The sequence below is a fragment of the Parasteatoda tepidariorum genome, chromosome 1 (assembly GCF_982258835.1).
Source record: "Parasteatoda tepidariorum strain Cologne lab strain chromosome 1, Ptep-v5.0, whole genome shotgun sequence".
Taxonomy (NCBI): domain Eukaryota; kingdom Metazoa; phylum Arthropoda; class Arachnida; order Araneae; family Theridiidae; genus Parasteatoda; species Parasteatoda tepidariorum.
Genome location: NC_141755.1, coordinates 102,424,921 through 102,530,578, shown reverse-complemented (window position 1 = coordinate 102,530,578; position 105,658 = coordinate 102,424,921). Strand labels below are relative to the sequence as shown.

The window sequence follows — 105,658 nt, the reverse complement described above, 5'->3', positions numbered from 1 at the left end:
AACGACAAGCATGAGTTGTTAATATTGCATTTATGTAATAATTACTGTTATGTATAATTTTTAACAAAGACATTTAGCTGCCGTTCTTTAGATTTTCACTGTTTATTCCATTAATGTCCGACTACAAAAACTGAAATGATGGAAAAAATGCGTTTAAGAAAAAAGTGGTAGAGAAAGAAACCTACCAGGAAAAAAATCTTGCTGATAAAAGCATGAATAAAATGAGAAAAATTGAATGAGAAATTAAAAATAAAAGAACGAGACATTTTATGGAACATCAGAAAGTTATTAATTTTGAAGAGAATAGTTTTTGGTTTGAATTTCAGGTTCATACTAACCCTTTACGGGTATTTTAATTTAAGTCTGCTTAGTTTATGAGTGGTTATCGAATAATTGTGTTTTTATAAAAAAGAATTGTTTCTCTTTAATGTAGCTTGATTCGTTACAGTATGCCGATTGGATATTTCCTTTTGTATCCTACCACTCTGGATGTAAAAATGTATTGTTCTTTTGTTCTTTGACTTCAAATTTAGATGTAAATAATTTTATTATATCATATGTGTTACATTTTTATCATATCATATTATGTATCACAATATTATTATATCATATTTTTTATTAGACAATAATGTCTTGTTTCTTTATAATAAATTATAGTAAAGCTTCACTTCTGCTATCACTTTTTACTTTTTTAAAAATATGTACCGTCCTTCAGAGCCCAAACGAGTCAATTTATAGTGTTTTTTTCTTCTTCAATTTAAACTTTTGAATTCTTCTTTATGAATTCGGAACAATTTTTAAATGTAATAAAAATTACGTTAAATAATTGCGCAGTACCTACGATGTTAAATATAATATATTTAATTTCCTTGCATTTATAAAACAAACATTTGGGAAATATTTAAACCTTATTTATAAATTTCTCAGCTTAAAAACAAAGAATATTAAATTGAAGCAGTCAATCTTTTAGTTGTTCAACTTTGAATTAAATTTTTTTAAACTAAATTTAAAAAGTGCCTTCATATTTCATCTTCAAAATTCTGTCCATGTAGTTTTTCTAGAAAAAATTTGAAGAGGGAAAAGGTTGATAACTAAGTCCTATATTTCACGCGACGATAAATGATATAATACTGACGATGAAGGATGACGCAACTCCAAGGAGAAAATTTCAACAAAAAAGCGATAATGCTTAAATTCTGGGTACCATGTTCTCCCGCCTAAACCGTTCTTCGCCAACGACGGCTATGCGCGCGCAGGAATAAACCAGCAATCTAGTTACATGGAGGTTTTTGGCGGAAACAAATAGTGTTAGGAATTTTTTAATCGCCAACGCATGCTTATTGAGTTTTCAAGCAAACTTTTTCAACTTTTGAGTTTAATCCGTCGTCTTGTGACCAATACAATTCTCTTGATATTTTACGAACCTAGAGTGACTTAAAACCTTTTCGATGCTAGAAGTCTTTGAGTTTTGGCATTGCTTCCAAGAATATTTGGCGATTATTTTGAGAGTGTTTTGTATATTGGCGTGTTTGAATGATATAACACATGGGTCGCAGCATGCTGTCTTATTTATTTTTGTTATACTTGGTGAATGTTTTATTGTCGGACGGAAGAAATATAACACTCGAGTCAAGCCGGTCAACAAGTTCTGCTTGTGACCAAGTTTTTTTTAGTCCATTTAATAATTTTTTAATCTGAAATTCTTAATCTTCTTGCTTTCCGGTCTTAAAATTTTATTTTTGAATTTTAATAAATCACTATTTATTCCCAGAAACTTCTTTGGAAAACACGGAATGGTATCTTTTTTTTCTTCCTTCTTTTGTTTACATTTATACACTTTAAAACTGCATTTGTTGTTTAATTCTGTCAAATAATATTTCTGTACGTTTCTATGTGTGTTTATTATATGTGTTTATTTCATTGCATTCCCAAGAATTCATTCAGCTCTGAGTTAGCAAAAATACTTCCATTTTATTGTTATTACTTTTTTAAAAATCAGTCAAAAATTCTTAATTTGTTTTCCAGTCTAAGTAATTTTTAGTTAGGAACCTTGTCTAACAGGAAAATTATAAAATTAAAAATTGTCAAGTGCATTACTTTACCCTTTAAAGATTTAAGTTCTCAAATTAAATATTTTTAGGTATTTATTTAAAATAAGTTTAAATTGTCAGAACTTGTTTCCAATAATGGATTGATATGGTTGTTAATTAGGTAATGTTTTGCTTATTGCTAAGCATGATATAACAAAAGATATCCTTTTGTTATATTTCTACATTCTATAAGAACTCTGCATTTCTATAAGAACTCTGTAAGAAACTGGACAAAATGGACGAAAATAAAAATGTTGATCAGTATGTATTGAAAGAATAGCTAAAATTGAAACTAAATTTAATCTAGTATCAAAAAGTTTTTTTAAAAAATCTAAACAGCATATTATTTCAGAATTTTTTATTATTATTCAGAATTTTTTAGAGTATTCATACTTAATAATTGGTATGCTATTTGTGTGTTTTGATATGAGTCTATTCAATATATGTTGTTTTAGTAGTGCTTATATTATATAAATTATTTAGTAATAAAAGGAAATTTTATTAGGTTATTTTAACAGTTCATTATGTTATTATGATTATAGGTTTTACTATATTGTAAACTAAACTCGGTGGTGCAATAGCCTAAGGACGACTAAGGCCTATTGTGCCCATCCCAATTTTTCTTGAGCTTTGGTGCAGGAACAGATGTTCGGGTTGGGTGGTCAGGCAAACAGGGAGCTACTAATGTTTAGTTCGCTTAGTATTAATTTTGTGGACCTAGAATGTAAAGCCACAAAATGTAGACCAAAATTTTATGTTCAACTGATTCCTTTCATTGGACAATGACAATATTTAGTATGCGTCATTCAAATATTTATATTCTTACATTTTCTAATTAATTACTTACTTACCTCACTTCTAATAAGGCAATGTTTAAGTAAATCCTAATATAAGATAGGCTGTTGACAACTTTATTTACAAAATACTGAGTACAAAAATCAAACTAAAGAGGTTGTAATGAAAGGACGAAATTCAAAAGTAATAATTTTAATATCAAGTCTGCTGAATGAATGGGAAGAGGGAAGTTGTTTTTGAGCTGAAGCACTTTTGAAATGTCTGGCTCTGGAGATGTATGTTAGGTCATGTATAGTTTGTCTACAGTATGAACTCCCCCCGCAACAAAGTATGAGGCCATCTGCTGCTATGGAAATAAGAATAGCGCATTTAATGGAGGGTAGCTTCTCTTTACTCTTCCATGCCCTAAACGATGACCTCACACTCCTATTTGAAATAGTTATACCTCGTCACCATAGTCACCACCACAGTCCAGGCGAATGGCTAGGGGAGTTCTTACTTTGGACAAACTATACATATTACAGTGTTTGGAGTTTACTGTCATGGGGTAAAGGAACATAATTTTGTGACAAAATATACATATAGATGTTATCCCATATTTAAATGTATTTTAGTCTTTTTCTAAGCATATTTAAATGTTTAACAGTTAATTGATATTGCAGGCTCTTTTTCATCAATTTATTGTGTTGGTACTTTTAACAACACTTAAGGAATCTCTAAGCCAACTGAGCCAAAACAAAGATGAATTGTTGAACTGGTGTTTGAATGGCCAAAATCACAAAAGAATACCAGGAAAAGAATACTCATTACATGACCAAGTACAATATTTCCTTCCATTTTCATTATTTTTTATAATTTGAATAAAATATGTTTTGACTTCTACAAAAGTTTTAATAATGCAAACCTTTTATTTCCTCATTTTTTTTTCTTTTAAAATGACAGAACACCTGCCTTTTTTAATGAAATTGAGACTGGCAAGAAACAAATTCTGCCTTTTTTGCTCACAACTCTTTTTTGAAACGGATTCTGGGTCCGTTAGAGATTTATATACGAGATTATTTAAAGAATTTCATTACATTAATTATAAATAATTTTGTATTATTTCTAAATTCGCACACTAAATGTAGCCAGGTTTTATATATATATATATATATATTATGACAAAATTCCATTTTTATTAATTTGAACTGTTTGTCTATGTTGTGATGTAGTTGATCATTTGTCACCATTATTTTATAGGAAGAATATTTTATTTATGCTCTAGCTAGTATCATGTAGAAATGGAGGTGAATATGGCATTGACCCCATACATCTGCATACCTTTTTTTCAATGAGCATACCTTTTTTTCAATGGATTTCAATTTCTGACACCGAAAATATAAGGGTATAGGGGCTGTGATCAATATGGTCCTAATAGTTTACGAGGGGTAGTTATTTTTTACGCATTTTGCCATATTTCGCAAAATTTTTGAGCGAATTGAAAAATTTTGCACACGAGAGAACTCTAGGCAAAAAAAAAAAAAAAAGCTTTTAGTAAATATTTATTATTTACCTAATTGTTGAAAAATTTTTGAATATGAAATTTTTTACATTAAGTATCTAATTTCATATGACAAAATTGAAGCAAAATCTTTTGGATAGTTCTTGAGTCATCGAGTTTTAAATACCTGATTTTATTTTACGACTTTATAATTGTGTGCAAAGACTTTTCAACTCGTTAAAAAAGTTATGGCAAACTCTGCAAAAAGTAAAATTAACATTAAGGAGTCAAAGCTTTGGATCGCACTCCATACCAAATGATTAGGACCCTATTTCCCAGATTGCCCCTATATTTTCAGGGGCAGAAATCTGAATCCATTGAAAAAAGGTATGTTTATTCAGAGAAAGTATGTTTTTATGTCTGATTTTGTAGCTTAAAATATCATATAATTAAAACTAAATAATTAACATATTTGATGTCTCCTCGAACCAATAAGATCACGTTCAGAACATGAAGATCTGATCATTTGATCAAAAGTTATTTAGGGTCGTACTTCTATTTGGCGCAGTGTACATTTATATTTATTAGAAAGCTTTTCCAGTGTGGGTGGATGATAGTCTGAATACTTAGGGCTATTATCTTCCTTAAAGTTACACACAGAAGAATCAATAGGACTATATTTAACTTCTACCTCTTTAAAATCACTACCTAAAAGTCATTTTGTTTGTATGTAGTGTGTATGATAATGTCATGCAATCATGCTTAAAAATAATTCTTTTTTATTACCTTTCATATAAAAAAATATTTTAAAAACATTGGTAGTTTTTTTTAGTACTTTTTTTTTTTGAACTCTACTTTTAGTAATGATTTAACTATTAAGTGATTAAAGTCATGATATAAATAAATCATTTTATCAATTTTTAGTTTGAAACCTTGACCCTGTTCTTCGTACATGCTGAAAAAATAAACAATCAATTAATTAGAGCTGAAAAGCATTACTAAGTTATACACAAGACTAAAAGGTATTCACCAACATAATCAGTAAAGCTAACAAAAAATTCCAGTTTTATCTGTATTATTATAGTTACAGTTTTATATTTTGTCCTTCCAGTTGGCTTTATGTTATTATAAGCAAAAAACATTTTGATTAGTTCATTCTATCATGATACAGATTAAATGATGCCAAATGATACTACGAAATGCAATTCAATATCATTTGACATGATGCTGTTTCTTGAGGCTAACTCATGATAGGAAAATTTTTTCTCAATTTTCTTCTCCACTTATCCCTATTTACACTATTACCACCACTAATTCTACCTTGATTCGTATATTTACATTACCTATTTATAGTACCTACTGAAACTGCACCAAATACCAAAGTATCAGTATTGCCTGTTACCAAAATTAATTCAACAATAATAGCATTTATGCTTCTTCTAAATAATTTGGTGTCATTTCTCCAATGATTTTGCTTTTATAGTACTACATAGCTTGTTTTTCATTTCAGTTATATTTTGAAAATTAAATAAGCATCATTGGTGTCAATAATTTGACAATTTTTTTAGGCTTCTCTTTAACAAACTAGTAACATTTCTCTATTAATTTTGCTTTTTAGTATATAACTTATTTTTTTTACTTCAATTAATATCTATTTAGTTTATAACAAATTTGATTCAGAGACAGTAACAGTTTGGTGATTTTTTACGGTTCCCCTCAAAGAATAATTATGTTTTCTTCATTATTTTTGGCTTAAATTACTCCTTTCATCCACTGTCCAAATTTCAGGACACTAGCATAAATGGTTCTGGAGTTAGATACTAACTCTTCATTTTATTATTTTTGGATATTTTAATTCAAATAGATTAGTTATTAGTCTGAATTTAAGTAACTTAAATGTTGAATTGACTTTATAAACTCCCTTACACTAGGCCTAAACTGTAATATTTGTTGTTTCCTTAGTGTAGCCCTTGGAAAGATCATGCCTGCTGTACAGAAACTGTAACTCAAGATATTCATGAATTGAAGTTGTATAATTTTAGTTATGATCATTGCTTCAGCCAAGTGAAGAGAAATATGTCTCTTCCATGCAAGAAACACTTCATACAAGACAATTGTTTTTATGAATGCGAGCCACACATTGGATTATGGGTCGTAAATGTATGTTAAGTGAATTTTTTTTATTTGTTTTACAATTTTGGTTATTATATATTTTGTTAGGATATAGGATAGCTAAGCTATTTTACTGTACCCAGGTATTTATATTTTATCCTTCCAAAGATATGGGATTCTTTTTTAAAAAAAAAAGTTAACTTGAATGTTTTTTATTTTCTACTGAATTTGAAACTTGAAATTGAATTCGAATATGATGAGCAGCAGCACAAATGCTGAGGTCCTTAGGGCTAGTAATTTAATTATTTGTTAGTACTGTGTTGCTAATTTTGAATGCTGTTTATAGGCTAATCCCAGCAAATGAGTTAAAAAAAAAAAAACCCAATAAAACAGAGTCAATAGTTCTTTTTTGTTAATTTTTCACACGGCTGTACGTTGAAGACTTAAAAGTATGATTAATTAATTTTTTTATACAAAATGCATTATGACAAAAGATGTATGCCACGTCTTCTAATGTTATCTCTTGAGCCAGCCGTGGTGGTTCAGGGAATAGAGCTTTTGCCTTCCAATGAGGTGAACCGATCTCGAATCACAGCCATGATTAATTTATATGAATTCCGCACTCTGCTGGCACCGACCACAGTGCTGACGTCTGTATTAGAGCTCCCTTGCAGTCAGACTAACTGTAAAAGTGTCTTTGTGCTTTTCCTTTTCATTTAACACAGATGCAGGTTTGTTTCCTTAAAAAGTCCTCCACAAATTCAAATATCTCCCAATACATGATCCAGGAGTACATTTGTCTTCTGGTTTGGGTTCAAAATTGCTAGGCTATGGAGTTGAACATTAGCAGTCGTAAACCCAAAAATTGGATCGACTGTTCAACGATGGTTATAAAATAAAAAGTTATTCCTGTTAGCATTGCATTATAAAATTTTTCTGTCTATACATATAAAGCATTTTATAAATTTGTGTTGCAAAACTTTAAATTTTTATTATTTTTTACTTCAAGCAACTATTAAACAATTTTTATCTACTGATTCAAGCTTACTTCATGTAACAAAAATTACATGGTTATTAATTTATTTGACTTTGATTTAAATTATTGATTTCAATATTTTAATTTGTATGATAGATACTCTATCTAATACCATTAAGGATTTTCATTCTTGATTGAAGAAGCAAGAGTTTTCTCTAACAGTTCATTTTGTGAATAAAAAAACATTTTAAATTTATATACAAAAATATCAGATTGACATGTTTAGTAAATGTTTATTTTATATTTTTAATTTAAGTGTTTAAGTTACATCTTAATATTTTCAATTTATGTAAAGTATTCAACTGATATACAAAGTTGTTTATTTTTCAATTTTGTGTTTGTTAACTTAAACCAAAACATGCAAAATAAGACTTTTCATTTTTTAAAATTATAAACATGTTTATACTTTTTTTTAAAATTTTAATAAATTAAATGTTTGAAAATGTAAGGACAATACCAGTTTTATTTTCTACTTTGCTTTACAAATAGTTTCTTTTAAACAAAGAAACCTTATATTTTTAGTCTTTAAAGGTTTATTCATAAAAATATTCATTCTTTCAATTTAAAGATTTTATTTACAATTAAATGATTTAGAATGGTGAAATAATCCCTGTTTTATTTTTGTTTCTACATAGTTTCTTTTGGAATGGGAAAAAATATGATAAATTCTTAATTGATAAATAGATTTACAGTGATTTTTTTTTTTTTTTTTTAATGTTGCAAAAAGAATTCCGCTCTAAATTCTGTTAACGTTTACATATTTAATTCAACTGTTGCCAAATATTCTACGAATGTCGCTAAAATCATATGCATGGGCAGTATTGCTGCGTTGAAATATGTTTGAAAGTTACAAAATATTAACTGAAAATAGTTTTTTTTTCTTTGCATCAAAATCTATGCATTAAAAAAAATGTTGTGCTAATTTTAATCTACAGGTAAATTAGGTTTTACTTTTCAGATTTTCCAACTGGAATAACTCTTATTTTTAAACTTCTATTTTTCTGCTTATTGATCTATGTGACGATAACAATTTTAATGTATATACATATTTCTCATTTGTGGCACCATAAAATCTGGTATTTCTTTATCTCCTTAGTATAATTTTTATCAATGAGACAATTTTTTTTGCTCTAACGTGTTATATGTTTGAAAGTTACAAAATATTAACTGAAAATAGTTGTTTTTTCCTTGCATCAAAATCTGTGCATTAAAAGAAATGTTGTGCTAATTTTATTCTACAGGTAAATTAGGTTTTACTTTTCAGATTTTTCAAATGGAATAACGCTTATTTTTTTACTTCTATTTTTCAGCTTATTGATCTATGTGACGATAACAAATCTTATGTATATACATATTTCTCATATGTGGCACCATAAAATCTTGTATTTTTTCATGTACTTAGTATAATTTTTAACAATGAGACAATTTTTTTTTCTAACTTGTTATATGTTTGAAAGTTACAAAATAATAACTGAAAATAGTCTTTTTTTCCTTGCATCAAAAGAAATGTTGTGCTAATTTTATTCTACACGTAAGTTAGGTTTTACTTTTCAGATTTTTCAAATGGAATAACTCTTATTTTTAAACTTGTATTTTTCTGCTTATTGATCTATGTGAGGATAACAATTCTAATGTATATATATATTTCTCATATGTCGCACAATAAAATCTGGTATTTCTTCTTATATTTAGTATAATTTTTATCAATGAAACAATTTTTTTTGTTCTATGTTTGAAAGTTTCAAAATATTAACTGAAAATAGTTTTTGTTTCCTTGCATCAATGTCTATGCATTAAAAAATATGTGGTGCTAATTTTATTCTACAGGTAAAGTAGGTTTTACTTTTCAGATTTTTCAAATGGAATAACGCTTATTTTTTAACTTCTATTTTTCTGCTTATTGATCTATGTGACGATAACAATTCTTATGTATATACATATTTCTCATATGTGGCAACATAAAATCTGCCCCTGAGGGGGTTTACCTTCTTTAGGTAAACACAGGGAGTCACGCCCCGGGGTACCCTAGTGATCTATCCTTAGTATAATTTTTATCAATGAGACAATTTTTTTTTGCTCTAACGTGTTATATGTTTGAAAGTTACAAAATATTAACTGAAAATAGTTTTTTTTCTCCCTTGCATCAAAATCTATGCGTAAAAAAAATGTTGTGCTAATTTTATTCTACAGGTAAATTAGGTTTTACTTTTCAGATTTTTCAAATGGAATAACTCTTATTTTTAAACTTCTATTTTTCTGCTTATTGATCTATGTGAGGATAACAATTCTAATGTATATATATATTTCTCATATGACGCACAATAAAATCTGGTATTTCTTCTTATATTTAGTATAATTTTTATCAATGAAACAATTTTTTTTGTTCTAACGTGTTATATGTTTGAAAGTTTAAAAATATTAACTGAAAATAGTTTTTTTTCTTCCTTGCTTCAAAATCTATGCATTAAAAAAAATGTTGTGTTAATTTTATTCTACAGGTGAATTTGGTTTTACTTTTCAGATTTTTCAAATGTAATAACTCTTATTGTTAAACTTCTATTTTTCTGCTTATTGCTCTATGTGAGGATAACAATTCTAATGTATGTACATATTTCTCATATGTGGCACCATAAAATCTGGTATTTCTTCCATCTACTTAGTATAATTTTTATCAATGAGACAATTTTTTTTGCTCTAACGTGTTATATGTTTGAAAGTTACAAAATATTAACTGAAAATAGTTTTTTTTCCTTGCATTAAAAAAAAATTGTGCTAATTTTATTCTACACGTAATTTAGGTTTTACTTCTCAGATTTTTCAAATGGAATACTCTTATTTTTAAACTTCTATTTATCTGTTTATTGATCTATGTGAGGATAACAATTCTAATGTATGTACATATTTCTCATTTGTGGCACCATAAAATCTGGTATTTCTTCCATCTACTTAGTATAATTTTTATCAATGAGACAATTTTTTTTGCTCTAACGTGTTATGTGTTTGAAAGTTACAAAATATTAACTGAAAATAGTTTTTTTTCCTTGCATTAAAAAAAAATTGTGCTAATTTTATTCTACACGTAATTTAGGTTTTACTTCTCAGATTTTTCAAATGGAATACTCTTATTTTTAAACTTCTATTTATCTGTTTATTGATCTATGTGAGGATAACAATTCTAATGTATGTACATATTTCTCATTTGTGGCACCATAAAATCTGGTATTTCTTCCATCTACTTAGTATAATTTTTATCAATGAGACAATTTTTTTTGCTCTAACGTGTTATATGTTTGAAAGTTACAAAATATTAACTGAAAATAGTTTTTTTTCCTTGCATTAAAAAAAAATTGTGCTAATTTTATTCTACACGTAATTTAGGTTTTACTTCTCAGATTTTTCAAATGGAATACTCTTATTTTTAAACTTCTATTTATCTGTTTATTGATCTATGTGAGGATAACAATTCTAATGTATGTACATATTTCTCATTTGTGGCACCATAAAATCTGGTATTTCTTCCATCTACTTAGTATAATTTTTATCAATGAGACAATTTTTTTTGCTCTAACGTGTTATATGTTTGAAAGTTACAAAATATTAACTGAAAATAGTTTTTTTTCCTTGCATTAAAAAAAAATTGTGCTAATTTTATTCTACACGTAATTTAGGTTTTACTTCTCAGATTTTTCAAATGGAATACTCTTATTTTTAAACTTCTATTTATCTGTTTATTGATCTATGTGAGGATAACAATTCTAAGGTATGTACATATTTCTCATTTGTGGCACCATAAAATCTGGTATTTCTTCCATCTACTTAGTATAATTTTTATCAATGAGACAATTTTTTTTGCTCTAACGTGTTATATGTTTGAAAGTTACAAAATATTAACTGAAAATAGTTTTTTTTCCTTGCATTAAAAAAAATTGTGCTAATTTTATTCTACACGTAATTTAGGTTTTACTTCTCAGATTTTTCAAATGGAATACTCTTATTTTTAAACTTCTATTTATCTGTTTATTGATCTATGTGAGGATAACAATTCTAATGTATGTACATATTTCTCATTTGTGGCACCATAAAATCTGGTATTTCTTCCATCTACTTAGTATAATTTTTATCAATGAGACAATTTTTTTTGCTCTAACGTGTTATATGTTTGAAAGTTACAAAATATTAACTGAAAATAGTTTTTTTTCCTTGCATTAAAAAAAAATTGTGCTAATTTTATTCTACACGTAATTTAGGTTTTACTTCTCAGATTTTTCAAATGGAATACTCTTATTTTTAAACTTCTATTTATCTGTTTATTGATCTATGTGAGGATAACAATTCTAATGTATGTACATATTTCTCATTTGTGGCACCATAAAATCTGGTATTTCTTCCATCTACTTAGTATAATTTTTATCAATGAGACAATTTTTTTTGCTCTAACGTGTTATATGTTTGAAAGTTACAAAATATTAACTGAAAATAGTTTTTTTTCCTTGCATTAAAAAAAAATTGTGCTAATTTTATTCTACACGTAATTTAGGTTTTACTTCTCAGATTTTTCAAATGGAATACTCTTATTTTTAAACTTCTATTTATCTGTTTATTGATCTATGTGAGGATAACAATTCTAATGTATGTACATATTTCTCATTTGTGGCACCATAAAATCTGGTATTTCTTCCATCTACTTAGTATAATTTTTATCAATGAGACAATTTTTTTTGCTCTAACGTGTTATATGTTTGAAAGTTACAAAATATTAACTGAAAATAGTTTTTTTTCCTTGCATTAAAAAAAAATTGTGCTAATTTTATTCTACACGTAATTTAGGTTTTACTTCTCAGATTTTTCAAATGGAATACTCTTATTTTTAAACTTCTATTTATCTGTTTATTGATCTATGTGAGGATAACAATTCTAATGTATGTACATATTTCTCATTTGTGGCACCATAAAATCTGGTATTTCTTCCATCTACTTAGTATAATTTTTATCAATGAGACAATTTTTTTTGCTCTAACGTGTTATATGTTTGAAAGTTACAAAATATTAACTGAAAATAGTTTTTTTTCCTTGCATTAAAAAAAAATTGTGCTAATTTTATTCTACACGTAATTTAGGTTTTACTTCTCAGATTTTTCAAATGGAATACTCTTATTTTTAAACTTCTATTTATCTGTTTATTGATCTATGTGAGGATAACAATTCTAATGTATGTACATATTTCTCATTTGTGGCACCATAAAATCTGGTATTTCTTCCATCTACTTAGTATAATTTTTATCAATGAGACAATTTTTTTTGCTCTAACGTGTTATATGTTTGAAAGTTACAAAATATTAACTGAAAATAGTTTTTTTTCCTTGCATTAAAAAAAAATTGTGCTAATTTTATTCTACACGTAATTTAGGTTTTACTTCTCAGATTTTTCAAATGGAATACTCTTATTTTTAAACTTCTATTTATCTGTTTATTGATCTATGTGAGGATAACAATTCTAATGTATGTACATATTTCTCATTTGTGGCACCATAAAATCTGGTATTTCTTCCATCTACTTAGTATAATTTTTATCAATGAGACAATTTTTTTTGCTCTAACGTGTTATATGTTTGAAAGTTACAAAATATTAACTGAAAATAGTTTTTTTTCCTTGCATTAAAAAAAAATTGTGCTAATTTTATTCTACACGTAATTTAGGTTTTACTTCTCAGATTTTTCAAATGGAATACTCTTATTTTTAAACTTCTATTTATCTGTTTATTGATCTATGTGAGGATAACAATTCTAATGTATGTACATATTTCTCATTTGTGGCACCATAAAATCTGGTATTTCTTCCATCTACTTAGTATAATTTTTATCAATGAGACAATTTTTTTTGCTCTAACGTGTTATATGTTTGAAAGTTACAAAATATTAACTGAAAATAGTTTTTTTTCCTTGCATTAAAAAAAAATTGTGCTAATTTTATTCTACACGTAATTTAGGTTTTACTTCTCAGATTTTTCAAATGGAATACTCTTATTTTTAAACTTCTATTTATCTGTTTATTGATCTATGTGAGGATAACAATTCTAATGTATGTACATATTTCTCATTTGTGGCACCATAAAATCTGGTATTTCTTCCATCTACTTAGTATAATTTTTATCAATGAGACAATTTTTTTTGCTCTAACGTGTTATATGTTTGAAAGTTACAAAATATTAACTGAAAATAGTTTTTTTTCCTTGCATTAAAAAAAAATTGTGCTAATTTTATTCTACACGTAATTTAGGTTTTACTTCTCAGATTTTTCAAATGGAATACTCTTATTTTTAAACTTCTATTTATCTGTTTATTGATCTATGTGAGGATAACAATTCTAATGTATGTACATATTTCTCATTTGTGGCACCATAAAATCTGGTATTTCTTCCATCTACTTAGTATAATTTTTATCAATGAGACAATTTTTTTTGCTCTAACGTGTTATATGTTTGAAAGTTACAAAATATTAACTGAAAATAGTTTTTTTTCCTTGCATTAAAAAAAAATTGTGCTAATTTTATTCTACACGTAATTTAGGTTTTACTTCTCAGATTTTTCAAATGGAATACTCTTATTTTTAAACTTCTATTTATCTGTTTATTGATCTATGTGAGGATAACAATTCTAATGTATGTACATATTTCTCATTTGTGGCACCATAAAATCTGGTATTTCTTCCATCTACTTAGTATAATTTTTATCAATGAGACAATTTTTTTTGCTCTAACGTGTTATATGTTTGAAAGTTACAAAATATTAACTGAAAATAGTTTTTTTTCCTTGCATTTTTTTCCTTGCAGATTTTTCAAATGGAATACTCTTATTTTTAAACTTCTATTTATCTGTTTATTGATCTATGTGAGGATAACAATTCTAATGTATGTACATATTTCTCATTTGTGGCACCATAAAATCTGGTATTTCTTCCATCTACTTAGTATAATTTTTATCAATGAGACAATTTTTTTTGCTCTAACGTGTTATATGTTTGAAAGTTACAAAATATTAACTGAAAATAGTTTTTTTTCCTTGCATTAAAAAAAAATTGTGCTAATTTTATTCTACACGTAATTTAGGTTTTACTTCTCAGATTTTTCAAATGGAATACTCTTATTTTTAAACTTCTATTTATCTGTTTATTGATCTATGTGAGGATAACAATTCTAATGTATGTACATATTTCTCATATGTGGCACCATAAAATCTGGTATTTCTTCCATCTACTTAGTATAATTTTTATCAATGAGACAATTTTTTTTGCTCTAACGTGTTATATGTTTGAAAGTTACAAAATATTAACTGAAAATAGTTTTTTTTCCTTGCATTAAAAAAAAATTGTGCTAATTTTATTCTACACGTAATTTAGGTTTTACTTCTCAGATTTTTCAAATGGAATACTCTTATTTTTAAACTTCTATTTATCTGTTTATTGATCTATGTGAGGATAACAATTCTAATGTATGTACATATTTCTCATTTGTGGCACCATAAAATCTGGTATTTCTTCCATCTACTTAGTATAATTTTTATCAATGAGACAATTTTTTTTCTCTAACGTGTTATATGTTTGAAAGTTACAAAATATTAACTGAAAATAGTTTTTTTTCCTTGCATTAAAAAAAAATTGTGCTAATTTTATTCTACACGTAATTTAGGTTTTACTTCTCAGATTTTTCAAATGGAATACTCTTATTTTTAAACTTCTATTTATCTGTTTATTGATCTATGTGAGGATAACAATTCTAATGTATGTACATATTTCTCATATGTGGCACCATAAAATCTGGTATTTCTTCCATCTACTTAGTATAATTTTTATCAATGAGACAATTTTTTTTGCTCTAACGTGTTATATGTTTGAAAGTTACAAAATATTAACTGAAAATAGTTTTTTTTCCTTGCATTAAAAAAAAATTGTGCTAATTTTATTCTACACGTAATTTAGGTTTTACTTCTCAGATTTTTCAAATGGAATACTCTTATTTTTAAACTTCTATTTATCTGTTTATTGATCTATGTGAGGATAACAATTCTAATGTATGTACATATTTCTCATATGTGGCACCATAAAATCTGGTATTTCTTCCATCTACTTAGTATAATTTTTATCAATGAGACAATTTTTTTTGCTCTAACGTGTTATATGTTTGAAAGTTACAAAATATTAACTGAAAATAGTTTTTTTTCCTTGCATTAAAAAAAAATTGTGCTAATTTTATTCTACACGTAATTTAGGTTTTACTTCTCAGATTTTTCAAATGGAATACTCTTATTTTTAAACTTCTATTTATCTGTTTATTGATCTATGTGAGGATAACAATTCTAATGTATGTACATATTTCTCATTTGTGGCACCATAAAATCTGGTATTTCTTCCATCTACTTAGTATAATTTTTATCAATGAGACAATTTTTTTTGCTCTAACGTGTTATATGTTTGAAAGTTACAAAATATTAACTGAAAATAGTTTTTTTTCCTTGCATTAAAAAAAAAAATTGTGCTAATTTTATTCTACACGTAATTTAGGTTTTACTTCTCAGATTTTTCAAATGGAATACTCTTATTTTTAAACTTCTATTTATCTGTTTATTGATCTATGTGAGGATAACAATTCTAATGTATGTACATATTTCTCATATGTGGCACCATAAAATCTGGTATTTCTTCCATCTACTTAGTATAATTTTTATCAATGAGACAATTTTTTTTGCTCTAACGTGTTATATGTTTGAAAGTTACAAAATATTAACTGAAAATAGTTTTTTTTCCTTGCATTAAAAAAAAATTGTGCTAATTTTATTCTACACGTAATTTAGGTTTTACTTCTCAGATTTTTCAAATGGAATACTCTTATTTTTAAACTTCTATTTATCTGTTTATTGATCTATGTGAGGATAACAATTCTAATGTATGTACATATTTCTCATTTGTGGCACCATAAAATCTGGTATTTCTTCCATCTACTTAGTATAATTTTTATCAATGAGACAATTTTTTTTGCTCTAACGTGTTATATGTTTGAAAGTTACAAAATATTAACTGAAAATAGTTTTTTTGTCCTTGCTTCAAAATCTATCCATTAAAAAAAAAATTTGTGCTAATTTTATTCTACAGGTAAATTAGATTTTACTTTTCAGATTTTTCAAATGGAATAACGCTTATTTTTTTACTTCTATTTTTCAGCTTATTGATCTATGTGACGATAACAATTCTTATGTATATACATATTTCTCATATGTGACACCATAAAATCTGGTATTTCTTCATGTTCTTAGAATAGTTTTTATGATTGAGACAATTTTTTTTTCTCTAACGTGTTATATGTTTGAAAGTTATAAAATATTAACTGAAAATAGTTTTTTTTCCTTGCGTTAAAAAATTTTTGTAACTTCTATTTTTCTGCTTATTGATCTATGTGACGATAACAATTCTAATGTATATACATATTTCTCATATGTGACACCTTAAAATCTGGTATTTCTTCATGTACTTAGTATAATTTTTAACAATGAGACAATTTTTTTTTCTAACTTGTTATATGTTTGAAAGTTACATATTAACTGAAAATAGTTTTTTTTTCCTTGCATCAAAATCTATGCATTAATAAATATGTTGAGCTAATTTTATTCTACAGGTAAATTAGGATTTACTTTTCAGATTTTTCAAATGGAATAACTCTTATTTTTAAACTTCTATTTTTCTGCTTATTGATCTATGTGAGGATAACAATTCTAATGTATGTACATATTTCTCATATGTGGCACCATAATATCTGGTATTTCCTCATGTACTTGGTATAATTTTTATGAATGAGAAATTTTTTTTTGCTCTAACGTGTTATATGCTTGAATGTTACAAAATATTAACTGAAAATAGTTTTTTTCTCCCTTGCATCAAAATCTATGCGTAAAAAAAAATGTTGTGCTAATTTTATTCTACAGGTAAATTAGGTTTTACTTTTCAGATTTTTCAAATGAAATAACTCTTATTTTTAAACTTCTATTTTTCTGCTTATTGATCTATGTGACGATAACAATTCTAATGTATATATATATTTCTCATACGTGACACCATAAAATCTGGTATTTCTTCATGTGCTTATTATAATTTTTATCAATGAGACAATTTTTTTTTCTAACTTGTTATATGTTTGAAAGTTTCAAAATATTAACTGAAAATAGTTTTTTTTTTCCTTGCTTTAAAATCTATGCATTAAAAAAAATGTGGGGCTAATTTTATTCTACAGGTAAATTAGGTTTTACTTTTCAGATTTTTCAAATGGAATAACTCTCATTGTTAAACTTCTATTTTTCTGCTTATTGATCTATGTGACGAAAACAATTCTAATGTATATACATATTTCTCATATGTGACAGCATAAAATCTGGTATTTCTTCATGTACTTAGAAAAAAAAATTGTCTCATTGATAAAAATTATACTAACTTGTTATATGTTTGAAAGTTTCAAAATATTAACTGAAAATATTTTTTTTCCCTTGCATCAAAATCTATGTATTTCAAAAAAATTTTGTGCTAATTTTATTCTACTGGTGAATTAGGTTTTACTTTTCAGATTTTTCAAATGCAATAACTCTTATTTTTAAACTTCTTTTTTTCTGCTTATTGATCTATGTGAGGATAACAATTCTAATGTATATACATATTTCTCATATGTCACACCATAAAATCTGGTATTTCTTCATGTACTTAGAAAAAAAAATTGTCTCATTGATAAAAATTATACTAACTTGTTATTTGTTTGAAAGTTTCAAAATATTAACTGAAAATATTTTTTTTTCCTTGCATCAAAATCTATGCATTTAAAAAAAAATTTGTGCTAATTTTATTCTACTGGTGAATTAGGTTTTACTTTTCAGATTTTTCAAATGAAATAACTCTTATTTTTAAACTTCTATTTTTCTGCTTATTGATCTATGTGACGATAACAATTCTAATGTATATATATATTTCTCATACGTGACACCATAAAATCTGGTATTTCTTCATGTGCTTATTATAATTTTTATCAATGAGACAATTTTTTTTTCTAACTTGTTATATGTTTGAAAGTTTCAAAATATTAACTGAAAATAGTTTTTTTTTTCCTTGCTTTAAAATCTATGCATTAAAAAAAATGTGGGGCTAATTTTATTCTACAGGTAAATTAGGTTTTACTTTTCAGATTTTTCAAATGGAATAACTCTCATTGTTAAACTTCTATTTTTCTGCTTATTGATCTATGTGAGGATAACAATTCTAATGTATATACATATTTCTCAAATGTGGCTCCATAAAATCTGGTATTTCTTCATGTACTTAATAAAAAAATTGTCTCATTGATAAAAATTATACTAACTTGTTATATGTTTGAAAGTTTCAAAATATTAACTGAAAATAGTTTTTTTTTCCTTGCTTCAAAATCTATGCATTAAAAAAAAAAAAATTGTGCTAATTTTATTCTACACGTAATTTAGGTTTTACTTCTCAGATTTTTCAAATGGAATACTCTTATTTTTAAACTTCTATTTATCTGTTTATTGATCTATGTGAGGATAACAATTCTAATGTATGTACATATTTCTCATTTGTGGCACCATAAAATCTGGTATTTCTTCCATCTACTTAGTATAATTTTTATCAATGAGACAATTTTTTTTGCTCTAACGTGTTATATGTTTGAAAGTTACAAAATATTAACTGAAAATAGTTTTTTTTCCTTGCATTAAAAAAAAATTGTGCTAATTTTATTCTACACGTAATTTAGGTTTTACTTCTCAGATTTTTCAAATGGAATACTCTTATTTTTAAACTTCTATTTATCTGTTTATTGATCTATGTGAGGATAACAATTCTAATGTATGTACATATTTCTCATTTGTGGCACCATAAAATCTGGTATTTCTTCCATCTACTTAGTATAATTTTTATCAATGAGACAATTTTTTTTGCTCTAACGTGTTATATGTTTGAAAGTTACAAAATATTAACTGAAAATAGTTTTTTTTCCTTGCATTAAAAAAAAATTGTGCTAATTTTATTCTACACGTAATTTAGGTTTTACTTCTCAGATTTTTCAAATGGAATACTCTTATTTTTAAACTTCTATTTATCTGTTTATTGATCTATGTGAGGATAACAATTCTAATGTATGTACATATTTCTCATTTGTGGCACCATAAAATCTGGTATTTCTTCCATCTACTTAGTATAATTTTTATCAATGAGACAATTTTTTTTGCTCTAACGTGTTATATGTTTGAAAGTTACAAAATATTAACTGAAAATAGTTTTTTTTCCTTGCATTAAAAAAAAATTGTGCTAATTTTATTCTACACGTAATTTAGGTTTTACTTCTCAGATTTTTCAAATGGAATACTCTTATTTTTAAACTTCTATTTATCTGTTTATTGATCTATGTGAGGATAACAATTCTAATGTATGTACATATTTCTCATTTGTGGCACCATAAAATCTGGTATTTCTTCCATCTACTTAGTATAATTTTTATCAATGAGACAATTTTTTTTGCTCTAACGTGTTATATGTTTGAAAGTTACAAAATATTAACTGAAAATAGTTTTTTTTCCTTGCATTAAAAAAAAATTGTGCTAATTTTATTCTACACGTAATTTAGGTTTTACTTCTCAGATTTTTCAAATGGAATACTCTTATTTTTAAACTTCTATTTATCTGTTTATTGATCTATGTGAGGATAACAATTCTAATGTATGTACATATTTCTCATTTGTGGCACCATAAAATCTGGTATTTCTTCCATCTACTTAGTATAATTTTTATCAATGAGACAATTTTTTTTGCTCTAACGTGTTATATGTTTGAAAGTTACAAAATATTAACTGAAAATAGTTTTTTTTCCTTGCATTAAAAAAAAATTGTGCTAATTTTATTCTACACGTAATTTAGGTTTTACTTCTCAGATTTTTCAAATGGAATACTCTTATTTTTAAACTTCTATTTATCTGTTTATTGATCTATGTGAGGATAACAATTCTAATGTATGTACATATTTCTCATTTGTAGCACCATAAAATCTGGTATTTCTTCCATCTACTTAGTATAATTTTTATCAATGAGACAATTTTTTTTGCTCTAACGTGTTATATGTTTGAAAGTTACAAAATATTAACTGAAAATAGTTTTTTTTCCTTGCATTTTTTTCCTTGCAGATTTTTCAAATGGAATACTCTTATTTTTAAACTTCTATTTATCTGTTTATTGATCTATGTGAGGATAACAATTCTAATGTATGTACATATTTCTCATTTGTGGCACCATAAAATCTGGTATTTCTTCCATCTACTTAGTATAATTTTTATCAATGAGACAATTTTTTTTGCTCTAACGTGTTATATGTTTGAAAGTTACAAAATATTAACTGAAAATAGTTTTTTTTCCTTGCATTAAAAAAAAATTGTGCTAATTTTATTCTACACGTAATTTAGGTTTTACTTCTCAGATTTTTCAAATGGAATACTCTTATTTTTAAACTTCTATTTATCTGTTTATTGATCTATGTGAGGATAACAATTCTAAGGTATGTACATATTTCTCATATGTGGCACCATAAAATCTGGTATTTCTTCCATCTACTTAGTATAATTTTTATCAATGAGACAATTTTTTTTGCTCTAACGTGTTATATGTTTGAAAGTTACAAAATATTAACTGAAAATAGTTTTTTTTCCTTGCATTAAAAAAAAATTGTGCTAATTTTATTCTACACGTAATTTAGGTTTTACTTCTCAGATTTTTCAAATGGAATACTCTTATTTTTAAACTTCTATTTATCTGTTTATTGATCTATGTGAGGATAACAATTCTAATGTATGTACATATTTCTCATTTGTGGCACCATAAAATCTGGTATTTCTTCCATCTACTTAGTATAATTTTTATCAATGAGACAATTTTTTTTGCTCTAACGTGTTATATGTTTGAAAGTTACAAAATATTAACTGAAAATAGTTTTTTTTCCTTGCATTAAAAAAAAATTGTGCTAATTTTATTCTACACGTAATTTAGGTTTTACTTCTCAGATTTTTCAAATGGAATACTCTTATTTTTAAACTTCTATTTATCTGTTTATTGATCTATGTGAGGATAACAATTCTAATGTATGTACATATTTCTCATATGTGGCACCATAAAATCTGGTATTTCTTCCATCTACTTAGTATAATTTTTATCAATGAGACAATTTTTTTTGCTCTAACGTGTTATATGTTTGAAAGTTACAAAATATTAACTGAAAATAGTTTTTTTTCCTTGCATTAAAAAAAAATTGTGCTAATTTTATTCTACACGTAATTTAGGTTTTACTTCTCAGATTTTTCAAATGGAATACTCTTATTTTTAAACTTCTATTTATCTGTTTATTGATCTATGTGAGGATAACAATTCTAATGTATGTACATATTTCTCATATGTGGCACCATAAAATCTGGTATTTCTTCCATCTACTTAGTATAATTTTTATCAATGAGACAATTTTTTTTGCTCTAACGTGTTATATGTTTGAAAGTTACAAAATATTAACTGAAAATAGTTTTTTTTCCTTGCATTAAAAAAAAATTGTGCTAATTTTATTCTACACGTAATTTAGGTTTTACTTCTCAGATTTTTCAAATGGAATACTCTTATTTTTAAACTTCTATTTATCTGTTTATTGATCTATGTGAGGATAACAATTCTAATGTATGTACATATTTCTCATTTGTGGCACCATAAAATCTGGTATTTCTTCCATCTACTTAGTATAATTTTTATCAATGAGACAATTTTTTTTGCTCTAACGTGTTATATGTTTGAAAGTTACAAAATATTAACTGAAAATAGTTTTTTTTCCTTGCATTAAAAAAAAATTGTGCTAATTTTATTCTACACGTAATTTAGGTTTTACTTCTCAGATTTTTCAAATGGAATACTCTTATTTTTAAACTTCTATTTATCTGTTTATTGATCTATGTGAGGATAACAATTCTAATGTATGTACATATTTCTCATATGTGGCACCATAAAATCTGGTATTTCTTCCATCTACTTAGTATAATTTTTATCAATGAGACAATTTTTTTTGCTCTAACGTGTTATATGTTTGAAAGTTACAAAATATTAACTGAAAATAGTTTTTTTTCCTTGCATTAAAAAAAAATTGTGCTAATTTTATTCTACACGTAATTTAGGTTTTACTTCTCAGATTTTTCAAATGGAATACTCTTATTTTTAAACTTCTATTTATCTGTTTATTGATCTATGTGAGGATAACAATTCTAATGTATGTACATATTTCTCATTTGTGGCACCATAAAATCTGGTATTTCTTCCATCTACTTAGTATAATTTTTATCAATGAGACAATTTTTTTTGCTCTAACGTGTTATATGTTTGAAAGTTACAAAATATTAACTGAAAATAGTTTTTTTGTCCTTGCTTCAAAATCTATCCATTAAAAAAAAAATTTGTGCTAATTTTATTCTACAGGTAAATTAGATTTTACTTTTCAGATTTTTCAAATGGAATAACGCTTATTTTTTTACTTCTATTTTTCAGCTTATTGATCTATGTGACGATAACAATTCTTATGTATATACATATTTCTCATATGTGACACCATAAAATCTGGTATTTCTTCATGTTCTTAGAATAGTTTTTATGATTGAGACAATTTTTTTTTCTCTAACGTGTTATATGTTTGAAAGTTATAAAATATTAACTGAAAATAGTTTTTTTTCCTTGCGTTAAAAAATTTTTGTAACTTCTATTTTTCTGCTTATTGATCTATGTGACGATAACAATTCTAATGTATATACATATTTCTCATATGTGACACCTTAAAATCTGGTATTTCTTCATGTACTTAGTATAATTTTTAACAATGAGACAATTTTTTTTTCTAACTTGTTATATGTTTGAAAGTTACATATTAACTGAAAATAGTTTTTTTTTCCTTGCATCAAAATCTATGCATTAATAAATATGTTGAGCTAATTTTATTCTACAGGTAAATTAGGATTTACTTTTCAGATTTTTCAAATGGAATAACTCTTATTTTTAAACTTCTATTTTTCTGCTTATTGATCTATGTGAGGATAACAATTCTAATGTATGTACATATTTCTCATATGTGGCACCATAATATCTGGTATTTCCTCATGTACTTGGTATAATTTTTATGAATGAGAAATTTTTTTTTGCTCTAACGTGTTATATGCTTGAATGTTACAAAATATTAACTGAAAATAGTTTTTTTCTCCCTTGCATCAAAATCTATGCGTAAAAAAAAATGTTGTGCTAATTTTATTCTACAGGTAAATTAGGTTTTACTTTTCAGATTTTTCAAATGAAATAACTCTTATTTTTAAACTTCTATTTTTCTGCTTATTGATCTATGTGACGATAACAATTCTAATGTATATATATATTTCTCATACGTGACACCATAAAATCTGGTATTTCTTCATGTGCTTATTATAATTTTTATCAATGAGACAATTTTTTTTTCTAACTTGTTATATGTTTGAAAGTTTCAAAATATTAACTGAAAATAGTTTTTTTTTTCCTTGCTTTAAAATCTATGCATTAAAAAAAATGTGGGGCTAATTTTATTCTACAGGTAAATTAGGTTTTACTTTTCAGATTTTTCAAATGGAATAACTCTCATTGTTAAACTTCTATTTTTCTGCTTATTGATCTATGTGACGAAAACAATTCTAATGTATATACATATTTCTCATATGTGACAGCATAAAATCTGGTATTTCTTCATGTACTTAGAAAAAAAAATTGTCTCATTGATAAAAATTATACTAACTTGTTATATGTTTGAAAGTTTCAAAATATTAACTGAAAATATTTTTTTTCCCTTGCATCAAAATCTATGTATTTCAAAAAAATTTTGTGCTAATTTTATTCTACTGGTGAATTAGGTTTTACTTTTCAGATTTTTCAAATGCAATAACTCTTATTTTTAAACTTCTTTTTTTCTGCTTATTGATCTATGTGAGGATAACAATTCTAATGTATATACATATTTCTCATATGTCACACCATAAAATCTGGTATTTCTTCATGTACTTAGAAAAAAAAATTGTCTCATTGATAAAAATTATACTAACTTGTTATTTGTTTGAAAGTTTCAAAATATTAACTGAAAATATTTTTTTTTCCTTGCATCAAAATCTATGCATTTAAAAAAAAATTTGTGCTAATTTTATTCTACTGGTGAATTAGGTTTTACTTTTCAGATTTTTCAAATGAAATAACTCTTATTTTTAAACTTCTATTTTTCTGCTTATTGATCTATGTGACGATAACAATTCTAATGTATATATATATTTCTCATACGTGACACCATAAAATCTGGTATTTCTTCATGTGCTTATTATAATTTTTATCAATGAGACAATTTTTTTTTCTAACTTGTTATATGTTTGAAAGTTTCAAAATATTAACTGAAAATAGTTTTTTTTTTCCTTGCTTTAAAATCTATGCATTAAAAAAAATGTGGGGCTAATTTTATTCTACAGGTAAATTAGGTTTTACTTTTCAGATTTTTCAAATGGAATACTCTTATTTTTAAACTTCTATTTATCTGTTTATTGATCTATGTGAGGATAACAATTCTAATGTATGTACATATTTCTCATTTGTGGCACCATAAAATCTGGTATTTCTTCCATCTACTTAGTATAATTTTTATCAATGAGACAATTTTTTTTGCTCTAACGTGTTATATGTTTGAAAGTTACAAAATATTAACTGAAAATAGTTTTTTTTCCTTGCATTAAAAAAAAATTGTGCTAATTTTATTCTACACGTAATTTAGGTTTTACTTCTCAGATTTTTCAAATGGAATACTCTTATTTTTAAACTTCTATTTATCTGTTTATTGATCTATGTGAGGATAACAATTCTAATGTATGTACATATTTCTCATTTGTGGCACCATAAAATCTGGTATTTCTTCCATCTACTTAGTATAATTTTTATCAATGAGACAATTTTTTTTGCTCTAACGTGTTATATGTTTGAAAGTTACAAAATATTAACTGAAAATAGTTTTTTTTCCTTGCATTAAAAAAAAATTGTGCTAATTTTATTCTACACGTAATTTAGGTTTTACTTCTCAGATTTTTCAAATGGAATACTCTTATTTTTAAACTTCTATTTATCTGTTTATTGATCTATGTGAGGATAACAATTCTAATGTATGTACATATTTCTCATATGTGGCACCATAAAATCTGGTATTTCTTCCATCTACTTAGTATAATTTTTATCAATGAGACAATTTTTTTTGCTCTAACGTGTTATATGTTTGAAAGTTACAAAATATTAACTGAAAATAGTTTTTTTTCCTTGCATTAAAAAAAAATTGTGCTAATTTTATTCTACACGTAATTTAGGTTTTACTTCTCAGATTTTTCAAATGGAATACTCTTATTTTTAAACTTCTATTTATCTGTTTATTGATCTATGTGAGGATAACAATTCTAATGTATGTACATATTTCTCATTTGTGGCACCATAAAATCTGGTATTTCTTCCATCTACTTAGTATAATTTTTATCAATGAGACAATTTTTTTTGCTCTAACGTGTTATATGTTTGAAAGTTACAAAATATTAACTGAAAATAGTTTTTTTTCCTTGCATTAAAAAAAAATTGTGCTAATTTTATTCTACACGTAATTTAGGTTTTACTTCTCAGATTTTTCAAATGGAATACTCTTATTTTTAAACTTCTATTTATCTGTTTATTGATCTATGTGAGGATAACAATTCTAATGTATGTACATATTTCTCATATGTGGCACCATAAAATCTGGTATTTCTTCCATCTACTTAGTATAATTTTTATCAATGAGACAATTTTTTTTGCTCTAACGTGTTATATGTTTGAAAGTTACAAAATATTAACTGAAAATAGTTTTTTTTCCTTGCATTTTTTTCCTTGCAGATTTTTCAAATGGAATACTCTTATTTTTAAACTTCTATTTATCTGTTTATTGATCTATGTGAGGATAACAATTCTAATGTATGTACATATTTCTCATTTGTGGCACCATAAAATCTGGTATTTCTTCCATCTACTTAGTATAATTTTTATCAATGAGACAATTTTTTTTGCTCTAACGTGTTATATGTTTGAAAGTTACAAAATATTAACTGAAAATAGTTTTTTTTCCTTGCATTAAAAAAAAATTGTGCTAATTTTATTCTACACGTAATTTAGGTTTTACTTCTCAGATTTTTCAAATGGAATACTCTTATTTTTAAACTTCTATTTATCTGTTTATTGATCTATGTGAGGATAACAATTCTAATGTATGTACATATTTCTCATATGTGGCACCATAAAATCTGGTATTTCTTCCATCTACTTAGTATAATTTTTATCAATGAGACAATTTTTTTTGCTCTAACGTGTTATATGTTTGAAAGTTACAAAATATTAACTGAAAATAGTTTTTTTTCCTTGCATTAAAAAAAAATTGTGCTAATTTTATTCTACACGTAATTTAGGTTTTACTTCTCAGATTTTTCAAATGGAATACTCTTATTTTTAAACTTCTATTTATCTGTTTATTGATCTATGTGAGGATAACAATTCTAATGTATGTACATATTTCTCATTTGTGGCACCATAAAATCTGGTATTTCTTCCATCTACTTAGTATAATTTTTATCAATGAGACAATTTTTTTTGCTCTAACGTGTTATATGTTTGAAAGTTACAAAATATTAACTGAAAATAGTTTTTTTTCCTTGCATTAAAAAAAAATTGTGCTAATTTTATTCTACACGTAATTTAGGTTTTACTTCTCAGATTTTTCAAATGGAATACTCTTATTTTTAAACTTCTATTTATCTGTTTATTGATCTATGTGAGGATAACAATTCTAATGTATGTACATATTTCTCATATGTGGCACCATAAAATCTGGTATTTCTTCCATCTACTTAGTATAATTTTTATCAATGAGACAATTTTTTTTGCTCTAACGTGTTATATGTTTGAAAGTTACAAAATATTAACTGAAAATAGTTTTTTTTCCTTGCATTAAAAAAAATTGTGCTAATTTTATTCTACACGTAATTTAGGTTTTACTTCTCAGATTTTTCAAATGGAATACTCTTATTTTTAAACTTCTATTTATCTGTTTATTGATCTATGTGAGGATAACAATTCTAATGTATGTACATATTTCTCATATGTGGCACCATAAAATCTGGTATTTCTTCCATCTACTTAGTATAATTTTTATCAATGAGACAATTTTTTTTGCTCTAACGTGTTATATGTTTGAAAGTTACAAAATATTAACTGAAAATAGTTTTTTTTCCTTGCATTAAAAAAAAATTGTGCTAATTTTATTCTACACGTAATTTAGGTTTTACTTCTCAGATTTTTCAAATGGAATACTCTTATTTTTAAACTTCTATTTATCTGTTTATTGATCTATGTGAGGATAACAATTCTAATGTATGTACATATTTCTCATTTGTGGCACCATAAAATCTGGTATTTCTTCCATCTACTTAGTATAATTTTTATCAATGAGACAATTTTTTTTGCTCTAACGTGTTATATGTTTGAAAGTTACAAAATATTAACTGAAAATAGTTTTTTTTCCTTGCATTAAAAAAAAATTGTGCTAATTTTATTCTACACGTAATTTAGGTTTTACTTCTCAGATTTTTCAAATGGAATACTCTTATTTTTAAACTTCTATTTATCTGTTTATTGATCTATGTGAGGATAACAATTCTAATGTATGTACATATTTCTCATATGTGGCACCATAAAATCTGGTATTTCTTCCATCTACTTAGTATAATTTTTATCAATGAGACAATTTTTTTTGCTCTAACGTGTTATATGTTTGAAAGTTACAAAATATTAACTGAAAATAGTTTTTTTTCCTTGCATTAAAAAAAAATTGTGCTAATTTTATTCTACACGTAATTTAGGTTTTACTTCTCAGATTTTTCAAATGGAATACTCTTATTTTTAAACTTCTATTTATCTGTTTATTGATCTATGTGAGGATAACAATTCTAATGTATGTACATATTTCTCATTTGTGGCACCATAAAATCTGGTATTTCTTCCATCTACTTAGTATAATTTTTATCAATGAGACAATTTTTTTTGCTCTAACGTGTTATATGTTTGAAAGTTACAAAATATTAACTGAAAATAGTTTTTTTGTCCTTGCTTCAAAATCTATCCATTAAAAAAAAAATTTGTGCTAATTTTATTCTACAGGTAAATTAGATTTTACTTTTCAGATTTTTCAAATGGAATAACGCTTATTTTTTTACTTCTATTTTTCAGCTTATTGATCTATGTGACGATAACAATTCTTATGTATATACATATTTCTCATATGTGACACCATAAAATCTGGTATTTCTTCATGTTCTTAGAATAGTTTTTATGATTGAGACAATTTTTTTTTCTCTAACGTGTTATATGTTTGAAAGTTATAAAATATTAACTGAAAATAGTTTTTTTTCCTTGCGTTAAAAAATTTTTGTAACTTCTATTTTTCTGCTTATTGATCTATGTGACGATAACAATTCTAATGTATATACATATTTCTCATATGTGACACCTTAAAATCTGGTATTTCTTCATGTACTTAGTATAATTTTTAACAATGAGACAATTTTTTTTTCTAACTTGTTATATGTTTGAAAGTTACATATTAACTGAAAATAGTTTTTTTTTCCTTGCATCAAAATCTATGCATTAATAAATATGTTGAGCTAATTTTATTCTACAGGTAAATTAGGATTTACTTTTCAGATTTTTCAAATGAAATAACTCTTATTTTTAAACTTCTATTTTTCTGCTTATTGATCTATGTGACGATAACAATTCTAATGTATATATATATTTCTCATACGTGACACCATAAAATCTGGTATTTCTTCATGTGCTTATTATAATTTTTATCAATGAGACAATTTTTTTTTCTAACTTGTTATATGTTTGAAAGTTTCAAAATATTAACTGAAAATAGTTTTTTTTTTCCTTGCTTTAAAATCTATGCATTAAAAAAAATGTGGGGCTAATTTTATTCTACAGGTAAATTAGGTTTTACTTTTCAGATTTTTCAAATGGAATAACTCTCATTGTTAAACTTCTATTTTTCTGCTTATTGATCTATGTGACGAAAACAATTCTAATGTATATACATATTTCTCATATGTGACAGCATAAAATCTGGTATTTCTTCATGTACTTAGAAAAAAAAATTGTCTCATTGATAAAAATTATACTAACTTGTTATATGTTTGAAAGTTTCAAAATATTAACTGAAAATATTTTTTTTCCCTTGCATCAAAATCTATGTATTTCAAAAAAATTTTGTGCTAATTTTATTCTACTGGTGAATTAGGTTTTACTTTTCAGATTTTTCAAATGCAATAACTCTTATTTTTAAACTTCTTTTTTTCTGCTTATTGATCTATGTGAGGATAACAATTCTAATGTATATACATATTTCTCATATGTCACACCATAAAATCTGGTATTTCTTCATGTACTTAGAAAAAAAAATTGTCTCATTGATAAAAATTATACTAACTTGTTATTTGTTTGAAAGTTTCAAAATATTAACTGAAAATATTTTTTTTTCCTTGCATCAAAATCTATGCATTTAAAAAAAAATTTGTGCTAATTTTATTCTACTGGTGAATTAGGTTTTACTTTTCAGATTTTTCAAATGAAATAACTCTTATTTTTAAACTTCTATTTTTCTGCTTATTGATCTATGTGACGATAACAATTCTAATGTATATATATATTTCTCATACGTGACACCATAAAATCTGGTATTTCTTCATGTGCTTATTATAATTTTTATCAATGAGACAATTTTTTTTTCTAACTTGTTATATGTTTGAAAGTTTCAAAATATTAACTGAAAATAGTTTTTTTTTTCCTTGCTTTAAAATCTATGCATTAAAAAAAATGTGGGGCTAATTTTATTCTACAGGTAAATTAGGTTTTACTTTTCAGATTTTTCAAATGGAATAACTCTCATTGTTAAACTTCTATTTTTCTGCTTATTGATCTATGTGAGGATAACAATTCTAATGTATATACATATTTCTCAAATGTGGCTCCATAAAATCTGGTATTTCTTCATGTACTTAATAAAAAAATTGTCTCATTGATAAAAATTATACTAACTTGTTATATGTTTGAAAGTTTCAAAATATTAACTGAAAATAGTTTTTTTTTCCTTGCTTCAAAATCTATGCATTAAAAAAAAAAAAATTTGTGCTAATTTTATTCTACATTTAATTTATGCTTTACTTTTCAGATATTTCAAATGGAATAAGTCTTATTTTTAAACTTCTATTTTTCTGCTTATTGATCTATGTGAGGATAGCAATTCTAATGTATATACATATTTCTCATATGTTGCACAATAAAATCTGGTATTTCTTCTTATACTTAGTATAATTTTTATCAATGAAACAATTTTTTTTGTTCTAACGTGTTATATGTATTAAAGTTTCAAAATATTAACTGAAAATATTTTTTTTTTTCCTTGCTTCAAAATCTCTGCATTAAAAAAAAATGTTGTGCTAATTTAATTCTACAGGTAAATTAGGTTTTACTTTTCAGATTTTTCAAATGGAATAACTCTTATTGTTAAACTTCTATTTTTCTGCTTATTGATCTATGTGAGGATAACAATTCTAATGTATATACATATTTCTCAAATGTGGCTCCATAAAATCTGGTATTTCTTCATGTACTTAGTATAATTTTTATTAATGAAACACTTTTTTTTGCTCTATGTGTTATATGTTTGAAAGTTACAAAATATTAACTGAAAATAGTTTTTTTTCCCTTGCATCAAAATCTGTGCATTAAAAAAAATGTGGTGCTAATTTAATTCTACAGGTAAATTAGGTTTTTCTTTTCAGATTTTTCAAATGGAATAACTCTTATTGTTAAACTTCTATTTTTCTGCTTATTGATCTATGTGAGGATAACAATTCTAATGTATATATTTTTCATATGTAGCATCATAAAATCTGGTATTTCTTCATGTACTTGGTATAATTTTTATGAATGAGAAAATTTTTTTTGCTCTAACGTTTATATGTTTGAAAGTTACAAAATATTAACTGAAAATAGTTTTTTTCTTCCCTTGCATCAAAATCTATGTGTTAAAAAAAAATTTGTTCTAATTTTATTCTACAGGTAAATTAGGTTTTACTTTTCTTTTACCTTCTATTTTTCTGCTTATTGATCTATTTGAGGATAACAATTCTAATGTATATACATATTTCTCAAATGTGGCTCCATAAAATCTGGTATTTCTTCATGTACTTAGAGCAAAGAAAATTGTCTCATTGATAAAAATTATACTAACATGTTATATGTTTGAAAGTTACAAAATATTAACTGAAAATAATTTATTTTTTCCTTGCATCAAAATCTATGCATTAAAAGAAATGGTGTGCTAATTTAATTCTACAGGTAAATTAGATTTTACTTTTCAGATTTTTCAAATGGAATAACTCTTATTGTTAAACTTCTATTTTTCTGCTTATTGATCTATGTGAGGATAACAATTCTAATGTATATACATATTTCTCATATGTGACACCATAAAATCTGGTATTTCTTCATGTACTTAGAGCAAAGAAAATTGTCTCATTGATAAAAATTATACTAACGTGTTATATGTTTGAAAGATTCAAAATATTAACTGAAAATAGTTTTTTTTTTCCTTGCATCAAAATCTGTGCATTAAAAAAAAATTTTGTGCTAATTTTATTCTACAGGTAATTTAGGTTTTACTTTTCAGATTTTTCAAATGGAATAACTCTTATTTTTAAACTTCTATTTTTCTGCTTAATGATCTGTTTGAGGATAACAATTCTAATGTATATACATATTTCTCAAATGTGGCTCCATAAAATCTGTTATGCCTTCATGTACTTAGAGCAAAGAAAATTGTCTCATTGATAAAAATTTTACTAACGTGTTATATGTTTGAAAGATTCAAAATATTAAATGAAAATAGTTTTTTTTTCCTTGCATCAAAATCTGTGCATTAAAAAAAATGTGGTGCTAATTTAATTCTACAGGTAAATTAGGTTTTACTTTTCAGATTTTTCAAATGGAATAACTCTTATTGTTAAACTTCTATTTTTCTGCTTATTGATCTATGTGAGGATGGCAATTCTAATGTATATACATATTTCTCATATGTTGCACAATAAAATCTGGTATTTCTTCTTATACTTAGTATAATTTTTATCAATGAAACAATTTTTTTTGTTCTAACGTGTTATATGTTTTAAAGTTTCAAAATATTAACTGAAAATAGTTTTTTTTTTCCTTGCTTCAAAATCTATGCATTAAAAAAAAATGTTGTGCTAATTTTATTCTATAGGTGAATTTGGTTTTACTTTTCAGATTTTTCAAATGTAATAACTCTTATTTTTAAACTTCTATTTTTCTGCTTATTGATCTATGTGACGAAAACAATTCTAATGTATATACATATTTCTCATATGTGGCACCATAAAATCAGCACCTGAGGGGGTTTACCTTCTTTAGGTAAACACAGGGAGTCACGCCCCGGGGTACCCTAGTGATCTATCCTTAGTATAATTTTTTTCAATGAAACAATTTTTTTTGTTCTAACATGTTATATGTTTGAAAAATTCGAAATATTAACTGAGAATAGTTTTTTTTTCCTTGCATCAAAATCTGTGCATTAAAAGAAATGTTGTGCTAATTTTATTCTACAGGTAAATTAGGTTTTACTTTTCAGATTTTTCAAATGGAATAAGTCTTATTTTTAAACTGAAAATTATTTTTCTGATTATTGATCTATGTGACGATAACAATTCTAATGTATATACATATTTCTCATATGTGACACCATAAAATCTGGTATTTCTTCATGTACTTAGAAAAAAAAATTGTCTCATTGATAAAAATTATATTAACTTGTTATATGTTTGAAAGTTTCAAAATATTAACTGAAAATATTTTTTTTCTCCTTGCATCAAAATCTATGCATTTAAAAAAAAAATTGTGCTAATTTTATTCTACAGGTAAATTAGGTTTTACTTTTCAGATTTTTCAAAAGGAATAACTCTTATTGTTAAACTTTTATTTTTCTGCTTATTGATCTATGTCAGGATAACAATTCTAATGTATATACATATTTCTCATATGTGACACCATAAAATCTGGTATTTCTTCATGTACTTAGAAAAAAAAATTGTCTCATTGATAAAAATTATATTAACTTGTTATATGTTTGAAAGTTTCAAAATATTAACTGAAAATATTTTTTTTTTTCCTTGCAACAAAATCTATGCATTTAAAAAAAATTTTGTGCTAATTTTATTCTACTGGTGAATTAGGTTTTACTTTTCAGATTTTTCAAATGGAATAACTCTTATTTTTAAACTTCTATTTTTCTGCTTATTGATCTATTTGAGGATAACAATTCTAATGTATATACATATTTCTCATATGTGGCTCCATATAATCTGGTATTTCTTCATGTACTTAGTATAAATTTTATTAATGAAACCATTTTTTTTGCTCTATGTGTTATATGTTTGAATGTTACAAAATATTAACTGAAAATAGTTTTTTTTTCCTTGCATCAAAATCTATGCATTATAAAAAATGTGGTGCTAATTTTATTCTACAGGTAAATTAGGTTTTACTTTTCAGATTTTTCAAATGGAATAACTCTTATTGTTAAACTTCTATTTTTCTGCTTATTGATCTATGTGAGGATAACAATTCTAATGTATATACATATTTCTCATATGTGACACCATAAAATCTGGTATTTCTTCATGTACTTAGAAAAAAAAATTGTCTCATTGATAAAAATTATACTAACTTGTTATATGTTTGAAAGTTTCAAAATATTAACTGAAAATAATTTTTTTTTCCTTGCATCAAAATCTATGCATTCAAAAAAAATTTTGTGCTAATTTTATTCTTCTGGTGAATTAGGTTTTACTTTTCAGATTTTTCAAATGGAATAACTCTTATTGTTAAACTTAAAATTATTTTTCTGCTTATTGATCTATGTGACGATAACAATTCTAATGTATATACATATTTCTCATATGTGGCACCATAAAATCTGGTATTTCTTCATGTACTTGGTATAATTTTTATGAATGAGACAATTTTTTTTTCTCTAACGTGTTATATGTTTGAAAGTTACAAAATATTAACTGAAAATAGTTTTTTTCTCCTTGCATCAAAATCTGTGCATTAAAAAAAATGTGGTGCTAATTTAATTCTACAGGTAAGTTAGGTTTTACTTTTCAGATTTTTCAAATAGAATAACTCTTATTGTTAAACTTCTATTTTTCTGCTTATTGATCTATGTGAGGATAGCAATTCTAATGTATATACATATTTCTCATATGTTGCACAATAAAATCTGGTATTTCTTCTTATACTTAGTATAATTTTTATCAATGAAACAATTTTTTTTGTTCTAACGTGTTATATGTTTTAAAGTTTCAAAATATTAACTGAAAATAGTTTTTTTCCCCTTGCATCAAAATCTATGCGTTAAAAAAAAATTTTGTGCTAATTTTATTCTACAGGTAATTTAGGTTTTACTTTTCAGATTTTTCAAATGGAATAACTCTTATTTTTAAACTTCTATTTTTCTGCTTATTGATCTGTTTGAGGATAACAATTCTAATGTATATACATATTTCTCAAATGTGGCTCCATAAAATCTGGTATTTCTTCATGTACTTAGTATAATTTTTATTAATGAAACACTTTTTTTTGCTCTATGTGTTATATGTTTAAAGTTACAAAATATTAACTGAAAATAGTTTTTTTTTCCTTGCATCAAAATCTATGCATTAAAATAAATGTGGTGCTAATTTTATTCTGCAGGTAAATTAGGTTTTACTTTTCAGATTTTTCAAAAGGAATAACTCTTATTTTTAAACTTCTATTTTTCTGCTTATTGATGTATGTGAGGATAACAATTCTAATGTATATACATATTTCTCATATGTGACACAATAAAATCTGGTATTTCTTCAAGTACTTAGAAAAAAAAATTGTCTCATTGATAAAAATTATACTAACTTGTTATATGTTTGAAAGTTTCAAAATATTAACTGAAAATATTTTTTTTTCCTTGCATCAAAATCTATGTATTTCAAAAAAATTTTGTGCTAATTTTATTCTACTGGTGAATTAGGTTTTACTTTTCAGATTTTTCAAATGGAATAACTCTTATTTTTAAACTTCTTTTTTTCTGCTTATTGATCTATTTGAGGATAACAATTCTAATGTATATACATATTTCTCATATGTGGCTCCATAAAATCTGGTATTTCTTCATGTACTTAGTATAATTTTTATTAATGAAACAATTTTTTTTGCTCTAATGTGTTATATGTTTGAAAGTTACAAAATATTAACTGAAAATAGTTTTTTTTCTTCCCTTGCATCAAAATCTATGTGTTAAAAAAATTTGTTCTAATTTTATTCTACAGGTAAATTAGGTTTAACTTTTCTGATTTTTCAAATGGAATAACTCTTATTTTAAAACTTCTATTTTTCTGCTTATTGATCTATGTGACGATAACAATTCTAATGTATATACATATTCCTCATATGTGGCACCATAAAATCTGCACCTGAGGGGGTTTACCTTCTTTAGGTAAACACAGGGAGTCACGCCCCGAGGTACCCTAGTGATCTATCCTTAGTATAATTTTTATCAATGGGACAATTTTTTTTTGCTCTAACGTGTTATATGTTTGAAAGTTACAAAATATTAACGGAATATAGTTTTTTGTCCCTATCATCAAAATCTATGCATTAAAAAAATTTTTTGCTAATTTTATTCTACAGGTAAATTAGGTTTTACTTTTCAGATTTTTCAAGTGGAATAATTCTTATTTTTAAACTTCTTTTTTTCTGCTTATTGATCTATGTGAGGATAACAATTCTAATGTATATACATATTTTTCATATGTAGCATCATAAAATCTGGTATTTCTTCATGTACTTGGTATAATTTTTATGAATGAGAAATTTTTTTTTGATCTAACGTTTATATGTTTGAAAAGTACAAAATATTGAATGAAAATAGTTTTTTTTTTCCTTGCATCAAAATCTATGCATTAAAAAAAATTTTGTGCTAATTTTATTCTACAGGTAAATTAGGTCTTTTCAGAATTTTCAAATGGAATAACTCTTATTTTTAAACTTCTATTTATCTGCTTATTGATCTATGTGACGCTAACAATTCTAATGTATATAAATATTTCTCATATGTGGCACCGTAAAATCTGGTATTTCTTCATGTACTTAGTATAATTTTTATCAAATAGACAATTTTTTTGCTCTAACATGTTATATGTTTGAAAGTTACAAAATTTTTACTGAAAATAGTTTTTTTTTTCCTTGCATCAAAATCTATGTGTTAAAAAAAATGTTGTGCTAATTTTATTCTACAGGTAAATTAGGTTTTACTTTTCAGATTTTTAAAATGGAATAACTCTTATTTTTAAACTTCTATTTTTCTGCTTATTGATCTATGTGACGATAACAATTCTAATGTATATAAATATTTCTCATATGTCGCACCATAAAATCTGGTATTTCTTCATGTACTTGGTATAATTTTTATCAACGAGACAATTTTTTTTCCTCTAACGTGTTATATGTTTGAAAGTTACAAAATATTAACTGAAAATAGTTTTTTTCCCTAGCATCAAAATCTATACATTAAAAAAATGTTGTGCTAATTTTATTCTACAGGTAAATTAGGTTTTACTTTGAAGTTTTTTCAAATGGAATAAATCTTATTTTTAAACTTCTATTTTTCTGCTTATTGATTTATGTGAGTATAACAATTCTAAGGTATATACATATTTCTCATATCTCTCTCTTCTTCAACTCATACCTTTTTGTGGATATAATCTAATGAGCTGATGAAGAGATTGTCTTTTTTTTTCCAAATTTTTATTTATTTAAAAAAAAAATTTTTTTACTAATCTTTTTTCATTTTTCTGTAATTTTTTCTTTGTTTTCTCTACATTTTAAACTTATTTTATGAGTTCTTTATGCTTGTAGCTTATGCATAGTAAATAAAACTTATTGAATTTCTTCGTTTTTTTCTTTTTGTATTTTTATACTATATATATACAAATTATGAAATGTTTAAACAGTGTTTAATCAATTTATATGACCCATCAAGGTGTAGCATTGTCATCGAAATGCATATGGGTTTTAATAAGAATGATTTACCATTTGAGATTTTAAGCATCTTATTTATTGATATTTAGACAAACTGTTTATGAAACTTGATATTTTATACTTGTGTGAACTTTTAAAATTGTTTTCTTACCCCTTAAATAATTTGTTTTTTTTAGACCACTAGAAAAATTTCATCTGAAAGATATTTCAAAGTGCCTCTCTGTTCTAAAGATTGTGATGAATGGTTTGAAGATTGTAAGAATGATTATACTTGTGTCTATAATTGGCCCAGAGAATTTAAATTTCAGAAAGGTATGCAATTATCAAGTCTTCCATGTTTTATGCATATTTTTTGGAATATTTTTTTTCTTCCTTTTTACAACTTTTTAACTCAATGAAAGAAACAAAAATAAATTAAAATTATTGAGCTGCTGCCACAAGTACATAATTTATTAAATGAAAGTCTTGGTCAATTAATTGAAAAATTATAATGGATGATTTCTATTTCAACCTCTTGTAATTTATTAATTTGTGTATTTATATTTTTGTATAATTTATGTATATATATATATATTTGATTAATTTGTTACTACATTTTTGTTAGTCTTTTAAATTTCTAAGCCTATAAATCTGCAAAAATTATATAATTGGGTTGAGCACTTAAAGCAAAAAATGCTGAAAATTGTGATGAATATTTCAGTGCATATTTTGTTATAAATTTCATTTTGTTGTGTGAGCATTTTTGTAATTAAGATTTTTTTTATATCAATAGAATGTTACAGCAGGACATTAATAATTGTCTGTCCTGTAGCATGACCTTCGACATAGATCTATTCCTGGGTCTAATTTTAATTCATATTGTTAAATTTGTAAATTAAAATTTTCAATTTATAAAGCGTGATTTGAAGTTTTGTGTTAATCCATGTAAAGGATCTCCCCCCCCCCTTCTTACAATTGCTAGGGCATGTAAATAAGGCTTATTTTTATTTCTAAAATCTCAAAATTTGCTCTTGAGGGTACTGTTCCACTAACCTAGCTGTAAAATTATTGAACTGTTTAGAGTTTTTATAATCTTACTGTATTTGTGGTTTTAAGAATTTTCAGTACTCCAAAGTAATTTTTATCAAAAAAAGTAAATAAAGCACTCAATGTTTTCTTAATCATGAATTTTTTAAAAGGTACAAACTGGATGACCTTTATTTATCTAATGCATTTTATTAGTAAATGTAGTGACTAATAGTGTATTATTTAGATTAGTATTTGAAAAATTTGATTAATCTCTTTATTTTAGTTTTTTGACAGTTTAGACATTGGCGAACAATTGGAATTAACAATTCAATAATCACAAATATGTCAAATTGTTACTTTAAGGCCATTTGCCAATTTATTTTTGGACAATTATTTTGCCACTGTTTTTTCTTGAATGTTCCAGAAACTATTGTTTCAATTATTTAATTAAAGATATATTCAAATTACAAACATTGAATGCTAATATGTAATTTTTACTTTTCGAATCTTTACCAGGATTGGGATCTGATCTAATTATTAATGAGAATTTAGAAAATTAATTATTAAAAATTTAAGAGACCCTTTTCTAATTTAGTTATGTTATATGGTTTTATTTACCTACCAAATTCATCATAGATTATATCAAATTCACCATAGATCTTTACCAATTCAGCATAATCAATATTAATAATCAGCACTACAATTTATAAAAAAAAACTTAAGTAAGTTCTTGATAATAACTCTGGAATGATTATTTTGTAGAGTCAAAATTGCACAGGTATGAAAAAGACTTTTGGAGAGGGATATCATAAAAGTAAAATTAAGAATACTTTTCAAAAAAGTTTTTTTTTTAAAGTTTTTCTTATAACTACTTTTTTTTTTACAAACACAATTCCTGTAGAAAGTCTTAAATGTGCACAATATTAAATATGTTTTGAGGTCTTACACATTAATTTTTCTTCAAATTTCTATAAATAATTTTTCTTTCTTCTTTTCCTTAAATTTCTTAAAAAAATAAAGTGTCCTTAATTTTTAAACATTTCAATTAATGTCCTGAAATTTTTTATGATTTTCCAAATTTTTAGTTGAAGTTAACGGGAAGAATAAATATTTATCAAAAAAAGAGTTGTAGAAATTTCAAATTCAAAAATTATGTTGTATGCCATGGAAGAAAATAAATAACAAAATGAACGACACAGTCTTTATAGCGTCATAAAGACGTTTTTAGTAATTCTATACAATACTATGAATTACAAAATAAAGACAAGAAACGAACACCGAAGAAATTAATTGAATGAGTCACTTTTGGATTTCTAGGTCCATGTTAATGCATTTTAACCATTTAAGACATTTAACATGTAAGTAACAAGTCAATTGATATTATTTAAAATATGTGGCAACTCCAATTAATGCTTTGCAGTGCCCTTTAAAGAATTTTGTTATGAAGATTAACAAAAACATTGCACAGAGGATGTGTTTTTTACATTGAATGATTTAGATTATGTTTAAAGAAACCGGTGTAATTGCAAAAAGAAATGATTTAACAATACTTTTTGAGCTTTATAATTCTATGTAATATAAATAACACAAATCTGATTAAAAGAATTTATTACATGTAAAAAACGAAATAAGTTTTTTCTCAAGTTTTAATTTCTAGATTGGCTATAGAGATTATTGTAAGTCTTCAGCTAACTTTCTTTTTTCAAGCAAACAATTTTTCTATCATTAAAAATGAAATTTTATTTCAATCAACATAAATTTAAAATTACAAACTGAGCATGTTCATTCTTTTTCAAACAATTTCCATTTTTTGATAACAGTATACGTAAATAATTCTAGTAAAATGTGGGGTAAATTGATGACATAACTAGCTGTAGAAATAACATCTTCAAATCAAACTTTTTTTTTATTAATTTAAATTTTAAGAAAGACTAACTTAAAAGTTACCACATTAAAAAGAAAACAAGTAAATACAAAATAAAGTGCACAAGAAATACATATTAATCACATGGAAACAAAATTAATAAGTTTTTATTTCAATATGGTGTTTATAATATAGTGTTAAGAAAATTACCAATTCATTTAGAACAAGGTAACTTAACTTTCCCAATTTTGTCTTTATGTTCCAGAGACAACTTGAAAATAAAAGTATTAAGTATATAGTATTATTTAAGTATTTCAAAATCTGCAAAATGCTTATACAGGGACAATGTAAATTTGAGACACATAAAAGTTGTTGTGAATTTTCTTACAAATTATGAACTCAAAAGGTCAACCAAAAGGCAAAATTCTTTGAAAATAGTGTACTAATAGATTTTATTTTAAATTTTACTAAAATGTTAGGGGCTAGTTACAATTTCTTAGGCAACTCTCATCTTTACATAAACTTTGTACATTGCAGTGTTGTGTATCCAGAATCATCAAGATTTTAGCATGCCTAGATTATCCATTTTCTCTGATAATAGGCATTCAAGGTTGCACTCTGCAATAAAAAAACCATAAGATCAATTTTTATTCAATCATGTCTTCTATCACGTTGGTAATTTTTTTTTTTTTTTTTTTGGTTTTTTTATTTGTTTTTTTTATTAATTTTCATGATATATAACTATATTTTACAATTCATAAATATAATCATCGATGAAATATTATTATTGTAACAGAAATATTAAGTTAAATCATAACACAATTGAAACTATCTTTCTGCATTATAAATTACTTCAAAATCATTGAAACTGAAAATGTATCATTATTAAGTACTGAAAAGCAGGCTAAAATAATCAAATTAAGAAATTAATTACACAAATTAATTACAAATTAATTATTAAAATAAGTGTGATGCCTTAGACCTTTATAGCAAGTTGATATAACATTAGGATATATAATAGCGTAAATCACTAATTTAGTAAAAAAAATCACATAAGAATTATCTATATATATATATATTCATATTCAGAAATATTTGCAATGTTAAAATGAAATTTGGTTTTAAGGTAGTGTTTTAAAATTAATATTTATTAAAATAATCGAATTTTTATTATGTTTCGAAAAATATTATACTGCTTTTAACAGAAGTGTAAAAATCTCATTTCATCAAAATGTCATTCTGTTTTTTATTTGCATTCTGTAAAAAGATTTTGAGATTTTTAAAATGTCATTTCAAAAGTACTGTAATTTATTGCAAACTAATTCTAATAAAATATATTTTAAATCTTAATTCCTGATAAAGTTTAATTATGATTCCTCAAAATCTATCTTGTACTTTTTTGTTATGAGTACATATTTGTTTCATACATAACAACTTTGCTTCTCTTTAGATAACAGGAGTCATTATAATATCAGCATCAAATGTGATATTTAAATTTATTTTTAGGTCACAATATATGTCCAGAAAATTCCCAGTGCTTGACATTTTCAGAAATGTATAAAACGGCAAAAGACTTTTGTGAGAATGTAAGTATAAAATTATTTAATTTTTAATCAAATCCTTGAAATTATTAAAATAAACTTGTTATGATAGTGTACTGATATTTAATATTTTCAGTGATTTTTCAATCGAATACTTGTGTAATGGTGAGGTTATTTGTAATAGTTTTAATATTGAAAACCATTGTTTTTCATGCGAGATGGCCAGAGCCGCCAACTCTACTTGATTTTCCAGTAGATTACTGGATTTTGCCAGTTTCTCCTGGTTTACTGTTTTAATTAAAATTCTCCTGCATTATAGAATGCATTATGGATTATAGAAAATTTCATTAAATTGAGTCATTTTCCTATAAAAAAAAATTCCATTTTAAAATAGAAATTTTGTACAAATTATTGCTTGCCTGCTTGAATATTTTAATAAGTATATTACTTAATATTAGTTAATTATATTACATAATGAAGCTCATTTATAGAAATCAGTTCAAAACTTTTTTTGTTCTAAAATGGTCAGTTTATTTTTATTCAGAGCTCTCTTTAAATTAATTTTAAAAAAGATATTGTTACTATCCTTGATGAATTAAATGCCTATCAATATTCGAAATTATGAGTAAACATAATACATAACATTTCAAGTATATATTTAAAGTCTGTAATATATTGCAGTTTTTCTATTTTGATGGCTATAAAAATTCCTAAAATTTCCTATGTGTAAAAGATGTAGAACATTATGCAACTATTATCATGAAATTTATATTTCGTAAAATCTACCGGATTTGTTCCTATCCAAGTTGGCAGCTATTGGATGGCCAACGAAAGAGAAAAAATATTTCCTGCAACTCCAAACAATTAATCAGAACTTTGTGTGCAATCAACAAAAAATCTTTTGAAGCAATGGATCTTTATAATGTCAAGCTTTGAAAATCCTGCATTGCAATTTGTGTTCATATACAAAACCTGATCACGAAACATGATACCCCAAGCTCACGGACCTGCTGGTTTTATATGTAATTATAATTAAAAATTCCTGCTTTAATCATCTTCCAACTTTTAAACAAAAACTTCATAATCATTCCAAAGTTTATATGTTGTAAAATAAACACATTGCCAAAGAAAAAGAATGTAGTTAACAGCTATCCCAAGTTGATTTAAGAAAAAAATACACCTAAAACCTTAAGGTAAATTTAAGATAACAATGGTAGCAGGGGTTAATTATGTTCCTGTTCATGTGTATTACTATTTTTGCTACCATAATCTGACTGTTAAAGTTTCCTTACAAAATTTGGATAATACTTGAGGAAATAAAATTGACCAAATTGTTTTAGATTTTGTAAAACGTATAAATGACCTCAAACCTGAGTAACTGTTTTTCTTAACTATTATTAACATCGATTTCTTATGTTAAGCAAATAAAAAAAAATAGGATCTATTGAAGGATATAAAAACATTGAAAGTGTTCAAGGGAAAAAATAAAACACTGCTCGCTTTTTTTTTGTGACAATATTTAAAGAAATATAAAATTTATTTATTTACATTTTTATAATTTTAATTATCTTGATAGCATAAGTTTTAAAGTTTTTTCCTATTCTATTATGTCACTTTAATCACTCATGTGAGAACTGAAAATTGAAATTTTAAATGCATTTTACTTAAAACCAATTTTTTTGACGATTGCCTAGTTATAAAAATGTTCACCATTCTAGTCCATAAATCCATATTATATCATATGGACCGCAGATATATTTAAATTGTTTTTCCATTTTTTCTTTCTTTTACCTGCAAAAAGAAAAAAAGTCAATTATATACTTTTCATTCAAAATAGAACACAATTTAAAAACTCCTGTTAGTCTCATTGCTTTGATTCATTTTCCAAGCCAGTAGCCACCTCATTAATTTTATGCATTATTTTCCAGCTTGAGCTTGTTGACTTTTATTTATTTATAATATTATTTATTTATATATTATCATATTGTGTTTCATGTCATATCCCAACAACACTTTGAATAAAATTATTCCGAAAATTCCAAAGAGTATTGTCAATGCAAACCTCCCTCTTAAGAGATGTTATTTCTGAAAAATTCATTTTTTACTTTAAAAGTGAACCATAATGACACTGAGGTTGCTCAAGCATGATTAGTAAACATTAAAGCTTAGTGAAGAAAAGTATTTCTTCTTATTTGGAATCACATGGCAATTTCTTCTTCAATTATTTCTTTTGATGTATGATTTATTACTATATATATATATATAGGTATATTATATGTTAATTTTTGATAAAGAGTCTAAAAATACATATTAAAAGCAGTCTTTACAGAAAACCCTGTATTATAGAATACTGCTTAAGAATGTATATTACACTAACATACGGAATTAAATTACCAGAAAATGCATAGAAATTGATTGCAAGTTCTTGTTATGAAAATATATATGTACTATAAAGAGTAATTTTTATCTTAGGATAATTATTCTTTATTTGGAAATATCGCATTTACCGTCGTAAAGGAATGCGTCCTGAAGAAAACCTTTATGTATTCCCATTTAAAAAATTTTCTATTTCATTTTATTTTATAATTCTTTGTGTTTATAATGTTAGGTGCAAAAGTTGATTCTACTGTTGAACGAATAATTTTATTAGCAAACATATTTTGTATTTGTTTCATTCATTTTTATAGCATAGAAAGATACTGGTCCCGGGGTGATTGTGCTCCGGAAAAAATCCGTAGAATAATAACTGTGATTAGAGATAAAAGTAAACTTACACATAATTATTCATTTAAATTATGCTGCATATAATTCATTTAGAATATCATGTTTTGAAAATTTCAATGATTTAAATTTATGAAGATATAAATTTTTTGAATGATTTTACTCAAGAAATGTTCCGGATTTTTGAATTGAACCCACAATCACCCCTGCTGGTCTAGCTGTTTCTCATTGTTGACATTACATTCTTATTGATTAGAATATCATATCATACTATTCTTAATTCATAAATATATACAGTTTATTCGACAATTTATCAGCTTAAAATTAATAGAAGTTATATTTTATTTTTATCTCTTATTTGAAGTTATTTTTATTCTAGTCTATTTTGATTATAGAGATAGTATAGTGGTTTATATTTTCAACTATTTGAATTTTGATTAGCGCTTTTTAAGTCTTAGGTCTTTAAACTAAAAGTGGTGTACCTTTTTTACATTTTAAAGTAATCTCATGATGCTATTTTATCTTGATAAATTTTTTTTTAAACATATAATAGCTTTCGATTTACAATTATTGAAAGTTAAATGAGTTATATTTACTTTATAATACATTTTAATTTAGGCTGCACTCAGTCAACGTATGCAAATAAAATAATAAACTCTATATGATTTTAAAATAGTAAAAGAATATTAGAGAATAACTTTTTCCACTATTTCTGCATAATCTCTTTACTAAAAAAATTCGTGAAATGTTTTCACCAATCTGACATTAAATCTAAATTCAAAAGTTACAAAATTATGTGGATAAAGTTTCAATTGTAATTAAGCAAAATTATTAGGGTTTAAATTATATTAAAATAGTATTGGAATCTAAATCTGTGGGAATTTTTTTTTCTTTGCAAAATTTCCAGAGAAACTTAATAGAGCAAGCACTGTCGTTTGGCAAGGTTGATGTTGGAAAAAAAGCCTGCTTTATATTCTTAAAGAAAAAAATCTTGCCATGAAAAGAAAAAAAATTTTTCTCTTGGTGGCAGAATTTCATGACTTTTTTTTTTATAAAAAAATGACGAAGCAAGATAAATAGTGAAAAAAACTATGTAACCTGCATCGCTAATATCAAAAACATTTAGTTCATGAGTGGAAAGTTCATTTTTTATGATATTTTTAAAACAGAAAAAGACTGAATTTTTGTTTTGAAGAATAAAAATTTGTGTAGGATGTGTATTTTAAATGTGGATTAATAAATTAATATTTTTAAAAAATTCTTTTCTGCTTTACTATTGCACTTAATCATATTTTTAATTAAATCATTAGTGACTCTACTAGCTATGAACCAGATCGCCTAGCCGTTTAAAGCTAACAATTGTTTTTTTCTAAAAGCTTAAACTTAGTCAAAGCTGTATATAAATTACTGCAATTTGCCATATTTAATGAGACAAGTAGTGTGATCTATGAGATTTATTATTAAATACAACTCATCTGCAATCAAACGTTTTAAAATTCAATTTTAAAAAAAATGGGAAAGAAAGTCATAACTTTCCAAAGACATTCTCCCAAATCTTGAAAATGTTTCCCTTGGAGTAAAACTGATCCTGAAACCTCATTAAAAACTGGCTTTGATGTGTACCCTTAAGTATAAATTATTTTTGGATGAAAAAGAAATATTAAGTTACAATAGATTTTGTTATGGAAATTAAAGATTTGATAGTGTGGTGTATCTACCACTACAAAAATATAATTCCAATTCACTAGTATATAAGATATGTTAATTCGATCCTATGGTGGGGTACCTTCTCATAGATGAAGGTCGATTGTCGATAGCTACTCTCCCCACATTGGGGACCCGGACCCCATGAGAAAATGCCCACCTTGACAGAAACTCCCACTTCGATTTACCCTAACAGAAATTCTTACTTCGATGGATGGTTCACATTGAACAGTTGACTTGCTACTTGTGACTGCGACATTGTCCTTACACTGTTGCTTCTAAAGTTTGGTCTTCTTAATACAGCTCTCCCAGCTTCTCACAAAACAGCAATGAATCAACTAGTGGTATCCGTTCATCGAATTCTATCAGAGATGTAATTCTCGTGAGGGAATACTGTAGTGTATCTACCACTATAAAAATACAATTCCAATTCACTAGTTTATAAGGCATGTTAACTCGATTCTATAGTGGGCTACCTTTTCATAGATGAAGGTAGACATGGTCGATATCTACTCTTCCTACAGATAGTTTCACTTGTTTAATCTAATATGCTAACTTAGTTTATTTGAGGAAAATGTATTTTTTATGTAGTTTATTTGTAATTTTATTTTCTTATTATGGTTATTATACTTTTTATTTACCTATTACATATTATAGTATTTTTATTGCTTAGGTTTGGGATCATTCTTGGAAATATACAGAAAGTGAATTTTGCATGCATATTTGGTTTGATGGAGTGGCTGATGTTAACAAAAAAGTAGCCGAACATTATATCGATCTTGCCCTCTCTCCTAGCACTGCCAGTACTTCATCTAGCTCCTGGTACTTTTCTGTATTGATTGTAGTATTAGCACAAATAATGGGTCACTGAAGTACAATATTTAAATTAGGATATCTATTAATGTTGTTCCTGTTTATCTATTTTGGATATTTAGTTTTTGAAAATAAATATATATTTTATGAATTGTGATGATTTATTCTGAAACATTCTCCTTGCAAATACATTAATTCTGCTCTGTAAAAGTGTTAACGTATTATTTTCTAATTATTAAAGAAAGTCAAACAGGATAACGAGAACCAGTTGCTATGAAACTCTTTGGTAGAGAAAGCCAGGGCCCAACAAAGGCAAGAGAAAAGTAAATGTTAAAAACAGAGCTTAATACGTAATAATCTATAAAGCTAAAGTTCATTTATATTGACTATGTATTTATGTTTATATGCAGCAAAATGCAATCCCTAGGATCTCCTAGAAGTACCTAAAAACTTCCCTCTATCAGATGCAGAGTTCGAATCTAGTCCTGTCAATCACTCTTTAGATTTTAATATCACTTCTCGTAAATTCCTTGCTAAATTTGTTAGATTTGTTTTTCATGCATAAAAATAAAAAGTCATTTCTCTAGGTTGCCACTCTACAGGGAAAACTTAGAAAATACAGGGAATTTTATTTCTTATATTCGTCTTTTAAAAGTGGTGACTACTCGAAATACAATTAATGAGATTTCAGCTTTATTAGACTATTTAATTTTCTACATTATTTGTTTTAAGTATGCTAAGCCTTATTTCTTTTAATTTTTTCAGCAATTAAAACTAGTATAGTTATCAGAGATGATTGTGCTCTGGAAGAAATCCGGATTTGTCGCTAACCACGATCCAGAAGTTTTAAGGAATCACTGATCACATTTATGCCTAAAAATTCTTGTATATTTTATTTAAAAATTTTAGAACTAGATTTTCTACTTGGCATCGCTTTCATTTGTAAATATTTTTTTCAGATAGAATAATAAACGTAATTAGAGATATAAGTAAACTTATACATAATTATTCATTTAAACTATGCTGAAAAATATCAATTAGTTGAATTTATAAAAACATTAATTTTTTGAAATGCGTCATTAATGACTTTAGTCAAGAAATTTTCAGGATTTTCGAGTTAGGCTCACAAGCACCCATAAGTTACCCTAATATAGCTCACTCAAGAGTACAGTGAATGTATGTTTCCTCTTAATATATTGTGTATAATATGTGCGTGGAATTTTTTTCCATCCAGATTTGAGTGGCAACCGTGTTTTGGTGAGTACAAAGAGAATGAAAATTATGTACTCTTCATGAACTCAGGATATAATTTGTTATAGCACGACCCATAACTAAAGATGGTTGCAAAAAGTGAGCTCTACTTGGAGTGGAGCTCATACATCTCAACTTGTCACATTTTTACGGTAGATTTTTCTTACCAGTTTAAAGTGGTAATAAGTTGTATGGTGCTTCCACACCAAAAATAATAATATTTTAGACTTACCAATTGACCCTTGTGTCCACTGAGATGATTCCACATTAACATCCATCTCACTACCTCTAGCTATGGTTTCGTCTTCTACCATTGATCCTCTTTCTTCAAGCTAACATTCACCGATATTACACAGATAACATTATCATTTATCCCGAACGAACTGCCATCTTCTGTATCCATCTAACTGCCAACTTAAATTTTCATCCCCCAGGGGAACACTGTTGTGTGACGGGTATGGCGCACCCGGGGACCCCAGCTAGACCTCAGTATTTTCCTGCTTCTCTCTTGAAATTATCCTGTTTTAAGTTTTACACCTGAAATTAATATTTTAATCTAGTGTGCGAATGTCGACTCGTTTCCTTTTAAACACTGATTATAATTGACACATTTAAGGTTTTCAGATTTCTGTTTAATTTTTTTTTCCTTTGTCGGGTTTTTAGGATTTGTTACTTTGCTGCACATCTTTATTAAAAAAAAAAAAAAAATTCTCTGAATCGGACAGACTAACAACGTTAGCTATTGCTGAACAGTATATTTGCAGTGTGCCGCGTTTCATCATGGAGTTACCAGTTTGCATTCTTACACAAGTGTGACGGGCTTATTTCTCGGTGTCTGTTGGTCGCGTGCTCTTTGGGCCGTGTAGATGAGCGATAGATCCCCCTCTATCACTCTGATAGAACAAATTGCTCGGGATTAGCTCTGTATCAAGGTAATGATCCTGAGTTCCGATTGTTTTGGAGGATCCACACTCCTCTGATGTAGTACTATATTGGACACTACTCTGGGCCTAGGTGTTCAGAGCCAGTGTTTCCGCTCCCCTTGCTGAACTACTGTTTGTCTACGATAGGTACTCTGACAGACAGTCGTCTGGAGGGGTGGCGGTGACTATGGTAACGAGGTATGATTATTTCAAGTAGGGGTGCGGGTCCCTCTTTAAGACTGGTTTTGGCGAGAGAAAATTAGACCATGAGACCTCTTTCTTCCGTCCATTGTGTTAGCTCTAGAGTAAAGAGAGAAAAGTATTCGCACCTGTAGCATCGTTTAGATCGTTCGATTTTCTCTTTTTTTAAAAAGTCAAAATTTGATATCATAATTTTTACATTTTTTGTTTTTTAAAAAGTATATATTATACAAAACAATAGCCCAAAACGATTTATTTTACAAGATATTAACAATTAAATTTCAAAGCTCTTTTTGATTAAAAAATAAATATCTAAGGATAGAATGAATGGATTTTAAAAAAATTTATCTCATTTTACACGAAAATAATGGAAGTTGTTGATAAAATAATTATAATAAAACAAATGCTTAAAAAATTTAATTTTTTATTGCAAAATTAAGTTGTAAAATGAAAAACCAAAATGTCGTTAATGTCGTGCAAAGTTCAAACAAAACCCATTTTAAAGTAAATTTTATTCTGAACAAAATAGCTTTTCAAAAAAAATGAATCGTAATTCCATAAAAAGTTATAGCTTTTTTCGCGAAACGCTGCACCGCGGCGCGCTCTGCCACTCCACTCCGCTGATCACTCAATCGCGCTGTATCAGTTGATTTGGAGGGAATTTAAAAATCTCAACTAAAGTTTTACAAAATAACAAACATTATATTAAATGATCAATTTATAATTTTAGGTGAATAATATGAATAATTAGTTATTTATAATTTATTTACATAATTTTTTGAGTTCAAACTTGGAACTGGAAGAATATGTTTTATTTATAACTATTTTATCAAGAACCTCCGCGTAAAAAGAGATACAATTTTTTAAAATCCATTTATTCTATCCTTAGATATTTATTTCTTAATTAAAAAGTGCTTTAAAATTTAATTGTTAACACCTTGTAAAATAAATTAAATTAAAAAAATCGTTTTGGGCTATTGTTTTGTTTAATATATACTTTTCAAAAAATGTAAAAATTTGGATATTAAATTTTGGGTGTAACAGCTAATTAAAATTTTAACAAATTAAAATTTTTATTTCAAAGCAAGCTTAATGTTTTATTAATTAATAACTCATCTATAAATTTATCATGCATAGTAAATTGGTTATTAAGAAGAAAAAAATTTGCTAATGAAAAACTGTTCGAATTTTTTTTTAATAAATAGTGAGAAAAACTATACAGGTTACATTAAAATACAAGTAAGAAAACGTAATTTAAGGAACAAAAAAACTTAGATAATTTCAGATGGTTTGATGGGTGCTGATAAAAATCATCGTTGATAGTTTTAGATTTCATCCTATTTGCGGTAACTTGCCTTCAGTTTAAAAAAAAATTAAAAAATAAATAAAAACAAAGACATTTAATATTTTTTCGGCACAGGTAACGTGAACTATTTCCATTTTCAACAAAAGTTTTATCTCCTTTTAAAATCTGTTAATAAGTTTAAGCACTTCACTTTTTCCAGAAAACTCAAATAATAAAAGAAATTAACCGCTTTAAAAAATGTGCAAGTTTAGAAATTAAACCATCTAACAATCAATGAACATTCATAATAAATATCGTAAAATTAAAAAAAAAAAACATGTACTGCCCTTAATGTCAGAATTAGTTCACTTTTTTTCCTTCGTATTTAAAAAATAACAACCGATTGAGTAAAGAGAATCATTTCAAGTAAGAAAGAAATATCCATGCGAATCTTAAAAAATTTATTGAATCAGATTAAATACAATACAAGCTATCATCGAAGCTACCCTCCCTAAAATGCCCTCTTCTTGTTTCCATATGTAATGTGGTGGGCTTGAGAGTGTTCAGGCGAACATCGTGCATTGCCATTGTTACAAAAGGTTTTTCAGTCTCGACATATTTTCACATAAAATTTATGTCTTAAATATAATGCTGTAAATTCTAGATTTTTAATACTTGCATCACTTGAAAAGAAAATTTCCGGCATGTACCATTTATAGTACCCAAAATGTATCGAATCTCAAATAAGAAATTCGTAAAATGTACCACGGTTGTCGTCTAGCGAAACGATTTCTAATAAACAAGCTATCTCCCTATTGAAATAATAGATAATATTCCTAGTATTATAACTACTCTGCACAGTACTCTAATTGAGCCGTGGAGGTTTAGTCGATTTCCAATGAGGTGAACCGGGTTGGAATCCCAGCGATGGCTGATCAATGCGAATTCCGCATCGATCACAGTGCTGACGCAAAATATCCTCGGTGGTAGCCGATCATGGGTTAGCTATACGCTTCAAGTGTCAGAAATTCAGTCTCTCAGCCAACAACTACAGAGGAAAAGAAACATGTTCGCGTTATAATCAACCTAATACAATTAGAACTTGTACTCCCCCTGAAAAATGTATAAACTGTAACGAAACACATTCTGCTAATTCTCGTCAGTGTTTGAAATGGAAACAAGAATTGCTTGAAATGATCTGATTGGTCAACTTCCGCAACCTTTTGTAATAGGAGATTTCAATGGCCATTGCCTTATTTGGGGAAGCCCTGCCTCCAATACTAGAGGTTTTTCAATTGAAAAATTAATTGATGACCGTCTCCTAAGTATTCTTAATACAGGAGAAAGCACCCATTTTCACGCTCCATCGCGATCATTTTATGCCATCAATTTAGCTGTATGCAATGTATCTCAGTATGCATATTGGTGATGCTATCAAGTATCTATGCTGTCGCGAATTAGATTCACATCCTGCATACATAGTGATTAAAATATAATTATTGGCCACTTAGACAGGCATGATGCTTTAAGTAGTGAAACATAGTTAAAATATCTCAAACCATGGTGGAATCAAGAAGGTCAAAAAAAACGAAACGTTGCTTTTAAAAAGTCCAGCTCAATGGCTCGTAGAATTCTGAAAATATCTTGGCACAATTTCGTATCCTTCGTAAAGCATAATTCATCGTCAAATATTATCTACAACAAAACAATATCTGGTAAATATTTTGCCCATTACATACCTATTCTCAAATGCAATAATTTACAAATATAACATATTGCTAATGCTTTTACTGAAGTTTCTATTGCTGTAATTACCAAGAACCATTTGCTATTATAAAATGTGAAAAAGTCAAACTAATGCCAAGAAACACGAACGATGACTATAATAAACCCTTTACTCTAGAGGAATTTCTATAAGGTTTAAAAAATACCCATCCTACAACACCTGGTCCTGATTTGGTGCCTAACCTAACCTAACGAATACAACCTAAAAGCATGTTCTATAATTATATAAACGTATATATGCAGAACGAACTTTCACAGAATACTGGTTAAAAACATATAATACCTATTGTTAAACCAGGAAAAAAAAATCCCGAAGACTCCACTAGCTACGGCCTATCTCGTTAACTAGCTGTATCTGTAAAATTCTGAAACAATTTTACATGTTGAGGGCATATTCGTACTTGAAACAAAACTGTCTTTAAAAGTACAGAAGTGATTTCCGCAAAGGATAAAGCACGGTGATATCTGTTAAAACTTGAAATTAACGTTCGTCAGGCTTTCCGTAAAAATCAGCACTTAGTTTCAAGTTTATTCACATGGAGAAGGCCTATGATAGAACATGGGGGTAGAATAATTAGAGACCTCATCACTTTTTCCCTCGAGTGGGGTGGAGGGTTAAATTCTTTAAGTAAACACTGGCAGTCACACTCCCGGGATACACTAGTGATCTGTCCCTTCGTTTTTTTCCTACCCCTTGTCGTGGTCGCCAAATTTGCTAATGAGGGATTTTCGTCTGTGTTCAATTACTTCCCTGATGGGAAGCGACCACCTACGAGTTCGCCGTGACCCTTGGCCCTGCAAAAAAGGAACCTGGTACCCCAACACACTGCTTTAGCCCGTGCTTCAGGTAAACGGTAGGTGCATATCGGCCTGTATGCACCAATCGGCTTGTCACGAACGCCATCTGTTGACTAGTGTCAAGCCCGGGAACATTACTGGGCACCTCTTACAGGTTACACCATGGAGACTTATGTCGCGGCTAATAGCTATTGGTCAGCATCGATGTTCAAGTAACGGGTTGGAGTTAGCGTCTATCTGCTACTTGCATCCCCTAAGTTGGACTGCGTGGTAGGTGGTGCCACTGGTAGTGGTAGCTGAAAATAGCACGGTCTTAAGCTCTGCACTAATTACCATATTCGAGATCACCCCTTCGAGCCATTAAGATATAGTATTGCTCTGTCAATACGCAAACTGATTCTGCAGCACAAACATTTACTTTCAACCATCAGATTAAATCGAGCCGTGGTGGATCGGGGGATAGAGCGTTCGCTTTCCAATGAGGTGAACCGGGCTCTCACCTACCACAGTGCTGACGTAAAATATCCTCAGTAGTACTCGGTTCGTGGGTTAGAGTCCCCTTGCGGTTCGGTTCACCATTGGAAATTTTCGTGGATTTCCTCTCCATGTAACGCAAATGTGGGTTAGTTCTATCAAAAATCCTCGACTAATGCAAATTTCTCACAATACTTGATCCAGGAGTTTCCCTGCCTTCTGGATTGGGTACAAAATTACAAGGCGACAAAGTTAAACATTAGTAGTAGTAAATTCAGACTTGGATCGGCGGTTATAAAATAAGATAAAACCACATACTCAAAAACCCAGCTTCAACGTCCAATAGGACCACATCACCTCCACCTAACAAAACATCTAAAACAGATTATTCCGAAATGGCTCTACCTTTTTCGAAACAGCTCCCCACAAAGAAAAGCCGTCCCGAAATTTGAAGACCTGGCTACTTAAAGAAGAAAACGATGTGCAAAATAAATACATTTAACTTGTCAATCAATCCGTTTCTTCTGCTTTGCAAAAGATGGATTTTGACCACGAATTGTCTTTACTTGCTTCTGACGAAGAATGAAGTTATGATCCAATCATCTCGACCAAGTTCATAATGTCCATATGCTTTAGATCATTGAAGTCGTCTTCATGGCAGAGTTGCAATATGAACTTCGAGTGCATTACCATCTAAACAACTCCCATTGTCATCCTCATTACAGATCTGCGTTTTTCAAATTAACATAAATATTCTTCTTCCTGTACTATTTATTTACCTCTACAAGCTTACCTTTCCCAAGCAGATTGAATTCATTGATTGTTCAGTTACCTTCACCTTCTATTTGACTTGGAAAGTTTATAGGTTACAGTGAACTGTGGGGCAGTTCCGCTTCCAATGATCGGTGTCATAAGATTGAACAACTCATCCATGACCATAATCTCTGTTTGGTTAATCTATTTTCATACTCCGACACAAACCTTTCATTCTATTGATTTAGCTCAAGCCGTTCATAAACTTTTCTTTTAGCGATAGTGTTCATAATAGTGATCACTTCCCACTTATAGTTTCATATTCCGTTAAGGTTTCTACACGCCCAAAACCATCGGTGTTCATATATCATCTCGCAAACTGGCTCTTATTCACTGGAGCTGCGGAAAATAGCATTCCAAAGACATCGACATGTTTTCTTTGCCTTCGTAAGTCTTGTTTGAATTCTGAGTGTTCCACCGCTTAGGTTGTGGAACATATTCCGTTGATCCCCTTCAACATCAAATCTTAAAGCTATTAAACAGGCTAAAGCGGTTGCTCGAAAGATCCGACGCCAAAGGGTGTCCTCGAAGCGCTATTGTCTCATCTAATACATCTCCCAGGCAAGTCTAGTCGAGAGTAAATTGGCATAGACCGTGAATTTTGTTTTCCTGTCCTTGAAAAGAACGGTACTACCTATTCTGCTTCTAACGATGTATGCAATATGCTTTGAGAGACATTTCAGCCCAAATAATTGCATTTAAGTTTTCAAAACCATAAGCGCCAGCTAACCGTAGAATAGAGCGTTCGCTTTTGAATAGCAGTCTTATTCTACGGCTGCTATTGTTCTGTCGGTACGCAAACTGATTCTGCGGGTAAGTTCCATCAAAAAGTCCTCCCCCGAAAGAAAATTTCTCCCAATACTTGATCCAGCAGTTTTCCTTGTCTTCTGGATTGGGTTCAAAATTTCATGGCCATGGTAGTCGTTAACCCAAAATTAGGTAGACTATTCGACGACGGTTATGAAATTAAATAAACTAATTATATTTAGTTTTATTGAATATGAGAAGAACATTTGATTTGTGGCTTAGTTTTTTTTAAAATCATTTTTGATTGTTTTATTTTAAATGATTTAAGTCGAATAAAATGGATCGAATAGTTCTTAAGTTACTTAATAAAAAAAGCCGTTTTTTTTTTCAAAACATTTATTTCTCAAGAACTATTTGATTGATTTTTTCAATTATTCGATGTTAAAATTACGTAGTCTAAAATTTTGAAGAAAATTTTATATCTTATAATTTTAAATATTTTTCGACTATTCAGACGAAAAAACGGTGGAATATGTGTTTATAATAAATGTTCAGAGCGTCCGTTCTTTTCTTGGAAGCAAAGATAGTTGAGAATAGTAATATGATAAATTTACGTTAATTTTTAATAGGGGCTATTTTTCTTTTGGTTATGTATTGTTCAAGGATTCACATAAACAATAATACTGGTATAAATACTGAATTCGAAAAATTAGTTGCATCAGATCAGCGTTCCATTTTTAAACTAACGTCAAAGGTAGTTGCCAGGAATCGCTACAAACTGTTTTTTTTTTTTGTATCGCCCTGCTATTTTTGTAAAAAAAGTAGCAAACTACGAAGAAAAGTAGCGACTACAGTAATTTCACTACTTCCGACCACTGGGTAGTAGTCCTGACTCTTTCACTCTTAATATATAAGTTCTATGAAAGTTTAAATTCTCTCTCCCTGTAAATATGTTAAAAAAAGCTTTTAATCATTCAATTAAAAAATATTTTTCAATTGTTGGAATCCTTGAAGCAGTATTGATTTGAGGAAAGGCAGCATCTAATCCATCGATGTTTATGAATGGAGTCGGGATAGAGAGTGTGCAAACAAAGAGCTTTCACCCAAAGCAAATGTCGTTGGTAATGAAGTATTCATTCTGCATTAAAACCTTCTCTGTTTGTATGCATTTGCATCAGGAGACGGTTGTATTTCAATTATTATATTCTGAAAGGAGATACGAAAATCTCACTTATTTCCCATAACTGTCAACGCTTTTTGTTACGTACGACAAAGTCCCGTTTTCTATTCCATAAACGCAGAGGATTTTTTTAACCCCCATTACAGCTTCCTAACTGAACTACTATTTCTTCAAATAGAGCGACCGAAATTTTGTTTTATTTTAATTTTAAGGAGAAACAAATGCTTCAAAACTATTTTGGGATTGAAAAACCAGAGGTAGTCACTTTTTGTTTAGACTTTGGAGATTCTAAAGATGTTTAGCAAAAATGGATACCCGTGACCAGCGTAACGCTTTATGCTTAAAACATTTGAAAGAAGTAAATGGAAAAATAAAGTAAAAATCGGTCATTATTAAAAACAAGCTAGTAATGTGTAATTTCCATTTTTTTTTTAAATTTTCGAAGGAAATGTTCTAGTTCTAAGATTGTTGAAAGGTTCAAAGAGGTTGTTATATGAAAACTGCGGCTTTATTTCAGATTCTGTTTTTGTATCACCGCTAGTTTCTTTGTTTAACGATGCGTCGCAATATTCAGCCCATCTGTTAAACTTGTTTCTTTTTTTGGTCCACTAATAAGTGTTTCATCTTTGCCTAGGCAGGAAAGGGTGCTTGGCCGAAATACCTTTGAAAACCTTAAATCTTTGAATACCATTTGACTGATATCTCAAAATAAGTTCTCAATCTTCTGTTTTGTTCAAAAGATCTTTTTTTTAGCGTATTTTATAATGTGACCTTTTTCTTTTTAGAAGTTTTCACACTCTTTTGTTCTATGCTGATGCACCTTCTTCCTTGCCTCATTTTTTCGTTGATGAGTTGCCTGCCTCAAACCATTCATTTCTCTTCTTTTTCTCCGCTTTTCCCAAAACTTCATCAGCAGAATTTAATATGATATTTTTGAATGTATCCCTTTTTCTACTGGTCATATATCATTTTCATTAAGTTTAAAGTATTATACACTAATTTTTTCTTTTAATTCGTCTTGGTACATTCCAACGCCAATTCGGTTGCTTTAATCCATCATTGATTTTATTAATTGGTAATAGTCCCCACGACAACATTTTCTCATATCTCACTTCGGAGGGTCTATCCATATAGGATCGATTTGGTTTTTCGTCATTCCATTTAGAGAAACCCAAGTCTCTTTGTAAATGCATTTCTGTTGGAAATATGTGCTACTTATGATTAGGTTGTCATAAGTTGCAAAATCTACTTTTATAACCGTCGTTGAACAGTCGACCCGATTTTTGGGTTTACGACTCCCGCAGCCTTATCATTTTGAATCCAATCCAGAAGACAAGGGAACTCCTGGATCAAGTATTGGGAGATATTTCGCCTTCTTGGAGGACTTTTTGATGAAACTAACCCGCATTTACGTTATACAGAAAGGAAACCTCCCATGATTAGTCTAATGACAACGGGACTCTAACCCATCATCCGTCTACCACTAAAGATTTTATTTTATTTTATAACCGTCGTTGAACAGCCGACCCAATTTCATGGATTTACGACTACTTACGTTCAACTCCGTAGCCTTGTAATTTTGAACCAATCCAGAAGACAAGGAAACTCCTGGATCAGTACCCCCAGAGGTATTGATTTGTTGTGGGAACATGGAGGACTTTGAGACTCGACAGATTTAACGTGCATCAGTCACCATTTACTACACGGGGAGTCTTCGGCCGGCGAGGATCGTACCCACGACCTCTTGGATATGGGCCCAGCACCCTACCGACCAGGCTATCCCGGCCCTTTACCACTAAAGATTGTATTTTATGTGAGAACTGTGGTCGATGCAAGCCGGATGCGAGCTTCGTATCGACCTGCCATCGCTGGTATTCAAAGCCGGAACAGCTCATTGGAAGGCGAACGCTCAATGCAAAATCTATTGCTCGTATCCCATTTTCACTACACATATCATGTAGGCTAAAGTTTCCAACAGTCGGTCAATATATTTCTTTCATGCCGATGATCTTCGCATTAAAGTCTCCAATCACTAGGTAGGCAACATATTTAGGTAGCTTATTAAATTCACATTCGAGTGTTTCATAAAAACTTTCTCTTTACCCATCATCAGTTGGAGCATGAATTGCGTCTGCGAAATACAGATGTAAAACGTCTCAGAATCGGCCACACTCGACGTACTCATCTTCATCTGTTGATAGGAGAATCTCCTCCCAAATGTCACTCTTATTGTAACGTTTTACTTAGGCTTCGTCATATTTTAACCATTTGTTCCTGTTTTAACCAGCATCGTATTACCATCTTTAATAGCACTATTTAAATGTATGAAAGATGTGTCAGATAAAATCCATCATCCTAACATTTTCGCATTTTACCGAGCTATTGGTATTTTATATTGTATATAGCTGGTTTTATTAGTCACTCTTATTTCTTACCAATCTACCGTTTTACCTTTTTTTGCGTATTTTATGTAATAAAGCCTTTTATCGAATTTTATTGATTTTTAAATATACGATTAACCATTTTATTAATTTCATTTATTTTATAAAGATAAAATTGTAATGTGCAATTTACCATTTTCAATTACTTAAACAAATCGTTTGGTGCAGCATATCCTTTTTTGGATTTTGACCCATAAGACATGACATTCAATTAATCAATCAATCAGCTGGAGTAAGAACACACATCAAGGAATTGTTGCTCTCAGTCTTCAAATACAAATTCTTTCCTCTACATCAGAAAAATTCAAAACCGCTTTAAGTTTCTGAAAGCCTGTTCCATGAGTAATGCGCTATTACAAACTGTAAAGCCACCCATATCCATAAATTTAACTTCTTGTAAGGCCAATACATAGATTCTATATTTATTCATCTGAGACTATAGTTGTTTTAATACATTCCGGTTTCAAGATTCCAAAGACGTTTTCCTTTTTCAGTCCATTTAATCGTAGGCTCCGTCCGTTTTTTACAGTAGGATGTCAAAGTTTTTAATAAACTGCATAGAATCAAATCCGACTTTTTGCCTGTCTTGCTTTTGCGCAATGCTGATGTAAAGCTTACACGTTTTCGAATCAGTCACACCCAATACAGTACTTGTATCGTTCCTCTCTCGATTCATCACATTTTAATAATATGTTCAACTTTTATCCGTCATCATCCGTACCTTTTTCGGTAGTTCTATTTTAACTCCTGAAGATTTGTTAGGTGACTCCCATCATTCAAATATTTTTACGTGCTGTTGATATATTTTACTGCATATAAATGTTTTAATGCAGCTACAATTTTTGTACACTTTTGCATCTTACCACCTGCGTACCATTTTACCTCGTGCTTTTTATACCGTACTCATACTTTTTATCTGATATTCATACCTTTTATCTGATTCTAACAATCGGCTTATGCTATGTAATCAGTAATAAATGCACGACTCGTAAAGCTTTGTTTGCTCTTTGACTTTTGATTTGTTTTACCATATTGTTTTTTGCACAGCATGTCCATATTTGAATTTTGTGCCACTAAACCCCACATTCAATTCAATACCGTCCATTTTTTAAATGTGTGATTAGATTTCATAATAATGTTTGTTTTACGGGTAAATGTCGTCTCGTCCAATCCTGAGGACCAGAGTGTTACTCTTAGATGGGTGCCCAGTCAAGCTTGAAAGGTCCTACCAGTTACTATGCTACCGCCGGCATAGCTCAACACACGTAAGCATACCCACCAAGACAAGTTTGTAACTTAATGTTGATACATCAACATTAAAAATGATTCATCAAATGATCTCAAAATTTTTAATTCCATGGACATAGATTAAATTTCTGATTCTGTTGGGATAAATTTTTGGCATAAGCATTTAGCTCAGTTTCCTTTCGAGCTGAGTCATCAAATTTGATGTTTACTTTCTTGTTTAATTTGATGCTAAATTTAATTGCTGTTAATGTTTTATAACAATTGTTGACTACTCTAATAAAACACGTTAAATGTTCCTAACCCAAGAGAGATAATAAACGCGAATTGTCAATTCAGCTATGAATACTTTGTATTCATTATTTTCATTGTAAAGGTTAGTCGAACATAGTTTTATAAAAAAAAAAAGCTTATTATGAAAGTAAGAATGCAAATTGTTAAATCAACTGTTCTTTGAAAGTTATATTTCCTATAGCGGCAACATTTTTATATCATAATATAAAAACCTGAGAGAGGAATAGATGAGTGTGATAGAAAGACGTACGCAGCGGTAAGTAACTGGGTTCGTTCCAGATTTCAACGAGTTTAATTTACTATGATGCTGATGTTTAGTAGTAATTTACTTCTCTTATGTTTTAACGTCAAAGCGATTTGTATTTTTTTATACAATAAATACTATAATAAAATTACTTTTCTCATATTTTATGACTTGAGTAATATTCTTGTTATCGAATTTGAATACTGGCAAAACATTGTTAATTTCCGTATTTTTAATAACTTTACCTTTAATGAAGCTCCAGATAGATGGGTATCAGCCTGTCGGGGAAGTAAATGCGTTCTATGCGCAGTGCTAATGCGAAAATGCTGTTCTTACCTTTAACCGTGAAAGTACTTTTCTGCCGCATATACCACAAGGTACCAATTTCCCAAGTATTCTAGATAACCTTCTTTTTACACTACTTTGTAAAGATTGTTGCGTTTTCTATTGGGAACTGCTTCAGATTGATTGATGGTATTATTCTATTTAATTGTATAGATTTTATTAATACTGCAAACTCAATTCATCCAAAGGGAGCCGTGATGGCTCAGGAGATAGATCCAATGAGGTAAACCAGTTTCGAATCCCAGCGATGGCTTGCCGATACGAATCCGGCTAGTACAGACCACAGTGCTGACGTAAAATATTCTCAGTGGTAGATTAATTATGGGTTAGAGTCCCCTTGTCGTCAGGCTAACCGTGGGAGGTTTTGGTGGTTTTCCTCTCCATGCCGCTCAAATGCGGGTGAGTTCCATCAGAAAGTCCTAAACGAGGGCAAATCTCTCCCTTGTCTTCTGGATTCGTTTCAAAGTTCGGAGTTGAACATTAGTAGTCGTAAACCCAAAAAATTGTGTCGGCTGTTCAACGACAGTTATAATATAAAAAATTTATCCAAGGGATTTAACTCTTGTCAAATCTTATCATTATTATGTATCTTCAGTTTATATTGATTTATTCAGTGCATTTAACTCTTCTAATGCTCAAATTGATGTAAAAGAAGTTACTTTCCATTTCCTGTCAACAAGTTAATTTACGAGAATCCTATTAGTATCAACAGAAACGTTATTTTATCTCAAATTATCGCATTTATTAAGTTTATTTGTAACAATGATACGCTCATTTTAAATAATTATAAATTTCTATGTAAACTTCTGTTGAATAATTGGACAAACAGATCTGATTTAGTAAGTGGCTGCCTTCCTACACGAATTAATGCATAGTTTTAAGCTATGGCACGACCACAATATCATTGAAATTTCGCTTGGATCACCATGAAACATAATTGGGAGCCTGTCTGTATTTCCAATTAATTTAGTTTAATTTTTATCGAAAATTTTTTTTTTATCTCGTCTACAACCTTAAATATTTCTTTCGTAGATTTTTTGTTCGCTATTTTGGCACACAGACTCTCGATGACGCTACCATGTCTGTCCTTTTGTGGGTATAATCTTTTATGAAGTTTTAGAATCTATTTCCTATTTATGCTTTTCGGACTTATCCTGTTCGAATATTCTTATATTCGCATCGGTTTCATTCTCGGTAATAATTTATTTCTCTCTCTAAAGGGTAAACATACCAGTGAAGGAACATTTCATATATATTGATTAAAAATAGGAATTTGAAAGTTTTTCTTTAGAGTGATTGGTAACAATACCTTACTGCCAAATAATAGGAAGTCATCTAGCAATGTTTTGGATTACCTGGTTAAATAGACTTCTCTGGAAAAAATTTTGAATTTGTTATTATTTCTGCAACACCTTGTTTCTTTGAAAAAAAATATAAGGTGAGTGTTTGTATTTATATGTTTGAAATGGAATTAACTGCATGCAATACTTTTATTTTTCTCATTGTGAAAAAGAGAATTCAAAATATAGTTATTGAAGTTACGTTTTATCTTTTTTTAAGCATCATAGCATAATAAAGTACTGAGATAAGGGGATGTTTATTCACTGGATCACCAAACGATGAAAAACCAGTGAAGGAGCAAGCGTTCCTTTACTGGGTTTTCTTCTAAGTTAATGAAAATAAAAGATAAACTTTAATTTTCTTGTACCTTTAGTGATGTTCCGCATCAAAAGTATGTTAAAAATACGAAAAACAGCTTCTAACCAGTGAGGGAACAGGCATGTTCTCCCAGGCATAGATTTCCCAGTGAATGAACAGTATGTGTTAATATGTTGACACTTTAATTTTCAATTTATGATTACAAAAAAATTTTATCATTTTCCAAGTATTTATACGTTATAATTTCAAGAATAGGCTTGTTTTTAAATATTTGTATGACTTATAAATTCATAAAGAGCATTAAAAATAACCAAAATTAAGTGTTCCTTTACTGGGTGTTCATTCACTGGTAAGAGCTGTTCCTTCACTTGGTCTTCTTACTACTTGTTATTTGAACCTCCAAAACTGTAAAACAATATTATGTAAGGTTCTCTACAATTTTTTTTACATAATTTGAAATTAGTAACAAATATGTTGACACTATCATTTAACTTAAATTACGAATTTTGAAATTAATATGATTTTTTAAAAGGCAAGTGAAGCTTAAGTGTTCCTTCACTGGTTAGTTTACCCTATATATGTATATAACGTTCAAAATGTAGAGAAAACATGGAAAAATTACAGAACAATGAAAAAGGAAAAATAATACTAAAATTTTTTGGATCATTATCGGATTTTTTTATTACTTGTTTAAATTATAGTAGAAAAATTTTTTTATTATAATTTTTATTAATTTTTTTTCTTTTTTCGAAATTTTTTTCCGTATTTCCCTTTATTCATTGTTCTGTAATTTTTCCATGTTTTCTCTACATTTTGAACATTCTATATATACTGTAAGACAATTTTTATCAGCATTACAACATTTCTAAAACAGCTTTTCTTTTCTACTTATGAAAAGTCATTTTTTTCACTTGAAATTCATTAGCATTAATTGTATTTGAAATACATTGAGAAATATTAAGTGTGTGTGTTATCTTTTTTGCCAAAAGAGAGAGAGAGAGAGGTGCGGGGGAAGGGGAGGAAGATGAAACAACGCAGAGACATTCCAACGAAATGAAAAGAAAGGGGAATCATTTAATTAATATCTGTTGGGGAATTTGTGATTAGCCTGCTCTCCGGAATGCAATTGGCTGACTCTTCACTCACCCCTAAACTCACAACTCGAAACGTTTTTAAAAACAAACACATTGTTATTCATTGCAATGAAGATACAATCACACAAGTCCTAAAAAATAAATGAACTAATATGGAAAATATTTAAATATAGGCTTAACATTATGTAAGGTTTCGATAGCCATTGGATCACTTATAATTTGTAAAAATCATATACATTCTTAGAATTTAAAATTATTCTCAGGGCTCTGAAACGGAAATGCATGTATTATTAAGTAAATATGTATTTTTATTTTTTTTTTATATTTTATCATTTAATGTGATCACAAAAAATATTCACAAACACTTTATGGTGCATATATATATATATTGTTCTTTATTTTCTATTTATTTTATTATCTGATGAGCTTAGGCCTTTTTTTTTGTTGTGCTTATGTAGCTATAGAGCTTAAATAAATACGTTTTTTTTAGTCTTAACCCCCTCCCCCCTCCCAAAAAAAACATTCCACATATTAATAAGAAAAAGAAAGAACATTTCTTATCTCGTAAGGAAATACAATTATTATTTGCATAACATTATATATAAAAAACTTAAGTTTTTTTTTTCAGATAAAGAAAAATAATTAATAAATATAAAATGAGAATGAACAAAATGCATTTTTTATTCTTATGATGTTATCTAATTGAAACGTTTGGACTAATTGCATACAGTAGTTTTTAAGATGTTACTATTTTTTGTGGAGCACTTTTTTTTTTTTTTTATTGTAACCCCCGCAACTGCACTTTTCAACCGATGTTTATAACTGAGTATATTCTTGTTAGATCTAATTTTTCGTCAGTATTTTAACCAATTCTATATAAATGCATTCTAAAAATTATTGCATTCTAGTCTTAGAGAAGTTACAGTTCACAGTTTCGAAAGGAAAAAAAAAAAACAAGTGAAGGCAATGTAATAAACATCATATTGTTCTTTTTTAATGTTGTAAATAAATATAACTTCAAAGATGGTTCATTTTTCAGCATGAAATTACATACATAATACTAATTGGTAACAAACATAATAGTAAACTGATTGCCAGATAATGTTACAGCAGAGAGAGATATTGCATATAAAAGTAGTACTACTGTGAATATCTGGAAAAAAGATTGTTTTGAGTGTTAATAACATCAATGTTTTCAGCAAAGCATGTTACTAATTTTTGAAATTACTAATGTAAAAGTAAAATAATTCTCTTTTAAGAAAAGAAATATTTTTTTTTGTAAAAAAATGAGAGAAAACAAACATTTAAATAACAATATCATATTATATTAAATAATGAAAAACGTACATCAGAAAAGATCATTCAATTAGAAATAACAGTAAAATGCGAAATCCCAATTTAGAAGGTAATGTTTATGAAGCATTTATTAAATGGTAGATTCTAGCATTATTTAAATTTAAGTGTCTATGAAACATTTATGAGCACGAAAAATTAAAGTTTGCAAAGTTCTTAAATTGTCCCAAAAAATCCTTAAGTACATTTAAAACATTTCACTTTTTTTCTCCATTAAACTTAGTTATTAGTTTGAATACAGTGTCATGCGTTATTTACCGTAACTCTATCGCATTGTAGATATAGAATTTGTAGAGGATTTCATCTGGCTTTCAAATATACCATCAGGAATTTTCTATTTTATACCTACTATACCTGTACATATACCTAATATTAACTGAATTTTTTGTGGAAAAATTTTGTAGCAGAATGCGGAGTTGTGTTCTGCCAATACATCCTAGAAGAAAGCCTTTGAGCGAATAAATTTAGTTTCCCGACTTAACGAACATAAACTGCGCAGTGGAAGTAATTAAAAATATGTCATTACGTTTGGACTACTAAATGATCGAAATTCATGTTTTATTCTCGTCGTTGAACATCTGACCCAATTTTTTGGCTTAAAGACTACTAATGTTCAACTTCGTTGCCTTGCAATTTTGAACCCAATTTAGAAGACAAAATTACTCCTGGATCAAATATTGGGATAGATTTATCTTCATGGAAGACATTTTGATGGAACTAACCAGCATTTGTGTTACATGGAGAGGAAAGCCTTGAAACCCTCCCACGGTTAGCCAAACGGCAAGGGGACCCAAACCCATGATCCGTCTACCACTGGGGATATTTTATGTCTTGACTGTGGTCGGTGCGATCCGGGTGCGGAATTCGTATCGACCAGCCATCGATGCGGGTATCGAACCCGGTTCACCTCATTGGAAGGCGAACGCTTTATCCCCTGAGCCACCACGCCTCACAATATCTTGTATTTTTTCTTTATTTTTTTATATCCGTCGTTGAACAGCCGACCCAATTTTGAGTTTACGGCTACCAATGCTCAACACCGTAGCCTTGTAATTTTGAACCTACCCAGAAGACAAGGAAACTCCTGGATCAGTACCCCCAGAGGTTTGAATTATGGGAACATGGGGGACTTTGCGACTCGACAGATTTAACGTGCATCAGTCACCATTTACTACACGGGGAGTCTTCGGCTGGGGGGGATCGAACCCACGAACTCTTGGACATGGGCCCAGTGAGGTCTTCTCTCTTCTAGGAGGTATTAGTTCAGCTCCGTAAAAATCATAAGAATAGTAAAAAAAAAATTCGCCAACTTTCTTCTTACATTTTTAAACTGTATCGCCTTATTTCCAAAAATCATAGCATCCGGGGGACAAAACACAGAGTTTCTCTCAATAGATCTAGTACAGTTATTATTTTTTTCATTTAATTTTTTTATGCAATTTTTAGTTCGACTTACAGTTATTTCTTAAATCAACAAAGAGATTAACGTCACACCTATAAAAGAAAGTTGTTGTTCTTAATAACTAAAGTAATAAAATGAAGGAGTTCGTAAAAAAAAAACTAGCTAACAAATTAACAGAATGATCATGTATATACCAATATATTTTCTTTCTGGTTAGTTCTACCAAAAAATCCCCCACAAAGGCAAAATTTCTCCCAATACTTGATGCTGGAGTTCCCTTGTCTTCTGGATTGGATTCAAGACTACGGCGTTGAACATTGGTAGCCGTAAACTGGAAAGTGGAACTGTTCAACGATGATAATAAAATAAAAAGTAGTAGGAAATAAGTTTAGAGTTACGTTTAATGTAAAACACTCTCTATGCAAAATCTCTCTGAGCGTCTTTTTTGGGTTAACCGTAATGATAGCCTTACTTCCTACTTAGCACAATGGGCCAGCATCCAAGGTTCCGTGGCCAAAATTTCGATAAAATTTGTTTCAAAATTTAGGGGTGTTCATGTGCAGGTAAATTGAATTCATAGTTGAAATTTTGAAATGCACTAAAAATACCCAAAAAAACAAAATGGCAGCTGAAATATGGCGAGCAAAAATAAAAAAATAATGTAGTACGATTAAATAATTAAATATAACATTGAAAATGTAATAATTTTCGTAATTTTATATTAAAAATGAAAAGCAAATTATATTTCTGAAGTATTTTTACAAAATGACGCGAATTAATTACAAAATAACGCGAAAACATGAAAAAAAACATACTTTTTGTTTTTCGGTATATTTAGTCCACCTTTGCAATACGGCAAAATGGGGCAGGTTTTTTCGAAAGAAGAAACATGAAAGAAGACAACACAAAAAAGTTTAGCTAATGACCTCGTGGAACTTTTTGGAACAAAGTTTCGAAAATCATTCAAACATTGTAAAATGTCAAATGAGAAAGATATAAACTATAAGTTTGTCAAGAGTATTAACTAATCCAACAAATTGAAAAATTGTACTATAATTTCAGACTAATTACTCCGATAAAAATGTAACAGAAAGGTGAAATTCCTATATATATTTTTGAAATAAAAATGTAAAAGTTAAATTTCAAAAAAAATTGTTTTAACAAATTTTTCATTACATTGTACTCTCGTCGGTCCAAAATGTAAATTAAAAAGTTTGGAATAATTATGATTACTACAACAAATAGCTACGACAAACATTTCTAGCCTCAGAATTTAACAGAATAAGAATACCGTTCAGTCAGAGATAAATAAATAATTTACAGGTAAATACTATTATGCCTTTTATTCTTTTTTAGCTGGTGACATTTTAAAGATTTATTTCCGGATCCTCATTAAAAATCCCATATCCTATCATGTTTCTGTTAAATCCCTATTAAACAGTTTTGTTAAGGAGTCACGAGAAATTGTTTTAAATCATTAACTTTTTTATGTCAAAAATTACTTATCGAACTAAACACTATTTGTATTTAAATCGTCTTCTCTTTTAAATGTTCATTTGAATTGAAAAGTGCCAAAGTTTAATTGCAATCCTGTGTATGTTCATATGGGAGGAACCAGCAGGCATTTATTTTAATAGACATGTAGAAGATGTAATGTTTTACTATACTTTAACACTAACAACAACAAACGATCATTTCTGAAGAACTCGGGAAAAATGCTAATACCCGAACCTGAAAGCGACATTTTAAACTAATTAACTTTAAGAGAACTTTAATTAAAAAAAAGATATTTATGAGGTAAGTTTTTTTTAAGGAGCAAGAGTACTTGTTTTTATGTTGAGAAAAGAAAAAAATGTTGGATATTTTTTATGTACCCGAAAGGGTTTTTGAGAGATAAATGAAACAGCCTTCGTAAAGTAGTTGAGAACACGGAAAAAGCATTAAAGACAACAACGGCGACCCCACACAATGATAAACATCACTTCGAACCATTTTTTTTTTTTTAGCTTCAATGTATTTATTTGAGCATAAATAAAGAAACAAACTTCTAGTCATAAAACAAAATGAAATTCATAATGATTCCAATTCATTCTTACAAATGTTTACGAAAGATTTATGAATTTATTTTGAATTAAAAGAAATTCCACGTTTATTTTTAAGTCTCTGATATCAAAATGCATAGCTTAATCTTACGGGATAAAAAAAAAAGTCGAGCATTAATAAATCGATATAAATCTACACAATCGTGCACATTAATAGCCTTATAGCGACACAATTAAATCAATGAAAAAAATAATTCAAATTTCTTTCTATTATTAATATTTGTAGCTTGTCCCGACGACTTTACGAACACATAAAACGAGGCACAACGTATCAAAATAAAGATTTAACTATCATCAGTATTATTCAGAAATGAAAATGATGCTGCTGGTAGACAACACATGGCAATCCAAATGTACAGCAATCAATCTTATGAATTTACACTTCAATCTATACCATCCATTCATTTCAATTGCCTTTAATTTCTCCTTATTTAGAGTTGTAGAAAGACTATTCAAACGCGTAATTCATTCAGTCGGTGAAGTGAATCCGCGTTTATTTTACATAAGCTTTTCTTACACAATGAATCAACTCTTTGTTAAAATAATACTCTTTGTTGAAATAATAAGCATCTTATGGTTATGTGATTTCAATCTTTCCGTTACCATGGTTTCGGCAATTTTTTTATTCTTTGCAGAAGTAGGGACTGATACACACTAGGTCTTGAGACACCTATTCTATTCAAAGCAAACATCACTTCTTTTAGATATTTGAAGAAAAAAACAAATAATGTACAGTGCGTCTAAAAAGGACCACCCTGAATTACTTTTGATCTATTGTTTAGATTTTAACGTTCTCGGACTCAATCTTAATGGCTCGATGAGGTGATCTCAAATATTCTAATTAATAAGTGCAAACGATATTTTAAGTTACGAAATCAGTTAAAAAATTATGTACTTTCTCTCAATAAACATACTTTTTTTTCGATAGATTCGAATTTCTGACCCCCAAAATATAGGGAATAGCCACAATCTGTGAAATAGTATCCCCCTAGTTAGGCCAGGAGGGTGCTCCAAAGTTTAAACCTCTGATAATTTCGTTATGTCTCGAAAAGTTTTAAAAAGCAAATTAAACAAATGTTGACAAAAAACCACACTTATAAAATTTGTTGGTCCACAGATAGGTCCATGTAAAAACTAAATTTTAGTAAATATTTACAATTTTTTATTATTTTATTTACTAACAGTCGTAAAACTTTTAAATTATAAGGTATATAAATTTTTACATAATTTTGAAGCATCTAATTTTACATGGCAAAATACAAAGTTTGAGAGAAATTGGTTGAATAATTCCAGGGAAATTGAATTTTAAATGCGTGACTTTTTTAAAATTAGATTTCTCAGGAAAACTAATCAACCGAAATTTTGTGCTTTGTCATCTAAAATTAGGTACTTGAAAATGATGTAAAAAATTGTATACCTTACAATTCAAAATTTTTTCCGCTATTACTAAATAAAGTAAATAAAAAATATTTACTTAAAATTTATTTTTTGGCATGGAATTATCTTTGCATATAATTAAAAAAATTCGTTTATCCAAAGAATATTAAATTCGCTTAAAAAGTTCTCGCGATATTCTGGTTGTTCCGTTAATTTTTTGTTTTATGAACAATGATTGAATAAACTCAGAATAAGAACTGCGTCTTCCGTTCTAAAAAGGAATGCCGAATTTATTGGTTTGTGAAAGAACACTTCAAAGGAGTGATTTTGAGTGATGCGTTGACATTTCGTGTAAGTGCCCCCATTCAATAAAAATAATCTTCTATTTATAGAATTCTGTCTCTTACTGAAAAGGACAAATAGAATATGGCTGACATTCAATATATATTTCTGATAAAAAAAAGAGTATTTTTGCAGTTGTTTGGCTAAAGTTTTTATTGGAACAACCTCACTACGTTTTCATTAACTTGGCTTTCGTGTTCGTAACGATAGAGTTCACCGCGATATTATATAATTAAAGAGAATTTAAGGTCAAATGAAATTCCGATTGCTTTCTGATTAGCTAGAGAAATTCAACTGGAGCTCTGTACCAACTGACTTTCAAGGTTGTAACACATTCTAACTTCAGTGCCACAAATTTAAATACATCAGTGAAAAACTCAAACCAGAGTGTTTGGCTTTTACATGTGAGGTGCTTGCAATTTTATTGACTTTGGTGTATAGTCGCACTCAAACACATGAAAAATAATGTATACAGGCTCTAAAGATAATAATACGGATAATATATATATATAATAATAATATATATAATGATAATTCAGACTCTAAAAACTGTATGTCAGCCCTAATGAACATCAATTATAAGTCACATTCTATCATAAGCGATATAATTCATACGTATGAAATTCTGTACATAGGTTATACTGTTCTGTGATCTTGGATTCTTAGTCACTCGTACTCTGGGTAACGAAAATGCCGACGAGTATGCTAAAGTCACTAAAAACCTTGCTAATAGACCACTAACTAATTCTGATATTAAAAACACAGTCAGTCTTACTTTACAATCAAGATGGCGAACTAACTAGAATGATGAAACATACAGCAAATTGCACATCTTTAAACCAAAAATTGATCCATTTTCGCGAATATCTTTGCCAAAGAAATATGAAATTATACTGAATCGTTTACGCACTTGCGCCTTTTATCAGGCGAACTTTCACCTGACTGCTTTAGTTTTAACTGTGAAATAAATACATTCTAACTCAGTGCCACAAATTTAAACATAAAAGACAATGTTATTTTGGCCGCCAGTACCCCTTCTTTATATCTACTTATTGGTGCTAAATCTCATGATAATATTTTCCTCTAAGTCCGGGATAGCCTGGTTGGTTGGGCACTGGGCCCATATCCAAGAATTCGTGGGTTCGATCACCGCATGCCGAAGACTCCCCGTGCAGTAAATGGTGACTTATGCACGTTAAATCTGTCGAGTCGCAAGGTCCTCCATGTCCCCATAACAAATCAATACCTCTGGGGGCACTGATCAAGGAGTTTCCTCGTCTTCTGGAATGGGTTCAAAATGACAAGGCTACGGAGTTGAACATTAGTAGTCGTAAACGCAAAAATTGGGACGGCTATTCAACGACCGATATAAAATAAAATGATTCTTTCTACTTTAAAGACATTGGATTTTATAATAGCGTGGAAGATTTGAATAAGTGTAAGCCTAAGGACTTAATTTAAAAGATCTAGGAATCAGTAAATACCGAGTTAATGGTGCGGTATAGCACCGTTTTCTGTTCTTACTCTAGAATTATAAATTAACTAACTAACTGTACTTACTGGATGACAATAAAGATTGGATCGTTTCTTGATAGCCAGAAGTAAAATATATGCAATGATATCGCCAAAAGGAACGTATCATCCACCATCATTTCAACCCTTTCCAAACTAGCTAGGGTGCTTACTAAAATTTGTTTCCTAAATGTTGCAGCATACTTTATTGTTTTTTTTTTTATCGCTCATCAAAATTTCCACCATTTTTCTAAAAAAAGAAAAAACTAATAGATTTAAAACGAGAAGAAAAAAAATTAAATAAAAATGTTATACTTCGTTTTTCGTGTGGATACTAAAAAGAAGAAATATTTCTGCTTTTCTCAATGTTTTATTTGATATAAGAAAAGAGAAGGAGTAATAAGAATCATTGAAACTATATATAGATTCAGTTATTTCATTTCATTTAAATTATTTTTTGTGGGATCTCCAAACTTTCAATAAGCTACATAGTGTTAAAACCAATTTGAACCATTTGCCTGTGCTGCTCCTGCGTAGTGCAGACGTTAAACTTACTAGATTGAGAATCGGTCACACCCGGTTAACCCATCTTCATTTACTGTTCGGAGAACCTCCTCCTTAATACAATACGTGTAATGTTCCTCCAATCATTTATCACATTTTAATAATTTGTCCATGTTTTAACCCACAACGTTTTACCTTTTTTGGGAGTTCCATTTTATACGTACAAGATTTGTTGGATGACATTCATCATCCTAACATTTTTTCGTTTTGACGTGCCATTGGTATTTTTAACTGCATATAAATGTTTCAACGCATTCACAATTTTATTCACTTCTACAAATATTTTACCATATTCGTACAGTTTTACATAATTAGTCTTTTATATAGATGTCCATACATTTTATATGGTTTTATTCACTTACTTAATACAAATTTATCGAATTGGATTTCACGACAATTAAAGTGTAATATGTTTTAGCTTTGATCTATTTTCTCATATTGTTTGGCGTAGCACGTCCTCCTTTAGATTTTGTGCCATTAAATCCTGTATTCAATTCAATTCAGTTATTTCATAGATAACTAGGTATTTCATGAAATAACTTGACAAGTCAGTTAAAGTACATTATAGATGAAAAGTTTCATACTTTACCTAGTTATTCTATAATATAACTAGTCATTCTATGAAAAAAAACTAATGGTAGACCGTTAAAGAGAAAAATAAACTATTTCAAAGTTTTTTTATTATAAATTAATCGATCACAAATATCTAAAATTTTTCGAGAAATATATTTTATCCCTATTGAGGATGATTCACTGATAAATAATTCGGAAAAGCAGATGATATAATTTAATATAAATATATAATTTATAAATAAACCGTTTAAATTCTGCATCTAAAAGAAATAGAATGAAGCGTATTCAAACACACGTCAATGGAAAGCAACTATGAGTAGTTCAAAATTGACAAAAAGTAGCTAGAATTGGTTCAAAGAACTCTTCGTGTGCTGTACTTTATTTAATTTCATATTTTACCTAGTTATTCCATGAAATAACTAATGATAGACCTTACCTAGTTATTCCATGAAATAACTAAGGATAGACCTTACCTAAATATTCCATGAAATAACTAAGGCTAGACCTTACCTAGTTATTCCATGAAATAACTAAAGATAGACCTTATCTAGTTATTTCATGAAAGACCTTACCTAGTTAATCCATGAAATAACTAATGATTGACTGTTAAAGTGAAAAATAAGCAAGTTATTTAACCTAACAATTTTATTATTAAATAAAATAACTTTGAAATTTATTTTATTTATTTTTTTATTATTTATTTTATACAGAAATATTTGTCAATAATGCAAAATAAAAAACACTAACATAAGTACACGGTCTAAATTTTATGCCTAAAAACAACGGAATGAAGCGTACCAACACATCATTGCAAAGCAGCTATAAACGGCTCAAAACTGACTAAAAGCAACTAGAACCGATTCAAAGAACATTTCGAGTGCCGTATTTCATACTTTAAGGATCAAGTAATCGTTATTCTATAGAATACCTAGTTAAATCGTAGAATTCAATAACTTTATGTACTTTAACTGACTTGTCTAGTTATTCTACGAAATAACTGATTTCACATTTTAACGGTAACATACATAATCCAAAGTTTAATCGAAATGGTTTTCAATTATTCAAAAAAAAATTATATCCTAAACTATGGAAATTAACTTTATGTGGAATTATATCTAGAAATGTTAACTTCAAAATTTGTCAGTTGCTGCAACAATTTCTGGGTAAAACATAAACGCTATCAAAAGAGGAAATGAGAAGTACTAAACGTCAAAGGACAGAACTTAATCACGAATTCCCGTAACAGAAAAAAATGGGACTCCTATCAACCCTTCTCAAGGTTTACTTAGCAACTGTATTATTCTTAAATTCGAACATTATCTCGTCATGGAATGATTGCGCCAAATGCTTCCATGCAAAACTCCAGGGATTAAAGAATGTTTTTTATATCTCTCTAGATATCAAACTGTAGCGGTTGGCTCTTCACTTGGGTTCCATTTTTTGAAATTAAAAAATAATAATAATTATATAATGAAAGAAATTATTTTGAAGAAGTTTTTAACCAAAGAAATTGTTTAAAAGTTAAATCTCTATGAATTATTTAAAGAAAGAAATAGTTTTTGAAAGGAATATGTTAAAAATAACAATGGATGGGGAAAAATAAATGAGATTTAATGGTGACATTAGTTATTCTCAGACCTAAATAGAATAATTTACCATGGTTTCATGGACTTTAATTAGAGACAATCCACATAGAAACCTTCTTGAATATCTTAAAGACACTGGATACTTCCAAAACTTTTAAACAGAGTTTTAATTTTGACCAAGTGTTGAGCGCGGTATAGCCTTCTTTGGCTCTATAGCAAAAAATTTATAACTAACTAACTAAAATCAAGTGCATATTATCTGATTTAGAGAACAATGTATTTAAAAAAGCACATTTTTAAAATTTTTTGTACTCTTCTTCGTGAAAACACACGCATAAAAAATGAAATTATATTTTTTTTTTCTTAGTCAGATGTTCAAAACATGTGTGCTATAATTTTAAGCACTCTTGGAAATTTTTTCTTTTAAAAACAACGTGAAATATCGTGTTTAGGGGGTGCAAAATGCGAAAAATCTGATTTTTAGATAAACGCATTTAAAGACTTAAATAATTAGTCAATCCAGTGTTATCACCTTTAACAAAAATTGCTGTAACTTTGTAAATAGCTAGGACACAAACAAAAGTAAAACATTTTTAGAAAGCTAAGAGTGCAGGGACTCTAAATTTATAAGATGTCCTTTCACTTTTCTCTCCTGTCCAGAAACCGGTTAACATCCTTCACCTGGTTGTTCAATGAGAAGGCCGGGATAGCCTGGTTGGCAGGGAGCTCGACTCAAACTCGTGAGAACGAGAGATCGAACCCAGCCGGCCAAAAACACCCCTTGTAGTAAATGGTGACCGGTGCACGTTAAATCTGTCGAGTCACAAAGTCCTCTATGTTCCCAAAATCAATTATACCTCCAAGGGTACTGATTTGGAGATCGACCGTTCGTTTTTCGTTCAAAATTACGATCTGTGGATGAATGATTGGATGTGTGAATGGTTCCGCCCTATAAGCGGGGCTGAGGTATGGGTAGGGCAGAAGTCAAATTTTTGGCCATAGATGGCACCACAAGAAAGCAAGAACAATCGCACCCCTTGCTTTAATGGCCTACGACATTCTATGAGAAAGTTGTGCATTACGGTGAGACAACCGTGCTCAAATGTCGATAAATAGATTAGAATCTAAGAAAATGTAAAAATAATAGTATTCATACTTTTTGTCACTTTTTATTTTTTCTTTTAAGCATGACATTGCGCAATGGAATATCATTCTGCACTAAATTACAGAAAACTCCTTAATTATATATTTTTTTTCATAATAAATAATTATTTAAAAGATTTTTGTAAAATTATTTTCAAAAGTTTTCACTCTACTTATAAGGAAAATGTTGCAGAGAGCAAATATATTAATGTGTCGTATTTAATTCACTTAGTAATATTGATTCATATTTGCTTCGTATAAATTTCATCACCTATTGCATTGACATATCTTATTTTATTCATCAACAATATCTCATTTTGTTTAAACTTAAAACTGGAAAAATAAGAAAAGATTCATCATCTAGGACATCTTCCATATTTTTAATTCAAGAAGAAAAAAAAGAAAGAATTCACATCAAAATTAATTATACTAAAACTCTTAAAATATACATAGCATATATGGAATTTTCTTAGATGTATTGAAGTGTAATTTTAATTTTTTTTAAAAAAGTCTATACATTTTAGAATATTATTTAATTGTAAGTTTCATTTTATTGTTTGAAAAAAAGTATTATATAAAATTAAGCAATACTAGACATTATATAGGAACGTGCTAATAAACAAAGAATGTTATCAAAATAGTGCTGTAATATTTATTCAAAAGTTTAGAAGTAGCGGTACATATTTTGAGTATTTTTTTATTTATTTTATAAATAATCTAAATTTAAGTTTAATTTATGTAAGAAAAGGAAATAACTTTAAAAATTATTTTGGAAATTAAAGCATTTTAATTGTTTGTTTTCTTATTTTAGAATACCATGTGATTAATATTATCGAATAAAATTGTTTCTCCTCAACAAACAAGAACTAAAAAGAAACTTTATGTTCGACTATCTAATTTATCCGTTTTCCAATCGTAAAGGAAAACTGAATGTGATTCGAGTAAAAGATGAACAAACAAAAGAACAATCAGAGGGGTGCAACCTGAGGTAGAACAAACCATTTCAATATTTATTTCTAATCAACTGCGAGAAGTTGCATGCAGATAAAATTTGATTAAATCTTACAAACAGAATGACAAAACTCGACCAGGCATTCTTTTGTTATTCAATGGGAAAATGTTTTGCATATTTTGACAAAATACAAATAAAAATATCAACTGTTGGAAAGGAAAAGAATAAAAACTTCTCTATTTTTTTTCACCATATGCAGAAATGATTAAGGTTATTTTTTTTGTGGGATTTTTTTTTCTATCCTGCTGTTCGGCTGAATTTTAAAAAAAAATTTACTTTTTAACCTCTAAAAATACTGTTTATTCACTTGTAAATGAAAAAAGCAAGCAAAAACATGTTTGAATAGGCTGAGAATAATTTTTTTGCTTTTGCTGTGAGCTAAAGGAAAATGTGAAACGTTTTTACACATAAAACATTTTTATAATTCTAAAATAAGGTGCTTTTCAGGATATATATATAATTAAAAAAATTACAAATTACCCAAAATTAGAAAAAATAATAAAGAAAATATGAAATTTTATCATCAACTCCCATGATAATATCCGCAAGGATTCTAATTTTGACAAATTTAAATGTTTTTTCAAAAAATTTTTTCCTTTTAATTTTTTTTCCATATTTATTTATTTCCTTGTTTAGATTTTTCTCTTCATTTTTTTTAACATCTTATTCTATACGCGTAGCTAATGTACAGTTTATAAAACTTATCAAATTTTAATTTCCTCACTTTTAATTGAATTCTTCTATTTTCTTTCATATATATATATAGTGGCCCCATTTATGGCCAAGAATTAGAGTTCTGTCACACCCGTTTATAGGGTGTACCCATTCATACATCCAATCATTCATCCATGAATTGTGAATTTGATCTGAACCAGAGAACGATTAATCTCCAATTCTGTACCCCCAAAGGTATAATTTGTTTTGGGGATATGGAGGACTTTGCGACTAGGCATATTTAATGGGCACCAGTCACTATTTACTACACGGGAGTCTTCGTGAGGATGAATTCAAATTCCTATTCTAACGAGCATGTGTCTAGCACTCTGCCAACCAGTCTATCCCAGCCCAATCCATTCAGTAAATGTCCGAAATGTATATGCTACATCCGATTTGATATTAAATATCGATAAAGATCGAAGACTCATAGATGTTTAAATATTTATTCCATATCTTTTTGTCCGATTTGGATAGATCAAGAAAAACATCAGTGTTGGGATAACCGGTTTTCTTTACCCTCATGTTCCCTAGACTTTTTTTGGTATATTTTATAATCGTCGTTGAACAAGCCGATACAATTCTGAGTTCACGACTATCAATGTTCAACTCCGCAGCCTGGCAATTTTGAACCCAACCCAAAAGTCAAGGGAACAAACTAGTTTTCGAGGAGGACTTTTTGATGGCACTAAGCCGCATTTGCGTTACATGGAGAGGAAAACCATTGAAACCTCCCACAGATAGCCCAGTGATTCTTAAGCATTTGTTTGTTAAGCATTTATCACATCATCGTCACTAAAGTGCATTTTTCATCACTAAAAATACGACCACATTTTGACTAGCTAGAATACTTACATTTTAACTGGAGTCCTGTGCTAGAGGACCCTACCAGACTTAATCGCTTTATGACAGCCAAAGGCTGAATTTGTATCGCCAATTTAAATTTCAATCCCTTTCCTACACAAACAAACAAAAAATGAGTCAGAAATAAATAATAAACTTAAACGAAACGAAAATAGTAAAATAAAATTAGAGTTTTAAAAAAGTATTTTTCAAGTATTCTAAAAAGATAAAGTTCTGATAGTCCTATTCAGAACTTCTATTTTTTTATATATATATATAAAGCTGACACTGAATATTTTTCAACTCAATTTTCAAAATGATATTTATATCAAAGATTTTGAAATGCTTATTGCATAAATAAAATGGATCACTCGAAAAAAAGTATTCAGTTTAAAAGCGAGAGGAATTTCATATCTTCTGAAGTTTTGGTTGCAATTAATCCATTTATTTGGATATCAAAATGGAATAATCGCTGTACTATTTTGAGAAGCTTTCAAATGGAAATCTGAGAGTTTAATGGCCTTTCAAATGGAATAATTTTGACGACCCAATCTGCCTATAGGGCAGCGGATGCATTTTAAGCTATGCGTGAGGGAAAGTATTTCTACGGGGGCTATTATTAAAGGGCTAATCGCTTTATTAGAAACATTAATGAAAGACGACAACCAACATTTGGGATAAATCTACTGCAGGAACGTATAATAAGTCAAGTGCTTCCAGCAACTTAATTCAAGCTTGAAAAATATAGTCAAGCTTTAAATATATAGTTTATGAAAAATGTAAATGGAGTCGACATAGTGAAAAAATAATAAGACTCGTGCTTTGCAATAAAAACTTTTAAATAAAAAAAATAGTGCAGGGGATAGCAGGCAAGTTTATTATGAGAGTTAACCAAGAAGTTATTAATAATTAAAGCTACCTAAAGTATGAACTAAAAATAAAGTACTTGTTTAACCATGACAATACTTTCATCTTGAGCTGCGATGGCTCAGGGGATAGAGCGTTCGCCTTCCAATGACGCGAACCGGGTTCGAATCCCAGTCGATACGAATTTCGCATCCGGCTTCCGCCGATCACAGCGCTGACGTGAAATATCCACAGTGGTAGACGGATCATGGGTTAGAGTCCCCTTGCCGTCAAGCTAATCGTGGGAAGTTCTCGTGGTCTTCCTCTTCATGTAACACAAATGCGGGTTAGCTCCATCAAAAAGTCCTCCACGAAGGCAACTTTCTCCCAATGCTCGATCCAGGAGTTACCTTGTCGTCTGAATTGGGTTCAAAATGACAAGGCTACGGAGTTGAACATTAGTAGTCGTAAACACAAAAATTCTGTTCGCTGTTCAACGACGGTTATGAAATAATTTCATTTGAGCCGTAGTGGCTCAGGGGATAGAGCAATCGCCTACCAATGAAATAAACCGGGTTCGAATCCCAGCGATGGCTGGTCGATACGAATTACATTGCATTACCTTTATCAACTACCAATTACATTACTTCTCAATGAGGTCGACACGTATATACCTGCCGACTTAAAACGTCCTCATTGGTAGACGGATCACTGGTTAGAGACATTCTTGCCGTGTGGCTAACTAGGGGAGGTTTTCGTGGTTTTTCTCTCGGTGTAACGAAAATGCGGGTTAGTTCCATCAAAAAGTCCTCCACAAAGGCAAATTTCTCGCAATATTTGATCCAGGAGTTCCCTTGTCTTCTGGATTAGGTTTAAAGTTAGCATTGAACATTAGTAGTCGTAAATCGAAAAATAAAATACATACAGTTATACGGTTTGGTATTCATACGGTATTACGGTTATAAAATAAAATACAATTACTTTAATCTGATACTAATAAATAATGATCATACTTATTAAAAGCATAAAACAACCACCTTTCATATTTTGGTGGTTTCTTATTTGACCTTGTCTAAGCGATGTTTGAAATGTTTAACCATTTCGTACTTTGCCGTTGGTTTTCGAAATAAAATGATGGTTAAAAACAAAGCTAGAAAAACAGTGGAATCAAATTAGGACAGTCGAGGAAGTGAAATCAGGAGAGGCTGCATTTTCAGCACTCAATCATTCATAGGAATGAAACAATAACATCAAAGTGAGCTAATGCGACAGAGGTTTTCGAAGGTTCCAACAATGTGAGGTTATAGATAATGTATAGTCAAGCCATTATGTTAGTGTTATTGCTGATTTATTTGAAGGAGATGAATTTTAATACTTCTTATCAAATAAAATTTTTATGTGATCATCCATTAGATGTCATTCCTCATAGATAGTATTCAACAAAAATGAGATGTTAAACTTTTAGCTTGTTTTCAACTCGAGAAAGATTCACTTTTATCAACCTAACGTTGGTATATAAAGCATGATTTCAGACTAACTACCAAGATTTTAAGTTAATAACTAAGTGGAAATTTTAAATCAATTCTTATATGTTACAAATTCACTTAACTTATTGTCCTCCTCAAAATATTATTTTAAAATTTTATTTTTCAAAATGCTATAGTGCAGTAAAGATTGTCTTATGCAATAAAAAGAAAATTAGTATAATCCATCGCACTTAGAGTGCTTTAAAAACTGACAAAATGAAATATTTTTAAAACCTTCTAAAATATATAGTAGGCCTGCTATAAATAGTTTGTTTGCTTATTTGAATTTTTATAAAAGTGAAATAAGTTAAAACATTATATTATTACTTCAATGTTAGCCCAGTTTTTTCATGACCTCCCGATAAAACTGGATACTTATACTTGCATACATATACTTGTACCTATTAAATCTACTTTTGTACATGACCTCATGATAAAACTCAGCTGCTCTATTACAGAAGATAATTTTGAAAATAATCCATCAAAAGCGAATAAACATCCATTATAGCGAATAAACGATAATGAGAGAGAAAGAGAAAAAATCAATTCTATATGACCTGAATGTTACTGAATAGCCCAGTTGTTAGAGAATCAGACTTTAGTCCGGGGTTCAATCCCCGACTCCGCTATGACCCACCGAGCACATCCAATATACGTACTAAAAATCTGTACAATCGAAAGTCCCGTGGTCCATCGCTGAGCAATACCGTGGGTACAATGATGGAGAGAAAATTTTCCTTCCCCTCCAATTCTATGTCTAAATTGAGAAAGTGACTTCACGGATGAGTAGTGCTGCCATCTATCCGAGATGTTCTGAGCTAAGACGTTTATTTACATTTGCGGTGCTTTATTGTAAAACGTCATTGATTTAAGCACTGTCATGGATTTAAGTTTTAAATAAGCTGGATTTATTTCCATAAGCTGCCTTCTTAGTTTTATGAGTACTTTTTGTAACCTTTCATCATGTTTCTGTTTGGTTTTCTCATATCGTCAATATATCAGATCTGATGGGCATCGATTACAATAATCGATTACAGCTAATTACTGCTATGCAATCAATTACTTGTAATCGCGATTACAGGTAATTTCGATTACAAGTAATCATAATTTTGGATTACATCAGATTTGAGCAAAAATATAATCGATTGCATATTTCAATTACAGTAAGCAATTACTTGTAATCGACTACTGTAATCGAGAGTAAAGTAATCACGATTACAAGTAATTGATTACAGTGATTGTTCTAATCACGATTTCAGCTGTAATCAGAATTAGGTTACCTTGTATTCATGATTACAAGTAATCGACAAAATTTTTGCCCAACTCTCCAATATAGCTTTTAACTCCCCCTCAAGCAATTGAGACATTTTTCGGTGAAATACTTCTAAAAAACTTATTAAACTCATCGAAATTCTTTCCTATAATGGACGAAGTAATGAACTGACCATAAAATCTCAAAGAACTGTTTACTCTTTCCGCTAGAGATAAATAATTTTCTAATTCCATCCGTTCCGAAATTGGTTCAATTATTCTTCCTTACTTTAAGCAATTTAATGGAATTCATTTTCCCTCTCGTTGGAATACTTCTAGTTGGCATTATCACCTGATGCTCAAAGTTTTTTTTTTAAATACAATTCTATGTTTATCTTTAACACAACCCAATCCATGAATTATATTTCTTAAAAATTCTATAACTGACCGATCATTAAACTTTTTCCTTCTAACTCGCTGAATCAGCACTTTTAAGGTAGCTAAGAACGTACTTCAAGAAGAAGCCAACTAAGGGTTGTTAATTCTATTCTACAATTACGAAATCAGCTGAAATAGTTTCACTTTATCGGAACCGAAATTAAGTTTATCTGACTACCATTATATACTGCTAAGAGGTTAATTTTACCTTATCTTTTATCAGTAGAAATAGATTATACGGTAATAAACTTATACAACTGTCAATTTATATGGTATATTAATATTAAAAATTCTAATATCTATTCATTCATTTTAGAAGTTATTAGATCAATAGTGGGCAAGGTAAGGAGTGCAATTAAGGCAAGAGGTGCAATTGTTCCTGTTTTCCAGTGGCCCCATCTATGGCCAAGAATTCGACTTCTGCGCATACCCATAGAGATACAATTTGTCATGAGAACATGGAGGAATTTGTAACCCGACAGATTTAACGTGCACCAGTTACCATTTACTACACGGGGGGGATCTTCCCCCGGCTGTATTCGAACGTCCGTTCTCACGAGCGTGAGTCCAGCGTCCTACCAACCAAGAAATCCCGGCTCATGATTAAACACGTTTACTTCTTATCAGAGATATGTATTGTTCACACTATCGCTCTGAGTGATGTTTTCGACAGCGACACCTGGCGGGTATTATGAACACGAGTCACATGAACTCTAACGCTAATATGCATAAAAACAATCTTGAGGGAGTGAATAACTTTCCATACAAACAATAGATTTATAGTGGGGCCGGGATAGCCTGGTCGGTAGGGCGCTGGGCCCATATCCAAGAGGTCGTGGGTTCGATCCTCGCCGGCCGAAGACTCCCCGTGTAGTAAATGGTGACTGATGCACGTTAAATCTGTCGAGTCTCAAAGTCCTCCATGTTCCCACAACAAATCAATACCTCTGGGGGTACTGATCCAGGAGTTTCCTTGTCTTCTGGATTGGTTCAAAATTACAAGGCTACGGAGTTGAACGTAAGTAGTCGTAAACCCATGAAATTGGGTCGGCTGTTCAACGACGGTCATAAAATAAAATAAAATAGATTTATAGTCATTATTTAAAGTTTAAAAAAAAGTGATATTCATAATAATAAGTTCATAAAGAAAAATAAGAATAAAGAAGTTTCAACCTTTTATCGTCCTTTCGGTGGAATGCGAAGCAGCTGCTTTTTAGTGCAAGTTAATTCTCAAACTAATGAACAAATTAATTTTTTTTATTCCACGATATTCTTTGTATATTTTTTACACACTTTTGTAATTTTAAGTTTTTTAATCTTAGAGTTCTTGCGCAACGACACAAAACGTAACACGAAGTTTTGTTCTAGCAAAATGGACAGAATTAACAGGTTAAATTGAAGAAATAGATAAATATCACGATTTATCTTAAAATATCGACGTTTTCTGCGGATATATCATAATTTATCATTAAATATAGCTATTTCCTCGCGATCTATCATAACTTATCATGGAATATCTATTTTTGCCAATAATATTTAAGCAATATTTAAATTTCAATATCATCTAGCTTTCGTCTTTATTAGTTCCATTGCTTTCTGTAATGACGTTTCTATCATTTCTAAAATCGGGAAAAATTATTTCTGAAAAAAATTTAAACGAGGAAGGAAAAACATGCATTTGAAGTAGTTTTTCTCAAGAGGCCTAAATGGAACGCGTATGTAAAGAAAGAAAAACTTGAGGCATATTTTATTATAAAAGAATGCAAACGATGTTTAAAAAACATTTTTCGAACTATAATCTGAATAAAAGGAAAACAAATTGAAAGGAAAGAAAGTGAACGGAGCCATTTTTCATTTTATAAACCACTTTTAAAAAAATTTTCACGCGAAGAATTTTGAAGCACTTTTCTTTCTAAAACTTTTTAATTAACATTTCAAGGAGCTAATAAAAGAATGTTAATATATTTTGTTCATTAATGGTGTCTTTTACCTACATGAATAACCTATTTCTCTTTTCTGGTTATAATTTATTTATTTTTTGGATCGGAGTATTTTAGATGAAATTTTTATTTTATTTTATATTCCTTTTACCTAATGTTTTTTTTCCAACCAAACAAGTAAAAAAAAATTTCACCTACACCAAAATGAATTATTCACCTTAAGGAAATAATTCATTTGTTGCTCCTCTTTGAGGCTTCTCACAACATTTTTGATTCTAGTATTTTATTTTATAACCATCGTTAAACAGCCGACCCAATTTTTGGGTTTACGACTGCTAATGTTCAACTCCGTGGACTTGTCATTTTTAACCCAATCCAGAAGACAAGAGAACTCCTGGATCAAGTATTGGGAGAAATTTGCCTTCATAGAGGACTTTTTTTAAGGAACCAACCCGCATTTGCGTTACATGAAGGTACGATAACCTCCCATGGTTAGCCTGACGACAAGGGGACTCTATCCCAGGATCCGTCTACCACTTATGATATTTTACGTCATTATTGTTGTCGGTGCAAGCCGGATGCGGAATTCGTATCGAACGGCCATTGCTGGGATTCGAACCCTGTTCACCTCATTGGAAGGCGAACGCTCCATTCTCTGAAATATCATGGCTCTAAAATCTCCCCTGACCTCCTGAGTGAATGGTGTCTTAAAAATTAGTATAATATTTCAGGTCTAACTATACAAAATTTAACTCAAAATATAGATCGAACTCTCTCGTGGTGTCACCACTGAAGGGCTAGACCAGGGATGGACAAACTTTTTTGATCGAGGGCAAAAAATCGAGAGAGAAAATGTTTGGTGGGCCAAGTAAAAACTATATAGTAGTAGTACTATATAGTAAAAAAGTAGATATACAAGTTTTAATTTAAATATTTAGTGAGATGAATGAAATTGCGATTTCATTTTTAAAAGTTCCTTAAATTGAGGTTCGAAGTGAGATGTGCATATGTTAAGGAACGAGGCTAAATGCTTGTCTGTTAGTTTACTTCTTAAATTATTTTTTCCAAATTTCATAGTTGAAAACACTTGCTTACATACATAAGATTAAGCAAACATAACACTGATTTTCTGGGCACGAAATATTAGATTTTGGAAACTAACGTTTGCTAATGATTTATAAAACTCAAACTTTGGCATATTTAGAAACCACTGCTTCAGATGATTGTAAGATTGTCCGCTTCTTGGAGATTAAAATGCGCAGTCTGCCACATGTGAAGTACATTTCACGCTAGTGGGAGCCAATCTATGGCTATTCTATAAAGAACTTCTGCTTTCAACTATTTACCAATTGAAGCTGTTTGTGCTAACTATTTCCATCAATTTATGTTTTTTAGAACAAAAATAGAGAAAGTAAAAATGTCATCAGTACTTTGTTAAAAAAGAAAGAACAGAAATAGCTTTAAACAAAGTCGACAAGAAAATGGATGTGTATTGTTTATATTTGACACGGATCGGCAAGTTAAAATTCGATCCGCGGGCCGGATAAAACCTTTCGGCGGGACACAGTTGGCCCGCGGGCCGTAGTTTGCCCATCCCTGGGCTAGACACTGTGTGGCAAAACATGAATTCATACAAAAGAGCGAATTTTACACATGTAAAAGAAACCATTTATACGATTTGTATGCATCATTTAAGCAGTGCTACATCAAACTAAAGATGAAATAAAAATCCTTGGTGTTCAATCGACAGCTGTTCTTCACTGGATCTGTTGTCACCATATAGTTTGCTTAAAGTAAGAACTCCCCTAGTCTTTTGCCTGGATCCGTGGCGGTTACTATGGTAACAAGGTATACCTATTTCAAGTAGGGGTGTGGGTCACTGTTTAGGACAGTTTCTGGCTCTGGTCGGGGTGAGAAAGGGAATCTTCTTCAGTCTATTGTGTTAGCCCTAGAGTGAGGAGAAGCTACCCTTCTTAAAATGCGCTACTCTAGTTTCCATAAAAGCAAACGACCTCAAACTTTGTGGCGGAGCGGGACCGTACCGCAGAAAAAGTATACTTTCCATTCTATCGATTTGACATTAAAACAACTTTGTGACAAAAATAATAAGAACAATATCAACAATAAACCTATTTTCGTTAGTTCCAAGTACAATTTTCACCAAAAATCAATGTAGTTATTTAAGCATGTGAGAGTATTTGAAAAATTTCAAAACTTCACAACAGTTCCAACGCGTTTACATAAAGGTCTCAAGTATTGACAACTTACAAAACTAAGGCAAACAACGTTAAAGAGCACAAAAATATTTATAAAATACAGACAGCTGTTTCGGATGCTCAAAGGGCAACCTTCATCATTGCAACAGAAAGATGTTGCACTGATGTTCCCTTTCTGTTGCATTGATGAAGGTTGCCCTTTGAGCATCCGAAACAGCTGTCTGTATTTTATAAATATTTTTGTGCTCTTTAACGTTGTTTGCCTTAGTTTTGTACTTTAGCACAAAGGTCGTCCACTTGTGTATTTATTGACAGCTTAGGTAAAGAAATAGTCACCCTATTGGTAAGATATAAGAGATTGTATTATATACATAATAGATATGAATATGAGCAGAATGAGAAAAATCACATTGCATTGAATAATTATAAGTTGAGCCGTGGTGGCTCAGAGAATTGAGCGTTCGCCTTCAAATGAGATGAGCCGGGTTCGAATCCCAGCGATTGCTGGTTGACACGAATTCCGCACCCGGCTCTCACCGACCATTGTGGAGACGTAAAATATCCTCAGTGGTAGACTGATCATGGGCTATAGTCCCCTTGCCGTCAGACAAGCCGTGGGAAGTTTTTGTGGTTTTCCTCCCCATGTTTCGCGAATGCGGGTTAGCTCCATCGAAAAGATCACCCAGCAATTTTCTCCTAATACTTGATCATCCAGGAGTTCTCTTGTCTTCTGGATTGAGTTCAAAATAACTAGGCCGTGGAGTTGAACATTAGTTAACTCAGAATCGAGTCGGCTGTTCAACGACGGTAATAAATAAGAGATAATTATAGGTTGCGGAAATAAAAATGTACATTTTTGGAAACTTAAATATTAACTACATCAAAAGTTATACAAATTCGTTTTTTTCTAAAAAAAGATATAGTTTTAAGAGAAATAATGGAATCAATATATAGAATCAATAATTTCGAAACTTTCTAAATGGCTGCTTTAAAAGTTGTAAAGGTTCTATGGTTCAGTCGAATAAAACATTTTCTGGTTGAATTAATATCTTTTTTTTTCTGGTTATTTGTTTAAATGTAAAAAATGTCTGACTCTATGCGAAAAAGATAAAAATTATATCTGTAGAGTTTTATTTTCTAACTTTTATTTTGAACATCGTTTTACCCTTTCGAGAACCCCTCGAAGGGAACATTCCTACCCCGGGGAAGAAACCACTTTTCTACAATCATTTTTTTATTTTTATTTTAAGTCGGATTTATTTTCATCCAGAGAGTGTGCTGGTGTCGTAATTTCAGTTGACTACGTGTTCAAAACCAAGAGAGTGGGGAAGAATTTTAAGGAGGTCTGGAGGGGAAAAAAAACTTTTATTGGGACGAAGTTTTTATCTTTGATATTGACAGCCTTTTTTTTTTCACTTCTTAAAAATTTGAATACAACAAAGAAAGCGTCGAATTGAATAAGAATGAGTTTTGAAATTTCATTATCATTTAAATACGCCGTTCATGTATTACATACTTTAAAAAATTTTCTTTTCTTCTTTAAAAAAAAAAAAAAGAAATATACACTCTTTATGAATATGTACTATTTTTTTAAAAATTTTAACAATAAAAATTCTCAAGACACTGATGTGAAGTTGTTAAAAAAGCAGGATTTCAAACGATTCTCTACATTTTTTTTATTCGCAACATGATACGATATTCAAGATGTTAAAGTATATGGATACCCGCGATATCATATGTTTCTCCTTTTTTATAAAATATCATAACATGAAGAAATACTCAAGATGTTAAAGTATCATATGTTTATCATATCCATATATATAACTGTTTATCATATCCATAGCGCGATATCATATGTTTCTCTTTTTTTATAAAATATCATAACATGAAGAAATACTCAACATGTTAAAGTATCATATGTTTATCATATCCATATATATAACTGTTTATCATATCCAGACCGCGATATCATATGCTTCTCTTTTTTAAAAAAATATAACATGAAGCAATACTAAAGATGTTAAAGCATATGGATAACTGCGATATCATATGTTTCTCTTTTTTTAAAAAGATCATAACATGAAGAAATACTAAAGATGTTAAAACACTTAAAAAAAGATTTCAATTTATTGTAAATTACTTTTTTCATTATTAGAGGAGGAAATACTCAAATTTCCAATGCACATAAAAAAATAAAGATATTAATCGATTGTTTTTCAAGCTTCTTACGTTTGCATTAGACATAATGCCTAAATGTTAATTATGCACAGATATTTTCGCTAAAAAATATGCTAAAGTTCACTTCCCTTTTTGCTATCAATTATTGCATTTTGCAATCAATTATTGCAAAACAGTTTGTTGCCTAAATTTGTTTTGAGTATTTCTTACTTAATCGGCAATAAAAGTTTAAAACTGATAATTAAAACAAAATTCCAAACCTCTGTTATTTATATATGTTACGTTAAAGTGCGAGACGCATAAATATCATTAGTAAAATGATTTGGTCAGAAAAATCAAAAATTCAAGAACGTATATCGTTTTGATCGTTTTGTCAAGCAGAAGAAATTCTACAACGGATACTTTAAGCGCATTTTTTTTAAATTTTATTCCATAGTTAAAATAAATAGGTGTTTCTTATCTGAAAACTTTTTGCAAGATTAATGAGGAAAAAAACAACAAGTAAATGAATGGAGAGTTACTTACAAGAATATTGGTGGAAATGTTGTTCATTGATTTTCTTTTTTTAGGTCAAGATCTCCGATTCCTTTTGGGGTGCTGTTTATAGTGGCCGCCGGTCATGGCATCATGAACTTCCTATAATTCCTTTAGATCCATCTCCTCTGCATTACTACGAAGAAACAAGAAGAACCATCTTTGTTTCTATGATTCCCACACGGTGGGTGACTGCGATTTCATACAAATCCATGTAAATAGAGTGGGGAAATTATTATTATATGGTAATTTATAAGGTTATAAATGAAATAAGTGCAGTACATCTTTGATAAGCACTAATTTGTTATGATAATAATTAATAAATATTTTATGCTTATTCTTTTAGGAATAAGCACAAGAAACACTAACATTATTAATGACGCCATTAATTTTGGTAAATTACTAATTGAAGTAAAATAATAAGATGTGTATTAAAAGGTCAAAATTAATGGAGTTATTTAGTTCGTTCAAGAGAACGTTAAAACTATTTTCCACGCTTTTATTAATTTTGGTAATAAGTACTGATTGAAATAAAGTACCTATAAACTAATACAAAAAATAAACAAAGAAAATGTACAGGTTACCATGAAAAGTACTGGTATTGACATCAATGATACATACTTTTGGTAATGAGCATTTCTGGTATAATAATTGGTGCAGTTTTAATAGGTACAAAATATTTTTAATATTTCTTAATATATAATGTTTCAAAATATTTCTTTAGAGTTAATTTGATGATAGAGATTACAGCATTCGACATTAGCAATCGAAAAGTCCATTTTATCTTTTAAAAAGCAACCATTTTGGCTCACTTTTCTATTCGTTGAAAATGTTCTGGTACAACAATCAGGCACACAACAATCAGAAAGCAAAAAAGCTAACAATCGGGGCAAAATAATTTCCGTCAGTGAATATCAGAACCCTGTACTAACGTAAACTTTAAACGACTATTTTCCACAAAACAAAAGTGAGTGCAAAAAAGTGTGGTGGATAATTAAGATGCTAAATTAAGATATTAGGGAAAGGAAACGCAAAAAGAAGATGAAAGGAAAAAAAAAAAGTTTTTAGATATTACTTTAGAACAAACCCAAGAGAAACGTACAGATCAGATATTTTAAGTGTTTTCAATTTTTATAATCAGTTTACAACAGGATTCTTGCCAAAAAGATTTCAGATTATTTATACACTTGGTACCGCTAACCAACGCCGATGATTACTCACAATAATTGTTTCTTGGCAGAAAACAGTTTTTCTACTCAAATTAAAATTATTCCCTTAACATATATATGTACTAAAATGAATTCCGTTTTCGAATCAGCCACATTCGATAGACCCATCTTCACTTGCTGTTTACTGAACCTCCTCCTCACTGAAATGCTTGCAACGTTTTACTCACCATCCATCACATTTTAATCACTTGCCCATGTTTTAACCGTCATCGTCTTACTTTTTTCAGTATTTCTATTTTATGAATAAAAAATTTGTTGAATAAAGCACATCATTCTAACATCTTTGCATTTCTACCGTCGATTGGTTTTTTATGTTGTACATAACCGCTCTTACCCAATTTTATTCGCTTTGTATTTTATTACATACGTACCGTTTTTAACCTGCTTCATGTAATTTTAAACTATTTGCACATTCATCTGATTTTATTGACTCTGAATGTTTTGTGTACCACGCATAGTTTTAATAATATAATGTATAATGTTTTAAATATATAATGTATATTTAACAATATAATGTATTTGTATATAATGTATTTTGTTGTATAAGACTGATATGCTTTGTCTTACATTTGTTGGAAAAAAGCCCGTTTGTTTCGCGCAGCATGTCCTTTTTTGAACCTTGTGTCATTAAACCCCACATTCAATTCAATTAACTATAAGTATTATAAATATTTAAATCTATTGGTGAACAGAAGTAATTTTTCTAACAAATCATTTTTCAAAATAACATTCATATTGTTATAACATTATATTGCTCAATCAAATTGGATGAGTTCACAATCGTCATTTAATAATTTCGCTTACCAAACCGGCGGATATATTGATTACTATTTTTGCTTGCATCTCATCCTGCATGAAGCTGATCTTTAAGTTTTGAATTATTTAACAGATGTCTTCAACTGTAATTTATAACAATATATTAATGTTATTTGCACGAAAATAATAATTGTAAAACGGATAATAAGATGAGTGACCACCTTTCTAAATAACTTTATCTTAAATGTAGAGCAGAATTACATTATAATAGTAAAAAAAAATATTATCTTAGTTTTAAACTCTTGAATTAAAAGTGTAATAATAGCCCATACTGCTATAAATACGCTTACGGAAAAAAACTTTAAATTAAAGATACAAAAATATTTATAGAAAATGTTTCGTATGCTTATAACTTTTATTAATTTTATGCTGAGGACAACCAAAACAACATGGAATGAGGAAAAACTAGATCCTACCAAATGATATTTTGGCCAATAAAAATGCGCGAACAACAAGGGAAAAATGCGACACCATTAAATTTTTGTATATAGTAAGAAACATAAATGCTATCGAAATCTATAATTACTGAGGAGTTGAAATCATCTTGCAACTATTAGAATCACCTTGTCAGGCAATCCAACTGGTTTAAATGTTTTTACAATGTAACAGATTCATATAGAGTTTTTTCCTCTCTTCGTTCGCCAAACCACACATTTCACTTTTGTTGAGGATTCTAAAAAAAATATGTAACGAAGGGTATTCATGACATAGCATTCTTCTTTAAAAAAAATTTTGATATCGAAAATACAAATAATTATTTATCACGAACCAAAGTAGGAATACTCTATAATAAAACATTAATTTTTCTTCATCGAGTTGGAAGTTGCGATTGAATATTATGGAGTAGGTTGCGAGCATTTATAATGAATATGCCATGCTTAAAACCAATGGGAAGTTCCTGATGTATTGTTCGATGTCACATCGAAAGGACACTTACAGGGGGTTTCGAGAGTGTTTATACACCACTTCAACATTCGATGCGAACACAATGGAATCCCTCTCTAGATTGGAATATCAGGTGGTGTTTTCTAGTTTCAATAATAAAAATGTTTCATCGAGCAACTTTGAAATAAATGAACAAGTTGTCATCATATGCCTTATTGGTATTCATATTTTTCTTTTTAATTGGTGTATGGCATTTCCCCGTGCCTATTTCTTCGAGGAAACTGGAAGAAATTCGAACGAAAATGACGAAACTAAAAATGACCAATGCAATTTCTTAGTAACGAGTATTATTTTAATTGAAACAAATCAAATTTACCATAGCACCAGAAAATAAATAGTTTTTCCGCATTTTTAGGAAAAAACTATTTTCGTGTATGTTTATTATAATTTTTTTTAGTTTTATGTAAAACTTTAAAATCTAAACATAATTTAAGAGTCGATTTGAGTATTCATGCATACTCAACATTGTATGATTATAAAAATGTGTATGTTATTGTGAACTCAAAATGTGTTTTTAGTAGTGTACAGATTTAGTATGTGATTTGTTAATAAAGTATAATTAATAAAATTTGATTATTTAACAAAATTATGCTTTGCTGTACTCATTTACATAGAATGTTGAAAAAGTAGAGTTATTTTAATTTCTAAGGAAAATTATTACATTTATTTTTCCCAGTTGTTGCATTTTAGTTTTCACTCATTTAAAAAAAATATGTATTTGAAAATTAATACTGTTATTTAAAACAATATTGGAAAAGAAAAATTATTCAAAAAAATATTTTAATAATTTTTATTTTTCATAACCGTCGTTGAACAGCCTGACCCAATTTTGGGTCTCTACTAATGCTCAACTCCATAGCCTTGTCATTTTGAACTCAATACAGAAGACGAGGGAACTCTTGGATCTGGTATTGGGAGAAATTTACCTTCGTGGAGGACTGTTTGAGGAAACTATCCCGTATTTGCGTTAGATTGAGAGGAAAACCAAGAAAGCCTCCCACGGTTAGCTTGACGGCATCTTCTACCAATTTTTCCATTTCGGTTGGAAGGAACTTACTTCTTCCTGAGTGTTTTTTCCTCGGTAATTTTTTTACTGCAGGAGAAACTTGCCATCCCTGGTGGTTAAGTGGTGAAACTGGTTAAATATGTAAGTCAACTTATAGGCAACACGCTTCTATCTAAGGGACGAATAGGAAAAGAGGTTGATGGACATCCAAGAAAATTCACGATTTAAAAACTAACACTGAATTTTAAAAAATAGGCTTAAAAGTGTACTCATCACCTGTTTCAAAACGAAATTTTGTTTTAGAGTTTAGTGTAAAAGCTGAACACAGCTTGCCAACAATCAGTTTCCTACCATACATCAAGAAAAATTTCATTTCAACTAGGAGGCTTCACGCCATTCGTTGAATATTTTCGCTTCCTAAAAACACCGACGTTGCGAAGCAGATGGTTTAGCCCTTGATCCTTCATAATCATCAAACTAGACAACAAAAAAAACTGAAATCTTTAGAAAAATTGCTGCATTTGGAACACTTACTCTAAGCATATGTCTATATTTTTGTTTTCTTCAACGTAAAAGTTTCTTCAACTACGCTATCTTTTAATATAGTGTTATTTGCTGAAATTAATCTCTTCTCTTTTGTCTGTCATTACGCCGGCCTCTCAGTTTATCAGTTGCAGAAGAAGAAACTAGCGGACATTGGAAATAACAATTCAAAAACATCTTCAACTCCGTTCGAATCACGTAGAAAGTTCTAAATGAATAAATTCTAAATTAATGAATTTAAATGAACAATATAGCTTTGAAATTGAGGTTTTGGATGAAAGGGGGAAAAATTCGAGATTCAATTCCGAAAATTTAAACTACAGTATGGGGTTAGAGAATTAATCGAAAATGGTATTTATGTGATGTTAATGAATGAGAATTAATTCTATCTTTTTGAAAATGATACACGTGTTGCTCGAGGCAAATTTGGTTAGACAGTTTATTGACAAAATGGAATACTATTTTGAAAATAGCTTGGCAACCGTAGATACCAATCTGTGATGGATTATAATGGGCAATTTGAATAATAACTGATAAGGAATTATTTGTCTAGCATGTTTCCTGTTCTAAATTAATTGATATGTGGCGTTTGCAAACTTTAGTAATTATTAGTAAATTATTAGTATAATTATTGAGCAATTATTATCGATCAGCTGATACGGGCAGTTTCCCTACCCTGGGTTAGTATAGATAGTTCCATTTTAGAGAATAAACCTTCATATAGCCGAAAAATGTCTCAAATAAAAAAAGTAAATTAATTAGCACTGAACTTAGGGAAAAATACCAGTTTCTGAATTTTGAAAAATCTGTGACTACTATAGAAATGATGGAACAAAAAAAGGTTTTTGGAACTCATTACTTACCTCATTGACGCATTTTATATGAATACTCTAGTAAATGTAGCACTAATCTTAGGGAAAAATACCAGTTTCTGAATTTTGAAAATCTGTGACTACTATAGAAATGATGAAACAAAAAAAGGTTTTTGGAACTCATTACTTACCTCATTGACGCATTTTATATGAATACTCTAGTAAATGTAGCACTAATCTTAGGGAAAAATACCAGTTTCTGAATTTTGAAAATCTGTGACTACTATAGAAATGATGAAACAAAAAAAGGTTTTTGGAACTCATTACTTACCTCATTGACGCATTTTATATGAATACTCTAGTAAATGTAGCACTAATCTTAGGGAAAAATACCAGTTTCTGAATTTTGAAAATCTGTGACTACTATAGAAATGATGAAACAGAAAAAGGTTTTTGGAACTCATTACTTACCTCATTGACGCATTTTATATGAATACTCTAGTAAATGTAGCACTAATCTTAGGGAAAAATACCAGTTTCTGAATTTTGAAAATCTGTGACTACTATAGAAATGATGAAACAAAAAAAGGTTTTTGGAACTCATTACTTACCTCATTGACGCATTTTATATGAATACTCTAGTAAATGTAGCACTAATCTTAGGGAAAAATACCAGTTTCTGAATTTTGAAAATCTGTGACTACTATAGAAATGATGAAACAAAAAAAGGTTTTTGGAACTCATTACTTACCTCATTGACGCATTTTATATGAATACTCTAGTAAATGTAGCACTAATCTTAGGGAAAAATACCAGTTTCTGAATTTTGAAAATCTGTGACTACTATAGAAATGATGAAACAAAAAAAGTTTTTTGGAACTCATTACTTACCTCATTGACGCATTTTATATGAATACTCTAGTAAATGTAGCATTAATATTAGGGAAAAATACCAGTTTCTGAATTTTGAAAATCTGTGACTACTATAGAAATGATGAAACAAAAAAAGGTTTTTGAAACTCATTACTTACCTCATTGACGCATTTTATATGAATACTCTAGTAAATGTAGCACTAATATTAGGGGAAAATACCAGTTTCTGAATTTTGAAAATCTGTGACTACTATAGAAATGATGAAACAAAAAAAGGTTTTAGGAACTCATTACTTACCTCATTGACGCATTTTATATGAATACTCTAGTAAATGTAGCATTAATCTTAGGGAAAAATACCAGTTTCTGAATTTTGAAAATCTGTGACTACTATAGAAATGATGAAACATAAAAAGGTTTTAGGAACTCATTACTTACCTCATTGAAGCATTTTATATGAATACTCTAGTAAATGTAGCACTAATCTTAGGGAAAAATACCAGTTTCTGAATTTTGAAAATCTGTGACTACTATAGAAATGATGAAACAAAAAAAGGTTTTAGGAACTCATTACTTACCTCATTGACGCATTTTATATGAATACTCTAGTAAATGTAGCATTAATCTTAGGGAAAAATACCAGTTTCTGAATTTTGAAAATCTGTGACTACTATAGAAATGATGAAACATAAAAAGGTTTTAGGAACTCATTACTTACCTCATTGAAGCATTTTATATGAATACTCTAGTAAATGTATTCATTACATTTTAATAAATAAAGAACACCTTATTAAATCATCCAAATGGTTAAACTTTCTGTAGTGAATCAATCTATTTGAAATCGAAGAAAAAGTTCAACCTTAAGTGCATAATGATAAAATACCTTCAAATTGAATTCGTCTGGCCTAAACATTTTTATTTCTTTTTGGACTTATTTGCGTCGTTTCGGGCAGCAAAAATTCACAGCTATCTAACCATGTCACGTTTTTGGATATATTTTTTTAGCAACTTTCATTTAAAGATTAGGAAAAAGTTATAATCACAGTTGACTCGCTACATGTGTGCCTCTCTTATTTATAATAATTTTGATATGCGTGCCTTATTTAGATTATAAATAAAACAAGTTTTTCTTTCTATTTTTTTTATTAATTCATTCCTATTTTTTAACAGAAATAAACGAATTTCATTTTCATCTAAAAACGATTTTTCCATTTTTTTTATAATAAAAAATTAAAATTTTATTCTTTTGGTAGCCGGAATGTAAAGTCACCGGGTTGGTTATAAAAGGTTAACCTTTTAACCTTACTTTTCACCTAAATTTAGAAAAGGAACAATGCGTGACAGACACGGTCATTCCCTATGATACAGGGAGTGAAAAATTTTAGAAGGGAAAAAAATCTATGCTTTTTCGATTGCAATATATAGTGTGATGGAAGTTAGTTAAGTAGTAATAATAAAATTTAAAAAAAGATTTGAAATTAAAATTCGACAACATTATCGACTCTACTAAAAAAATTTTGGCACGCACCACACTTAGCGTAAATAGAGTGTGAGACGATATGATACTTAAAAGATAATTTATTTTACAAATTTATTTTATATGAATATGAAAAATTAACAGTACATTCACTTTTTTTTCATCAGATCCCTGTCACATTATTTTGCATAATGATCAATTCTTACTTTTAAAATGTTGCTTTAAGACAAAAGGTGGAGTTTTTCTTTAACCTTTTTGTTAATGAGAATAACGGAAAACCTGGTATTAATGTTAAATGAGTCTCCAAAAGATTATCTTTGGTATGGTCCTATAGTACCTTGTAATATAATACCTGGCCTAGTTTGAATAATATTAGTTAATATTAATGGGAGATATAGGGCCGTGTATGAATGCAGTATATTCAGCAAACATTTCCTCATTTTAATGCAACATTCAATTATATTTGCATACATACATATTTACATATAGTGCCACATTGTGGGCCCCCTTATCGGTCTAAAATAATTTGACTTTGGTATGGTTGTTGCTGCAGTTGTAGTTAATTTACGTCGCACTGGAACTGCACATTGATTATTGGCAACGGTCTGGTAAACATCCCTGAGGATCATCAGAAGACATGCCATCACAATTTTGATCCTCTGCAGAGGGGGTGGCACCCCCGCTTCGGTAGCCGGACGACCTGCACGCGAAATCGAGCACTTTCCGTTCTTTACTGATGGCTCAAAAACTAATAGTCACACAGCTGTTGTGGCTGATGGATCCATTGTTTCAGAAAATTCTGTTCAGTATTTACAAGTGAGGCGCACGCCATATTCTTGGCTTTACAGTTTATTTCATCTCAGCCATTAAAGAAATGGTGTATATATATAGTGTGATTCGAAAAACTGTATTGAAACATTGCTAAACTATAATCAAACCTCATTCCATTATCAATTGTATTTTTCATCTCTACAACACTTTAAAAATTTCTGGGTACAAAGTAATTTTTTCGTGGATACCTGGACATACTGGCATTTTAGGAAATGAATTAGCAGATCGGGTTGCAAAATCAGCACATAACCTAACTCATCACAAATCAACGTTATCAGACGCTAAAAATATTATCAAATGTTCAGAATGGCAAAAAAACTGGAATAATGAGACAAATAAGAAACTACATAGTATTTATTCTAACCTACAACCTTAGACACAACTTAATATACCTCATAAACTAGAAGTTGTTTTAAACCGTTTACTCATCGGTCATACTCACAGACATCTTCTACTAAATGAGAGTGTTCCCATTGTAAGGAACCACTCACTGTGAAACACATTTCAACCAAATGTAGCAAATTTAAAATTCAGCGACGACGCCAATTCGGTAGCTCTAATCCGTCATTGATTTTATTAATTGGAGACAGTCCCCACGACAACATTTTCTCATACCTCAAAGCCATTGGTTTTGATACATCAATATAGATGTTTTATAAAAACCAAGTTGTAGGTGCAATGTAGCCATAACTGGCTCTTGCGCCAATAACTAACTACGGAAGAAGAATTTAACGAGGAACCATACAGCACACCCTCGGTCCCTACGCAGACTGATCCGAGTGGTCATCCACCCGCACACTGACCGCAGCCAGTGATGCTCGACTTCGGTGATCTGCTGGGAACCGTGTCTTAACGATCAGTCCACTGCGGGACGACATTGGTAGGGTGCTATAGTACCTTGTAATATAATTCCTGGCCTAGTTTGAATAGTATGGGTTGATATTCAGGGAAGATATCGGGCCATGTGTGAATACGGAATATTCTAATTTTTAATAGACTGCATTTTAGTATTTATTTTATTATGACTGCCTTTTATTATCGCATTTCATATGATGCATGAACCTTTTCTATTATTTAAATTTATAATAACATATTTGCTTATTTCATATCCCAAATGTTTTCTTTTCAACCTGTAGTTATTCTTTATTTAAGCAACGTACCATTCACCTGTTCCATAAGCGCAGTTCTCCCGAAGAAGCAGATAAAGGAAGGGACAAAAATAAAGTGTTATCGGCCGAAGTCTTTCTGAAATCGAATTTCGGCCAAGACGCCGAAGGGGGGGTTAGGGATAATTGGAAGATCAACTACCAGAGTGATTTCTGCTTAGAGGATCGGCCAGCGAAAATCTCATTAAAGCTAATCGTCTTAACTGGGCTTTAAGAAAAGACTTGTTTCCCTCTTTCAATGGCAATAACACCAATTGTTAATTTTATCTTCAGAGAAATAGTTCTTTTTTCCCCTTTCTTTCACCCCCTTCCTTTTAATATTGATAGTAGCAATAAGCCGTAAGTGAATCGCGTTCAATATTATTAAAAGGTAGAGTTTAAACTCTACAATGGGTTAACTCTTCAATTGTCTACCTTTTATTAATATTTAGTTGTTTTTAAAATATTCCTGGATCACTTCATTTTCTGGAACATTCACTAAATATGCTGTAGTCTTACTGTAGTAGACTCTCATAGTTTGACAGAAAAATTATTCGTACGGCTTTTTTGAAAAGATTTCTGAATAAAATGTTCACCCAAACATAAAAGATGTCCCGTAATGTACCACTCTCAGTATACATTGCCTTTTTTTTTAAATAATAAATTTTCTAAAAAATTGAAGCAAAGATGACATTACATGCACAGTTGATCTGGAGTTTTATGGTGTAGTTAGTCCAAAATTTTTGATCCAGTGTGTTGTTACTTATACCACTTGCCAATCAGAAAACCAGCTTAAAATAAAGCGAATTCTTAGGCGTGATTCTTGTTTTTTTAGTGGCGCCATCTATGAACAAGAATACGACTTCAGCCACACGCACGTCACAGCTCGTCTTACAAGGAGGACCCAATCATGCCTTATTCTTTTAGCCACAGATCGTAATTTTGACCTGAACCAGAGAACGATCCATCTCCAATTCAGTTCTCCCAAAGGTATGGATTTGTTATGAAAATTTAGAGGACTTTGTGACCTCCACAGTTAGTGTGCACCAATCACCATTTAATTCACGGGGAATTTTCGGCTGGAGGGTTTCGAACTCCGGTTTTCACGAGCACGATCCCAACGACCTACCAACCAGGCTATGTTATTCCAAAAAATTCGTATACGCCAATGTTATTCCAAAAAAAGTTAAAGGCACCTGAAACAGATGACTTCTGCCGCAAGTTATTCTCACTCAAATAAATTACTGAAATTAATGTCTAACAGTTTTATAAGAAACAATTACGTTAAAATCAGAAATAATAAAGGGGGTGTTGAAATTTATGAGCTGTAGTGTGCAAACTGAGGCCTGATTGTAGAGTGGTTGAGTTCGCACTCTCGTGCAACAGGTGCTTGGTTCGATCCTCGGGCTGGGTACAGTTGACTCAGACGTTCATCCCTTTAGTGAGTCCATAAAATGAGTACCATCATGCTTGGGAGCTATAACACTGGGAATCCGCGTTCGACTGACCACCCAACCGGAATATCAGCTCTTGCACCCCGGAGTTCAAGGTTAAGAAAACTGAGATGGGCATAATAGGCCTTGGCCTTCTATGGGCTGTCGCGCCACTGAGTTTAGTTCAGTGCAGATACTACCGACAATAAAAAAAAGAAACTTAATGCGCAAAATAAAAAACACAGTTATTGATAGAATGTCTAATGATCCTAATGATCGAATTTTCAAGTGCTAGGACTCAATATTAATGGTTCGTGGGTATAACCTAAAATACGTAGTCAATCATAACAGACGATATTTTTAAGTTTCGAAATCATACTCGAGTGTACTTTTTCTGAATAAAAGTACCTTTGTTTCGACGGATTTTGGTTCTTAATTTTCAAAATATGAAGGGGAAGGGAGTTACCGCAATAAATATTCCCTTATTAGTTAAGGCAGGTGACAGGTCGAAAATTTTTGATCACTTTTTTCGTATTCCCCCATATCACTGAAACTAATGAAGTGAATTGAAATTTTTTTGCATGCAATTAAAAACTTATTAATGCAAAAATATTTCCTTGCAGAAAAATAATTTTTATAATTATTTACAACTAGTGGGCTGCAACCCCAGCTCGCTAACGCTCGCCAACTCCCGAAAATTGCTACACAATCTTGTATGATCTTCGCAAACCAAGCTCGCTTCGCTCGCTACTAACTTAGGTACATTGCAAATGCACAAAATTCTAAGAATTCAAAACAATCATTCAAATCCATATAAAAACTTTCTTTTTTTAAGAAATTACATCTTTTTAGTAAATACTAAGTCATTAAAATAAATTTGAATTCAAATAAATGACATGTAATTCGTTAAAACTATTAGAAATGTGCTAAGGTATAATTCGTGATATAAATCAAAAATCGTCAAATAAATTCGTAATATATAAATTCGTGAAAAAAAGCGCTTTCGGCAAAATACTAAAATAGAGATCTATCAACAAAGACTACTCACTTCTGCCTAGCTTAACAGTATGAGATTGCCGCAGCTGATGCTCTTCAGTTCCGTTTTTAAAAGTGCTATATGTTGAGCCACCTCAGCTATATTTGGCATGTGACATTTTTAGCGGCAAACATTGGTCGATTTTTTAGCGTTGCCATTCGGTTCATTGTAATGATGCTTTTTTTTGTCGTCGTGTAAGAGAAATAGTAACGTAAACAAAACAAAGCAAACGTTGCCACCGGCGGAAAAGAAATACAGCCACAATTTGGGAGCCACGTAAGAGAATTATATACGTTAGATTATTATTATACTATCATATTATAATACCGGTTTTTATAGTTTAATTTACTAATAAAAAGCCAAACCATGATTTTAAAAATTTACATCAATCAATCAATCTTAGGAATTATTCATTTAAATTTTTTACGATATCCAGATACCGAGCTGTGGTGACTCAGGGAATAGGGCTGATCGATACTAATTCCGCATCCGTCATGCACCGACTACAGTGCTGACGAAAAATATCCTCAGTGGTAGACGCATCATGGGTTAGACCCCCTTTTCCGTTAGGCTAGCTGTGGGAGGTTTTCGTTGTTATCTTCTCCATGTGACGCAAATGCAGGTTAGTTTCATCAAAAAGTACTTCCCGAAGACAAATTTCACTTAATTCTGGATCCAAGAATTCCCTTGTCTTCTGGGATGGGTTCAAAATGACAAGGCTGCGGAGTTGAACATTGGTAGCAGTAAACTCTAAATTGGGTCGGCGGTTATAAGATATCCCGATACCACTTTAATAATTAGAGCTGAAAACGCTCGAAAAATGAAGAGATAAAGCGGGAAGATTTCAGCTGGCATATTTAATATAATGTGTACATAAGGTTAAAATTCTTTTGTTACTCACTCTTAAAAACGTAACATTCTGTAGAAGTCAATTAAAAGTTTTATTTTTCATTCCTTCATAACTAAAGTAAATATTTGTCATGGGGGAAAATGAACGGAATCCTTAAGTTTCATTGTCTCGTAATCCCCAAGTTTAGCCGCGAAATTTAATAACAATCGCGAAAAGTTTTTGACCATCGATAAACCCGTCTTCTTTACCTTAATTAAGTCATTTTAATTATTTTGTCACATACGTTGCAGAAGTTTAAATTAATATTTATAGCGCAACCCGAAAAATTGTGTTTCATAGAAGCAAAGTAATTTAGCAGAGCTCATTTGAATACATAACTGAAGTACTCATTCAAAATCTATTTTAATTATAAAAATAAAAATTGCGACATATTTCATTGTCGTCTTCCGACATTAATTGAATGTCACAATTAAATATGTATCTTTGACTTGCGAGTATTCAGACATAACTAAAAATTCCTTACAGATTATATCTTTACATTATTTGTAACACACTTATATGTATGTATGTATACTTATATGTACAAAATAAATGTATACATAAACGGACCACCTAGAATAACTTTTTAACTAAAGGTCGGATCTTCATGTTCTAGGACTCTATCTTAATGGTTAGAGGGGGTGACCTCAGTTGCCCCTGAATCTCACAACAAATCTGATTGAGACTGGATCATTCCATTTAATTCAAAGGTGGGGAAAGTAGAATTTGCTGCGCATCACTTCGGCGCAGGAACTATACAGTAAATCCGATTCTAATATCTTCTTCGAAGACACATAAGCTCCTATTCTTTCTGCAAGTAGATCTTCAAAATTAAAACGATGGCGCCATTTATCAATTTCGGATTTAAATATACATTTCTAATAAGTTTTAAATTAATCTGATGTTTTTAAAGATAATACTTTTTACACTCTGATTAAATTTTTTTAAATCGTAACTAATTTTATATAGTGTCTGAAATATTTTTTTATATCTCTTCATGTATTTTTATGAAGTTGAGGTAAGAAAATCTAAGTAAAACCTAGAAAGATTAATCATAGTATAGAATTGACCTGCCCGGTATACCCTACACTGATGTTTTTTAAGGTCCACTGCCAATGTCCGGTGTACATTTGCCCGGTATACCCTACACTGATATTTTTTTAAAGGTCAAGGGCCACTGCCCGGTATACATTCGCCCGATACTCCAAACACTGATGTTTCTTCTAATCTATCGTCAGTAAGTATTAAAATATCGAATAAATGTAATTATATCCACGAATAAAATATAAAATCGGATGTAATAAATTTTTCGGACATTCACCAAAGCGACTGTGTGATTGTCAACATTCACCGGTGAAAGTCAACAACCACCGATTTCGGTCATTCACAGTAATATGCACATCATTTACATAATAACCTCATTAGGACGTTTATTTCATACTTTGCCTAAATAACATCCGGCATTATATATAATACCTAGGCAATGTGTGAAATATAAATCATTTCATACTTTGCCGGCTAGTTTTAGGCATTATATATAATGCCGGATTTAGTACTTTGTCGGTAACTGATATAAAAATTGATTAAAAAAAATTATAAGTACAACACTTTAAAAAAATACTACGAAAAATACCACATCCCTAATTTTTGGTCAAGCAATACTTGCCATACATATTAATGAAAATAAACGTATGGCAACCCTGGCGAAAGTAAATTCCGACGCATGCGCAGTATATTCTACTTTCCTCACCTTTGAAATAAACGGAATGATCCAGTCTCAATCAGATTTACTGTGAGATTCAGGGGCTAGTGGTGACCTCAAATATGTTAATTAATAAATACAGATGATATTTTAAGTTACAAAATCAACCACAAAAATACACTTTCTCTGAATGCACGTAAATTATTTTTGGTGGATTTGTATTTCTGACTCACGAAATCGGAAGTGTAGTCGCAATCTAGAAAATAGGGCTCCCGTACTTTCCTAAATTTTAGATTTCCTAAAAATTGGATCAGGAGAGCGATCCAAAATTTGTAATCCTCAATTTTAATGTAACATTTTGCTCAATTTGAACTTTGAACTTTGAGAACTTTTTAAGTGAATTAAAAAAAAATTGCACTCAATTATAAAATTCGTTTATTCAAAAATAAATATAATTCCATGCAAAAAAGAAAAAAACTTTTTGTAAACATTTATTACTTTTCATAATTTTATTTAATAATAGTCGGAAAAAAATTTGAAATGTAAAATATATATATTTTTTACTTCATTTTAAAGAATGCAATTTTGTATGGTAAAATAAAATATTTGAGCGAAATAGTTTCTCAGAAATCGAATTTTAAATACACGACTTTTTTTTAAAAATATACGACCAGAGCCGGATCATACTTTTCGTAGGCCCTAGGCACAGCCGTTTATGGGCCCTCCCCTCCTTCCCCCACTCCTCCCCTCTTTTCAAAATATATGCTAAAATTTTCTTCGTATGGAAACGTATTACGCCATTTTAGATGCATTAATTTCAGAAATGACTAAAAGGCGTAAAGCTTACAGTGATTTGTACGATAATTTCGGTTTCTTGTTCACAAAAATTTGTCAGAATCTGAGATTAAACTAAAAGCGCAAAATTTGGTGAAAATTTACTCATCCGATTTAGAGGAAAACTTTGTAGATGAATTTTTACTATTTTCAAATTTGTATGAACATAAATCTGCACAAGAAATGTTGAAGGCTCAAATTAAAGATAAACTTGTGAATACTTTTCCTAACGTTCACATTGCATTAAGAATATATTTGTCGATTCTTGGATCAAATGCAGAAGGAGAAAGATCTTTCTCCAGATTAAAATTGATAAAAAATTATTTGCTTTCAACAATGAATCAAGATCGTTTGGCATCGCTCGCACTTATGTCTATTG

The 105,658-nt window shown here is 29.2% G+C and overlaps 1 protein-coding gene and 2 long non-coding RNA genes across 4 annotated transcripts; 1 reads left to right on the top strand and 2 right to left on the bottom strand.

Moving 5' to 3' along the window:
• The first annotated feature begins 1,468 nt into the window (after positions 1 to 1,468).
• LOC147816654 (folate receptor gamma-like) lies at positions 1,469 to 47,628 on the top strand. 2 transcript variants are annotated; one of them, XM_087149775.1, is made up of 6 exons: positions 1,469 to 1,796; positions 3,548 to 3,703; positions 6,328 to 6,525; positions 38,003 to 38,138; positions 42,205 to 42,284; positions 47,338 to 47,628. In XM_087149775.1, the coding sequence occupies exons 1-6, from the start codon at positions 1,794 to 1,796 to the stop codon at positions 47,533 to 47,535; spliced, it is 771 nt and encodes a 256-aa protein (XP_087005901.1). In that variant the 5' UTR covers positions 1,469 to 1,793; the 3' UTR covers positions 47,536 to 47,628. The 2 variants fall into 2 exon arrangements, with proteins under 2 accessions (XP_087005901.1, XP_087005905.1); XM_087149779.1 differs by lacking the exon at positions 3,548 to 3,703 and having other exon boundaries at positions 1,523 to 1,796.
• Positions 40,839 to 47,342, bottom strand: LOC147816655 (uncharacterized). The gene is made up of 2 exons (XR_015428620.1): positions 46,871 to 47,342; positions 40,839 to 41,316 (listed from the first exon to the last, which is right to left on the bottom strand). It is a non-coding gene; the product is annotated as an uncharacterized LOC147816655 (long non-coding RNA).
• Positions 47,629 to 65,228: 17,600 nt separating the features above from the next.
• LOC147816653 (uncharacterized) lies at positions 65,229 to 89,831 on the bottom strand. The gene is made up of 2 exons (XR_015435784.1): positions 89,700 to 89,831; positions 65,229 to 65,409 (listed from the first exon to the last, which is right to left on the bottom strand). It is a non-coding gene; the product is annotated as an uncharacterized LOC147816653 (long non-coding RNA).
• Between the last annotated feature and the right edge of the window lie 15,827 nt (positions 89,832 to 105,658).

Excerpts from the sequence above, each read along its gene's own strand:
- LOC147816654 (XM_087149775.1), top strand. Across the intron at positions 6,526-38,002 it reads TTGGATTATGGGTCGTAAAT|ACCACTAGAAAAATTTCATC; the intron begins GTATGTTAAGTG and ends TGTTTTTTTTAG. Across the intron at positions 42,285-47,337 it reads CAAAAGACTTTTGTGAGAAT|GTTTGGGATCATTCTTGGAA; the intron begins GTAAGTATAAAA and ends TTTATTGCTTAG.